This window comes from Megalobrama amblycephala, linkage group LG8 (genome assembly GCF_018812025.1).
Source record: "Megalobrama amblycephala isolate DHTTF-2021 linkage group LG8, ASM1881202v1, whole genome shotgun sequence".
NCBI classification, from domain to species: domain Eukaryota; kingdom Metazoa; phylum Chordata; class Actinopteri; order Cypriniformes; family Xenocyprididae; genus Megalobrama; species Megalobrama amblycephala.
In genome coordinates this window covers 28,525,459-28,652,074 of record NC_063051.1, presented here as the reverse complement: position 1 = coordinate 28,652,074, position 126,616 = coordinate 28,525,459, and the positions used below count along the sequence as shown (strand labels likewise).

The 126,616-nt window shown below is 37.9% G+C and overlaps 6 protein-coding genes across 17 annotated transcripts in view; all 6 read left to right on the top strand.

The window, feature by feature from the left end:
• Nucleotides 1-6,777: 6,777 nt before the first annotated feature.
• Nucleotides 6,778-42,889, top strand: myh11a (myosin, heavy chain 11a, smooth muscle). Of its 3 annotated transcripts, XM_048200423.1 has the most exons (43): nt 6,778-6,932; nt 11,026-11,388; nt 12,616-12,772; nt 15,366-15,393; nt 21,368-21,467; nt 21,871-21,897; nt 25,064-25,156; nt 25,240-25,303; nt 25,445-25,543; nt 25,735-25,878; nt 26,016-26,111; nt 26,206-26,324; nt 26,456-26,608; nt 26,699-26,872; nt 27,125-27,298; nt 27,474-27,588; nt 27,803-27,996; nt 28,115-28,236; nt 29,021-29,090; nt 29,183-29,343; nt 29,428-29,536; nt 29,692-29,823; nt 29,912-30,118; nt 30,251-30,388; nt 30,498-30,621; nt 30,742-30,913; nt 31,027-31,239; nt 31,371-31,515; nt 31,608-31,814; nt 31,941-32,045; nt 32,173-32,325; nt 32,413-32,661; nt 32,769-32,981; nt 33,073-33,285; nt 33,366-33,527; nt 33,915-34,043; nt 34,517-34,605; nt 34,897-35,020; nt 35,233-35,441; nt 35,825-35,933; nt 36,077-36,249; nt 37,998-38,030; nt 41,682-41,817. In XM_048200423.1, the coding sequence occupies exons 2-42, from the start codon at nt 11,047-11,049 to the stop codon at nt 38,020-38,022; spliced, it is 5,832 nt and encodes a 1,943-aa protein (XP_048056380.1). In that variant the 5' UTR covers nt 6,778-6,932; nt 11,026-11,046; the 3' UTR covers nt 38,023-38,030; nt 41,682-41,817. The 3 variants fall into 3 exon arrangements, with proteins under 3 accessions (XP_048056380.1, XP_048056378.1, XP_048056379.1); XM_048200421.1 differs by lacking the exon at nt 37,998-38,030 and having other exon boundaries at nt 41,682-42,889; XM_048200422.1 differs by lacking the exons at nt 21,871-21,897; nt 37,998-38,030 and having other exon boundaries at nt 41,682-42,889.
• Nucleotides 42,890-44,668: 1,779 nt separating this feature from the next.
• pglyrp2 (peptidoglycan recognition protein 2) lies at nt 44,669-50,757 on the top strand. The gene is made up of 5 exons (XM_048200420.1): nt 44,669-45,057; nt 46,119-46,970; nt 47,069-47,279; nt 50,118-50,412; nt 50,526-50,757. The coding sequence occupies exons 1-5, from the start codon at nt 44,997-44,999 to the stop codon at nt 50,568-50,570; spliced, it is 1,464 nt and encodes a 487-aa protein (XP_048056377.1). The 5' UTR covers nt 44,669-44,996; the 3' UTR covers nt 50,571-50,757.
• A 515-nt stretch (nt 50,758-51,272) lies between these two features.
• rasal3 (RAS protein activator like 3) lies at nt 51,273-61,081 on the top strand. Of its 3 annotated transcripts, none has more exons than XM_048200417.1 (18): nt 51,273-52,210; nt 52,684-52,823; nt 52,995-53,073; nt 55,727-55,794; nt 55,915-56,000; nt 56,149-56,275; nt 56,398-56,496; nt 56,612-57,283; nt 57,360-57,504; nt 57,598-57,742; nt 57,976-58,212; nt 58,397-58,598; nt 58,720-58,811; nt 59,545-59,812; nt 59,901-60,014; nt 60,226-60,416; nt 60,529-60,613; nt 60,706-61,081. In XM_048200417.1, exons 1-18 carry the CDS (start codon nt 51,661-51,663, stop codon nt 60,793-60,795), a joined length of 3,390 nt encoding a protein of 1,129 aa, XP_048056374.1. In that variant the 5' UTR covers nt 51,273-51,660; the 3' UTR covers nt 60,796-61,081. The 3 variants fall into 3 exon arrangements, with proteins under 3 accessions (XP_048056374.1, XP_048056373.1, XP_048056375.1); XM_048200416.1 differs by having other exon boundaries at nt 51,274-52,210; nt 59,542-59,812; XM_048200418.1 differs by lacking the exons at nt 51,273-52,210; nt 52,684-52,823; nt 52,995-53,073 and adding an exon at nt 53,732-53,970 and having other exon boundaries at nt 59,542-59,812.
• A 2,639-nt stretch (nt 61,082-63,720) lies between these two features.
• On the top strand, nt 63,721-76,034 carry wiza (WIZ zinc finger a). The gene is made up of 10 exons (XM_048200419.1): nt 63,721-63,917; nt 64,654-64,777; nt 65,055-65,594; nt 65,774-66,520; nt 68,242-68,715; nt 69,271-69,591; nt 71,300-71,514; nt 72,681-72,957; nt 73,066-73,231; nt 74,746-76,034. Exons 2-10 carry the CDS (start codon nt 64,675-64,677, stop codon nt 74,912-74,914), a joined length of 3,012 nt encoding a protein of 1,003 aa, XP_048056376.1. The 5' UTR covers nt 63,721-63,917; nt 64,654-64,674; the 3' UTR covers nt 74,915-76,034.
• Nucleotides 76,035-101,302: 25,268 nt separating this feature from the next.
• ptger1a (prostaglandin E receptor 1a (subtype EP1)) lies at nt 101,303-116,495 on the top strand. 5 transcript variants are annotated; one of them, XM_048200414.1, is made up of 3 exons: nt 101,303-101,707; nt 112,653-113,557; nt 115,415-116,474. In XM_048200414.1, the coding sequence occupies exons 2-3, from the start codon at nt 112,703-112,705 to the stop codon at nt 115,682-115,684; spliced, it is 1,125 nt and encodes a 374-aa protein (XP_048056371.1). In that variant the 5' UTR covers nt 101,303-101,707; nt 112,653-112,702; the 3' UTR covers nt 115,685-116,474. The 5 variants fall into 5 exon arrangements, with proteins under 5 accessions (XP_048056371.1, XP_048056369.1, XP_048056370.1 ...); XM_048200412.1 differs by lacking the exon at nt 101,303-101,707 and adding an exon at nt 109,790-109,851 and having other exon boundaries at nt 115,415-116,480; XM_048200413.1 differs by lacking the exon at nt 101,303-101,707 and adding an exon at nt 109,868-110,391 and having other exon boundaries at nt 115,434-115,676.
• A 5,967-nt stretch (nt 116,496-122,462) lies between these two features.
• Nucleotides 122,463-126,616, top strand: part of ilf3a (interleukin enhancer binding factor 3a) — a 13,767-nt gene continuing 9,613 nt past the window's right edge. The window contains exons 1-6 of one of the 4 annotated variants that reach the window (XM_048200407.1): nt 122,463-122,615; nt 123,016-123,187; nt 123,596-123,713; nt 123,913-124,109; nt 124,922-125,090; nt 125,999-126,146. In XM_048200407.1, coding sequence (XP_048056364.1) covers nt 123,033-123,187; nt 123,596-123,713; nt 123,913-124,109; nt 124,922-125,090; nt 125,999-126,146 — 787 coding nt within the window. In that variant the 5' untranslated portion in view covers nt 122,463-122,615; nt 123,016-123,032. Of the gene's footprint in view, nt 122,730-123,015; nt 123,188-123,595; nt 123,714-123,909; nt 124,110-124,921; nt 125,091-125,998; nt 126,147-126,616 lie in introns of all 4 variants that reach the window. The other 3 variants (XM_048200406.1, XM_048200404.1, XM_048200405.1) reach the window with 3 other exon arrangements.

The following is a 126,616-nucleotide window of genomic DNA, read 5'->3' as shown; positions in this document are numbered from 1 at the left end:
CCCAAAAGACCTTCGTTAATCTTCGGAACACAAATTAAGATATTGTTGTTGAAATCCGATGGCTCTGTGAGGCCATCATAGCCAGCAATGACATTTCCTCTCTCAAGATCCATTAATGTACTAAAAACACATCTAAATCAGTTCATGTGAGTACAGTGGCTCAATATTAATATTATAAATTGATGAGAATATTTTTGGTGCGCCAAAAAAAACAAAATAACGACTTATTTAGTGATGGCGATTTCAAAACACTGCTTCAGGAAGCATCGGAGCACAAATGAATCAGTGTATCGAATCTGCTGTTCGGAGCACCAAAGTCACGTGATTTCAGCCGTTGGCAGTTTGACACGCGATCTGAATCATGATTCGATACACTGATTCATTTGTGCTCCGATGCTTCCTGAAGCATTGTTTTGAATTCAGCCATCACTAAATAAGTCGTTATTTTGGATTTTTTTTGGCGCACCAAAAATATTCTCGTGGCTTATTATATTAATATTGAACCACTGTACTCACATGAACCGATTTAAATATGTTTTTAGTACATTAATGGATCTTGAGAGAGGAAATGTCATTGCTCCCTATGAAGGCCTCACGGAGCCATCGGATTTCAACTAAAATATCTTAATTTGTGTTCTGAAGATTAACGAAGGTCTTACGGGTGTGGAACGGCATGAGGGTAAGTAATAAATGACAGAATTGTCATTTTTGGGTGAACTAACCCTTTAAGATAAGTGCTTTGAGTGTTTATCTTAAATGACAGTACACTAAAGAAGTGTCAAATCAAGCCTGGATTGTTGGATAACTTCATGAGTCTTTCTGAAGCCCCAGGTCCTTAAACTTTGAATTTTGAACATACTTTCTTTTGATTGGTTTTCATCCTTCACTCTCTTTTCGTCTTGCCAAAGCCAACCTGTCAAGAACTGACATTTGAATTACAGTTTCTTGTTTAAGCTGCTCTTTTCAAACCTTTAACTGATGAATTGTCTGTATCTACAGAAAGTACTTAAAAAAATATGTATCACTTGTGGTCATCCTTTAATTTCTCAAGTGATTCTACTGAGAAACTCCTTAAGAATCTCAGTTGTGTTGTAATATGTTTGGTTTTCTTTCACCTCAAAACAGCACAGCTCACAAACACTGTAAATATCATCTGTTGCCAAGTTCTCCAAATTTCTTCATATTCCTTAAATGGTAAGTCACTTCATACTCACTCAATGCTTCACTTGATAGCTTTTTTGCACTGATTATCATCAAAGATAAGGGTGATGAAATTTTCCCAGTGCATTGTCAGGGTACATTTTCTTTCAGTAAAAGGTTATCATCAACAGATGGATCATGTGAAACATTTTGAATAAATATGAACAGCCAAATATTTGCTTGCTCTCCCGCTGCTAAGTTGGAACTGTGTTCCAAAAGGGACAAATATAGCCAAACATGTACAGTATGACCCTCTAAAATAGTGTGTACTTTTTATATACTCAGGACTCCTATGGGAACTGAACATGTATTTGTACAGAAGTTGTAGATAACACATATTTGTTCTTCTTTAGTAACTTTATAATTCACTGCATTATAATAATTTCCTGTTTTAGTGTCAATGTGTACACACACCTTGTAGTAAGATTTTGTCTAGTAAGGGTGTTGACATTTTTTTGTTTTTACTAATGCAGGAAAATCTTAATGCTCCAGTTACCCAGAAAGGCGTCACTCCAAATGAGTTTTTGGATGAGTCTCAGGAGACGAACAGCCTGTGCTTCACTCCACTTTAATCTAGCACATTTTTCCCATTCCCTCCTCTTCTTCAGGACTAATTCCTGATATAGTGTTCCACTAAGGGTACAGTTTATTATCTTGACATAGTAGGAATTCAGTAGAGGCTTTGAAGCCAAACCAGGTATCAGTCTGCATATTGTAATTTCTTTCCTACATTTTATTGGTTTTCACATTGAAAATAAGGAATTGTTCAGGCAAAAATAAAAATTTGGTCATCATTTACGTACCCTCGTGAGCAGGGTTTGCATTAGGCTACAAGTAACTTGAGTTACTTAATTAGACTACTTTTTCAAGTAACTAGTAAAGTAACGCATTACGTTTTCAATTTACAACAAAATATTTGTTACTCTTTCAAATAAGTAACGCAAGTTACTTTTTCACATTTATTGAATGACAGCTCTCCTGTCTTCATGTTGAGAGAAATAAAGTGCAAAGGTATTGTCTGTGCTGTGTAAATATGATCGTTATTTTAGTTCTAGACTAAATGTGAACATGCATTTCCTCATTTTTGCACGAAAACATTCAGTATTCCTCAAAATGAATAAAAACAGTGAAATGCAAACTCAGAATGTTACATAAACCTTTAATAATAAACTATATTAAATTACACAAAAATACTTTATTTAATCTCACATTATTAACCAATGTCTTTGCTGCAAATATCACTTTAGATTATATTTAGAAATAAGAGTGTTGAACTTCCTTCTCCTGTATCCTATTCTTCTGTAATCCAGAATGGCAGAACAGCTGAAAGGTTTGTTTAAATATGCATTTACTTTCGGTTTAGGCTTATTCATTTCACTTTTGGTGTGCAAGGGCCTTAACATTTGCCAAAAAATATAACTTTTTTTGTTGTTAGTAAAAAACAAACAAGCAAGCCCAACCCAGGTGAGAAAAAATAACTCAAAAGTAATGTAACACATTACTTTTCATAAAAAAGTAACACAATTAGTAAACCCTTCTGTCGTAGTGCACTGTATTTCATGCCTTCCAAAGACATACAATATCTTCTATCTATCTATCTGGTCACCAGTAACTTTCACTCTATGGAAAAGAGCAGCTTGGACATATCTCAAAATATCTAATTTTGTTGTCTGTGGAAGGAAGAAATGACCTGAAGGTAATATATCTATATTTAGTTAAAAATGAATGTTTTATGCATCATATGCATCATGAACTGTGTTCACTATTTAGTGTCTCTGACTATACAAACTAACTGCATGATTTTCCACAGTACAAAGTAACAAACTATTAAACATATTTATGTTCCTGTTTTTACAGTGCGATACAACATGAGCAGGTGCAATACCTCGCATTCCTTAATTGGTGTTATTCTTTGCCGGAATGAGAGTCTGCAGCTACTCTGAAGTTTATTGTTGGTGAGTAAACAGTCAAAAGATATCCCAATGAATGCCTATTTGTCCTAACAATGACACTGCTGTTGCACCATATTTAGTCACTCGATCCAAGTCTTTCGGTGTTCCCTTCTAAACACAGAATACAGCCGAGATTCCAGGCAGACCCCATTGTCCTTATATGGCACAACAGAGACCTAGTATAGTCGTGCATCTCCCTCTCTACCCCTGCCTCTCACTTTCACTCTCACTATACCCCCCCATCCTCCCATCTGTCTCCAAGACACTCTCTCTACCTCCCTTCCTTCCTTTCGCACATCCAGGGTAGCTTGATGCTGACCAGTGACAGAGGCGCTTCTTTCCCTACCATCTCTGCAGCAAGGCCTCAGAGCATACCAGCCATGGTCCTGTTCCCTGAAACACAGACGTGATTTACTGGATGCAATTGGAGGTTGTCCTTATATAGGAAGTTCCATTAGATAGCAAGGAGCTCGTTGTGGGAATGGAGGGGACGGAATGTGATGTGCGTAACGATAAGGGTCCCAAAAAGGACCTCAGGGGATTCGCCTCGTCCAGATGTAGCGTTAGCATGAAGACTAGGCTAGGGAATCTCCCGTTTCTTGTTTCACTCCTTCTTTTTCTGTCCTCTGTTCTGTATTTTAGGTGTGCCTTAACAGCCCCTGGTCCCTATTTAATTTTCACTATATGGAAGAGAGCAGTGTGAACATACTGCAAAACAGCTCACGTAGTTTTGGAATTATGCAAAATTAATGACATAATTTTAATTTTTGGGTAAACCATCCTTTTTAAATCTGTAATTTTTCAATACTCCTGATTCTGACACAAATGTTTGTGTACTGCAACTAAAGCGGCACGAAAATCCATCATAAAATATGAATCACTACATTTTAAAAACAAAGAGTGAGATAATTATAAACCATTTCAAATTTTTCAACTGTCCCTCCATTGTTGCGTCATTTCAACCAAAACAAACAACTTTATTTGTTCATTATAATTTTTTCCCTCAAGTTAGAGTACACTTGTTTTCCAAGGAGACAACTGTATCAGTGAAATATTTAACCTTCTGGTCCTCTTCATTTAGGGGTCACACTTGGCTTCCTCAGGGTCAAAAATGACCAAAGCCTTAAAATGTAACTTTTTTTCCCCCCCAGGAAAACCAATATATTTTTGTTTAATAATATTTTTTGATTATTATTTAGAGTTTTGGGGGTATTTTATGATACTATACAATATTTATACAGTTTTTATTAGCTATTTTCCCACAATTTTTTCTAATATTTTTTATTATTATCATTATTTCAATTAAAGCAGTATTATTATTATAGGCATTTAAAATCCATTTTTTTGAAGGTAGATTAGTGCCATCTGGTGGGAGTGAAAATAGAAAAACTTTTGTAATGCCATGTTGTAACCACTAAATTCCTATATAAAAAGTGGCTTATAAATTATCTAGAGGTTTTAGACATAAATACCTATTTTTATTTGTGTTTGAGTTGTGGATTTGGATTTATACTTAGACATTCCCAAATACAACTTTTTGTCAAGGTTTAGATTTTTTTTATTATTTTAGTTTGAAATGTTAATTTGAAGGGTCAGTTTTTGCATTAATTTTACTACAGTCAAACACAGAGGTGGACATTTTGTTACACATTCCAGCAAAATTCAATAAAAATGTAACAAAAATGAACAGATTGAGTGTGTCTGTTTTGTACTCTCGATGTTTTAGAGTGTAACCTCTTCCTTGCTGTTTTTTTTTTTTTTATAGTCTGGCTAGTTCATATACAGTATGTGTGTGGGAAGGAGGGGGTGGGTGTATCTATTTTGCACTCTTGACATTTTAGAGTGTCCCCCCTTCATTGCTGTGCAGTTTGTTTTTCTGCACAATGGCTGATTTGTAGTTTGTACCACCAAAAGTTTCTCTGAATTTTACTATTTTTTTGTATTTCCCATTCATTACCTATGGCAGTCAGTTTTGACTGCGAAGGAACCAAGTGTGGCTATTTTTTTATGACCCTTTATCATATCCGAATCATGTCCGTGATTTTTTTGTGTATTCACATAGCTATATGACAAAAGTCAACAAGTTTCATCCCATTAGGATGAAGCAAAACATTTTAACCAAAGAGGACCAGAGGGTTAAGCATGTTTAAAATGAAATATGAGACCCAGTGTGTGGGTGGGGGGACTGAATTTTGTTATGTGTTAATACATCTTAGTACATTATGTGTATTAAGTAAAAATAAAATCCAAGCTAGCCTTAGCAAGTCAAATGTGCGTCATTTTATTTTAAAGGTGCCATCGAATGTTTTTTTACAAGATGTAATATAAGTCTAAGGTGTCCCCTGAATGTGTCTGTGAAGTTTCAGTTCAAAATACCCCATAGATTTTTTTTAATTAATTTTTTTAACTGCCTATTTTGGGGCATAATTAGAAATGCGTCGATTCAGGGCTGCTGGCCCTTTAATTGCTCGTGCTCTCCGCCCACAGAGCTCGCGCTTGCCTTAAACAGCTATAAACAAAGTTTACATGGCTAATATAACCCTCAAAATGGATCTTTACAAAGTGTTCGTCATTCATACTGCATGCATGCGTCAGATTATGTGAGTATTGTATTTATTTGGATGTTTACATTTGATTCTGAATGAATTTGAGGCTGTGCTCCATGGCTAACGGCTAATGCTACACTGTTGGAGAGATTTATAAAGAATGAAGTTGTGCTTATGAATTATACAGACTGCAAGTGTTGAATTTAATTTAATGAAAATAACAACAGTCTTGTCTCCATGAATACAGTAAGAAACTATGGTAACTTTAACCACATTAAACAGTACATTAGCAACATGCTAACGATACATTTAGAAAGACAGTTTACAAATATCACTAAAAATATCATGTAATCATGGATCATGTCAGTTATTATTGCTCCATCTGCCATTTTTCGCTGTTTTCCTTGCTTGCTTACCTAGTCTGATGATTCGGCTGTGTACATCCAGACGTTAATGGCTGCCCTTGTCTAATGCCTTTCATAATGTTGGGATCATGGGCTGGCATATGCAAATATTAGGGGCGTACACCCCGACTGTTACATAACAGTCAGTGTTATGTTGAGATTCGCCTGTTCTTCAGAGGTCTTTTAAACAAATGAGATTTATATAAGAAGGAGGAAACAATGGTGTTTGAGACTCACTGTATGTCATTTCCATGTACTGAACTCTTGTTATTCAACTATGCCAAGATAAATTCAATTTTTAATTCTAGGGCACCTTTAAAAAATAACATTCATTACCCTCACAGAATAATATTAAGTAGCCTAATTAAGTTAAGACATTTGAGATGTGGTGGAAATGATTTAAAGCAAATTAATACAAAGCGTTTCTGCTTAAGCAAAACCTATTATGAAATATAAATATGAGAAGAGCATTAGACCGTGCACTAATACAGTCCTGTTAACTTTCATTTCCCTCTTTCATTATTCATGCCTTCTGAAAACGTAGCACTTACTTTACCGGGACTCTTGTAACATTTCAGTGTTCCACATTGTGTTGAAACGGGACATTTACATGGATGCGCCCGAGAAGACTGTCGTTCACCTGTCAAAACGCACTGACCAATAAGAGCGCGGGTCGATTGTGCGGCTCCGCCCACTCCATCCGCATCTTCGTTTAAATGATGTCCTCAAGATTTTCTGTCTAATTTGGACTGTTCGTCTTTGGAGTACCTCACTGTCGCAGGACTCTCCAAACCCTAACTTTCCAAATCGCGCCATTCTTCATCAGCCTTGTGAGTATGCAGCGATATTACTTATACTTTATGAAATATGTCATTCTACTGTTTTAGTTTTGTATGCATTGCTTGGTTTTCAGATATGTAAATCATCTGAATGTATGGCAGTAGACTAAGTTGATTTACAGTGTCAAGTGTGCTAAAAAAATTACTTAAGCGCTGAGCTGTGTGAGAAAAACTGTAATCTTTCACTTAATCTCGAAACTGTCAACATTTAATTACTTTGAAAGGTGTGTTTGACAGTTGTTCATTCAGTTATGGTATGTTGCTATTAAACTGATATTTCACCCTCATTTACTCACCCTCATGTTATTCCAAACTTGACTGTATGACTAATTTTCTTCAGTGAAAAATAAAAAGACATGAATGTCAGGATGTTAGTTCCTGACAGCCTCAGTCACCATTCACTTTCATTGCATCTGTTTTCCATACAATGAAAGTGAATGGTGACTGTCATTCTGTCTAACATCTTCTGTGCTCCACTTGAGAAATAACTTCTAGGGGGTCTGAAACAGCATAAGGATGAGTAAATGATGACAAAATTAATTATTTTGAATGAATTATCCCTTTGCTATGTTGCACACAGCAAAGTGTTTCAATAACTTGTGCCTCTCTGACCTCTTCAAAACATCATCATAAAGTATCTCATGAGCTTTTAAGTGAGAAAACATGTCTGTCCATACATTCTTTAATGCATAAGTTTGACTTCATCAAAGTCTGTCATAGGAAATGGTTGTGGAAAGTGCGTAGAATGAGAGAAGCCGTGAGCTTGACAAACCAAAGAGTTTCCTGTTCTCCAAATATGGTTGTCAAATGCAGCTTTCTGCTGAACGTTGTGGTGAACAGCAGACAGTGTCAACTGACTGTCCTCTCGTTTCCCATTGAAGTGATGACATGCGTAGACAGCTAACTATAGACAATAGTGTGATGAGGTCTAGACAAAGAAGAATCATGATCTTGTAACAAAGTGCCGGGGAAGTAGTCAGTGAATTCAGTGCTTACTGTGTCATCATTTATCCATTAATGTCTTGATCCGTAACTTAAACATTCTTAAAAGGGATTCTGAAAGAGTAATGAGTGTAATTATGTAAATTTAAACAGATTACCATATCGAATAAAAGATAAATAAATATAATCATTATTTACTCACCCCCATGTCTTTCCAAATGTGGATGGTTTCCATTTAAAGAATAATTTGGCATCTTTTCTTAATAAAATTGTTTAATTTGTTTCAAATGGGATGCAAAAGCACCCTATATGTATCATAAATGTGCCCCCTAGAACTACATGCAGATGAATTTTAATTTATGGGTGAATTATTCCTTTATGTGTGCCTGTATAAATCTAAACTATTGTAATACATTAGAAAAATGTCTGACAGCTTTTTTAGAATATCTTTTATAATGAAGCTAAAAGGTGTGTGCATGTAGCAGAAGTTAGTTTTAATCCGGCTTGGTAGAAAAAGGAAGTTTATCAGTTATATTGGTTAGATCGTTAGATCTAGCAAGTTTTTACCAGTTTACTTGCAGCTCTCCTTCTATAGTAAATCAGTTTAACTGTGTTTTTGACTTTCTGGTCTATCTTTAGGCTTCTTACCTGATTGTTACTCTAATGATTTAACACAATTCTGCATCACGTGACAGACTCTTGTTTATTTCTTAAAACCAGTAGCTGGACTACCGTCTAACAGTTTAATCCACTCATCAAAGAACTGATGTGTGTTTTGAAGAAAGAAGGTCTTTATGGTCATTAATGGCAACATGTTGTTTGATCTAGGAAGCATTATATTCAGTACATATTGTCATCGCAACAGCTTTACTGCTGGTGCTGTTGACCTTGTAGAAACATCCATCTCAATAGAAATGTTAATAAAAGACTGAAATTACACAGCTGCTCATGAGAAAACCATATGGGTGGAATGAAGAAAAAGAAAAAGATGAGGAGGAGGAAACCTTTCACAGGACCAGAGGTCACAAAAATCCATCCGCACAACACATGGTCACATGATCTTCTGGGCTTTAGGCCCACTTGAACACAGGCCAAGGACCCTGATTTGTGCTACCTTTAACTTCTGCCATGTAAAAAAAAAAAAAAAAGAAAGAAAAAAAAAGTAAGATTTTCTTTTAAATAAAATAGCCTTAACTTATTTAGGTAGGACTTGCAGTATGTTTGCAGTGGAACGCCAAATCCATAAAATCATCAATGAAAACTCAATGAGTCTCGAGTGCAGAAATGAAAGAGCTTCCCCCCAAAAAAGGGCTGTGAATCTATGCACAGGACACAGGAAATTCCCTCTTTTAATTAAATCTGCTTATCACAGAAAAACTTTGTTTGTTTGTCTCGATTACAGGGCATTTAAATGACCCTTTTCCCTCCGTTGTGTTTTCGTTGGGCGATTTTTGTTGTCATTTGGACAAAAGAATGTGAATTGAAAAACTGGTGGTAGAAAAATGAGCATTAGCATTTTTGAAACTCTCAGTATTGTATATTTTTTATATTTTCTCAGCATGTTAATGTCGTCTAGTCTTTTTTTCTACATCACAGACTTCAGTTATTCTCCATGTTTTAACTGAGCAAGTCTAACTCAGGTTTTAGATATTATGCAAATTTCTTGCAAATTTGGTGCTGGTTGGTAGTAAGCAGCTCTGTCTGTTATTATAATTTAATACTTAATTCTGCAGTTTATTTTTCAAAAAGTTAATTTTTGTTAGAAAGTCACTAAGTGGAAAAATTGTTTTCCTGTTTTTGTTGGGCTATTACACCATACAATGTAAATGTACAAACAATGGATGGTTATAAATGGAGGAGGAAATTGGTTCATATCCAAGGCATAGCTTTGAAATTGTTTCCCAAAAACTGCTTTTAAAGCTCCGTGGTTGCATAAACTCCAAAGCTGCACCTGCTGTTTGCCAACTGTACTGTACTTGAAAATAATTGTGTAAACTTCCCTATATCAGCCACCCAAAGGAAAAGAAGGGTGGGGGAAAGTGGCAGGAAAATTAGACCCCCACCAGCCTCTGACTGTCCCTGCCTAATGTTATCATTTTGGAGTAAACTGCGAGTCCGGCTGGAGGCATACTATTCCCTATAAGGGCTTTGTTTGGGAGTTCACTTGCTTCTGCTGTTTAGGTCGACAGAGCGTCCACTGACTCAAAGGCAGCCTTATATGGTCATCACAGCACGGGACCACAGCTGAGCACCAAAAGAAACAAGAAAAACAGCATTTGCTGTGGAGATTATCACATGATTATATATGTTTGCTCAGTAGGATGTGTTTTGTACAGTTTTGGGTCAGACTGAGTGATGTTTGATCAATACTGACAACATTTTTTACATTTCCCAGGCATTTTTCTCATCCTTTTATCTAAATAGTGGTGTCCCCTGTGACCTGTGTAATGTTTGTTTAGGGTTGGTCTGATTGGTGAACTTAGGAAAAGCTACACTGTGGCAATAGTGAAATGCAACCACATCCAAAAAAATCATCCATAAAGTGTGTGTTTGATGTTGCATATTCCATTGATAATTGGCCATTACACTCTCTAATCACATTCTATTATGAGTTATTACATAAATGACAGCCTATATTTTCAATTTAAAAATGGTGAAATTTAACAAAAAGTTGATTCATTTGTTGTTTAGGTACATCATACCTCACACTCTTTCACCAAAGCTTCATTCTGGAATTCGTGAATGGTTACTGTGAACAGTAAAGCCTGCCTACTTTTATTTCATTTGCCATCTCAATCAATTGCGCTGTTAGAATTTTTGTCAAATATTGTCAAATATCAAATATTGGGGGGTGACAATTTGCCCATCAAAAATGTAAAGCAAAAAATGTAACTTTTAGAAATTCACCTAAAACTGTGAAATATGGGGATGGGCAATTTTGGTCATTTCTGATTGTTAGGGGGACCTCAATGTCTGTGGTGGTTACAGCCCTGCCTTTAGCATCTTGTGTTTAATAAAAGTGCACTATTGCAATACTGTGTTTAAAAATGATTATTAATATTGCTGTTGGGTCATACAGGTCAGAGACTTTAATTTAGGGGAAAAGCAATGTGTTTAAAAATCTGTTTTCCTCTTCTTGTAGTTGTCTTAACCCAGCACCAAGATGACGAAAAAGGGCTTGAGTGAGGACGAGAAATACCTTTTCACGGACAAAGACTTCATTAACAGCCCCGTCGCACAGGCAGATTGGACAGCCAAAAAGCTGGTATGGGTCCCCTCTGAGAAACATGGCTTTGAGTCGGCCAGCATCAAAGAGGAACATGGCGAAGAGGTCCTGGTGGAGCTGATGGACAACGGAAAGAAAATCACAGTCAACAAGGATGACATCCAGAAGATGAACCCACCCAAATTCAGCAAGGTAGAGGATATGGCGGAGCTCACCTGCCTGAATGAAGCCTCCGTTCTCCACAACCTAAGGGAGAGATACTACTCCGGACTGATCTATGTGAGTATGCCATAGTGCTTTTAAATGATTTAAAAAAAAAAAAATTGCTTAATAAATTATATTAAGCATGCACTCTATTTTATTAAGTTGAATTAAGGCCAATGACATGTGATACATTTTTAGTTGGCATCTGTTAATTTATTCAAAATTACATTGAAATGCAATTCATACATACAGTGACTTCAGTACACCTCTTATATGATGAGCATATTTTTTTAATTTCTGAGCTAAAAATGTGATTGTGATACAACTGACAAGATATCATAAAATAGATGAAATTCTTGAAAAGAAACCACAAAGTACCTTTTTGATTGCTTGTTTTTTTATATAATAAATAATGAAGCAGTTTTGATAAAATACATTAATATATATTAATGTATTTTATCAAAACTGCTTCATTTATTATAAAAAACAAGCAATATATATATATTATATATATTAATACATACAGTGTGTGTGTATGTACACACAGTATATAAATATATATTCATGCATAAGATGTGTACACTAGTATTCACATGTATTCAAGGTGTAAGAAAAATTTTATTATTTTATTTACTTGATAGTTACGCCACATGACATTTTTTAAAGTCATTAAAAATGTTGAAAATGTTTAAGCTTAAATGAAACCAACATAAATAGAAAGAGTATATTTTAAATAAATATTCTTATTCATTATCTTGGACTCTTTTATTTGCCATTGACCGCCTGCTGACATTAATATTACAAATCATTGCATAACATTTTACCATCAGCCACTGTATAATTGGCTGATAGTAAAAGTTATTTATAAATAACTTTATTGTGGCCGAAACGATGCAAAATAATTTTTGCACTGACAACCATCTAGCTTAAAATGGCAGCGATGATTTGCAGTATCTAATGCACTAAAGAGGAACTATACGTTCCCCAAGAGTGAGGGGTCATATAACTTCCACAGGCCTCCAAACCATGTTTTCACTGAGATTTGGAAACAAACCATTAGTTAACGACATTTTGCTCTGAGGATATCTTGGGGAAAGGAGTCTTCCATATGGAATATGCATCACCTAAGCGTTCAAATATTATGAGTAAAAATATACAGACTTAATCCTAACTTCCTTAGATTTATATTTTAAGACATTGTATGGCTCGGTACTGTACCGCCATGTCTCCTTGTTGTTCTTTACCTGATGGATTCATAACACTTCATATAGAGTTGAAAACTGAGACGTTATCTTTCTTCAGACATACTCTGGGCTGTTTTGCGTGGTGGTGAACCCCTATAAAATGCTGCCAATCTACTCTGAGAAGATCATTGAAATGTACAAAGGCAAAAAGCGCCACGAGGTCCCTCCCCATATCTACTCTATCACGGACAACGCCTACAGAAACATGATGCAAGGTAAGGCCTGCACTGCTGGACGTTCGCATATTAACCCATAGCCTCCTTTATAAGATCTGAATGTTTGGATTTCACAATAGCCACTGTCTTCGAAACTTCCAACAAAAGTGAATCCCAAAGGCATTTTTATTTCACTAATTGGCAACAGGACAGTGTAGAATCTCTTTTTGAGATGTCATTTGTGTTTGTTGAGATGGAGTGTGACAGCTCATGTTAGCAGGTCAGTCAGTGGTGAGAGGTGTTTGCTCACACATGCACCAGCAGGTCACACATCTAACACCATTTTAAATACTTTCAAACTCATTTAAACAGCTGCTGTTACCCACATTAGTTTGAAGCTCTATTACTGAGTGAAATTAGGTGCCAAATGAAAAGAAGAATAACCGCAATATATTTTACACCCCAATCTTGCAACTTTTAGCATGGTCAAAAGTGTTGCTAATGAAGTTGTTGATACATCAACTCAACATCATGGTAATGAACTGGAGTCAAATAGAGAAAAGAAAAGTGCTTAAGATAAAACAAAACTTTTCTGCAAAGTTGGCAGTGGAACATCTCAGAAACTGTTATCTCACGAGAAACAGTGAAACTTGCAAAACAAATTGCTTTCAAAAGCAGAAGTAGAAAGGTGTGTTGTCACGCTGTTCCTCAAGAGTATTTCTGCTCCGTTCACTCATGTTTACATTAGACATGGGCTGAATCATGCTTAAACCCTTATTCATGCAGTTCGTTGCTCATTTCCTGCTATGTGAAGACAGATGATCATTTATTGGTCACATAGCATAAAATTTGTCCAGTTATAGCACCTAAACACCACATGACAAGACTTCTTTAACATGTTTTAAGGGCTTCCTGCAGTATATCTTGAACTGTTACATGACATGAGTAAAAATCCAGCATGATTAAGCATGAGTGCCAGTGTTCACATTCCTGCTCAGGGGCTTATACTGATCTTCCTTTGATGTCCAGCAGGGTTTCCATGCTCAACCGTGTGTGACATGGTGTAGACTGGTCGTAAATCAAAACTTTAGGAGCCCATATTGGATAAAATGGGAAGGAATATAAATGATTTAAAGTATAGTGTATTTATGGCAATAAAATCTATTGGATTTGATGTACAACTTTCTACTAGCTTGGATAAAACAATACCGGTGCATCTTGCTTTTTGTCAAACAATCTGGCTGAGGTGCAGTTTCCCCATCGGCGTGTTTAGATTTGGTTTTGTGCGTCCCGAATGCCTCGATTTGTGCCTTAATTAGGAAGAAACAAGGGAACAGACTTCATGTTGTATGTGGAAACCTGCCCAGCTTAAGTCATATCCAAAATGAGCAATAGTCATTCGTTGTGTTTACAACAGAAGAAGGTTCTATAGTACATGAGCAGAACAGGCGAGCTCACATTCAAGTGATTAGCTGGTTGGGCGTCCGTCCAGCCTCCAGGATCATAGATAAGAACCAAACTCTGTTTGAATTTTAACTACAAATTCATTGGCATAGAATTGCTTAGAGCGGATCATATTTTGTTTGACTTGATCAAATACTTATAAATGATCTAATAATAGATGGCTTTTTATTTCTATTCGACCTTCTGAGGAATCAGTGGTGTACGGATAGGATTAAAAAACCTTAAATGGAGCCAAGATCATTTGAGAAGGTTTTCAGGTTCTAATTTTAGCAGCATGAATCAATGATTGTCTCATTGTTGAACTCAGTAAGAATTGTGTTGCATCTCACAAAAGAATAGTGGAGTCAGTTTTTCTTTCTCAGCAAATCAAATTGCTGCACTGAAAATCAAAGATTATTAGATTATGCGCATTATTTGATGTTGTAATAACAATGGTATTTGTGCATACGTCATTTTTCATGGCAAGAACTTGATATGTCACTCACATGAGATCACGGCAAAAGTAAACCACACCCATCCAATCAATTCCTGATGAACAAAAATCAAGTCCTGGCTTACATTTTTTCGCTTGTTCAAGAAGCCATTTTACTCATTTTATATATATATATATATATATATATAGACGGACGCCCAACCAGCTAATCAGTTGAATGTGAGCTTGCCTGTTCTGCTCATGTACTATAGAACCTTCTTCTGTTGTAAACACAACGAATGACTATTATAATGTATGTCACAATAGGGAAGAAATGATTGCAACTTACATTTCATGCAAGTGTGGGTATATGACCTGCAGCTATCCCTGTCTCGTTTCATGCCAACTTTAAGAAAAATAATTTTGGTAACACTTTAGCATGGGGAATACATATTCACCATAATCTACGACTTTTTCCTCAATAAGCTCCTTATTTACTGCTTATTAATAGTTAGTTAGTTAGTTTTGGTATTGGGTAGCATTAAGGGGTGTAGCATATGGTCATGCAGAATAAAGCATTAATATGTGCTTATAAGTACTAATAAAGACTAGTTTCCCATACTAATGTGTTACCAGAATTCATTTCTAGGCTTAAAAGAAGACCGTATGTATTTCATGACGTTTAAAAATGACATGGTATACTCTCTTGCAATTTCCATGAGCACCAGCCTGACAGTTACCTTGGACCGCTGTAATGTCTGTCTTTTCTTTCTACAGATCGAGAGGACCAGTCTATTCTTTGCACGTGAGTTCCTTCATTGTTTTATCACTTTTTGTTTCATTGTTTTATCACTTTTTAGTCTAATTGGCTCTGAAGCAGTACTTCTCAACCAGGACTTCCATGGTGGGCCACAGGATGACTTAAACATGTTTAAACTGATAAATCTAAATTAAAATTCTACAAAACGCAAATCAAGATGTAAACCACAATCATATTTCTCTCTCTCTCCTAAGCTCAATTATTTATAATGTTATTCTAATTGAAGAACATGAGGTATTGAGATTTGGAATCACAAAATGAATAATTTTTAATTAATTTAATAGATAACACTTAATTTCAATAGTCCACTTTAGACATTCTACTAACTATAAGTAACTTACTAACTGCATGTCAACTAGCAGTCATTAGAGTATTTGTAGACTGCTTAATATCTACTAACACTTTATTTTGATGCTAACTTCGCATGTACATGTCAACTTATTTTACTAACCCTAACTCTAAGCTAACAGTCTACTGATATTCTAATGAGAGTAAGTTGACATGTAGTTACAAATTTACTTATCATTGTAGAATGTCTAAACTGGACAATTGAAATAGTGTAACCCATTTAATATATCCGTACTCCCATTTTCTGTTAATAAAAAAGTACAAAAACAAGCAGCTTTGTCAAAATTACAGCAGCAATTGACTTACTTTATTGACTTGTACTTACATTATCCCAAATGTTTCCAAAAATGTTTAAATCCAGAGAAATAAGCAATTTTAACCAGGACACGGACTGTGTCCTTGGGTTGCCTATCAATGACATCATACCCGCGTTACCCTTGGTTTCCCTTTTTATTTTGTAGAAACCATGGAAACTTTAATATATTTATTAGACAGGTGAGCAATTGTTTGGATACATTAATTGAAAGAAAAATAATTGTTACATAGCTCATCACAGTAAGTGTTATTGTTTAAATCTTGTTTTCTTGATTTACAGCAAGTACCATGTTTTACCATGCCTAATATCGATCTAGCTTACTGTAGTGTGCAAAAAGTGTCTCACAGCAGCCACCGAGTGAATGCACAGAGTAACATTATAACGACTTTCAACACACAAATGTATCTAATATGATAAAACTGCGCTTGTCTGCGGCATAAGCTAACTCGTTCCGCTCCAACGGCTTTCAGCCGCACCCTGCTTCATACTACAGTAATGTTAATAAATCTTTACTACTAGTGTTAATTTTGTCAGCTATTTTTAAATTTAGTCTTAGTCTTTGTCCTGTTTCAAATGTAACTTTTAGTTTTTATCATTTTTAGTCAGCCTTGTCCTGTTTTTGTTTAGTCAAGTTTTAGTCAACTAAATGTCTGAGCATTTTAGTCTAGATTTAGTCAATGGAAACTTTCACATTTTCAATGTGATAATAATAAAACAATTTCGAATGATAAAAAAAAAATTATTTTGCTCAATTTTAATTACATTTCAGAAATTTATTTTTACATTTCATCAGAAGTTGCTCTTTTACCAATAAGCATAAATCAACAGAATATTCATATGCATGGTTTATTTTACCTCATCTACTGTACAGATTTATTAAAGGCTATCAATTATAAGATTAATAAACACAAAAGTCTTTACATATACACTTGCCTTGTCTACATTATAAAAACAAAATCTTACTCTCAAATATTATAACTGAGAAATTCCTAATAGTAATTCCAATAATTCCAAGTTGCATTAATGTTTCTCTATTAAAACAATAGCAAAAAAAAAAGACTGTACATATTGCCACACAGAGGTTGCGTAACGTAAGTACAATCGGCAACCACAATCGCAAACAATACAGTCGAGATCCATGACAGAAAGCTGACTGACTGAATGACACTTCCATTTAAGCAGAATACCTCAAATGGAGATTGCGGAACTTGTACAGTACCGTCGGTGTTTTCAGATCACGGTGCCTCCGCAGAGAGCGCGTGCGAATGGTTGCCAGATTGCATAAAGCAAAAAGCCAGGCACACATCCGTTTAACAGAAAAGCTCTGATAGGGGGATTTGAGCTCTTGATATCTGGCAACCGCAAACATGAACGCTCGCCTAATAGAGTCTTGTACAGCAAAAAAATATTTTTGTTCTTTTAACCACATTTTAGTCTTGTCTAATTTTCGTCAACAATATTGCATGTTAATATAGTTACAGTTATCATTTAATGGCCTTATCATTGTCTCATGTTAGTCAGGGGAAAAAACTTTGTTGACGAACATTTTCCATCATAGATATCGTTAACGAAATTAACACTATTTAATACATTAGCTCATCCATGAATATGATTTCTGCCCGAGTCTCGTCTCGATTCTTTTCCACCGGCTGTAGACGTGAAATCAAGGCATCGTCAAGCTACGACTTTGTTTTGAATAAGCGACCTCTAGCAGCGAAAAAGAATAAAAATGGTGTTTGAAATGGATTTTTTAACTTATAGCACTTTCTGTTAAGTCACTGACCGACTGAACATGAAGGCATATGTTTTAGCTTTCAGACACAGCTAAATCCAATGTCATCTGACTGCAGTTAAAACTGTTTACATCCCTGAATAAAATCAACAGTTTTGCCAAATTAAGACTAATGTTAAATCTGGAACTCTTTTAAGCTTATAATATACAACAATTAAAAAGACGACAGCTAATCAAATATGAACATTATGATTAATAAGACATAATTTAAACTAAGAGTCTTTCTACTAGGACCTTTTTTTTAATGTCCTCAGTACTGGGAACAAGGCAGATGAACCCAAGGGTCATGTCTCTTCAGAGTCGACCTACTCACAGGAAATGCGCCCCCTGTCCTGATTCTAAATCCAGATCATCTTGCATGTTGACTACACTTGTGTTTGTTTTGTTTTTTTTGAGTCATTATTGGGCATTTGGTCTGTGTCTGTAGAGGCCCCACAACAAAACCAGTCCTGTCCTGAGAAGAAAAAAACAAACATGCAAAAATAGCTGTTACTGTATTGAATAGACATAAGATGATGTTTACAGGCGATATCATTGTTTCACATCTTTGTGATAATAAAACAGCTGTGAAATATGAGGATGTTAAAATAAAATGTGTTGATGCAATGTGTCAGTGTGGGAGGTACCCTCAGATACTGTCTGCAAACTTCCTCTGAGTGTGGAATAGGAAATGGAAGCCATTTAAACTGCTCTTGGGCGCCTGTTGCTAGGGCACAGAATTCTCTAATGACATCAGGATGTTTCCACAAGACCAACTCTCCCATGGAGACACTTTTTTTAAGACACTTTTTTCTCAAAGTGTCTCAAAGCAAAGTTTTTTTTATTTAATGAATCATTTGAAATGGGGATAACCACCCAAAGTTAAAACACATGGACTGTCAAACTGTTAAAAAAACACATGGATTGTTAAAAACCACTGATCGGAAGCCACTATAAAAAATCCACACGTTTGTTCTCCCATACCTCTTATCTCATGTGGTGTATGGGAATAGTCCAATACTTCACTCACCATTTGGTTACATTGTTGGCAACAGTGACTGTGATCATCATGAATTTTACTATACTGTATCATAAATGGTCAAAAACTGAGGAACTTCAAACATTGCTGTATAAAGTGCTACATAAAATGGCTTTACTGATCTGAGGGCATCCTGCTTCTGCCAGAGAACCAGCCCTTCGGCTGCACAGGGCCTGTGGATCCCAGACTCAGTTTTCCTAATAAGGAAATGTTAGCGTGTCAGCATGAAGGTTCAGTAATATCTCTCTTGTATCACAGAAGGCGATAGTGCACTGTAAGCTTTTGTAACAAAGTAGATTATAGATGATAATAAAAAATATATTTTGATATCAAATTATTATGTATTCTTAAACACTATTCATTTTCTTTACATACCATTGAAAAGTTTCGGGTTTTTGGAAAGAAAACGATACATTAAATTGATCAAAAGTGACAGTAAAGACTTTTAATTTGTTATATAAAAGCTGAGAGTCCTACAAAAAACTATCATGTTTCAATTAAAAAAGCACAAATGTTGTCAACCTTGATAGTAATGAGAAATGTTTCTTGAGCAGCAAATCAGCATATTAGAATGATTTCTGAAGGATCATGTGACACTGAAGACTGGATGATGCTGAAAATTCAGCTTTGCCATCACAGGAATAAATTGCATTTTAAAATATAGAAAAGGTTCATTTAAATTGTAATATTATTTCACAATATTATTGTTTTTACAATAAATGCAAATAAATGCAGCCTTTGGTGAGGATGTAAAAGACTTCTTTCAAAAGCATTTTTAAAAATCTTACCGACCCCCAACTTTTGAATTGTAGTGAAATTGTCAATCGTTATTTTAAACAAATTTTCTCCTGAAAGCATACTTCTTAGCATACTATCCATATCCAACAATTTATCATTTTCTTAATTCATGTGTTTTGTATTCACAGCCATTACTTTCCCCGGCGAGTGGTCACAAATATAGTGGATGAGCAGAAAAGTCACGTGACTAAAATACAATGAATAGCATTCTTTACACAGCAAATATAGTGCCAGTTAGTGCCAAGACATGGACTGATATTTCATGATTAAGGCTGTGGTGTGCCATTTCAGTAAAGGGTTAGTTCACCCAGAAATGAAAATTCTGTCATTAATTACTCACCCTCATGTCGTTCCACACCCGTAAGACCTTTGTTCATCTTCAGAACACAAATTAAGATATTTTTGATAAAATCCGAGGGCTCAGTGGGGCCTCCATTGCCAGCAAGATAATTAATGGTGCGTTCAAGTCATGTTGGAAAGATCGTATTTACGAGCAGAATCGACATGAACGCCACCACAATGTCGTAAATACCAGTGGGAAGCTCGTAATTTTCTTTAAGCTCCGATCTGGGGGCCATCTCAGTAAGAAACATAGTGAAATACCACAGTACTTACAGGTATTTAGCAGTGATATTGTCAGGCTTTTCTATTTACAACTAAGCTGATTCCCAGCAAAAAATACGATAGCATCACAATACAAAAATGTAATATGTAACAATAAATTTTACAATGGCTTCATAAATTAGTTTAAAAAACATAAAAAAGCAACATACAACTAATGCACATTCTTTGCTCTACATTTTCTAGAAGCAGAAGTGTTGTTATTTTGTGTAATTAATTTAGAGAAGGCACACCGCCATCATACTCCGACGAAAGTGACTTGAACGCACCTACCGTCATACACACGACTTCCCACCTCGTAAATACGAACTTCCCAGGAGGACTTGAACGCACCATAACACTTTCAGATGCCCAGAAAGGTACTAAAAACATTTAAAACAGTTCATGTGACTACAGTGGTTCAACCTTAATATTATGAAGTGACGAAAATACTTTTTGTGAGGCAAAAAAAAAACTTTTTGTGGTTCAGATCGTGTATCAAACTACCAAAGTCACGTGAACTATTGAAATTTCGAAACACTTATGATGTAACGAAGCCTCATTTACTAAAATCACATGACTTTGGCGCTCCGAACCACTGATTCGAAACAAAAGATTTGTAAAGCTTTGAAGCTTCATGAAGCAGTGTTTTGAAATCAGCCATCACTAAATATTGTAGAAAAGTTATTTTAAGTTGTTTTTTTGGCGCACAAAAATTATTCTCGTCGCTTCATAACATTAAGGTTGAACCACTGTAGTCACATGAACTGTTTTAAATATGTTTTTAATAGCTTTCTGAAAGTGTTAATTATCTTGCTGGCAATGGAGGCCTCACTGAGCCATCGGATTTCATCAAAAACATCTTAATTTGCGTTCCGAAGATGAACGAAGGTCTTACGGGTGTGGAACGACATGAGGTTGAGTAATAAATGACATTATTTTCATTTTTGGGTGAACTAACCCTTTAACACAGAACTAAATCCTCAAACCTATGCTTACCTGTCTCGCAACCACTGGTGTTTCTATCATTAGTATTACTCAATGGAAGAAAACACAGTTTTGTCATTCAGTGTTGTTTTTTTCCTAGTGGTGAATCAGGTGCTGGGAAGACAGAAAACACCAAGAAAGTCATCCAGTATTTGGCTGTAGTGGCCTCGTCCCACAAAGGCAAGAAAGACACAAGCACTGTAAGTATGGACGGTCTGAAAAACTCTTTCTCTCTTTGATAACCTCCTGTCTTCTCCTCAAGCCAGTTCATATGGGTTCAGTTGTCATTTTTATGCTTGCCCTTGCTTTGACCCTGTTCCTACAGATCAGAGTCTGACATTTTGAATCCTTTCATAATGACTTGAGTAATGATGTGCAAAGGTCATATTGTGAACAAATAAGAACATTTTTTTTTTTTTTTATATCATATCCCATTCATCACAAGATTATGCTGGCTCTGATTTTGCCTGATACCAAAATATTATTTGCTGTTGAGCCATTTGTATCTCAAGGAAATCAAGACTTCTACAGATGCGAACCAGTGAATGCAACAGAGTTCACACTTATCTAATGACAATGTCCTTAATGAATTTCCTCAAATAGCAACATTCAGGACAACAGTTTGCCTATGTGAGTAAAAAGGATTGTGAAAAATTCTTTCTTGTGTGGGTTTGAGAGTTTGCATGCTTGAGTTTCTCACTGAGAGTGATATTAGACAAGTCTTACATGGAGGGACCATCTAAATAAAACACCCGTACGGCTACTGTTCAAATGATTGTAGACAAACAATGTGCCAAAGAGCCTGAGTGTTCGCATGATGTTTAAAAAAATGATTATAAAAAAGAAAATCAAGATTATGTCGTTAGATCACGTGTGTCCAATTCCCCCATCTGAGATGTGGTTAACTTTTTCTTTGTCAGAGCGAATGCCTGGCATTGAAATAGTCTGTCTGAGCACAGTGTGTGTGCATGCCAATTTATAGCCTTTTGAATTGACGATCTCATATCCTTTCTAGTTTCTCCTTGATCACCTATTAATCTACCACAGGTTCATGCGCATCATCTGTCAAGCTCATATGCGTGTGCATTAGGAATATAAAAATTGTAGGTCTGCGTTTAATGTGTACTTATGAGGTACGACACAGGAAACAAAAATATTATAGCTGTTTTTATGACATTTCATGTGTAACAGCCATGCATATGAGCTTAAAAGAGATGCCCATAATAGTTATGTTCTTGGTTCTTAAAAAAAGTAGTTTCGTTACTCTTGAATGCACTACTTTGAAAATTACTAAACATTTCTTCTATATACTAGTTCTCTGAAAAGTTCAAGGTTGAAATTAATAGTTTTTTTTCTTCTTTCAGTTAAACTTAAATAAGGTTAATTGCATGTGAGCAAGAGAAAACACCAGAGTATGTGAGTGGATGAATCGACAGCTGTTTCCGATCAAATTCCACTCTGGGTTTTCCATTTTATGCTTGTCGTTTACTCTCCACTCGATGGCGAGAGAAACCCCGCTCAGAGTTTATATTATTGTTCTACTATATTTTTTCGGTATGTTTTTTTCTTTTTTTACATCATGAACGTTGAAGATGATCCATTGGCATGATGATATAAGTCTTCTAACTACTCATCTGGAAGAAGAATAGATTTTTAGTTTAATGTAAAAGGAACACTTAGTCCACAACTTTAAATTTCCCCACACTTTGTCATTCATTTTTACTAAACATTTTTGTCTTTCTGATAATATTTCACAATATGTTGAATACTTGTTAATATGTAATTGCATTATGAGTTATTAATGTGTTATGTTAACAATGTATACAAGGTCAGAATCATCTTGGCCCAAGAGAAAACGCTGATGCACTGACTTTGACGCAACTCCACTCCGCACCACTCACATACTCTGAACGACACTCCATGGACCAATGTCATCTGTTAGTTAACATGCCTCTCTCTGCCCTGAGACCAATGACAGAAGCTGTCGCACTTAGCCAAGTGCTTTATTAATGTTTATACAGTCTTCACTCTGTCCTCTTTCTTCCCAACAGTCTCTCTGTCTCCATCATTCTCCTTCTCCTTCTCTAGTTTACTTGACTTTTCTTTGTCAGTGTCTGAAGCTATCAGCGATCTTCTTTCCTTCTCAGCGGCAAGCTGCCTCTGGTAGATATCTTCTTTTTCTAAATATTTTCTTTCTTTTTTTTTTTTTGATGCTTAGTAAAAAAGTAATTGAGAGTCTATGTTGCGGTTGAAACTTTTTCTGCTTCATTTAAGTCTAAAAATGAGAATCTAAGGCCCTGTTTACACCTGGTATTAAAGGGATAGTTCACCCAAAAATGAAAATTCTGTCATCATTTACTCACCCTCAAGTTGTTCCAAACCTGTATAAATTTCTTTGTTCTGCTGAACACAACGGAAGATATTTGGAAGAATGTTAAAAATACTATGATAGTCAATGGAGGGCGATATCTGCTTGATTCTTCCAAATATCGTCCTTTTTGTACAGCAGAAAAAATAAATTTATACAGGTTTGGAACAACTTGAGGCGGAGTAAATGATGACAGAATTTTAATTTTTGGGTTAACTATCCCTTTAAGGTGCGTTTTTGGCTCTGTTTACACCGGTTTATAGAGGCACGCTACCGACTGACACTAGAGGCTGCAGTCTTTGGCGTCCTTGTTAGAGCACCCGCCTTTCATGCCGTCCCGCTGGTTCAAATCCGGCTCAGAGCGGGTCGAGTAGGACCGGTTACACGAGCCACGAAAGACCGCCTACTCTCTGCCTACTGACCTAATGTGTAAACATTATGGGAAGCACGCTAGCCAGACGTGATTTAAACTTTGTTGGCTGAAGACCCAAGTTTGGTTTAAAGAGGAAAAACGTATCAAGCACAATGTTCTCTCACCATTCCTGATTTCTAACACGCATTCACAGTATTCGCTGTGTTTTGCGGTTGTCAGAGCAAAAACAAAAGCTGCTGCTCTCTGTATGTTTTTCCAACATCTCCAGTCGCGCAAGCTTATTTCATCCATTAGATCCATTAAAAAAAAAGCCCATTCATATACCCTCCCCTCGAAAATGTCAGGACAGAAGTGGTCGAAAGTGGACAAAAGAGATGGATTAAAACACCATGTCTAAACAGGAATGTGTCTCCCTCGTCTACTTGTGATCCTATCAACCAAAATGCATCTTAATAGGTGTAAACAGGGCCTTATTATGAGGTTTAATGACACCATTATCTTTGTGAAGCACAGGAGCATTATCCTCTCTAAGAACTTGGTGTTTTATCCCACAGAGTAACTTTTATCAAAAGTGAACGCTTAAATATCTATAATTGAGATCCATTTCATGAACCCCATTAATATTTCCTCTCTCCCCATGCTTAATATTCCAGACTGACCTCAACCGCTCCTCTTGATATCCTTGTATGAGGTGAACATGCTTGGCAGGCTTGAGATTTGGAAGCTAATATCACTCTTTTGATCTAAGGGGATTATGCCCATCTAAATTGACATGACCTAATTTTTTTTTGCACTGTTGAAGGTACTTGCATCTTAAGTATTGCTTCAGGCCTTTGAAGAAATCATTTGCACCTAAATGTTTTAAACTTCACATTTTTTGCCTGCCAAACATTTATAGTTAAATGCTGCATTGTGTACTCTAAAGGAGAGCCTTTTCTTGAGTTCTTTTTTTTTTTTTTTATTCCAATCTTCTGGCATGTCCCCTTCTCCTTTTTTCCTCCTTGACTTGTTTTCTATGGAATGGTTCTCATTACGTTCTAATCCTGGTACTGTAGGGTGAGCTGGAAAAGCAACTACTGCAGGCCAATCCAATTCTAGAGGCCTTCGGTAATGCCAAGACCATCAAGAATGACAACTCTTCTCGATTCGTAAGTTTACAAATGATTTATGATAGCAGATGTAACTAGAATGACCAAGACTAAAGTATGGTTTCAAAATCTTTTCTTCGCAGGGCAAATTCATCCGCATTAACTTTGATGTGACAGGTTTCATAGTTGGAGCCAACATAGAGACCTGTATCCTTTAAGACATAATATATAGGCCATATACAGATTGCAGATCAATCGAACATCCTGAATTATTAAACAATTAAATTATTTCTCAATTTAAACAATTTAATGCTGGAGAGTTTCACCTTAATTTCCAAACTACTTAAGATCTTTTGGAGAAATCTCGCTGTATCAGACAAGCAAAAACAGAAAGAGCCTTCCACATCTTCTACTACATGGTAGCTGGAGCAAAGGACAAATTACGTGGTAGGTGGAGACACGTCGATATGTGAAAACATATTGGCATATGGTGACAATTTTTCAGCTAGACTCATTGGATCTTTACCTAATGACTGACAGACTAAGATTTCTAAATGCAGAACTGTTGTGAAATGTTCTTACATCAATGGCATTCTTTCTGGAATATGGGATATGATATTTTTATTCTCTATTGACAGAGGAGCTTTTGCTCGAAAACTTCAACAAGTACCGTTTCCTCTCAGCTGGCCACGTCCAGATTCCAGGCAACCAGGATGATGAGATGTATGATGAAACAATGGAGGCCATGGACATCATGGGCTTCACTGTTGAAGAAAGAACAGGTATCAAATGCAATGAAATATACACATGGTGTCTTTTCTGCTTATTTTCACCAACATACTGTAAGAGCTCAAAATTAAGAGTTTTGGGGTCTTTGAAAAGATAATCAATTCTGAGCAATGTTATTTCTTTTTGACAGATGTTCTCAAAGTAGTCTCAACTGTGCTGCAGTTGGGTAACATTGAGTTCAAGAAAGAGAGGAACCAGGAACAGGCTACCATGCCGGACAACACAGGTCATTGGGAAAATGCCAAATGAAAGACATCTCAGGCTAATACAAAATCAGTATTACAGACTGAAATGACCATTGAAATGTGTCTCATTTTCAGCTGCCCAGAAAGTTTGCCATCTCCAAAGCATTAATGTGACGGACTTCACAAGAGCCATTCTGACACCACGTATTAAAGTGGGTCGTGAGGTTGTGCAAAAGGCCCAAACCAAAGAACAGGTGAAGAGAGAGTTTATAGTTGTTCTGCGATGTTGCGGAATTTGTGTAATGTTGCTCAGATCTGTAATGAAACTGGAAAACTGCACGATTGTCATTATGGAAGGACGTAAAATGTGTTTTTTCCTTTACAGGCCGATTTTGCCATTGAAGCCTTAGCTAAAGCTATGTATGAACGTTTGTTCCGTTGGATCCTTCTAAGAGTTAACAAGGCACTGGACAAGACAAAACGTCAGGGTGCCTCTTTCCTGGGGATCTTGGACATTGCTGGCTTTGAGATCTTTGAGGTTTGGAAAAATTAAAAGGAAAGAATTAAATTTGGTAAACAACATCTGTGACGTGTTAGAGCAAATGGCATATACTGTATTTCTCCATAGGACAATTCCTTTGAGCAGCTCTGCATCAACTACACCAATGAGAAGCTTCAGCAGCTGTTCAACCACACCATGTTCATCCTGGAGCAGGAGGAGTACCAGCGTGAAGGCATCGAATGGAACTTCATCGACTTCGGGCTAGATTTGCAACCTTGCATTGAGCTTATTGAAAGGCCGGTAAGTTTGTGTGTGTTGATTTGCAGGAACTGAATGATTCTTATTCTCTGCAGTTTTGAATTGAACCAACTGCTTTCAGCAGAAATATTTAAGGTGACCAATGTCTTTTCATTTAATCCATTTGGCGTAATTGTTGTGATCGCCATTCTTTTGGTGGAAGTCTTGCATCATATTCTTTAGGCTGAAGTGGTGACGACTTATTTTTACAGTATATAATGTCAGTCACTCACTTTTACTGAAACTCCTCCACAGAACAATCCTCCAGGCATCCTGGCTCTGTTGGATGAAGAGTGTTGGTTTCCAAAGGCAACAGATGTCTCCTTCGTGGAAAAACTTTGCAACACTCATGTTAATCATACTAAGTTCGCTAAACCTAAGCAACTGAAGGACAAGACAGAATTCTCTGTGCTTCACTATGCTGGACGGGTGAGTTCTGAAAGATATATTTATTGATTTACATGTGGACAATACTGTCATCCAGATAATAATAACCCAAATAATGTCCAGCTCAAATTTTGTGGACATTTTTACCATAATTCTTGGTGAATTCTTCCCTCTGTATTGAATATCATGACCCAAATCTACCTTTTTACTAAATTAGGTGGACTACAATGCCACAGCATGGTTGACCAAGAACATGGATCCTTTAAATGACAATGTTACAGCACTGCTGAATAATTCCTCCAATCCGTTTGTGCAAGATCTGTGGAAGGATGGTCAGTACGAGTAGTACATGCTTCTTATATCTCATAAACTGTCTAAAAACTACACATACAGTTGATCAAAATTGTTGCAAACCAGTCAATTGCAATAATTAATGATTAATGTACGTTCTCACCTTTTTTGTTTTGGTTAATCAAAGCAGAATATCGCCAAGTATAGCTGAGATAAGAATAATGGCTGATATCTTCTATATTTTCTGTTTCTCAGCTGACCGTGTGGTTGGATTGGAAACCATTGCCAAGATGTCAGACAGCTTTGCACCTAGTGCCTCTAAGACCAAGAAGGGCATGTTCCGTACTGTGGGTCAGCTCTACAAAGAGTCTCTGGCTAAGCTAATGACCACACTGCACAACACACAGCCAAACTTTGTCCGTTGCATAATCCCCAACCATGAGAAACGGGTAAGTCACTGTTGCATACCATGATAAAATTGGTAGTACCAATGATGTTTGGGCGTAGGGTACATTATCAGACTAGCTGTGTTAAAGTCCATGTTAAAGGTATATTTTTCACCTTCAGGCAGGAAAGCTGGATGCCCACCTGGTGCTTGAACAGTTGAGATGTAATGGTGTGCTAGAAGGTATTCGTATCTGCCGCCAAGGATTCCCCAACAGAATTGTCTTCCAAGAGTTCCGGCAGCGGTGGGTAGCTTCATTATATTTTATGGAACTTTTCATTTAGTGAGACTTATTGACTTTATCTAACTGCATATCAAGTGTAAAAACAGTATATAATACTCTAGAACAGTGCTTCTCAAACCTGTCTTGGGGACCCCCCACCACCTCACATTTTGGATGTCTCCCTTATCCAACACCCCTGACTCCACTCACCAGCTCATTAGCAGAGATTGCAAGACTTGCACTGCATCCGAAATCGAATACTTTACCTACTATCTAGTATGCGGAAACACAGTACACTAAAAGAGTAGTATGTCCGAATATAAACAGTAGGTGAAAAATCCCCGGATGACGTACTACTTCCTTACTACTTATGACTACTTGACTACTTACTATCCCGTGAGGCCACGGGATTTATGAATGGAAGAGAAGAGATGCAACTGACACTGGTAAGTCATGACAGTAACAACATGGCGGATGTAGTATGTCCAAATTTCATTCATACTACCCAATTTTCATACTATATGGAGCGTACTTTTTTACGCTCGAGACGTTTTTTTTAACGGCCGCATTTGAATTGCCGTTAAATTGGGTGTGTCTGATGAAGGAGACATACAAAATGTGTTTGAGATTCACTGCTTTAGAATCACAAAATTCAAAAAGTGAAAAATACATCCTTATTCAGATACAAATATTCAGATTTGCAGTCCAATACAAGTGTGATTGTTGTTTATGTTGTGCCAAATATAGGGCATGGTACAGGTAATCGTATGTTATGTAATTCTCTATATTTTACCTTGATGTACAGATACGAGATCTTGGCAGCGAATGCTATTCCAAAGGGCTTCATGGATGGCAAGCAGGCCTGCTGTCTGATGGTAAGATATTATACATTGAAATCTTGTTAAAGAGCATCATACAACAATAATGATGTAAAAGCTTTTTTTCTTATACCTGACCCTTTCTGTAGATCAAGCACCTGGACCTGGACCCAAACCTTTACCGTATTGGTCAAAGCAAAATCTTCTTCCGAACCGGAGTCCTGGCCCAGCTCGAAGAGGAGCGTGACCTAAAGATCACAGTCATAATCATTGCCTTCCAGGCACAGGCCAGGGGATTCCTAGCTAGAAAGTGAGTAGAGTTTACAAATATAGTATTTGTTGTTTTTAACCGCAATATGCAATTTAAGTTATTCTTATTTAAAACCATGTGTAGGGCCTTTGCTAAGAGACAGCAACAGCTGACAGCTATGAGGGTGATCCAGAGGAACTGTGCTGCTTATCTGAAACTCAGGAACTGGCAGTGGTGGAGACTCTTCACCAAGGTCAGACATTTCTTATCATCTGAATTTCTTGTCTATTGAATAATGTGACCACAAACATAGTTTATATTTCCTGGTGCTAACATGCTAACAATTTGGTTCTAGCAATTCCTTGTTGTCTCTGCTACATCTAAACTCATTTCTATCAATGCCCACAGGTAAAGCCTCTCCTGCAGGTGACACGCCAAGAGGAGGAGATGAGTCTGAAGGAGGAGGAGCTTAAAACGGCCAAAGAATCTGCACAAAAATTTGAAACGGAGCTAAAAGACATCTCACTGAAACACACGCAAGTATGCAGACATCATGACAATGTCCTCCTGCATTTAATGCCAATTCATTAAACACTGATTACAAACAATACAATCCTTCCATCTGCAGCTTATGGAAGAAAGGAACCAGCTCCAGGAGAAGTTGCAGGCTGAGACGGAGCTCTATGCAGAGGCAGAGGAAATGAGAGTACGGTTAGCTAGCAAGAAACAAGAACTTGAGGAGATCTTGCATGAGATGGAGGCCAGGTTGGAGGAAGAGGAGGATCGTGGTGCAGCCCTACAACTGGAAAAGAAGAAAATGCACGACCAGATCAGAGTATGTTATCAATTATTGGTTTTCATTCATTCACAGGCAACCAGTACTTGTTCAAATTCTGTCCTTGGATATCTTTAAACTCTACCATTTAGTCCATGTCTCTCTCTCTTATCTCTCAATGAATGTTCTAAGGATCTTGAGGAACATCTTGAAGAGGAAGAGGATGCTCGTCAGAAGCTGCAACTGGAGAAGGTTACATGTGATGCCAAGATCAAGAAGTTAGAGGATGATATCCTGGTGATGGAGGACCATAACAACAAATTGCAGAAGGTTTGATTTCAACAAACTTTTTTTTTTCGTCTTCTTTCTTAAAGATGGCATATTTTGGTGGTGGTGGTGGCAATTTAGGTGTACTCAATTTTAAGTACTCTGTTTGCAGGAGAGGAAGCTTCTAGAAGAAAGAATAGCAGATTTTAGCTCAAACCTAGCTGAAGAAGAAGAAAAATCCAAAAACCTGACAAAGCTGAAGAATAAGCATGAGTCAATGATCTCAGAACTGGAGGGTTTGTCCCATTATTCACTTTTTATACATAATGATAATGTTTGTCTGAAAATCAATCATGTTAACGTCTGATTACTAAATGACTCTCATAAGTGATAATGTTTGTTTTTGTAATCTGTAGTGCGCTTGAAAAAAGAGGAGAAGACTCGACAGGAGCTGGAAAAAGCCAAGAGGAAGTTAGAGGGTGAATCAAATGACCTTCAGGAGCAGATTGCTGAACTTCAAGCTCAGATTGCTGATCTGAAAGCCCAGCTTGCTAAGAAAGAGGAGGAGCTTCAGGCTGCATTGGCACGGTATACAGATATTAAGCAATTTAAAAATGTCTATTAAGCTAATTTGGAGGTACTTTCATGTCATATTTCACAAACCTATAGTAATTTTTGTATTCTCTCTGCATTTACATCAGACTGGAGGATGAGACAGCTCAGAAAAACAATGCACTGAAGAAGATCAGGGAGCTGGAGGGACACATCTCAGATCTTCAGGAAGACCTAGAGTCAGAGCGGGCTGCCCGGAATAAGGCTGAAAAGACCAAGAGAGACTTAGGAGAAGAGCTTGAAGCTCTCAAATCAGAGCTGGAGGACACATTAGACACCACAGCTACTCAGCAAGAGCTTAGGTGCCTTGATATGATGAATTGATGCACTTAATTTTAATCTGAAGTGCATTGGATTGATTTAATATATTATGCATCAAGAGAAGGTTTACTAGACACCATTGACCTGATCGTCAAGATGCGTATTTTTTCAGGGCCAAACGTGAGCAGGAGGTGACTCTTTTGAAGAGAGCCATGGAGGAAGAGAGTCGTGTCCATGAGGCTCAGGTGCAAGAGATGAGACAGAAACATACCCAAGCTTTGGAGGAGCTTACAGAGCAGCTGGAGCAGTCCAAGAGGGTAGGCCACCATACAGTATCTTCTGTTGACATGTTTAACTTTCTGAAGAACTCCAAAGTGCTTATGTAAAATATATACAAAATGCTTTTTAGGTGAAAGTAAACCTGGAGAAAGCCAAGCAAGCTCTGGAGAAGGAGACATCAGAACTCCACGTGGAGATCCGTTCTCTTGCTCAGGGCAAACAGGATGTTGAACACAAGAGGAAGAAGGTGGAAGGACAGCTTGCTGACCTGCAGTCTCGTTTCAATGACAGCGAGAGGCAGAAAACTGAGCTTGGAGATCGGGTCTCTAAAATCACTGTGAGTGATGGTGGAGGATGTATAGATATGTTGCTGTTGGGAGAACCTACAACATTTTTGTTAGATTAAAAGTTTTTGGTCTTAGAGCAAACACAGTGTGTTTAACATGTGGTTCTTGCCTGACAGGTGGAACTGGAGAGCGTTACCAACCTTCTTAATGAAGCTGAGGGGAAAAACATAAAGCTTAGCAAGGATGTGGCAAGCTTGAGTTCTCAAGTCCAAGATACACAGGTATGTGCTATGTTATGGAGTGTTTTTTTTATAGCTTCAAACCAGAAGCTTTAAGCTAACCATCATTTATCAATGTGAAAAGGGTTTGAGTTGTTGGCTTACATGTATTTTGGATTGACATTTTTAGGAGTTGCTGGCTGAAGAGACAAGACAAAAGCTCCAGTTCTCTACCAAACTACGACAAATGGAGGATGACCGTAATGCCCTACAGGAGCAGCTTGAGGAGGAAGCAGAAGCTAAGAGGAACGTGGAGAGACAGGTTTCGACATTGAACATTCAGGTAAGGTTAGCGATAAGATAAATAATCTGTGGTCTTGCTCCATTCACACTTCAATATTTACCTTTTGAATATCCTTTGTGTCCACAGCTCTCTGACTTCAAGAAGAAGCTGGAAGAGGTGTCAGGAAACGTAGAACTTTTAGAGGAGGGTAAGAAGCGGCTGCAGAGAGACCTGGAGGCATCCAATACTCAGTTTGAGGAGAAGGCAGCAGCCTATGACAAGCTTGAGAAGACCAAGAACAGACTGCAACAAGAGCTTGAGGACACACTGATGGATTTGGACAGCCAGAGACAGCTGGTGTCCAATCTTGAGAAGAAACAGAAGAAGTTTGATCAGGTTTCTGATTATTTCTTAAAATATTACACAAAATGTCGACTTAATCACTTAGTTCATCTTTTGCCATTGGGTGTGGGCATATCTTCACTTCTACCGTTTCCTTTTAGATGCTTGCTGAAGAGAAGAGCATCTCTAATAAGTATGCAGATGAGCGGGATCGCGCAGAGGCTGAGGCCAGAGAGAAGGAGACCAAGGCTCTGTCTTTAGCTAGAGCTCTCGAAGAAGCTCAAGAAGGCCGTGAGGAGCTCGAGAGAGCCAATAAAGCCCTTCGTGCTGAAATGGAGGACCTGGTCAGCTCCAAAGATGATGTGGGCAAAAACGTAAGTTCAGAGTGTAAACTATTAAACAAATCAATCTTAAACAGACCTTAAGGTTAGAGAAATTTCAATCAAACTCATTTTCAAATTTTAGGTGCATGAGCTTGAGAAGTCAAAACGTGGTCTGGAGGCTCAGGTGGAAGAGATGAAGACACAGTTGGAAGAGCTGGAGGATGAATTACAGGCGGCAGAGGATGCAAAACTGCGTCTAGAGGTCAACATGCAGGCTCTAAAGGCCCAGTTTGAGCGAGATCTCCAGGGCAGAGATGAGCAAGGGGAGGAGAAGAAGAGGCAGTTGATCAAACAGGTGCAGAACCTCTTCTTCGCTCAGACTGTGACATCCACATTCATGTGTATAAGGGTTTAAACAAACATCTTTAACGACAGGTGCGTGAGCTGGAAACTGAACTTGAAGATGAGCGCAAGCAAAGGACTGCAATAGCTGCTTCCAAGAAGAAACTGGAGGGAGACATAAAAGACCTTGAGGGCCAGATTGAGACATCTAACAAGGGTCGAGACGAGGCGATCAAGCAGCTCCGCAAACTCCAGGTAAAAACAAAATTTATTGAAATATAATTATAATTATAAATATAAGGCTTTTTAGTAATTATTTAGGTGTGCTTTACCTTTTAGGCAAGGCAAGGCAAGGCAAGGCAATTTTATTTGTATAGCACATTTCATACACAATGGTAATTCAAAGTGCTTTACATAAAGAAGAAGAATAAAAATAGAACATGAATAGAAATAACAGTGATGATACATAAAAGATATAAAATACATTAAAAATGAAATAAAAACAGGAAAAAAAATTAAAGAATAAAAAGATAATATGTATAAAATAGGATGCAAACAGTTCGGACGTAGCACAGTGCTCAATCAACAAATGCATAGGTAAAAAGATGTGTTTTGACTTTTACTTTGGTGTGTATAACTTAGGCTCAAATGAAGGACTTCCAAAGAGAGCTTGACGATGCTCGAGCTGCCAGGGAGGAAGTTTTATCCAGTGCTAAGGAGAACGAGAGGAAGGCCAAGACTTTGGAGGCTGAACTTCTACAGATGCAAGAGGTGAGGCTTCTGTGAATAACATACTGAACCAATTTGTCCAAAAAGTGGTGTGTATGGAGCTTTTTTATTCAAGCAAATGTATTACTTCCAAACTAAGACAATTCTGGGTTATTTGAATAGGCTAACTTTTACAACCAAAGGCTCACGAAACCCCTATGGGCTCATGATGGAACTGCAGGGGGTTTGATTGTGATAGAAATGCAAATACAGAATTATTATATTTTGAAAATATACTAAAATAAACTGATATAGATATTGTAATTGGTATTTTCAAAAAATAAGAAAATAAGAAAAATAACAATAGAAATGTTAAATGACAATATTTTGTGAAATTTATTGAAATGCTTGCATTACTTAAAATCTTAAAAGGTAATTTAAAGTACATAATTAAGTTGCAGGGGTTCCACTGAAGTGATTTGCATGATCGTCTCACCTTGATTATTGAAGAATTTCGTTAAATTCTTTAAATGTAGGACTTGGCTGCAGCTGAGAGGGCTAAAAAGCAAGCTGAAGCTGAGAGAGATGAACTGGCTGATGAGTTGGCCAGCAACGCATCTGGAAAGTGAGTATGACAACATAAAATATAATAGCGATATTCTAATCCTGTGGAATTCATTATGATCCTCTAATATATTGACTTCCGTTGGAGCATGTGGTTCACTGTTACAATTAATGGTGGACATACTTTAGTGTGACTGTTTGTATGGGAACAGAGTGTAGTTCTAGGTTTCAATTATGTGAAATATCTCACTTTTTAGACATACCAGCAATTTTATACTGAAACATTATGGCAAAAATGTGCTCTAAGCACATTCTGATTTAAACTAATATGTGGCTTGACTGAACCTCAAAGGTCTGCGCTGGCTGATGAGAAGAGACGGCTAGAAGCGAAGATCCAACAGCTGGAGGAAGAGCTGGAGGAGGAGCAGGGCAATATGGAGTTGCTTAATGATAGGCTGAGGAAGAGTGCCCAGCAGGTACATGTGTTACATTATGGAGCAGAAAACTGTGATATTTTTTGACAAACTTTGAGAAACATATAAATCACATATTAAATTAATATTTTAAATGAATAGTATAATGTATAGCCATAAACACACTAATCAATGGAAATGCCATTATAGAGACAGAACTTTGTAATTTGTATGAAATCGATGTCATTTCCTCAGCTGTTTTCTACATCCTTCAGGTTGACCAGCTTACCAACGAGCTCCAGGCCGAACGCACCACATCCCAAAAGAACGAGAGCGCCAGACAGTTGATGGAGAGACAGAATAAAGAGCTGAAAGCTAAACTCCAGGAGATGGAGAACCAAGTTAAATCCAAATTTAAGTCCTCCATTTCTGCTCTTGAGGCCAAAGTGGCACAATTGGAGGAACAGCTTGAGCAGGAGAGCAGGCAAGTAGTTTATTCTAAAGCTATCCAAGGGACGGCAAGGGCGAGAAAAGTTTTTCCACAAAAAATATTAAGCAGCAAAACTGTTTTCAACATTAATAATGATAAGAAATGATTCTTGAGCAGCAAATCAGTATATTAGAATGATTTCTGAAGGATCATGTGACACTGCAGACTGGAGTAATGATTCTGAAAATTCAGCTTTGCCATCACAGGAAGGAAACGTTTGAACGGTAGTGCATGTAGATCTCAGGAAAGGAAAATAACTTTAAAAGCTCATGATTATATATAACAGACATCTGAAGATGTGACATCATCAGAGATAATATTGTTTCATCTTGTTTGGTGCAGTTTGGTTTAAAACTGAATTTTTCTTTCTAATGCAGAGAAAAGCAGAACACCGCAAAGGCAGTTCGCCAGAAGGATAAAAAACTGAAGGATTTGATAACCCAAGTGGAGGATGAACGAAAACAAGCAGAACAATACAAAGACCAGGTTAGCTGCTGTACTGCTCTTTTCCTATACTTTTCCCATAAAATTTAGAGATCATACCTACAGTCCGAGGGGAAATTATCTTATAAACTGACAGTTATGCAATGTAGTGTGCGCTTGGCCTGAAAAGTATTTCTTTTTCACAGGCGGATAAGGCGAATGCCCGCGTCAAACAGCTGAAGAGGCAGTTGGAAGAGAGCGAGGAGGAGTCCCAGCGAATCACTGCGGCCCGCAGGAAGCTTCAGAGAGAGCTGGATGAGGCCACAGAGGCCAATGATGCCATGAGCCGCGAGGTCACTACCCTCAAGAGCAAACTCAGGTACGCAGAGCACTCCAAAGACATGGCGTCTAATGTCAAAGTGGTTAAAGGATTAGTTCACTTTCAAATTAAAATTTTCCTGATAATTTACTCACCCCCATGTCATCCAAGATGTCCTTGTCCTTCTTTCTTCAGTCGAAAAGAAATTAAGGTTTTTGATGAAAACATTCCAGGATTTTTCTCCATATAGTGGACTTCAATAGACCCCAAATGGTTGAACGTCAAAATTACAGTTTCATTGCAGCTTCAAAGCGTTCTAAATGATCCCAGACGAGAAATAAGGGTCTTATCTAGAGAAACCATCGGCCATTTTCAAAAAAAAAAAAAATTTAAATTAAATTATATACGTTTTAACCCTAAATGCTTATCTTGAACTAGCTCTCTACTCCTTCTCTATTAGAATTCCAGCAGTGTAGACACTGCTAAGTGTATTACTGCCCTCCACAGGTCAAAGTTTGAACTAAAGGCCTTTGCACACTGAGTCCGAAATTTTCGCATGCATTTTTTCGTATTCGCAATCCTAAAAATTCGTCACGCACAGAGACCTTGCACACTGAGTCCGATGCGTATTAATGAATGCGTTGCGAAAAAAATCGCAAAACAATACAAAATGAAGTCTTCAAGCAGCAGTGAGCACGATTAGTTGTCTCCTCTTTTCTTAAAAATAGAAAAAGAAAGAGGAAATATTGGATCCATTCAATCCCGAGATTGCATAGAGAGAAAGGAGAATTCACCTCATCAAGGAGCTGCGGGATTATCCGAGCATTTCAAAGATTACTTCAGGATGTCATTGGCTCTGTTTGATGCTTTACTACTGGCACAATATGTCTTTATATTCGGTCTCTTTGTATTCCTCACGTTGTTTGTCATTCAGTGCTGCTGTTTTGTGCTGTAGACGACGTGGATCAACTTGTCAGATGACATTTTGGATTTTTGCGTTCACGTACGGTGGCTCTGAATTGTCAAAATGTCTCTCAAAATGCGTGCCACAGATGCGAAAAACGCAGAAAATCGAACCTGATCCGAATATTTTTTTGACGGACAAAAGTTTCGGAGGCAGTGTGCAAACGCGATTGACATAACGTGAGGTCGAATTTATTTTTTAACGTGCGAAAGTTTCGCATGCGAATTTCAGACTCAGTGTGCAATGACCTTAAGTGTTATATACTTGCACTAGCATATTGAATATGACAATTTAATTCAAACTTTGACCTATGGAGGGCAGTAATACACTTAGCAGCATCTACACTGCCGGAATTCAAATAGAGAAGAAGTAGAGAGCTAGTTCAAGATGAGCATTTATGGTTAAAACTTATAAAATGTTAAAAAAATCTTAGAAAATGGCCGATGGTTTCTCTACATAAGACCCTTATTTCTCATCTGGGATCGTGTAGAACGCTTTGAAGCTGCACTGAAACTGTAATTTTGACCTTCAACCGTTTGGGGTCCATTGAAGTCCACTATATGGAGAAAAATCCTGGAATGTTTTCATCAAAAAACCTTCATTTCTTTTTGACTGAAGAAAGAAAGACATGAACATCTTGAATGACATGGGGGTGAGTAAATTATCAGGAAATATTAATTTGAAAGTGAACTAATCCTTTAAGCACAGCAGAAAGTAGTGAAATCTTTGGGTAATGAATACACTTTTAGACAAAGCTTTGAGCAAATTCTCAGCGCTTGTTAGCACAGCCCAAATCCTTTCTTTTTATAAACTGCAAACCGAAGATTGTCTATCTCTGTTGCAGAGGCAATCCTGAACCCACACAGTGACTATGCAGGTACCTCTGTGCTCAGAAGTTGACACAGAAGATGTAGCTACTCTTAACAATTCTTTCCTTTTACTTGTCACAAATATATTTCTTGCCTGCAAGAGCGAAATATGGTTTATTACATATCTTTTAACATTTTGCAGAGTGCACACATAAGACTGTAATATGGTATAAGTATTAAGGTTAACTCACTGAAAAGTTTCAATTCTGTCATCATTCAAATTGTTCCAAACCCATATATATATATTTTTTTTTAATATTGCAGTATTTATTATAAATTATTTATCCATGCACATCATTATTTTTTTTTTAAACGAATGTGCCAATATAATCTTTAATCAAAATAACTTCCCCTCCCTCTTGTAATGACATCTCTTTTTTTTCCTCTGATGATGTGTTTACTGGCGCGAGGGTGGGGCAAACTGTCACTCGACCAATGGCAAACCACAACCATCCAATCAATTCCTGATGGATTAAAATTGAATTCCGCCCTACTTTTTTTCTTGTTCGCGAATCTGTTTCACGCAGATATATGTCACAATAGGGAAGAAAAGACTATCGCGACTTCTGTTTCATTCCAACAATAAACATACTTGTGTGACGTGCGAAAACAAAACTTTTGTTTGGTTTTCACACGTCAAGTAAGCACGTTTGAGCGTTGATGTTTATATTTGAATAAATGATATCTGTTCGTTATATAAGTGATCATCTCTGGATTAAACCGCTCAATTCATATAGATTACTTAAATGACAGAAACACTTTATATGACCAGAACTATCCATTTTGTAATTATAAACATATTATAAATTAGGTATTAATTATTTATCAATGCTTCCATTATTAATGGTCTCTCCTCTAAATCCTAATTTAATGCTCTTGACAAACATCGCATTATTGCAAAGAAGCATATTTGACCATATTTCCCTCTTCCCTCTAAAAGCATGGTTCAGTTTCCTGAACTAATCTCATTTAGCCTGTTTACAGGTTTACTAATGAGGTTTTAACGCTGCCTTTAACCTCTAACAAACTGATGTTTCATACCACTTTCCACGGTAAAGGATGCTTGTGGCTGTATTCTGGCGACTTGCCTGTACATTACGACTCTGCTGTAGAAGTGATTTATCGCTGTGTATTTCAGATGCACATTTGTACAAGTCCAGCTGCGAGTATTCTATACCAATCATCAATGAAACAAAGTCAGACACTTAACTGTAGTAAAGTTAGACATGTTACTGTATTTTTCTCATAATAGTTCTTAACATCTTTTAAATCAAGGCCTCTGTGATTGATATATTTTGTGTATTATTCTTTTAATGCTGTATTCCAGGATTTCCAAATAGTGAGAATATATAGGGTGGCTCAGTGGGTTGCACTAGGGTTGCATGATTAATCGCAATAAAATTGAAATCACAATATGTCTTAAGCCTGGGATGCACCAAGCCTACATCAAAGTAATAGCGGTGATGAAAGCCGACTTTGTGTCAGCTGCGCTTGAATGCACCAAAAGGCCTAAAGGTGACAATCTAGCACATGTATTCTGCACCTGCATGTAAGTAAATAAATGTCTATAGCAGCAGGTATCAGTAGTATATATTCGTCATTCAAAAAGGGAAACATAAACTAGGACTGCAGATATACAAACCGTAAACAAAGCAGCGCTTGCTTACCATTTTGAATACCAATCATGTTGATCACTTGCTTCATTCCAGTCGGCTAATGTTATTATGAAAATATTTGTGCATTCGAATGCTCTGGTAAGATGATGTACAATTATATCAGCCGTCTGTCTGTGCCATCTTGACTTCTTTGCTCGCTTTCATCACTTTCGCTTTTATTTTCGTGCACCGACTCGTTCGCTAAGCGGAACAGCCAATCAGAGTTCTCTCTCACCCATGGAACATGGTGAATCGGCCCAAAAAACCCTGACCCTCAGTTTTTCAGTGGAATTGGGCTACTTTAAAGCCTAGGACACTATTCCGACAATCAGACGTCAGGCAACATCAGACCATTTTTAAGTGTCGGCTGACTAAGTTTTCCTGGTGTGTTCTACACTGTGTTCTATACTTTTTCTTGGCCGATTCAACGTGTAGAATTGGCATCGGGTGAGAGAGAGAACTCTGATTGCTGTTCGGTTTAATGAATGAGTCAAAGTGCATAATAATAGCAAAACAGTGAGCAAACAAGTCAAGGCGGTACAGACAGAAGGCTGTTCAAATTTTACATCATGTGTCTGAGTGTTCCTGACGGCATCCGACTACAGCCAACGGTGTACCGACTACAGCCACCGAAAAACTAAGCCGACCGACACTCAAAAATGGCCCGACATTGCCCAGGGGCCAACCTTCGGCTTGGTGCTTTAGTGCTATTATCAAATTCAGAGCGGCTGGGTTTGCAGTAAATGCTGCTCCACATTATTTTATCTTTTCCCAAAATCGTGCAGCCCTACGTAACAGTCATCTCATAGAGAGAAGGTCCCTGGTTTGAGTCCCAGCTGAGCCCAGAAGCCTTTCCATGTGGAGTTAGCATGTACTCCTTATGTTGGCATGGGTGCACTTTAGGGTGCTCCAGTTTGGATAAATGGGTGGATTCAAATATATAAAAAAAATATATTTTTAGCTGTAAGACAGTTGGGGTCACACTTCAGGATAGTTCACTGGAAGTTCTGCCAAAAAAAAAAAAAAAAAAAAAAAAAAAAGTTTAATCACATTGACTTCTTGTGGGCTTTGTAAACAGTTTGGGATTATGAAATGGGTCTCTTGGTTCAAAAAGGTTTGAGACTTAAAGGATTAGTTCACTTTCAAATAAAATTTTCCTGATAATTTACTCCCAAGATGTTCATGTCTTTCTTTCTTCAGTCGAAAAGAAATTAAGGTTTTTGATGAAAACATTCCAGGATTATTCTCCTTACAGTGGAATTCAATGGCCTCCAGACGGTTGAAGGTCAAAATTACAGTTTCAGTGCAGCTTCAAAGTGCTTTAAATGATACCAGACGAGGAATAAGGGTCTTATCTAGCGAAACGATCGGCCTTTTTGAAAAAAAGTGTAAATGTATATGCTTTATATAAACAAATGTTCGCCTTCCAAGTGCTTCCGCCAAAACCGCACTTCCGTATTCTTCAAAAAGCTTACGCTGTATGTCCTACGCCTTCCCTATTCTACTTACGGAACGAACGCAGCACCAGTTCCATTTTTTCCGTAAGTAGAATAGGGAAGGCGTAGGACATACAGCGTAAGCTTTTTGATGAATACGAAAGTGCGGTTTTGGCGGAAGCACTTGGAAGGCGATCATTTGTTTATATAAAGCATATACAGTTGTATTTTAAAAAAAATAAAATTACCGTTCGTTTAACTAGATAAGACCGTTATTCCTCGTCTGGTATCGTCTAAAGCCCTTTGAAGCTGCACTGAAACTGTAATTTTGACTTTCAACCATTTGGAGGCCATTGAAGTCCACTATAATGAGAATAATCCTGGAATGTTTTCATCAAAAACCTAGACATGAACATCTTGGATGACAATGGGGGTGAGTAAATTATCAGGAAAATTTTATTTGAAAGTGAACTAATCCTTTAATGTGCTAACACAAATGTAGCAGGTACCAAGAAACCTACAGTGAAAATTATGTGTTTTTATGCTAAGATTTGTTGTAACATTTCAGGCGAGGCAATGAACCATCATCCTTCAGCAGCACACCGAGGCGCTCAGGAGGTAGTGGCAGACGGGGAATGATTGACAGCTCTGATGCTGCCGAGGATGATGCGGACATGCAGAGTGACTACAACGGAACCAAATCTACTGAATAAATGCCTTTTACCGTGCTGTCTAAACATGGTATTCTTATCCTCTTATCAAAGAACCACAATTTTCTTTTACAAAGGTCATTATTTAGATCATAATCATGTTTCGTTTGACTGCAACAAAGCACTGCTGTTTGACCAGGCATTTGGCCAGTCATGATTTAATAGTTTTTTTATTGTTATTATATTGTTATATCATTTACCACAACCCCCAGTTTTTAAATTGACCTCTGTGGCTGCAAATATGCTCATATTCCAGTAAATTCTCTATTATTTTTTCAGGTTCTTTAATTATTCTTAAATGTCTGAATAAAACCTGGTGGTCAAGATCTAGTATTTACCCTCACTCAAATCTTGGGGTAAAAGACCATCTGTGTTTTTATGTCTCAAATTTGTATGTCTCGACTGCGGGTAAATGGCTGTTCACTTTTTTGTACTGCATAATTGTCCCTGAATATACAGCACTTTCTCACTTATTTGGTATATATATCCCTGCAATACATACAGCTCAGACAAGTTAGCAACAAAATTTACTTTGACAGATTTTTTTCCCAACTTTAAAATGGTACGCTTTACACATCCTGGATTTAAACAATATGAAGGTGTGTGTTGTGCCAGAAACTTAATTCTAAAATGTAACGTTTTGCAAAACGTTACCTCTTTAACATTTATCATATAGTCAAGGTACCTCAGAAAACTTTTGTAATTTTTTTATAGCATTTTATGTTCCCTCTGAATGTTTGCTTAAAGTATTAAATATAAAACTAAACTTTTTATCAGTCAAATATTGTGGTTTTCATTCTCCTACAGATATTTCAATGTTTGAAATGACAATGAAAGCAATCAAAATCCATCCTGTCATATAGATGTCTATTGACATACAATGCCTGTAAAAGAACTTTAAAAATTATATAAATATATATATAAAGTTTTATTTTTCCAATAATTTCACTTGGCACAATCTACAGTACATTGGGAATGACAAGTCAATTGATTTATTCACTTTTATCTACTTTTATCTATTAATTTGTGAAACCACATGCACATGAAATAAATTCTGAAAAAAATATTCTCTTTGTTTTTTTTTGGGTTTTTTTTACATGCCAAAATGCAATAATTACCTAAAAGGACACCATCAGGATTAAAGTACAATGTTCAAATGCCAAGCATGCCATTTATGACATGTTAAAACTGGATTAAAATCATTATTTGCAGTTCAAACAGGTGTTTCTCAAAACAACGGCAGCTATTATTAGAAAAACCTCAAAAGTAGAAGGATCCAAATGGTCCACATTATTGGTAGAATACTTTGGATAGCATACTAACATAGTACTCTGCAGTAAATAGTAGGCTATGTATGCATAGAACATACTAGTGTATGAAGCATTTATGAAATAATGCCCAGAATTTCACTTGCTATTTAAAAAACAAATAGTAGGCAGTATACAGTATTCATAAGTAGTAAGCTAGTATTCCAAAACAGCCTTGGCCTTTTTGTTTAAAAATAGGTTGTTTGCAATCACGCGGTTCTGGGGACGCGCGAAATACCGGTGGAGGGCAAGCAGTGAAAATTAGAATGGAAGAGATGGAGAAAAGTCCTTTCTGTGCTGATTTAGAAAGGTATAAACAGAAAATCACAACATATGTTGGACGTGATCTTTATATTATGAAGATGAGCGACTTTTCCACTGAATTGAAAGACTTTCCTGCCATCGAGGAGATAGATATAGAGAATGTGAAGCTGCCGTCACGCCGCGTTCAGTTCTAGTCTGGGTTTATTTACATCGCGGTGCCTTTCTGCTAGTGAAGTTAGGGTGGAAGACGCCAATAATGTCACTTATTTAACCCACTCCCTATCACTCAATAAAATAATCACATAGCTGAGTGTTTTTGAAAGTGTTGTCTTTGTTGTTGAATCGACGTCTGTCAGCTTTTTAAACATTTATTTATTTGGACATTTTCTACAATATGATGGCTGAAGCAGCAGCGCGTGACACTTGTTCTCATGGTAACCAGCCCACCAAATTATCATTCAAAGGGATAAAATAGCTTCCCTCAAACGATACCATGAAGAATGTGGATATTTAACCAAGTCAAAAACAAATGAGGTAAGCAGGTATCCATATTCATTTCAGTATCAGCAGACGCAAAACGCTATTAAAGGCGACAACTTTTAAAGTTAAAAAACGATACAAGTTATAAAAAAATGGTATAAGTTATGTAAACGATATAAACACCTTCTGGGTTCTCGATTTTATCGATTTGAGCAACCATAAACGACGCAAAACATACGAATTTTGAGTTTTTGATAGGATTCCTATATAGAAAAATCACTCCCTGCCCTCCAGACTCATTCGCGCTGCTGCTGTGACGTCATGTGCAATGCTTCTCTTGGCCGCAAGAGGGAAGAATTTCTCAACTCAGTTTCTTTGGTGTTCTTGTAAATCAACATATTCATGATGCATGTTGCTCATTCTTCAGGTAAATGAATGCAGATGTTCAACAACTTACTTTTTTGTCATTACATTATAAAACGCAACATCTAGTAAGGTTTCATTAGTTAACTACTTATTTAGTTAACACAAACTAAGAATTAACAAAACTTCTACAGCATTTATTAATCTTAGTTAATGTTAATTTCAACATTTACTAATAGATTATTAAAATCAAGAGTTGTTAACATAACAACTTAACAAACTAACATGAACAAAAAATGAACAGCTGGATTTTTATTAACTAACATTAACAAAGATTAATGAATACTGTAACAAATGTATTGCTCATTGTTAGTTCATGTTAGTTAATACATTAATGTTAACAAATGAACCTTATTGTAAAGTATTACCCATCTAGCTATGACCTTTACCTCTCTCATTTCCAGTAACCAGGCACTCCTCCTTACGCAACAAACAGAACGGCAGATGTGTTAGTCTCTGCCATCCAAAAATCAATATTAGTAGCTAAATTCAAATTATGGGGAAGACCTTTACTCACATCAGAGTACACACGTACTCTGACACACCACAAAAACATGTTTGTCATGGTGGAATACACCACCTAAATGACGTGAAAATGCAGAATTTGGAGTGTCCTGCCTTCTGTGTTTCAGTTTAAGTTCTCATACACTGCATTCAAATCAAGCACTTAGTACCAAGTAGTAATATTTAGTCCTAATAATGAGACCTGGAGCACTATGGATTACCATGTCTGGGATATACACACTCATTCAGAGCTCAGGTATGTAAACTATAAATATTCAATTTATTTACATTCAAATTTCCATGTTATACATTTGATAACATGTTTCTTTACAAGCACTTTAACATTTTGATTTCAGTCAGACTAAAGCAATATTTTATCATTTTTTTTCCTGTCCAGTCTGACTCGATAATGTAATTGTAGTTCTGCTTTGCTCAGCATGTATCCACATTATTAACATACTGTAAGAGCAGACACGGCCATTTTAACTTGAATGTGCTTCTTAAAGGGTTAGTTCACCCAAAAATGAAAATTCTGTCATTTATTACTCACCCTCATGCCGTTCCACACCCGTAGACCTTCATTAATCTTCGGAACCCAAATTAAGATATTTTAGTTGAAATCCAATGGCTCCGTGAGGCCTCTATAGGGAGCAATGACATTTCCTCTCTCAAGATCCATAAAGGTACTAAAAACATATTGAAATCAGTTCATGTGAGTACAGTGGTTCAATATTAATATTATAAAGCGACGAGAATATTTTTGGAGCGCCAAAAAAAAACAAAATAACGACTTATTTAGTGATGGCCGATTTCAAAACACTGCTTCAGGAAGCATCAGAGCACAAATGAATGAGTGTATCAAATCTGCTGTTCGGAGCGCCAAAGTCACGTGATTTCAGCCGTTGGCAGTTTGTAACGTGATCTGAATCATGATTCGATACACTGATTCATTTGTGCTCCGAATCTTCCTGAAGCAGTGTTTTGAAATCGGCCATCACTAAGTAAGTCGTTATTTTGGGGGGGTTTTGGCGCTCCAAAAATATTCTCATCGCTTTATAATATCAATATTGAACCACTGTACTCACATGAACTGATTTAAATATGTTTTTAGTACATTAATGGATCTTGAGAGAGGAAGTGTCATTGCTCACTATGGAGGCCTCACGGAGCCATCAGATTTCATCTAAAATATCTTAATTTGTGTTCCGAAGATTAACGAAGGTTTTACAGGTGTGGAACGACATGAAGGTGAGTAATAAATAATAGAATTATAATTTTTGGATGAACTAACCCTTTAAAAATATATTATAATTTTAGTTACAGCAGTTCATCTGAGGAACATGGAGGACTTCATCAGTGCTGTTACACACTTAGAAGATATAAACCCAAGACTAAGTCCACTGGCTTTAGTGACGAGTCTATGCAAGATTGCGGACCAAAATGACAATATCACACGTGACTTTCTGGGATCATCTGACAATAGAGATGAAATTCACTACAAAAACAACAGCATTACAGAGCAGCTCAATATAAACCACAATCTCTCCAATTTCTTGAACCAAGCCATTCATCATTTCATAACAGATGGTCATGAAGAGAGGGGAGTTGTTCTTACTCCTGATGGCACAACGATTGCCCTTGCTCCCCTCCTTTTAGGTCTTGAATCCGGGTTAAGAGCTCATGAAGACAGTAACCAGCCTCATGGTTTCTACCTACTCCCACTGGCCAAGAACTTGGGCCTGTCATTTCTGCAGTTCTGGAACGCAACTCCACCTGAGCGACTTGGGCCGGATGGTTGTTGGGACAATATATCTGCTCCCATGATTTTTACTCTTTCAGGCGTGCCATCCTTGGCCACTGATGCTCAGGTCCAGGGTGGAATGGACGGAGCCATACTTGGGAAGCACCTTTCTGTTGTTAACTGCTCTGATATAAAACTAAGCACACTGCTGAGGAGCTACTACTCAGGGACTATGAAAGAGTTGGATCATGTCTCGGATACTCATCTGAGAGGTCGCTATCGCAGACATAATTTTAAAAAGATCACAAATTCATTTCTGCTTCAAGAGAAGGTAGCAGATGCACTACGAAGTCATCCACAACAAGGGGACATTGGGATGGAAAGTCTTATAGAAAAGGGAATTAAAGAGTTTGTGCTACGTTACATGGGTAAGTAAAGGTACATCCAGTAGACCAAATAAAGCCTGTTTAAACACTGGTGTTAAACCAACAATTGCCATGCTGACAAAAGTGTTACCCTCCTTCAGAGTGTCCTGCCATCATTCCTAGATGTATATGGGGAGCAGCGCCGCCCCGGGTTCCTCTCACCCCTCTGTCTCCACCCTTGCCATATCTGTATATTCACCACACAGAGATTCCCAGCAAACCCTGTCTAAACCTTCGGATGTGTTCTAAAAATATGAGGGCAATGCAACATTTCCACCAGAAGGGACGGGGTTGGTACGACTTAGGCTACAGGTACCATCTGCTTCAGCGTGATTTTGTCACAAATATATGCTCTATTCCGAAACGTAGTGCATTGCCTACAAAGGTGGCAGTGTGAAAGCTGTTCCAAATGGTTCTTAGTGAGAAAGCAATCCCAGAATGCATTGCAATGAAGAAATAAACATTTAAAAACAAATTATATTTTATACATAATAGGCCTACTATATTTAAAAAAAAATCAGAGTATGCAAATTAATTAATAATATATTTTAAATATTTTATCAATTGGTGGCTGTTACAGTGGCATAACACTCAATTTCACACTATATTTAAAATAGTGCATATATACTGTATAATATGCAGTTAATACATTAATATTGAGTGTGTCTCACTCTGGCTACATATGAAATTGCATACTTTCTGAGTAAGTACTTATTTTGAATAAGTAATTATTTTGCAACAATTAAAAAAAGTATGCAATGCACTATATGAATGAGGTATGATAATCCAGACATACTACATTTGCTTGTTGTCCTTAAAATTTTTTATGAATACCATAAATCCAGACATACTACTCTTTTACATACCATTTTATGCCTACTGAATATTTGGATGCAATAATAAATCCAAAATGGCGGACAAGACGAATCCCATAATTCATTCAATACTGGAAAGTGTTAAAGGTCCCGTTCTTCGTGATCCCATGTTTCAAACTTTAGTTAGTGTGTAATGTTGTTGTTAGAGTATAAATAAAATCTGTAAAATTTTAAAGCTCAAAGTTCAATGCCAAGCGAGATATTTTATTTAACAGAAGTCGCCTACATCGAACGGCCAGTTTGGACTACATCCCTCTACTTCCTTCTTTAATGACGTCACTAAAACAGTTTTTTGACTAACCTCCGCCCACAGGAATACACAAAAAAGGGGGCGTGGTCTTGTTGCACTCCCACGGAGAAGAGCAAGAGTTGCGTTCGTAGAGTGTGTTTGTCGCCATGTCGTCGAAACGCTGTTATTTTCATCCCGCAGTCCAATCACCTTTGTTTGGCCTTCCCAGGGACGCTGTACTTAGAGATCAATGGTTACAAATTATGTTAAACTCAGTTCCCGAAAATTATAATCCACATGTAAAACATCTCCACGTTATGGTAAGAGGCGTGACCTTTCCGGGCAAGGTGCGCTAAGCTGCTGTCGAATCACAACACAGGAACCGCTGGTACAATCAGAACTCGTTACGTATTTCTGAAGGAGGGACTTCACAGAACAAGGAAGTCATCAGCCCGTTTTTATGACAGTGGAAACAGCGGTATACAGATAAGTAAATTATGTGAAAAATACTGTGTTTTTTTACGCGCGAAACATGAACACATGTTATATTGCACACTATAAACACAACCAAAGCTTCAAAAAACCACGAAAAACGGGACCTTTAATCAGATATAGTTTAGTATACGGAAGAGGATTAGGGCCAAGCAATAATAAAAAAATAAAATCATCTCGAGATTAAAGTTGTTAAATTTCGAGAACAAATTCGTTAAATTTCAAGAAAAAAGTCGAAATAAAATGTTGAGGATAAACTCATTAAATTACGAGAAAAAACTCGTTAAATTTCAAGAAAAAAGTCAAGATAAAATGTTGAGAATAAAGTCATTAAATTACGAGAAAAAAGTCGTTAGATTATGAGAACAAATTCGTTAAATTATGAAAAAAAAGTCGTTAAATTTCGAGAAAAAAGTCGAGATAAAATGTTGAGAATAAACTCATTAAATTATGAGAATAAAGTCATTAAATTACGAGAAAAAAGTTGTTAAATTATGAGAACAAATTATTAACGAATTTGTTCTCATAATCTAACGACTTTTTTCTTGTAATTTAATGACTTTATTCTCAACATTTTATCTCGGACGTTTTTCTCGAAATTTAACGAGTTTTTTCTCGTAATTTAACGAGTTTATTCTCAACATTTTATCTAGACTTTTTTCTTGAAATTTAAGGTGTTTTTTTTCGTCATTTAATGAGTTTATTCTCAACATTTCATCTCGACCTTTTTCTCGAAATTTAACACGTTTTTTCTCGTAATTTAACAAGTTAATTCTCAACATTTTATTTTGACTTTTTTCTCGAAATTTAACAAATTTTTTCTCGAAATTTAACAACTTTAATCTCAAGATGGTTTTATTTTTTTATTATTGCTTGGCCCTAATCCTCTTCCGTATTAGCACAATTAAATATATCAAATGGATAATTGTTTTTATTTTTATACAATATTTGTGTATTATGTAATGTTTTCATTTTTTTCTGTGTGTGCGTCGGTAATAATAAGCAATTAACATGCTAATGCCAAACTCTATAGGAATCAATTGTAAGTCAATGCTTTAATTGAGGAGTGCTTTTAGGATGTTGACAGAGTTGCTGGCTATGCAGAGCATTTCAAAACAGTCCCTTATAAGGTTACATTTAAGTTCGGATGCTGCCTTAGAAGCCAGTGTAACCCCTCTTGTTCGAACCGCCAGCGCTAAGCGGGACTCGAACCCGGGTTCGCCGGCATGGGTGTCGGGCACTCTAACAAGGAGGCTACAGACTACAGTCTCTAGTGTCGGCGCCTCTTGAGATCAGGGGAATGAGGTTTACATGCACAGCTCTTACCGGCCTACGTCCGTTACACCAGCACCTGGTTTTGGAACAGATATAATGTTTATATGCATAAAATGTCAAATGCTTAAAAGTGGCACTGACCTAGTTTGTGGTTTTTGTAAAAAACTATCAGAGCATATATAGAACCACATTTGTGCCTATTTTTTCTTTGAGTAGAATGGATGTAAAAGATGACATTTTGAGTAATTTGAAAGTATTATGTGTATGTGTCTCTCCAAGCTTTGTGGTTGGGTCTGATGGCTACATCTACGAAGGTCGAGGTTGGACGTGGGTAGGAGCTCATACTAAAGGACGTAATCCTGTTGGGTACGGTATTGCTTTCATTGGGAACTACAGCACTCATTTACCCTCCCATTATGACATGGAGCTTGTGCGCCATCATCTGGTCAAATGTGGAGTGAGCAACGGATTTCTGCAGGAGAATTTCACCATTCTGGGACATAGACAAGTAGTAGCTACGTCCTGCCCTGGGGATTCCCTGTATTCTGAGATAACCACCTGGGAACACTACAAAGTATGTAGGATTCTATACTATAGTATATATAATTAATTTCAACATATAGTTCAATGCTGGAAATACTTGTCAAGCTAACACATCAATCTGTATCTGAACCTTATTTTTCACAGGATACGGATTCTTTGTGGACATCTGCCATCACTGACAGGACTTAGAGTGCAAGCACAATAATGAAGCCCACTAATTAGTATGAAAAATACATATAATTTAAAAGTTACTGAATTGTTAATGAAACATATTTTGTACATTGGTTGGGAGTCTGTTACTCAAAACCTTGAAATGCTACTGTAATGTAAGTGTGAATTACGTGTGCGAAAATAAAGAGTGTGATCTCTAATGTTACAGGTTGATTTTTGTATGTTGCAGTTTAAACTGAAGGAAAGGCTGAAAAAATGACTTAGTCTTTACCACGACAGGAAGTGGTTTTCATAGCAGGCCCCAGAGTGAGACAGGAAGTGCAGCTTGTTATGACAGGAAATTTAACCGTCACTGAATAAAACAAGCAGGTATTTAGGTTAAACTGCCAATCCTGTTCATATTTAATCCAAAAAAAATCTAATCTTGATTATGTTACACTAGGATAATCATAAGAGTTTTTACCAGTCACCACCTTACCATTTTACAATTAAACACTATGTATACAATAAGAACAAAACCAGGTCAATTTACAGATTATGATTTCTTAGATTTTTAGAAATAAGAAGGACATAGAACATTTCAGAAATGTTGCATTTGTTGGGTCAATCTGGGAAACATTATAATCTGTCTTTAACCTGTGAACCAAACCTGATTTCCCCACCCACAAACTGACTGGTTTCCTGAATGCTGGACGACAAGTATGCTCTGAAAAAAAAAAAAAAGGGCTTATACCTACAAAAGCTGGGGACCACAAGGACTGCATCATTTAAAACTACGCACACCAATTTAACGAAGCCAAAAAGTAATATATGTACCACAAACTAGACAACTGTGAGTGTAAGAGTTAGCACTTAAACAAGACCTTAGTCAAATGACAGACTTTTGAAATTGATGATGCGCAAAACAATCTGAGGAAGTGGCCAATAGGTGAAGTGAGTGGATGATGAGATCCGGAGCACTCGAAATTGAGGAAGATACAACACATTTAAAAATCTCTAAAACTGGAAAGTGCTGAGGAAACTCACTTTGAGGTACTACACAAAAATACCTTGCATTCCATACAAAACATAAGAGTTCACAAAATTGGATCACAGAGAAGAAATCTAGATGGGTACGAACAAAGAAGCGAGTGCTGAGCAGTCAGAACCTCAGATTGAAGAGGACATGGAACTGTCTCCTGAACAAAACAGTCCGGTTGATCAAGACCCACAACAACAACCAGAGGATGGCAAGCTACTCAACACCTACAAGTGGCACACAGGGGCCAAGACAGAGACGGCTGCACAGGGGGCTATCGAGAAGCTGGAGAAAGGGGCTTCGAATAAATGGAATAAAATGCAGAGTTGGCGCAAAGCTCTGAGTGAAGATGCGGGGGAAAAGTGTTCGACTGCACCTCGAGGGGCCGAAAGCCCCTCCAAAGCAGACAAGCCAGCAACTTCAAGGAAAAACCCTTTCCGCAGAGCTCTTTCAGAGCCACCAGGGTCCCTTCTATCTTCGGTCCTAAACTCCTCTTCGGCATCTGGGTCCTCCAGCGCACAGGCATCAGGGACCACGGTCCAGGACACAACGCAGAGGGGTAAAATAAGAAAGTACTTGCAAACGGTCTCACAGAAGTTCAAGAGACAGCGTCTACAGAGTACTCTTGTTGCAGAGCATGGTAAGAGCTTTATATTAAATGCTAAATGTTCTAGAAACATAAGCTTAAATAAAGTCGAAACCATTATATGAAGGTTTTTGTAGAGTTCTTAGAAAGGCATCTATTGTTGGACAGTGTAAACGCACTTTCTAACCTTGTAAAGGATTGTACATGCAGATGCCACTAAATGGCGCTAAAGAATGAAAGTGCAATAACAGGATGTGCAAGATGGAGATAGAATGAAAGACTAAAATATAGGCTACAAGATAACAAGCACAGAAGTGCTTAACAAGAAATTGTTTTTCACCTTTGTACCCAAAGGATAACGACCTAAACATGTAATTGGACTTACTTATGACTGCTATCGTTATTTTAACTAATTAAGCCCTTATGATGTTGGAACTGATTTCATTGTGGCATGTTTTGTCTTTGAAGCTTCTAGGCCATTTAAATTGAAATGCTTCATGTTAATTCTTATATTTTATGAAAAAAAGACAAAGAAAAGTGTGAGCCTGAGAATGTGGCCCAAGAACCTGTTCGGCTCTCCTGGGCCCCCCCACAAGACGTTCCTGTTTGGGATATTAGCAACTGTTTTCTTCAAGATGGACAGATCCTTATCCCACGTGAGGAGGAGGTAATGGACAACAGACATATTCAACAATGCCAACAGATGAGATATTATACTATACTAGCGGATGTACTGTATGCCCTTAAACTGACCTTGATGTGTCAGTCCAGTCTGTTTGGAAATGCTTTCGATTTTAGGTGAACTTGGTGCCAATCATTATCTTTTGATTTTATTCAGCCACTGATGAGGGTACGGAACCGGGCCAGCAGTTGTCTCTCCAGCGTCAGTCTCCAGAACATCAGTGGAAGTCACACGGGTCAGTATCAGAGTTACTTAAGTGTCTTAATTTCATTGCATTAGATACAACATATCTAACCAAGTAGCATCAGCAAAAAGTGACATTCAACCTTTTCTCAGAACCTCACTTTTCTGATCAAATTTTAATTTTAACCAACTGGTCTCAAGGTCATTTTAGAGGATGTATAAAGTCCCCTCAAGTTCTTACAGGTGTCCTAAAAAGTCCTACATCTTATTTTAGAACACTATTTACATTTTTTTTGTATCTATTGGTGTAATTTCAATCACTAAATCTTTCATATAACATGCATACCTATCATATAATAAACTGAATTTTGTGAAATGTTTTGCTAAAAAAAAAAAATACTTAAGAAAATGTGTGCAGTGTGTTTTATATTAAAAAATATTTTCCAGTTGGTTTGATATTATATCATCTAATACAATGACATTCGTACAAACAAATGTGCACAAAAGTTGTATTTCTTGTGAAGATCATTGGGGGGGAAGTAACAGCCTAAAGTTCTCTGTGTCCTGACAATTTAAAAGCTGAAGATAACTTCAAGAAATGAGAGGTATCATCTGTCTCTATCTTGGCTGCCTGTCAGTGACTAAAGTGAAGCTAGATAAGTCACAGAGGAAATGGCTGACGTGGTTCTGTGTGCGTGTGCTTGTAAAATTGCTTCCTTTGAGTTTCTGAAGATAATATCACAACTGGGTGTTCCATACCAGATGATGACTGAGACTGATGGGGTTTGCTGTCTAGCGCTCAACATAAGCATGCAAGACACTCATATTAAATGTAAAAAAAAAGCCATAAAAGGGCATTTATGAGTCTTATGTTCTGAAAGGAAAACTGATTCTAAGCTACTCCAAAGCATGGGTTTTAGGCGTTGGATTGTATGTGGAGGGGCACTAGGTAAGAAAAAATATTTTAACTTTGCCTTCTTAAATGAATAAATCAAATTATTTTGCTGGAGAGTATAATGCATGTGAAATACAATCAGCATTGAAACAAATGTAAGGAGACTGCAGAATACAATTGAGTTTAAATTGGTCTTCGTTTTCAGTTAATTCAGCACAAGATATATTTTGAGTACTGCTTTCAAATACAATAGTTTATTAAACTTAAAGGGATAGTTCACCCAAAAATGACAATTCCATCATCATTTACTCACCCTCAAGTTGTTCCAAATCTGTATAAATTTCTTTGTTCTGTTGAACATAAAGGAAGATATTTTGAAGAAAGTTTGTAACCAGATCACTTTGGGGCACCATTGACTTCAATAGTAGAAAAAAAAAAAAAAACTACTATGGAAGTCAGTGGTACCCCAAAACTGATCAGTTCTTCAAAACTGATCAACACATTCTTCAAAATATTTTCTTTTGTGTTCAACAGAACAAAGAAAATTATACAGATTTGGAACAACTTGAGGGTGAGTAAATGATGACAGAATTTTCATTTTCGGGTGAACTATCCCTTTAACATCGTAAGCTGTGAACTCTGAGCATGAAAAGAGTAGACAACATTACCTATTAAGCAGCAGGGTCTGACCTTCAGTACAGACCTTCAAGGATTTATATATATATGTATGCAAATCTTGATTTGTATTTAACGCAAAGAAGAAAAGCCTCCAGTGTTGTAAATTTCTGTGCTTCCATAAACATCTAACGGCATTTAGATCTGGTAATTTAGAGGATCATCTACCTATCCATCTGTGATGGAACATTTAGCAGCTTAAGTCAAACCTGGTTCTGTTAAAGTCTTATATTCAATGGCTTCAGAGACATCACACGACCTAAAGGCTCCTAAAAAGGACCATGCCATGATTGACATTGTGTGATAAAGGCATCCTTCCGCTTTTCCTAATTTATCACCGACTGTATGTGGGAAATATACCGAGAGGTTTTGTGCTTTTAATACCAGGTTATGCATCACAATTGGTCTTGTCATAAATAAGCTCTAGTTTCATTTCTGTTGGGAGTGGCTGCTAATTCTATACAATGTGTTGCCGTTTTTAAGGTTGCACTTTTTCATTCAGTTAGTTACTTCATGTTGCTTTTAAAATTCATGTCAAAGTGCAAACTGTCAGACTTTTACAGCAGACACAACATGTTAATAGGCTGATTTATTTTCACAGCTGCAGCTTTTGTAATTGTGATTTAAGCACCCCTAAGTTCGACCCCCATAATTGTGTAAGTCCAAAATTGGGAGCACATCCGCTGCATGATAATGCTTGTCTGGTCTCCAGCTTTCATAAAGGCATGGATGATCAAGTAAAAGCTCATTTTTGACATAAAAAATTAAATAAGCCCTAGATTTCGGTTCTGTTCCGTATTAACAGAATTCAACTAACACAGTTACATTTTCTGTTAAACTGGAAATTATTGATCTTATGCTCATAAGAAGGAAGGAAATGATATGCTTCCTGTCATGGTTTCAGAATCTGCGATTGCATTGAGATTATCTGTTTTTCTGCAGTATTTTATCCCACCAGACTGAAATAAACAGAAAAACATACAGTACATGCACACGCACATGTTAATTTTAGCTTAAATTATTAATAATTGTATTAAAAAGGAACTGACCTCCAACTTCAGTGCTCATACTACAGACAAAAGTGGAATATTAAAGTGATGATCTAATATTGAGTGTTTTTTCTTTCTCTCATTAGAGCTAAATCCAGATCCTGTGGTTCCCCAAAGTGGTACCAAAATAAAAGGGCAAGATGGTGGTGTCAAAGTGAGTATACATGAGTCATACATTAGACATCTGTACAATCTGAAACTGTTGCTGAAGTAAATGCATGCATAAATATATTTATTTTTTTCATGACACTTCTTTTTTTCATTCTCATGCTAGAACTTAATCAAGCGCCGCTTACAGGGTGACGATAAACGGAAAAGCAGCACGCAGCTCAATACTGCAGGACTTAGTGTTGCTGCAAGGTGGAGAATCATTTACATAATACAGAAAAAGACTGATTTTACCAAAATTCTCTCTGTAGTAATGTCTAATATCAATGGGAACAAACATCATCTGATGCTTTGATATGCTATGCGGTTTACCAGTCTTTCACACTTTCTTTCTACCAAGGTACGGTTCCAAAGAATCTTTATCCATTCCAGTCAGCGCTGCAAAAAGCCTGGATCTGAGTGCAGACCAAACCACCGTCATCAGGCCAGTCCACAGCTCTATTCTAGGGGAAAAGTACTGTTTTCAGGTAGGCTTGTTGCATATTTAAATTGTACATTTTCCTTTTGCTTGTATTGACATCTTTATGTCAATACACAATCCAAACCAATTACTTATTTTCTGTGTATTTCCTTGTCCAACTCACAAAAGGTCATAAACTCAGAGAATAACCACTGCTTTGGGTGCAGTTCAGCTGCAGAAAGAGACCGCTGGATTGAAGACTTGCGTCGTGCTGCTCATCCAAATAAGGTATATTCTTCAACTTAAATGTCCTTCAAAATTGGTCATTATTTGTTATTCTAACAATATTTGTTAGAAATAATGCTAATGGTTTATACAGTCTTATAATGTCTTGTTCCTTCAGGACAACTGTGAGCGTACTGAGAACTCCCTGAGCCTTTGGGTTAACGAAGCAAAAGACCTTCCCCCAAAGAAGCGATATTATTGTGAGGTCCACCTTGATGGCACACTGTTTGCTCGTACTAGTACCCGGGCCGTGGGGAAGTCCGCCCAACGCTCCAGTCAAGCAGTTGAAGGAGGATCTGGCGCAGCTGGTGCGGGCCATGGTGGTAGTGCTGCAGGAGGTTGCCAGCTATTCTGGGGCGAATTTTTTGAACTTGAAAACTTGCCCCCTGTCACCCAGATCACCCTGCACCTCTTTAGAGATGAAGACTCCAAGAAGAAGCGCCATTCCAAGGATGACTCTATTCTGCATCCTATTGGAAGTGTGGCTCTTGCTTTAGCAGACATAAAAGGACGGGCCTATCAAGAGAAATGGTATCCCATCGTTCCCTACAAACCCCCAGGAACAAGTGCTGCAAAGGACCAAGTTGGACCGCAGGCTTCGATTCGAGTCAAGGCCAGATTTAAGAACCTGAAAATTCTACCTATTGAGAGGTACAAGGAATTTGCAGAGTACGTCACATTGGATTATGTGGGTATGTGCAGCAGCCTGGAACCTCTTCTCAATGTACGGGAGAAAGAAGAACTGGCAGGAGCACTTGTTCATGTGCTCCAGAGTATTGGGAAAGCCAAGGTGACTTGCAACAGCAGTAATTGTAGGATAAGGCAGATAAGCTTTTCAAAATTCTGAATGTTTTTTGTTTGTGCAGGAGTTCTTGATTGATCTTGGTAGTGCAGAAGTTCAGCGCTTGGGAGAAAATGAAGCTTTGATTTTCAGAGAGAATACACTGGCTACAAAGGCTATTGATGAATATATGAAATTGGTGGGCCAGAAGTATCTCATAGACACACTTGGTAAGGAATATTCTACTGCATTCCTTGTAATAAAACTCTATGTGTCATTTTATTTACCTCTATAATCTCCTGTGTACCAATCTTCACCCATAGGCGACTTTATATCCAGATTGTATAATGGAGGAGAGAGCTGCGAGGTAGACTCTCTAAAATGCTCTGCCTCTGATCTACCAATCAACCAGAGACATCTAAAGGAGACATGTGGGGATGTTGTAAAGAGAATAACTGACATGCATGAGTAAGATAACCTAAACGAACACACTCTTGAAAATATATTTGAAAGTGTGAACACAAAGATAACAAGTACAAAGTATTTTCTGTAGAGAACACATCTAAGATGACCGAACAACTGCAATATCCAATGCCTAACAGTAACTAGATTTACCATGTTCACTTAATCTAAATGGGTGTCAGAAGTCTTCCAAAGGATAGTTATTTTTAAATGATCAATTCTTTCCTTTCTATGAACAGCTCATTCCCTGCAGAGCTGAATGAAATTTTTTCCAGTTGGGTATCAAATTGTGAGGAGCGAGGTCTAACGGACATCGGACACCGTCTCATATCAGCATCTCTGTTTCTTCGATTCTTATGCCCAGCGATCCTCAGTCCATCACTTTTCGGCCTCACCCAAGCCTATCCAGAGACAAACACCCTTCGCACTCTCACTTTGACAGCCAAGGTCATTCAAAACCTTGCAAACTTCACCTTGTAAGTCCCATCTCTAAAGCTAAATTTATTACTTATTGCAAATTTATCACCACCTTCAAGTTAACTTATATCAGGTCTACAAAATGTTTGCAAATTGATTATATATCAAAATGAAAATAAGATTTTTTTTAAGCTTTGATTCTTAAATGATCAGCAAGAACCATTTTATCTCAATATCCACCAGATTTGGCGAAAAGGAAGAGTACATGTTTTTTATGAATGAGTTCCTAGAACAACACTGGGAGCCAATGCGAGGATTCTTACAGAAAGTATCTGATCCAGACAGTGAAATGGCCATGGCTCGATTTGATGGCTATGTAGACCTGCCCCTTCGTCTAGCGGTCCTTCACAATCTCCTGGTCAATATTATCTCTGTAATGAAACAGGTAACAAAACATCAGGTCTCATCAAAGCCTTTGCTGCAAACTTTGATCAGAACACTTCTGACTTTAAGTTTTACATATCTTTAAACAATGTGCTCATGCTCAAAAACATATATATTTGTAGGACCAAATAGACAACCTACAACCCTTGCCTTCAATCCTGAACCAAATCACAGAATTCCTTGACCATGATGCCCAACGGATCCCTGTTAGCAGGTACGGTTATATTACAATAGGTGTGTCTCAATCAGCTCCCTAGTTCAGTAGTCAGGGCACTGATCAGGGAGATGGCAATTTAAGACCTGTCTCAATCGCAGAATCCTTCCACTGAGTGCAATGAAAAGTCCCACAATTGTGCACCACAAATCACTATGTTCCGTTAAAGGGTTAGTTCACCCAAAAATGAAAATTCTGCCATTTATTACTCACCCTCATGCCGTTCCACACCTGTAAGACCTTTGTTTAAATTAAGATATCTTTGTTGAAATCCGATGGCTCCGTGAGGCCTGCATAGGGAGCAATGACATTTCCTCTCTCAAGATCCATAAAGGTACTAAAAACATTGAAATCAGTTCATGTGAGTACAGTGGTTCAATATTAATATTATAAAGCGACGATAATATTTTTGGTGTGGCTAAAAAACAAAATAATGACTTATTTAGTGATGGCCGATTTCAAAACACTGCTTCAGTAAGCTTCGGAGCGCTATGAATCAGCGTGTCCTGAACCCGGCTAATCAAGGTCTTCAGATTCACCAGAATCTTCCAGGCATGTGTGTTGGAGCTGGTTGGAATTAAACTTTGCAGGACATTGGCCCTTCAGAAGCAGGATTGGACACCCCTGCCCAAAGGCCTAATATAGATGTATCAAGCTTTAAAATCAATGTTTGTTCAAAGTACTTTTACTTACACACCTCTCACCTGTGTCTCCATTCTTGCTGAAACAGCAGTCATGGAACACCAAAGCCTGTATATTTACCGCCAAGGGATCTCCCCAAGTACAGTCCATTACAAAACTCCATGCAGCAGCTTCCCATAGACTCAAAACCCAACCAAGGCAAAGATCGTCAGCGGAAGCAGGTGCAACGGGCTTTCAGTGTCCCCAACAGACCATCCCGGCAACAGAGGCAACTAGTAAAGCGGCAGGCAAGCAATGAAGAGCTACCTACACAGTGTCCGGACCAATCTCCCAATTTGGAAATTACATTACCCAGCAATGTAAGTAAGATTGGTTAAAATTTACCAGAAATTTGACATTTTGCCAATGATTTGATTTATTTGATGTTTATTTTCTGTTTGTGTGTAGTCCACGAATTCCAAAAGCAAAGCAGCAAAAGTACTCTGGATCAAAGACAAAGATGGCAATGAGCCCCATCAAATAACAGGACAAGAGCAAGAGGACACAAGCACATTAGATAGGGTGAGTCTACTCTGCATACTCTAGATAGAAGCAACAGGTTTGGACCATCAAGTGTATTTGAATGCATGATAGTATTCATTTTCATGGAAATCTTTGTGTAACCAGACTGGTCTAACAAAAAATGTTTAACCTCTATTTTGATGTAATTACTTAAGAGGAAATGGTGTAATAAAAAGCCACAGTATGTTAACAAAGTTTTGGTGTGTCATAGCATGCGCAAGAGTTGGCTGAGCTGCGAATGGGCGTGGAGCAGGTGACAGAGCGTGAGCTGGAAATGGCCAAGCGGTTAGAAGACTTCATAGTTATGACCCAAGACCAGAATACACAGCTACAGGCAGAGGTTCAGGAACTTCGTAATCTTTTAGCCATCCGTGAGGAACAGCTGGCCAGTGCAACATTCAGGTAATTCTTTTTTTTTTTTCTTTTTTTTTCCAATTTTGGCTTAAAAGAAGTCAAAATGTGTTAATTTGTAAATGCTGATAAGACAACTGAGATCATGTACTTGTTTGTGTAGACTGGGTGTCATAGAAGAGGAGAGGGAGGAAGACGAAAGAAAGCTAAATGTCGCTGTGGCTGCAGTTGAACGCATGAATGTTTTGGTAAGTAATCTGACTAGTTTTACAAATGCACAACATTAATTCAGGCTACATTATAACTAAGTTAACACTTGCATTTGTGTGTCTGATAACAGGAGGAGCAGTTTGCTGGGTTGTTGAAAGATGTGCACCAACTCTATGCAGTTAATGCTGATGGCATAAGACAGACTTACATCAATACCTGATGCATCATAGAAAGTACTGGTGTGGTGCGCTAAATGATAACATTTTGCATTGCTAGTTGCTTTAGTCAGATTTCTTTTATTCATTGGCAACACTGCGCTTACATAGCTACCTACCTGTAACAATTCAACCAAATCTAATTATCACTGCAATAATGAATTATAGTTACAATTAGCAAAATAAAATGGGACACCAATTAATGGATTTATTCATTTGTCCTGTTCTTTTAGTATAGAGCTGCATAAGACCTACCAACTGTTTTTACAAATAAAATGTGCATTAACCAAACCAAGCTGAATCATCGTTGTTATTCTTTTAACTGTAAATGTAATGTAAAGGTTGTACTATTTAAACACATTTCAAGGGTTCCGCCAGTAGTGTGCACTTGTGCAATGTAAGCAATGACGTACATCCAAGTGAATGAGGCGGAGGGAAGTCAGCGAGGGAAGGGATTAAAAATTGGACTTAAAATGGACTTAAACGCAGCCCTGGGCTCCACAGTAGCTTTTATTGGCCAAGGACTGCCCGAGAGGAACCAATCACAGTTCGTTTTGTTCAGCGTCATGTTTAGGGGCGTGAAAATGTAAAGTCAATGTCCCCACAATAACAGACTGGCATGCAATTCATTCAAGAACATATGCAAATTCACTGCAACAATGGTGCTGTGAACTTGACATATTTTTGAAAATCCAGATAAGTTGTAAACACGACGGCTTTCTTCTTCCATAAGGGGGTTTGGCATCACAACGGCGTTGTCTCCCGGTGGAGTGTTGAAGAATGTGACATACATCTACTGGAAATCCTGGAAAATTCAACTAATCGGATGAAGACTTTGAAACTCCCAAAGCGTTTCCCATTTAGTGTGCCATATGCATCAGACATTCAGCCAATGGGCGACATCTGAGGATAGACTACATGTGTGCATTGGCTGATCTAGCCTGTGTTGCTGATTTGAAATATGTTATTTAAATATGAGTTTGGCAATCCGTTTTTTAAGACCGCCTGGATCTAATTTTTCCGAAAATATAGTATCTTTATAAATCAACCACAGATTTAAAGTTAAAAAATACATTTTGTGAAACAAAAATAGTAGTAAGATGTGGGTTTTCTCCTCTGGCATTGCCGCTCACTGGTTGATGTGAAATCAATTCTGGGATATTCGGCTGTCTCAACTACACACAAGTCACCACAATGCATCCTCGATAAAAAGGGGTGGAGAAAGAACACATCCAGGGATTTTAACTGTACTGGGCAAAACACGAACTTTGAATTGGAACAGTACTTGGACAGTGACGGATGACATTTCACAAGTCCACAAAAACAAATGTAGACTACAGACAAAAACGCAGACAAAAAAACGCCTTGAGAAAAGGCTACAGTTTGAAAACCCCTGCTTTAAAATGTTGCTGTTTGAGTATAAACAACATCTCAAAGTTATGACGCAAATGCAAAGGGAGATATTTTCTTTAACAGAAATCACTTTTTAAGGACAACAACAAAAAGCTGGTAGGGACTACAGCAGGTTGGTGACATCACAAACCCCAAAATTTACATAAACCCTGACCCCGGGAACACGCAACAAAGGGGGTAAGGCCATGTTGGGCTGCTTCAGAGAAGAAGAAGAGTTGTTGTAGTAAAATATTGTTGCCATGCTGTCATTTAACACCTGACTGCTTCACAAACGAGGGTCAATTCAGCGCTGGATTTGCACAAAGGATTAACATGACGGCACATGCTAGTCAATGAGTTGAATCAACTAAACAGCAACTAGATAAATTTATCCACTAATCATTCAGAAACATCCATAAGTGTCCGACTCTGGTTTGAACAATGTAAGGCTGAACACCGTTACTGACAATCTTCATTTTGGCTGCGTGAGATTCTCCAGCTTTGTTGTTGTTGAGCAACTGAAGTGAGAGCTGTTAAAGCTCCGCCCTCTTCTGGAAAGGGGGCCGGGAGCAGCAGCTCATTTGCATTTAAAGGGACACACACAAAAACGGTGTGTTTTTGCTCACACCCAAATAGGGGCAAATTTAACAAGCTATAATAAATGATCTGTGGGTATTTTGAGCTGAAACTTTACAGACACATTCTGGGGACACCAGAGACCTTTATTATATCTTGTGAAAAGGGGCATAATAGGTCCCCTTTAAATACAGTTTTAAAAAATTTGTATATAGGCCAACCAAATTGAATTTATTTATTTTTCTCAGTTACAACCTTCTTGTAGACTAAATACCACTTTACACATTTTATCACTTCTATAGGCTATTTTTATTTACATACTTCCAAATTAATTTATCGAGGTTAATATTTCGGGGGCTACCAATCAATGACAATGTTTAATCAAATTCATTTCATTATATGATATTCAGACTAAATCAATCACAAGTTAACCCAAAAATGAAGTTGTTCCAAACCTGTAGGAATTTCTTTCTTCTGCTGAACACAAAAGAACTTAATGGGAAAAAAATACTATGGAATTCAATGAGGCCCATCAACTGTTTGGTTACTAACATTCTTTAAAATATCTTCTGTTGTGTTCAGCAAAAGAAAGAAATTCATACAGGTTTGGAACAACTTGAGGGTGAGTAAATGATGACAGAATTTTCATTTTTGAGTGAGCTATGCATTTAATTTAATTTAAATGAAACAATATTTGCTAAGAAAAATCAAAGCCCCTTTAAGTATATAAAGTAGCCTATTTGGAAAAATTAAACACACTATAATTTGTTTTCCACCCAAAATAGCAATAATCCTTGTCACAAAAGGTTCTGAGATTATTCTAAAAGACACGATTCGCTTGTTCTGAGATCACCTGCATCTTACCTGTACCTCCACAGACACGGTTTTTACGTCTTAATGTGACATTCTTAATCTTCACATTTAACATAAGGATATAAAATGAATGTCTAACTACAGTACAAGACGTTCCATCTGTTCTTCCAGATTCTGTATACAAAACGCATGATAATTTAGTTCTGATAGCAACCAGTTCTGTGATTCGCCCATGTATTTGTTTTCTAACTGAGGGATCGATTGATTTTGCCTAGATCGACTGTGCTGTTGTGATTAAAGTGCCTGTCGTCCCTCGTTCCTGTAAGAGAAACCTCGCCACTTTAAGGTAATTTTGAGCATTATGTGCTTCAACGATTTGTTTTTAATATGGTGGGCTACATGTAGCCAGATGTTCTGTTGCTTTGCATACTAGCAAAACTGTTTCGACTTGCAGTGCCTGATAAATAATCAGCTCGTGCTAACTGCATGTGCGCGTCTATTGTGTTAAATGGTTGGAACTGATGCATGACATGCTTCGAGATGGAAAGTTTGTTTTTGGTTTATCATAAGCATACAACAATAACGACCCCAGTCGTGATTAAAATAAATAATTCTGAGCAAATTTAGCCAGTTAATCTTAAAACAGAGTATTTGAGTGAGTGCCTTGTCACTGTATTAGTAACATGTAAACATTACCAATAATCACCATGGTAGTTATAGTTCCCGCTAAAATGCAATATTTGGTACTGTAAAACCATAAAAAATAAAATTAAATACTTGTTATCTTTCAAACAACGTTAGGAGATTTCAAAATATTTTTGTCATTTTGATTTATTTAGTATTTTGGTTACAGTGATGTTTAATACATGATATAATGTTACTAATGTAATATTTATTGCAGTAATAGCTGTAGTTATTATTGCATTTTGGTTACAATTATTATTAGATTCTCTAACTTGTTTTTTCTACATTTAGAATTTTGCAGCTATGAAAATTATTACTGTATTACTGTAGTTTTTTTTTCTTGTCTATGAATGGATAAGTTGCATGGTCTAAATGTGTAAGCTGTTTTTCTCTCTAAGTGCCAGGGAGAGATTCCAGCCATGGAGAAGACCGCACCAGACTCGTCAAAGAAGACAAGCACAGCTACCTTTTCCAAAGAGTGTCTGGAACCAGACTTGAATAAAGACTTGGACGATTCTGATTGTAAGTACACCAAAGATACATAACTTTTGCCAAGATTTTTGCCACAATGCTGAAAGTTAGAGCTGGTCTGCAGATATTGGGGAGTAGTTGAAAGATTTTGCAGAAAATCATGTAGTATGTGATGATCACAGAATCGCCAAATCCTGGAGGAACTGTTTTATGTTGCAGTCAAGGAAACACTATAGATTCTTAAGGAAAAATGGACAAAACAGACTGTCAAATATGAGTTCATATTCCATACAGGTTTCATGACATTGTTTATCTCACGTTTTTACAGTAGGCGTCCATAATTGTGAGTTTTGTGGGACCAATTTTGAATCCAGACGAGGTCTCTCCAGTCATGCCCGGTATCATCTCAGGCAGCTGGGAGTGGCTGTGTCCGACAGCAGTGGAGCTCCTATAGACCTCCTGTACCAGCTGATGAAAGAAAGAGGCGGAACTCTACCCAAGCTCGAGAAACAGGCCAGCCCTGTTAAAAAACACAAAACCCAGTCGCCCAAACTCAAAAAGGACGCTGGGCCAAAATTGAAGATTAAAATATCCAACCTTGTAAAGAAAAAATATGCTCTCTCCTCATCTTCCCCCTCTGCTGCCAAAGGATCAGCGGCATCTGGTCACTCTTCTTCACCTTTTGCTGTAGGGAAGCCTCGTAAAGCATCTTCAAAGAAGATCTCGGTGTCCACTCCATCTTCGGCCTTGTCTCCTCCCAAGGCTGTTGAACCCAGGCTCACTGATGGCAGCCTGTCTACCTCCCTCTCGCTGGCCTCAGCCAAGCCCCTCTGGGCTCCTCAGGAAACAGATGCTCCACTCAATTTAAGTAAGTAACAGTATTAAAAATGTTTTGGCATGTGCTTGGAAATGGCATCCATTTAAAAAAAAAAAAACTTGGACTAGTGAATTTTACTACTCTATAAAGCAAGCTGGTTAAACTGATGAAGCAATCCTTGCAGGCACATTCAAATCAATTTTGAAATGTGTTTTGTGTTTTTTCACCAGCAACCATGATGAATTCCACTGTGCGGGATGACGTCCATGTGTGTGAATTATGTGGAGCCTGGTACGAGACCCGTAAAGGTCTCTCCAGCCATGCGCGGGCCCACCTGCGGCAGTTTGGCGTGAATTTGGAGTCTAAAGGTGCTCCCATAGAGATGCTTCATAAAATTATTCAGAGCGAGGAGTTCCAGGAAAAGGCCAGTGCTGAGCAGCTGGAAGGGTCGGACTTTGAGGCTCACACTTCACCCTTCTCTGCTCCTTCCACCTCATCATCCATCAGCAAAAATCCCTCTCTTGTCCCTCTATCGTTTAAAGGACTGACATCCGTTCGTCTAACACCTCCTCCAATCAAAAAGCCAATTTCTCCAGATGTTTCAGGGAACTTGCCTCTCGGCAACAAAGCAGAATTTAAATCTCCTCCTTCAGCCAAAAAGAAGAAGATTTCATTAGATGTTTCAGGGAACATACCCCTCAGCAGCCAAACAGAATTGAAATCACCTCCCTTAAAGAAAAAGAAGAAAAGTTCTCCGAATGTTTCGGGGATCTTGTCCCTCAGTGGTAAAGGAGAATTGAAATTATCTCCCCCAACCAAAAAACAGAAGAATTCTACAGATGTTTCGGAGGCCTTACCTCTTACAGAGAAAACAGAATTTATATCACCTCCCTCAGCGAAGAAGCAGAAGATTTCTACAGATGTTGCAGAGGGCTTGCCGCTTGACAGAAAAGAAGAATTGAAATCACCCTCTCGAGGTAAGAATTTAAATTATTTTTTATTTACTTTTGAGTAATGTTTGAATAACTTGACTATGTATAAACCTAGGGGTGGGTGATAATTTATAGCAAAACATGGTCATGGAAAACCAGAATTTTTAAAAGTATGAAGCTCATGCCTGGAAAATAAATAAAATACTAAAGTCATGGAAAATTCTGTGTAAATATTAAATTCAGTTAAATATAACATGTTTCTATAGACTAAAAATTGCTATTTTTGAGTGCAATCTTAAAAAGTCTTTCCAGTCAAGAACAACTGGAAAGTCATTGAAATGCATTGGTCGAAAATTGTGGGAATCCTGATTTTGAAATTGTTGTACACATTTTTTTTTGTATACAGTACACATACAACACTGCTCAGAAGTTTGAGATAAGGATTTTTTCACACAAAAAAGAAAGGATACATTAAATTGATCAAAATTGACATTAAAGGCTTTTACATTGTTAGAACAAATTGCAAATAAATACTGTTCTTTTGAAATTTCTATTCATCCAATAATCCTAAAAAATATTAAGCAGCATAACTGTTTTCTTGAATGAGCTCCAAATCAGCATCTTAGAGTGATTTCTGAATGATCATGTTAAATTCAGCTTGCCATCACAGGAATAAATTACATTTTAAAATATATTTAAATAGCAAACAGTAAATTGTAATAATATTTTGCAGTATTACCATTTTTATATTTGCACAAATAAATTAGGGCTGGGCGATATATCCCATGCAATTGTCACGCGCATTTCGTCAGTAAAGCCGGTTCCCTGATTACCGCTAAATCGCCATCACCTGCTTTCAAATGGAGCGGCATTTAATAGACAGAGCCGTAGTTCACTGACAAGCCACGCAATATCACGTTCATTATCGCAGATGAATCGCCTTCGATAATGAACGCGATATTGCGTCGCTTGTCAGTGATCTACGGCTCTGTCTATTAAATGCCGCTTTAAAAAATCTTACCAACCCTAAACTTTTAAACGGTAATATATTTGATATACAGTAAACCTTAAAGGGATAGTTCACCTAAAAGTGAAAATTGTGTCATTATTTACTTGCCTTCATGTCATTCCAAACCTGTAAGACTTTCGTTCAACTTCGGAACATAAAATTAAGATCTTTTTGATGAAATCGAAATGATTTCTGTCCCTCCATAGACAGCTATGCAGCTGACATTTTGACGCTTCAGAAAGTTCATAAAGAGATCGTAAAACTAATCCATATGAATTGAGCAGTTTAGTCCAAATTTTCTGAAGAGACATGATCGGTTTATATGATGAACAGATTGAATTTAGGCTTTTATCACAAATAAACATTCATCAAGTCACACATCAGTTGTGGTACATGAAAGCTTAAGCATGTTTGCTTGAACCAGTGAGGTTCATTCTCGTGTTATGCATCACTTTTGAGCTTCTGCATGAACTTTTTGAAGTGTCAGTTGCATAACTGTTTATGGAGGGACCAAAAGCTCTCAGATTTTATAAAAAATATCTTAATTTGTATTTTTGAAGATGAACGAAGGTCTTACAGGTTTGGAATGAAATGAGGGTGAGTAATTAATGACAGAATTTTCATTTTTGGGTGAACTAACCCTTTAAGCTTCTTCACAGGGGGGCATTAAGGTAGGATTTTACATCCAATATCCAAAAATTGTCCTAATATACTTTCCTCTGATCATTTATGAGATGTCTTCTTTCTTCCACTCCAGGAGAGTCATCTAAACATGTCAGCTGTGAATTCTGTCACGAGAAGTTTAAGAAGAGTCAGAGCTTGGCCAGTCACGCCCGCTATCACCTGCGTCAGCTGGGCATCACCGAGTGGTCTGTAAACGGGTCTCCCATGGCCACTCTGCGAGAGGTGATGGCCCAACGTGGTAGTTCTGCCGGATCTCTCAGTTCCCCTGAGCCGCCCTCGCTGACCCCACTGGTATCCCCCTCTGCACCTCCCTCTGTTCCCTCCCTACTCTCATCCCCTAAGCCCGTTATCCAGTCTTCCTCTCCTCCTCCTGTTCCTCACAAAGTTCCAAAGGCCAAGAAAGGTTCCAGGACTGTGATCCCAAAACCAAAGGACGAACCTATGGAAGTTGATATCTCTATCATAGAGTCTCCAAAGCCACAAAGCGCACCCACCACCCCTTTAACACCTCCATCTGATTCCAACACAGTTAGATCACCCATGATCGGTGCGTAAAAATGACAGTGCATCCAGTTACTTCTTTTATTCTTTTCTTTCTATACATTTAAACTTTCTGTAGACTTTTCAGCCTTATGGCGCAGTCACACTAGAATGAACTATACAATCAATTCCACTTTAATACAAACCTACAGCTTTACAGTTTGAATTCTTTTAATTCAACTAAGAGATTATGCCACTATGAATCGATCATCTATTGATCATCTGTCTTTGTGATACGAATTTGCAAGTCAGAGTTCACCAAACTAGAACTTTCAAGTGAAATTCAAATGATCTTGGATTTCTTGTCTGTTGTATTTGCATGTGTATAAATGGAAGTCACTGGAACAAATGGTGTAGTGTGTAGTTAATACCACCCCATTAGGTGTGCTATTAAAGATTAAAAGTATACATTTAAGAAATTAATATATAATGACATAATTGTACAATTTGCATGGTTAAATTTATAGCTTAATGTTATGTTAAGAAAACTTAAATAAGAAATGTTTTACTGTGAATCCCTTATTTTGTTCAGTTTATGATGACTTGTGTCTGCTTTCCTCAGATCCGAAGCATGAAAACCAGGAGCCTAAACAGTTTGTATGTTGCGACTACTGTGGCGAGATGTTTGACACTCGTAAAGCCCTGTCCTGTCACGCACGTGGTCACTTACGACAGCTGGGAGCAAGGTGGTCGCTGAAAGTCCCGCCCATAGAGGCCCTGTATGAGCTCATGAAAAGGGAGGGTGCTGGTCGGGCATCCAAAATCAAACCGGAACCTGCATCAGGGGCGGCAGTGCAGTGGAAAAAGACAGCATCCCCACCTCGCACGTTTACTCTATCACCTGTGGAAAAAGAGAAACCTGACTCAGACAACACGACTACTGGTACACTGAACCAAGATTTATTTTGAAGGTTATATGTTAGTTACTGGTTATAATGTTTGTAACTAATATTATAATCTCCCAAAAATGTTAATTAGATAGAAATGCAAAATAAGCATATTAAATTGAGAGATGATAACTGAATGGAACATGCCACAATATATATATACAAACCTGATTCCAAAAAAGTTGGGACACTGTACAAATTGTGAATAAAAAAGGAATGCAATAATTTACAAATCTCATAAACTTATGTTTTATTCACAATAGAATATAGATAACATATCAAATGTTGAAAGTGAGACATTTTGAAATGTCATGCCAAATATTGGCTCATTTTGGATTTCATGAGAGCTACACATTCCAAAAAAGTTGGGATAGCAATAAGAAAAAGGTAGCAATAAGAGGCCGGAAAAGTTAAATGTACATATAAGGAACAGCTGGAGGACCAATTTGCAACTTATTATGTCAATTGGCAACATGATCGAGTATAAAAAGAGCCTCTCAGAGTGGCAGTGTCTCTCAGAAGTCAAGATGGGCAGAGGATCACCAATTCCCCCAATGCTGCGGCAAAAAATAGTGGAGCAATATCAGAAAGGAGTTTGAAGTTATCATCATCTACAGTGCATAATATCATTCAAAGATTCAGAGAATCTGGAACAATCTCTGTGCGTAAGGGTCAAGGTCGAACACAATCCACCGTGCCATTTGCCGTTGCCGGCTAAAACTCTATAGGTCAAAACAGAAGCCATATCTAAACATGATCCAGAAGCGCAGGCGTTTTCTCTGGGCCAAGGCTCTGTGGTCGGATGAATCAAAATTTGTTCTTTTTGGAAAACTGGGATGCCATGTCATCTGAACTAAAGAGGACAAGGACAACCCAAGTTGTTATCAGCGCTCAGTTCAGAAGCCTGCATCTCTGATGGTATGGGGTTGCATGAGTGCGTGTGGCATGGGCAGCTTACACATCTGGAAAGGCACCATCAATGCTGAAAGGTATATCCAAGTTCTAGAACAACATATGCTCCCATCCAGACGTCGTCTCTTTCAGGGAAGACCTTGCATTTTCCAACATGACAATGCCAGACCACATACTGCATCAATTACAACATCATGGCTGTGTAGAAGAAGGATCCGGGTACTGAAATGGCCAGCCTGCAGTCCAGATCTTTCACCCATAGAAAACATTTGGCGCATCATAAAGAGGAAGATGTGACAAAGAAGACCTAAGACAGTTGAGCAACTAGAAGCCTGTATTAGACAAGAATGGGACAACATTCCTATTCCTAAACTTGAGCAACTTGTCTCCTCAGTCCCCAGACGTTTGCAGACTGTTATAAAAAGAAGAGGGGATGCCACACAGTGGTGAACATGGCCTTGTCCCAACTTTTTTGTGATGTGTTGATGCCAAGAAATTCAACTTATTTTTCCCTTAAAATGATACATTTTCTCAGTTTAAACATTTGATATGTCATCTATGTTGTATTCTGAATGAAATATTGAAATTTGAAACTTCCACATCATTGCATTCTGTTTTTATTCACAATTTGTACAGTGTCCCAACTTTTTTGGAATCGAGTTTGTATATATTAAGTTGCAAAGGCCAAACTGACCAAAGCTGACTCTATCCTGACATTATTGTGGATGTTAGTGCAATATGTCTAACTTTCAAGTCTTTCATGTTCTCCACTCTCTTCCTTTTCTGCTGTAGGCTGTGATGCCACCTGTGAACTCTGTGGTTTTGATTTTGAGAATCGAAAGGCACTAGCCAGCCACGCAAGAGCCCACTTGAGGCAGCAGGGAGTGGATTGGAAGGTCATCGGCTCTCCTATTGAGACCCTGAAGGCCTGGATGAAGAGTGAACCGGGGAAGGTAGCAGAGCTCCACAAAAGCTACATGAAGGGGGACTTGCCTTTTGTTAAGAAGGTGAGTCCAGGTTGAATTGTTGACTAACTAGAATGATATTTCTCATCTCTTTTAGGAAGGTGTTTTGATTTTACAAGTAAACCTCACTAAAGTTTGTTAAATTTAAACTTAAAACGTGAAAAAAGAGGTAAGATATATTCCCAAAAAACAAATCTTAATATCTGTCTTTTGTGGTATTTTTGTTACTTCTTAAGATTTGCATGTACACAAAGTTGTCAGCAACTTGGGGCATCATTAGCCAGGTTTCCAAAACTTCTGCGATTGTTTTCTAAATGCCGATAAAAAAACTATTGTGAAATGATGGCGTTTCCATTTACCGATGTAATGCGACTGAAACTCTCGCAATAAGTAATTTTCCTCTCGTGACAAGTCATTTTACAAAAGATACTTCTATCTGAGAGCTCTTATTTTGGAGTGTAAAATTTGCCACAGCTTCTGGAAGCCCTTCTTCCTCATATATGCTTCCCTGGGAGCTTCTCAGTACTCCAGTGGATGCTTCCTCATTTCTTTGCTCCTCCATCCTCCAGCCTGTGACCTGGAAACCAATCAAAGAAAATCTCGAAGGTCTTTTTAATTCTATAAATAGGAACGAGGAGTGAGGATGTGCATAGACATCTAATACTATTAGTTTCTATTATGTTAATTATTAATTGTTAATAGATTAATACTATTAGTGTTATATATCAAACTTTAATAACGTAAGGGTCCACAGATCCCTCAAGGTTCTAGCGCAGCTGATGACGTTCTGAAGTGATGCTTGAGTTTTGCTTAGATTACCCAGTCCTCGTTTTCTTTTCTTGCATCCTCCCATTGATTCTATGGGGGTGAAGCTGAGGCACAAGGAAAGAGATGCATAAATAAGAAAAGAAAAGCACCCCCCTTCTCGTCTTCTGTACAAACATACCACGCTATCTTTAAAGAATGATGTAACTGTACGTCAGGTGACCTGTTAATGTGAAAAAAAATGTTTATATTTTCCATTTCAAATTGCCTGAAAAAACGCCTGAGCGTAAAAACTTTTGCAATATTTGGGAGTTTTTCGCGAAATTCACGTCTTTCCATTGGGCGTATTTTCAATTCGCAATTACAAATTGCGCAATTTGAAGGGTAATAGAAATGCAGCTATTGATAGTCACAAAATGTCTCTATGTCTCCCTCTGTTATAGGTCCCCAAACGATCCTCCACTCCATACTCTTCCTCAGACTCTGAGTCTGTCCGTCTTGGATCTCACAAAGGTTCATCAGCAGCTCGAGACTCCGCTGGTCAGCCGCAGGCATACCAGCTTTCCAAAGCAACAGTGGCAACAGCTAGAGATGGAAAAGCAGGAATGAGCCACTCCTCCTCATCACACAGGAAACGGCCTTCATCAGATGAGCTATCCTCAGACAGCCTGATCCAGTCTCCTATGGCTCGCAGTGAACTGAACGTTCGTTCTCCTCGAGGTAGGAGAAATATGTATTTCTCGCTTAAGCTAAGGCTCCAAATGATGTATTAATTGAGTTTTAGCCATTAAAGAAAATTATTATGCATTATCACTGTGCTTGTCTTAGGCTGTGAACGGCGTCCCCCAAAGCATTTATACCACTCTGAGAGTGGATCCAGGGAAACAGAACCTTCAAAGCCCTCTCGGGCTGGAAACATTCCATCCTTGGTGCCTAGACCACCAGAGACCAGCCTAGTAAAGCTAGTAGGGAAGGTGTACTCCCTCAAGTGCAGGTGAGTTGAAACCACAAATCGGTTTGTTCTGTGAACGTGGTGGTTTTTCTGTCTGGGAGTGGAGAAGAGTTGTGTGCTGCTCACAAAAAAGCAGGTTCAAGGTTCATGACCTGATCCCATTCTCCCTCTCTCTCGCTCCACTTTCCTGTCTACACTCTACTGTGTTATATTAAAATGCCCCAATTATGCGGTCTCCTGCAATAGGTTACATGAATCTAAGTTCAAAAAACACTTTCTCGTAATATACATTGAAGCATCACCTGTTTCTCACAGTGTCTGAAACCGTTCGATAAAGGATTCGGTCTCTTAAAACCACTCCTTTCTGAAAGTCTACTCTGCTCTGATTGGTCAGATGGCCCAGTCTGTTGCGATTGGGCTACTGCTTACAGCACGTGTTGAAGACGAAACACCCATTACAACATCTGAATTTCAGCTTCAGAGGCTTCTTCAGCACTTGATACATAGTGATACGAACAGTAACGATGACGCTGATTTCATCGTATCAATTCCAGTCCGACAATGAAACATTGGAAGAAGTAGCTGATCAACCCGAACCACCGTTGCAAGCATATTTAAGTGGTAGAGGTTTTTAGCGGGGAGCCAGTGAAGACCATAAACTGGCATTATGCAAATATTTTACAAACCTGTGTAGGTTTGTGAATGAAGTAAGACTGAAATAACTTGTTTCATGCAGTTCAGAATTGGTTCTTTCTTTTGGGAGACAAAAACTCTCATTTATAGTGCATTTTAATGTTTGAAACTTTACAGACCTTTTATATTCACAAAATGTATTCACCCCCGTGTCATCCAAGATGTTTATGTCTTTCTTTCTTCAGTTGAAAAGAAATTAAGGTTTTTGAGGAAAACATTCCAGGATTTTTCTCCATATAGTGGATTTCAACAGTTACCTATGGGTTGAAGGTCCAAATTGCAGTTTTACTGCAGCTTCAAAGAGCTCTACATGATTCCAGACGAGGAATAAGGGTTCTTATCAGTCATTTTCAAAAAAAAAAAACACAAATGCACGAGTTGCACTGCTCTGTGTTGTGCCACGCATTGCGTAATCACGTTGGAAAGGTCACGCGTGACGTAGGCGAAAGTACCGTTCCAGTGTCTACAAAGCGAAAGTGCAAAGACTAAGTCAAACGACCAAAAAAAGGTAAAACAACAATGTCGTTTTTTTGCTCCTCCGCAATAGACCTGGATGTTTTCCTCAAAAACCTTAATTTATTTTCAACTGAAGAAAGAAAGACATGAACATCTTGGATGACATAGGGTTGAGTAAATTATCAGGAAATTTTAATTCTGAAGTGAACAAATTGTTTCTTTTGTTTGCAAATCTTTGTACTTTTAAAAAGTTTACAGTAGTGATTGTACTTACGGTGCATGAAGATTTTGAATTCGACCTGCATTATGTCCCCCGTCCCCCAATAGTTGTGTCTCTCTCCTTGTTGTTAAATTCCCATAAATACACTATTAGAATAATAAGTGATCTTCTATAAATTATTATATAGGTTCTGTGACGAGGTTTTCCAAGGACCGCTGTCCATACAGGAGGATTGGGTCATGCACCTACAGCAACACATCCTGAAGCTTAAGAAGGATTCGGCCTCAACCTCATCACCTCAGCCTCCTCTCAATCGTACCGAAGCGCCACTGCTTATCGGCCCTCAGGCTGTCTAGATGCTCTTTCTGCTGTGGTCTTTATTTTCATCATTTTGTAATTCTTCAATTACACTACACTGACCTTTTATTACAAATACCACTTTATTACCTGGTCTTTAACTGCCAACTGTGATGTGGATTTGATTTGATTTTGTTGACTTTTAGATGATTATTTTTGTAAGACACTACTGAAAAAGACTATAACCACAGTGTTTCTTACATGTCAAGTGTTTTCCAGGTGGGATGTTTTGAATGTATTGTACTTTTTTTTTCTTTTCTTTTTTTTTATTGCGTTTCACTGGTTTTATTGTATTTTGATAATGTGTTACCACATTTTAGCTGTTTTCTTGATTAACAAGATTTCAAAGCTGTTTTATACTGTACTTAAAGTTTGCAATAGTACTTAATGTGTTATGTTTTAAAGAATGTTTTATTGCTTTGTGAACAAAATTGTGTAGACCAGGGTTTGGTCTTTGAAATGAAGTTATTGTTCTTACCTTTTAATAGTACTTAAAATTTTGAAAGCAGCTTCTCACGTGTGTGAACAATCTGATTTTTCGATGCCAAAAATCCAATAAAAGGAATTTCTACAGATTTTCATTTATATGTATTAATGAAAATTGTTTCAGATTTCTTTCAAATTTAAGCAGACACCAGCACTATAGTGAAACCAGGACATGTCTAGTGATCTCAGCATTAAATGAGACTTTAATGTCTTTATTAATATATCATGTTTTTACTAATGCATTTTTGTGGATCAGTTTTTTTTTTTTCTCTATATCTTCAAGAGTACCAGTTAAATTAGTCAACAGTGTGATACTATTACATGTACTTGTGTATTTGTCTTTGTAAAGCACTGTGTCTGGTTGGAGTAAATGGTGTTTTATACTCCAACAGCAGCTATTAAATACCTTTCCAGAATGTATGTGGAAATTGCATATTTCCATATACATTATTTCTCGTGTGATATTTTCTTTTCACAATTTTCTTAGTCAGACTTTGCAAGATTTCAAGTCAGTTGAAACAAACAGTCAATGACGAGCTGTAGTTCTTGCAAAATAATTTGAATACAGTATTGAAGCTTTTTATACCTGCATTTGATTAATAGCCAATTAATAAAGACACACTTGAAATCGTTTTACTGCTTTGTGGGTCATTTATAGGCTACTATGCAGTACATTTTCATGTTCCTCATCCTAAGAAACAGTGTTCTACTGAATCCTCTACATATTAAATTCAGTATACATCTTTACTGTATCTCTTGTGTCTGAGACATTTCACTGTTTTTCACTCATGAGGACTGCTAATGCTATATTCCTATGTAAATGAAACCCTCCTGTTTCAAGAGTTTCGTCTGTTTCCTGTAAACCAGCAGTGCCGAGATGTTAATTACAGGACATATAGACTGGACCGACACCTTTATGAAGCTGTTACATGAAAAAAGGGTTGTTTCAAAGAGGAAAGTGAAATCAAACACTTCTGTTTGGAAAAAATGAATTATATCCTTTACAAATGTTAAAGGTCTTCAAAAAAACATAAATTTTATATATATACTTATGTATAAAATACAAATGACAGTTTATGGTCATTTGAGTGACAGCATATATTTTCTGAGTGCAATGAATCATAGAATCACCTTTTTGTTACATTTGTGCTATTATCAGATTAACCATTTACAAGAAAACGGTCATTTTTATGCTGCATATTCCTTTGACTTGCTACTAATAAAATATATTAAAGGGATCCTTGATTATGATTTCAATTTTTTAAATTTAATTAGTGTGTAATGTTGCTGTTTGAGCATAAACAACATCTGCAAAGTTACAATGCTTTGTTACAGGTTGTTTATGTGTACATGTCTAACCAAATTCTGATATGTAATGATTCATGTAGACCTAAAGTCAGATGTTTTTGTCTCAAAATAATTTTTTGTCAGTAAATCAACTAAACATTCAACTTCACATTGTTTCTCTTAGTAGGATGAAAATAATCTGTTATTTAAACTGTGATTAAATGATATATAGAAAGCGATCAAAGAACGCTCCCTTGACAATCGCTGGAACTGTTAATCAAACAGCGCGAGTGTTCTAGACTTTCGCCAAACCTCCCGTTAGATTCAACAAATCTCTTATTTACATTGCATTTGCACTGTTAGTTATGAAGAAAGCATTCGTTTGTGTGCAGAAATCGAGTGATCACTGCATTCATGCACTCAACATGTCTGTGATCAGCTACATGCTCATCACTGCAACCTTTCATGCCACGATCTAAATATAATGCTATAATCAACACTTTTCACGATTAGTAAATCTTGAGAACTGTAATAGTAAAAACATGCTAAAAAAATCCACATGTAATACTTAAATTTTTCCATAAGCCAATCACGGCAGTGGGCGTTTACACTGAAGTCGCACAGCAGATACACCCCTTAAAGGGCTAAAATCAGGGTAGGAAAAATGCCTTTTATTTCTAAATTATGACAATTTTTGATGTAAAAATCATACTGACATTATAAGTGCACCCCAGGAAACATTATAAAATAATAAAATAGTGCAGTTCATGATGCCTTTAACAGTACTGATAGACATATTACTTGACAGACTTTTGTGTAATGCAATATATATATATATATATATATATATATATATATATATATATATATATATATATATATATATATATAATTAAAAAAAAAAAAATCCAAAAATTGGTAAACTGAAAATTTTATTTCAGTTAAAATGACATACTTTGACTGTTTATATAGTCTATGTAGTTTTTTTGTCCATATCCCTCCACTTTCTGTTCAGTCCCATTGTGCTGTGACATTTCCCCCATTAAAATTGCGGTTTTATTTTTCTGACATCATATTTAATGACACTTTGGAGCTGAAATTGGAAAATTTGATTTCTGGAAAGTTCAGCAGTAACCTTTTCAAATGAAATATTCTTAAAAATCCTAAACTTATCCAACACAATAATACCAGAATGACCCAGGTGCTTACCAAGGCAAGAATGCAGTGTTCTTCTAGTTCAGCGTGAGCCCTGCATGTAAAGAGCTCATTGTACATCTTAATGGAGGACTGAAGGTAGTGAGACACCAGACCCTTTAAAATAGCGTTGAAGACCTCAGCAAAGCATTTATGAAGATTAAAGACAATTTGAACAACAACACTCAAATGGATGTACTCAAGGAGAAATATGGTGGCCGACAAGCAGTCGAGCTGTGTCTGTACACTAAAAAAATGGTAACTGGTTTTATTTCAGCCAAAACTATCATTTAACATCACTGAATCAACCTAAATACATTAATTAATACCAATAATTAATAGCTCTTCATTATAACAATTGCAGTTACCACTTTTTACTATGAAAGTCATAGTTGTGTTATTAGTGTGTTGAAACTCACAGTTATGGAAAGGGGTTTGAAATTTTCGAAAAAGGGCATAATAGGTCCCCTTTAAGATATAGGTCTTGATTTACAATCTGCGATTTGAATATCTGCTCATAGACACAATCTGTGAATTGAATAAATGCTCATAGATTTAAAGGTGCCATCGAATGTTTTTTTTTTTTTTTTACAAGATGTAATATAAGTCTAAGGTGTCCCCTGAATGTGTCTGTGAAGTTTCAGCTCAAAATACCCCATAGATTTTTTTAAATAAATTTAACTGCCTATTTTGGGGCATAATTAGAAATGCACCGATTCAGGCTGCGGCCCCTTTAATTCCTCACGCTTCCCGTCCCTGGAGCTCGCGCTTGCCTTAAACAGCATAAACAAAGTTCACACAGCTAATATAACCCTCAAAATAGATCTTTAAAAAGTGTTCGTCATGCATGCTGCATGCATACAACAGATCATGTGAGTATAGTATTTATTTGGATGTTTACATTTGATTCTGAACGGGTTTGAGGCTGTGCTCCATGGCTAAAGCTAACATTACACACTGTTGGAGAGATTTATAAAGAATGAAGTTGTGTTTATGAATTATACAGACTGCAAGTGTTTAAAAATGAAAATAGTGACGGCTCTTGTCTCTGTGAATACAGTAATAAACGATGGTAACTTTAATTTAACAGTACATTAGCAACATACTAACGAAACATTTAGAAAGACAATTTACAAATATCACTAAAAATATCATGATATCATGGATCATGTCAGTTATTATTGCTCCATCTGCCATTTTTCGCTATTGTTCTTGCTTGCTTGCCTAGTCTGATGATTCAGCTGTGCACAGATCCAGACGTTAATACTGGCTGCCCTTGTGTAATGCCTTGAACATGAGCTGGCATATGCAAATATTGGGGTCATACATATGAATGATCCCGACTGTTACTGTTACGTCGGTGTTATGTTGAGATTCGCCTGTTCTTCAGAGGTCTTTTAAACAAATGAGATTTACACAATAAGGAGGAAACAATGGAGTTTGAGACTCACTGTATGTCATTTCCATGTACTAAACTCTTGTTATTCAACTATGCCAAGGTAAATTAAATTTTCCATTCGATGACACCTTTAAAATTTGGAACCTTCAGAATATTCTGTTTCTTGTAGTCAACTTAAAACATTGGATAAATGTATTTCGGCAGCATTTTCAGGGGGGTTGTCCTTTTTGAAGTCCATTGTCATTGCGAAGAACAAGAACCCACGAGGCCTGAGGAAAGGGAGTCTGGTTAAAACTGTGAGATGGCAATATTGAGTTACAGTAGAGAATCCAAGCCTTCTTCTCAATTTAAACAAGGCCTGTAATCTTTGATAGATGATTTATACATTTCAAGGTTTGGCAGCTGAGAACAGTTTCTTACACGACTTGTGGCTTTGCAATCCGAGCTCTCACAGGAGCCGTTTCTCAGTGCAGATGAACTTATGCTAGAGGATACTGAGGCTGCCTCTCAATGTTCTACAAAAATATTCTTAAAACCTTATTCAATGGATGTGCTTTGAATGTTAATTGTCCTATATTTCATTCTGCTTTTTGTCATGATAAAATAATAAACTGCAATGATAATTATTTTAGCTTTGGCAGTCAACACAAACCCACAGTGAAGAAATTACATTAGTAAGCGAACTGCAATAAGAAAATCTTAGCATTATTTTCAGGATTTACATAATTTAGATCTTCACAGACAGTTCATTTTACAAAGCTAGGTATTTCACTCTCTGATGATGTATCTTCACAAGAGAAAATATCTTCGCTCGTCCTTCTATTAGGAACAACATGTTTTTCGCCATGCTGCTCTCTGCATCTTCGGTTTCCTCTACTAGTGACACATTGATTCTGCATTTGGACTGGACTGTCATTTGACACGGCTGACGCGACTGCATCTATCTGAAGCAATATACTGCCAAAGCTCAGGTAAGATGATCTCAAACTAAAGGATGTTTGAACTTCTTGATGAATGGCATAGCTCTTCCTAAAATGACTCTTGTATCGTGTATCTTGTTTTCATCACTGACAGGTTATGAATATTGTCAACATTCAGTTGATCTTCTCTCATCGTGTAACTAAAGACATCATGTTTCTCAAGGATATTTTCATTCTAGTGTGAGCATGTTTATCAAGATTATCTGAGGGTTTTTCACTGCAGGTTGACAAGATTTGCATCTCAACATCAGTATCAGAAATTTTTCTAAACATTCAGTCCTGTCAATCATCATTACGAGCGTATGTAAGCAGCAGTCACTGCATCATCCCAGCGACAATTCTTCCAGCATCCCTCCTCCTCCCCTATTTCTCTTATTCTCCGTCTGCGCAGTACTGTTATAGGGGGTTTAGCTCGGAGCTCTAGTTGAGCCTCGGGTTCGAGCCTCCTTCAAGGACAGCAAGCCAAGTTTGTTTACCAATAACTATTAAAGGTGCCATCGAATTGAAAATTGAATTTACCTCGGCATAGTTGAATAACAAGAGTTCAGTACATGGAAATGACATACAGTGAGTCTCAAACTCCATTGTTTCCTCCTTCTTATATAAATCTCATTTGTTTAAAGACCTCAGCATAACACTGACTGTTATGTAACAGTCGGGGTGTACGCCCCCAATATTTGCATATGCCAGCCCATGATTGAGGCATTACACAAGGGCAGTCAGTATTAACGTCTGGATCTGTGCACAGCTGAATCATCAGACTAGGTAAGCAAGCAAGGACAACAGCGAAAAATGGAGCGATAATAACTGATCCATGATAACATGATATTTTTAGTGATATTTGTAAATTGTCTTTCTAAATGTTTCGTTAGCATGTTGTTAATGTGTAGCATTAGCCGTTAGCCATGAAGCACTATCAAACTCATTCAGAATCAAATGTAAACATCCAAATAAATACCATACTTACATGATTAGACATGCTGCATGACGAACACTTTGTAAAGATCCATTTTGAGGGTTATATTAGCTGTGTGAACTTTGTTTATGCAATGATAGAGTCGAGAGCTTGGGAGGGGGCGGAGAGCGCGAGCAATTAAAGGGGCCACAGCCTGAATCAGCGCATTTCTAATTATGCCTCAAAATACGCAGTTAAAAAAAAATAATTTAAAAAAATCTATGAGGTATTTTGAGCTGCAACTTCACAGACACATTCAGGGGACACCTTAGACTTATATTAGGCTACATCTTGTAAAAAAACGTTCGATGGCACCTTTAAGACTAAATGGGCAGGCGAACTCAATTACGAACTGAATTACATTTCATTAAGGGGCAATATTTGGCAGATGGATGGATGGATTGCCTTTATGGGGGTGTATTTGTTTATAATGATAAAATTATTTAGAAATGTAAACTGAATCAATTTGACAAATGTATTGTGTGGCTGTTATATATAGATTTTTACTGTTTAGTGTTCATTTTTCATTATGCAGCTCACTAGGGCAAAGTACAAAAATAGTAAGGCACTGTATATACAAGATGATAGTTGATATTATCACATCCCATGAGATAACAGGATAAGTGGAAGGAAAGGTGAAATTAGGGGAGGCAGGAAGAGGAGGAAGTTACATAATAGTGTTAATGATGGGCTGTAGTGAATTCCATTTACAGGCCAACACTAGCTAAAGTGACTAGCTGAATTTCAGCCCAGTTTGTTGGTAAATTTTCTTTTTTTTTTTTTTTTTTTTGTGACAGGCCTTATGATACTCTAGTCTAGGTTTATTATAATTGACTAAAATTAAAACCATAAAAAAATTAATTACTTGTAAAATAAAATAAACATCAACTGAAATAAAATAAAATAATAAATAAAATAAACTTTCAGTTTCAGCTAGTTGCCAGGGGAACATTTTGCATTTTCATTTAAATTGAGGTATAAAATAACTAAAATGAAATAAAAAAAAAAAGCTTTAAAAACATTTAATAAAAACTACCATTTAAAAAATAATAATAATAATAAAAATGACAAAAAACACACAAGAAAATTACTTACACTTAACTAAAATTAAAATGAAAACATTAACAAAATCTATAATAGTATATCAATGATATTAAAATAACACTGCTCTAGTCACTGCAAAGGATTTGCATATTTGATTAAAGACTAAGTTATAACAAATATTAGACCAATGCAAAATGATCTTGACATTAGAAAAAGACACAGCAGTCTGCAATTCCAGTGAATTTCAAATGTTCCTCAATATCCCCATCGGATGCGGGGGACTGATGGATCCAGGATGACGCATAAACAATAATGTTTATTCAGTGTGACATATGATTTACTGACAGTAATCAATGTATTCAGCCAAGTCTCCAGAAAAACTGCCCCTGAAAATTGGAAGAATTTGCAAAACCTCAAAAGAGCTTTCAGGAGCCAAAATATTCAGATTAGCTAAATATTGATGCAGGAGAAAATTATAACTAAACAAAGGCAAGAACTAAACATCAGTGTGTGAAATAAAACATTTCATGAGTGCAAATCATTTGAAACAGATCTAATATTTGTAAAGTTTGTTTAGGTGTAGTTGTTTATATATATATACCACATATACCAATCAGGCGTAACATTATGACCACCTTCCTAATATTGTGTTGGTCCCCCTTTTGCTGCAAAAACAGCCCTGACCCGTTGAGGCATGGACTGTAAGATGCGAGGTGGGGCCTCCATGGATCGGACTTGTTTGTTCAGCACATCCCACAGATGCTCAATTGGATTGCGATCTGGAGAATCTGGAGGCCAAGTCAACACCTCAAACTCATTGTTGTGCTCTTCTAACCATCCATGAAAGGCTGTACATGGTCTGCACCAATGCTTAGGTAGATGGTACATGTCAAAGTAACATCCACATGGATGGCAGGACCCAAGGTTTCCCAGCAGAACATTGTCCAAAGCTTCACACTGCCTCCGACGACTTGCCTTCTTCCCCATAGTGCGTCCTGGTGCCATGTGTTACCCAGGTAAGCACACTCATCCGGCCATCCACGTGATGTAAAAGAAAACGTGATTCATCAGACCAGGTCACCTTCTTCCATTGATCTGTGGTCCAGTTCTGATGCTCACGTGTTTTGGCGCTTTCGGCGGTGGACAGGGGTCAGCATGGGCACCCTAACTGGTCTGCGGCTATGCAGCCCCATACACAAAAAACTGTGATGCACTGTGTATTCAGACACATTTCTATCAGAACCAGCATTAACTTCTTAATTTAATTTGAGCTACAGTAGCTCGTCTGTTGGATCGGACCACACGGGCCAGTCTTCACTACCCACGTGCATCAATGAGCCTTGGTGGCCCATGACCCTGTCGCCGGTTCACCGTTCCTTCCTTGGATCACTTTTGATAGATACTGACCACTGCAGACCAGAAACACCCCACAAGAGCAGTCGTCTAGCCATCACAATTTGGCCGCTCAAATCCTTACGCTTGCCCATTTTTCCTACACATCAACTTTGAGGACAAACTGTTCACTTGCTGCCTAATATATCCCTAGCTTTTTTGTAGATAAATCACATGTGGGGGAAAAAGTAACAAAAATAATCGTAAAAAAAGTTGTTTTGAATTTGTCCTGAGGCATGTTCTATATACCGCCACCCTTCCACGAAAGATGATCTGAGTTTCAAAAACGTTCTGTCACACTCCTTAAATGAAAAGAATGTTTCAGCACATAATTCATGTGAGCACACGTAACAATATGAGACTGAATATTAATAATAATATCCTGGACAGCAAGATCACTGTCTGAATATATTTCCAGAAGATTCCTTGTTTGATGTTTGGCCTCTCTGACGGTCCAGCCACCGCATTGACTTACAGATGGGCTATATTTAAAGCAGACTGATTCAATGACAATTCCAGGCAGAGGGTCTCAACACTTCATGAGAAAGAAAGAGAGAGTCTGATTACTAGTAGTAGCTACAGTTCATGTTAAAGTGTGTATCACAAGTAGGGCCATCAATAGCGGGGCAAAAGATGGAGACAATTCTAGGGATTCTAAACTTCTCAGTTTACTACAAAAACTCATTCACACAAGGAAGCTAAATCTAATTCTCTTTGGCATTCAGTGCATGTTTATGTTCAATGGCAAACAGCTACTTCTCTTTATCTATCCCCAGTGTCTGAATCATTCATTGGCTGGTTCTTTAGTTAGTATTTACACTGCCTTTGCACTTACATTTAAAGGGACTTGATTGGGGAAATATAAGTGCATTTGAAGGGCAAGGAATTTTATATGCAGTATTTGTAAATTCCAGGTGCATCTTGGTCTTTTGAGTAATAGCTTCTTTTTTTTTTTTTTTTTTTTTTTTTTTTTTTTATTGTGATGAACAAATGTAATCTGTGAGTGTTTGTGTTATGAATCATGAATCTCTAGACACCGTTGAAAGACAATAACAATCCAGAGACGAAGGTCTGGAGACTTGTTTTGTTGTGTTTCTCACATTGCCTAACCTTCTCTCTTTCTCCAGTTCTTTTTTCTCTCTTTTTGCTCACTGACTGATTCTCACACCATCTGACTCTTTTTCTTTCTGCAAATTCCATAGTGGGCTACAAAGTTATGAAACTCCTTTTATTTTTTTAAACAAATAGTCAGTGAAAGAAGGTTAGCTTCCTGAAAATGTTAAAGGATTAGTTCACTTTAAAATGAAAATTACCCCAAGATTTACTCACCCTCAAGCCATCCTGTATACGAGGATGTATATATGACTTTCTTCTTTCTGATGAACATAATATTAAAGGTGCCCAAGAATGCTTTTTCACAAGATGTAATATAAGTCTAAGGTGTCCCCTGAATGTGTCTGTGAAGTTTCAGCTCAAAATACCCCATAGATTTTTTTAAATTATTTTTTTTTAACTGCCTATTTTGGGGCATCATTAACTATGCACTGATTTTTTCAGCGCGCCGCCCCTTTAATTCGCGTGCTCCCTGCCACACGAGCTCTCGATTATATTACAGCACATTTACAAAGTTCACACAGCTAATATAACCCTCAAATGGATCTTTACAAGATGTTCGTCATGCATGCTGTATGCATGTTTCTAATTATGTGAGTAAAGTATTTATTGTGATGTTTATATTTGATTCTCTATGAGTTTGAGGCTATGCTCCGTGGCTAACGGCTAATGCTACACTGTTGGAGAGATTTATAAAGAATGAAGTTGTGTTTATGAATTATACAGACTGCAAGTGTTTAAAAATGAAAATAGCGACGGCTCTTGTCTCCGTGAATTCAGTAAGAAACGATGGTAACTTTAACCTCATTTAACAGTACATTAGCAACATGTTAATGAAACATTTAGATAGACAATTTACAAATATCACTAAAAATATCATGATATCATGGATCATGTCAGTTATTATTGCTCCATCTGCCATTTTCGCTGTTGTTCTTGCTTACCTAGTCTGTTGATTCACCTGTGCAGATCCAGACGTTAACTGGCTGCCCTTGTCTAATGCCTTTCATAATGTTGGGAACATGGGCTGGCATATGCAAATATTTGGGCGTACACCCCGACTGTTACATAACAGTCTGTGTTATGTTGAGATCCGCGTGTTTTCCGGAAGTCTTTTAAACAAATGAGATTTACATAAGAAAGATAAAGCAATGGAGTTTGAAACTCAATGTATGTCTTTTCCATGTACTGAACTCTTGTTATTCAACTATGCCAAGGTAAATTCAAATTTTGAATCTAGGGCACCTTTAAAGTGCCCCAATTATGGATTTTTGAAAATGACCTTTCATGTAGTGTGTAACATAGCTCTAAGTGAATGAAAACATCCTGCAAAGTTTTAAATCTGAAAGTGCACCATATATTCCATAAGACCACAAGTCTCCGGCTAACCAGCTAACAGCAATAAATGTGTTTGCTCGAAATTGTCTAGGAATGTGTCATATGATTGTTGTTGTTATTACTTAAAGTTATGATAAAGAATAGAGCAATACGTTGGTGTACAACTGCAGTGCTTTGTCAATATGTTTCTGCGTTGGGCTAACGCTTATACTATGACTGTTTAGGTGTTTACCACCGAGCTGTGGGCTAGGTTGACTAACATAAACACAAAACAACTTTTTTCCTCTCTGAGTCTTTTTTTTTAGAACGGAGCACCATCATTATTATAATACAATGTAAGTGATGCAAGCACTGTATACTGTACTCCTGTATAGAGTACCTCAGAGATGACGTGTTTTTGTAGGCCAACCCGGAAGTTAGCGGTTATTCCCTCGATCGAAAGCTGCATTTTTCCCATAGACTTTTGGAAAATCACAAAAAATAAGCTCTGTTTAACAAAGAGTTATGACACTTACAGGTTTTGTCTATCAAGATAATATTCACAAGTTAACAACATTTATACATTTTGAAGCCTAAATAAAGTCTCAGATATAAAAAGCTAACAGTAGGCTATAAACGGACTACAGCACACCATGGTTGCGGATCAACGTCACCACCACCAAGCTTCCTCAAACTTTATTTAAAAAACAACATGCTTGTTGATTATGATCTGCGCTGTGTATGAATACCTATCCAATTTTTCATGAGAAATGCTGTCCAAATATCCTGTTTGTCATGATGACGTCTAAAGTCCCTGCCAAAGGAAGTAGTCCCTTTTAGCAACTTGTTAGCAACCACCATTTTTAAGACACAATAAAGGTTTAAAAAATCACAATGGGGTTATAACTGGTGTGTTTTATGTCATATAAAGCTATAAAGTCGTTGAGTTATAAAGTAAAATATCTAGCTTCCGTCAGTTACGCTTTTTCTAAGTTGAATACGGAAGGCGTAGGACATATGTAAGCATTTTGAGCTACGAGAGGTGTTACACTTTCTTTATAAGTTGATAGGGAATACGGAAGATGGTCTGGTGGAAGCTAGATATCTTACTTTATAACTTGTTAAATATGGATATTTTTTCTGAAAAACAAACGCATTGCTTCACGTTAGAAGGCCTTTTTTAAGCCCCGTAGCCATGTGGAGTATGTTTATAATGGATGAATGTACCTTTCTTCAGCTTCATACTCGTTGGTCCCGTTCACTGCCATTATAAAGCTTAGATGCGCCAGGATATTTATTAATATAACTCTGATTGTGTACATCAGAAAGAAGAAAGTCATTTACATCTAGGATAGCTTGAGGGTGAATAAATCTTGGGGTAATTTTCATTTTAAAGTGAATTAATCCTTTAAATGGCATCCTCAGGAGGTTTGTCATGGATTGGAGGCTGAAGGAACAGCGGTGAGGATCTAATTTCACATCTCTTTATTTTACACGATGAACACAAGACTAAGAGAACACAATCAAATAGGAAAATCAGAAAAAAACAGCTTTTTACAAATGTATGTAAAGACAACAAAGAAATTAGAAAGAGTAGCTATTTGATGTTTAAAACAAACTACTTTTCATACTATATTAGTGTTGTTAGATGATTGTTTATATAACATTTCTAATCATGTAATATTTAAAAAAAAATATATATATATTTGCACTTTTTTTCTGCAATTTGTAATTCCAATAGATCTCAATCCCAGAGGAGACAAACACCATTTGTGTTTTAAGGAGAACAGATTGACCGTAACTGCAAACTCAACCAAGAATGCCAGTGTGTGCTTATTCTATGAAGAACTAAATGAGTTATGAGACAATCTTTCATCATCTCACTTTTTATTCAACATCCCACACTGATGTATGTCCATTCGTGATTAATAGCTCTGGACATGCTTTTCATTTCTCAGGAGTTTTCAAAGAGCACAAAGCCTCCGGAAAGATCAAATCCATTGAGAAATACATTGTGTGTGCCAGAGACATGAACTAATAGTGTTTTGGTCACAACATCAACCTTTTCCAGATGCAAAAGTGTGTAATCCTTAAGATTTTATTGTCACGATCTGTTCTCAATACATTATCTATTGAATCTTAAAGTTGAAATGTGTACATTTTTATGTTAAAATGTTTTCTCTTATCCCAGTTCTTATCCTACAGAATCTGTACCACAGTTTTGGCCATTCACAAAGCTCTACAAATGCTCAAACTTGTGTTTTTGTTATTTATATATATATATATATATATATGATGTTTTTGTTTATGCTCACAGTTATCAAAATGCCTATACTTTTATTTCCGTTAAACACATTGTACCATATCTAATATATTCCCCTGAATTCTGCAATCAAACCAGCAAACACAATAAGTAAAATTTACTTAATTTTTCTTTTGCCAGTTTTTGCATGTATATTTTTAAGTACATTTAAAAAATGGAATTAAGTAAGTCTACTTAACTAAGATAAGTAAAATTAACAAAGAAAATAAGTAACTTTAACTTGGCCAGTAAAAGGTTGAGTAATCTCTACTTAGTTGAAGTTTCTTTTGCAAGACATTTTACTCAAACAATATAACACTGAATTAAACCACAGTTTTAAAGTGTATGCTTTACTTAGAAACATCTAAGTAAATAATACAATAGATTTTGTGTAGACACCATATCTACATATTGAAAGTAACGCGGCACCTGAACACAGAGATGTCAATACTTAGTACACAATACACAATGACGGTAACATTCGATGGATCGTTTTTGAGTGTGAATGTGCCATTTTGAGTAGAAAATGAACTCCAAATGTCACAAAATGGCAAGTTACTAAACGTAACCACAATAGCAATGATAAAACAGTGTAAATACAGCTGGAAAACAGCGAAAAATCAACATCATTAATTATAAAAAGGCCCAGTGCATGATGGGAACACCAGTATCACAAAAGTTGAGTAGTTTCTCTTAATTTTATAATGTTGATATTTACACTTTAATTTCTACAAGCTTAAATTGAGTACTAATATAGAATTTATATGTGAATTTTCAATTCTTGCCTGAACTAACTTTTTCATGCAAAAATTATGTTTTTTCTGTAGTATTTACTTCACCATAAAATCATTTTTATCAGTGCAGTAACACTGGCTTGACCAAAGGTGTGATTGCAAGGTGGGGTCATCTGTTTGTCTGACCAATAAAAGATGGAGGGGAGTGTTTGAGAAACTTGTCTGAAAACAATCAATATTTGTGCAATGCAATTTGTGCAAATGATCTACTACTTGACCCTTTTGAGTTCACATAATCAATGTTATGTATTCATTCATTTTTAGAACCTTCTTTCTTTTAAATTTGTTCTCCTGGAACTCTCATTTACAGGTTTAAATTAGATTTTGAATCACTGATTTTCAATATGGCCTCAGACTTTTAAACCCTATGAAGGAGTATGTCTAGCATCTCATCAAAAGACTAAAAATATCTGTTGCACTTACAGATCACAATGAGAATGGTAGTTAAGGTTTTGTGTGGGATGTAATATATTGAACTTTCATTTTACATTGATTCCTTTGTCAGAAATGAAGGGATTGTGAGCAGTTCACACAAAATATTTCAATCTTCTGGATTGAATCTTCTTGTCATTTTCAGATCCAGACTGTTGAGAGTGCAGTTCAAAGGAAAAAGTATGTGTTAAACTTGGCAGAATGAGATATAGAGGAATTAAGCGGCAGCTGACTTTATGGATATGTAATCCATGTGAATGTGGACCACGCTTTTGAAGAAGAAAATTAAAGCAGCAATTCATCCAGGTCAAGCAGGAAGAAAAACAACCCAGGCCATGGCAGCCTGTGGACACTATACCTCACAGCTTGAATTCTCACATATAAAGTCAATTAAAGAGTCAGCGGAGAGGTTTATTATTGCCTGAGCAGTAAAAGTCTGAAGCTTCACTTTGCAAATACAGCTCTTAAAAACACTGGAAGAGAATTGTTAAAGGAATATGTAGGGTTCTGAGCAAGTTAAGAATAAATCATTTTCTACTCGTCCCTCAAACAAAACATTACAATGGAATTGAATAAGGCCGATCTATAAACGTTAAAATACTCAAAGGTCTGTTCACATGATTTTAGTATGAAAAAAAATCGCTTGCTAACATTTTCTGTGAGGTTATATCCAATTTTATAACTTCAATGCCACTACAGTGTGGTACTAAAAACTCTAAAACCATAAAATGGCTGTAAAAAATGATATTACACTATATGAAAAGTATGCAAAATATGGCCTACATGTACTGTGTTAATATGAAAGAAATGTCTGTATTGATTTTTCACAGGTGTTTCTCTGATAGTTTGAATTATGCATTCCATTGTGTTTTAGGTTTGAAGGAAATCTCCATAATCTTAACAGAAAAGATCTACTGTTAATTTTCTGATAGGTGGACATTATCCGTTTTTCTAAAAAAAAAATAAATAAATAATTCTTACGATGTATGTCTTAAAAGAAGAATTAATGGTTCATGCAAAGAGGGAGAACGGATAACGTTGACGGATTATATACAGTCGGTTTCATTTGTAACTAAAGTTCATTAGGGGAAATATATATCCATATTCTGAAAGCTGACAATATTAAATGGTAACACTAGAGGTCCTGTAATGGCTATTTAGGGAGTCTATTTCCCAAATTACTAAAATCAGTTCATTCACAGTCTGGATTCTCTACAGCTGTAATTTGATATACCAGCCTCTGCAGCTGTGGAAGAACAAGGACCATAAAAGAAGGAATCCTTCTAAACTAATGTGTTTTTCCTTATTTGTAAGTTGCTTTGGATAAATAAGACAGGGACAATAAAACATTTTATTGAACTGCAGCATCTTAACTTCAGTGGGTTGTTAACTTACAGTATTTTTGTGTAATGCAGTTAAAATTAGTTTGAGTTCAAACAATAATTGGCTGAACCCCTGCTGTACCGCCACAGACCACCTAGGGTCATGAAGACCCCTGCTATAGAGAGGAGTCAGAACAATTATAGATTCATTTATTTACATAATACCACAGGGGGCTGAAATTTGACAAAGTTCCTTCTTTGGAATGACCATTGGTAAACACACTTCCACACACATAACCTTCCAGATGTTTCCTGCTCTCATGCAGGAAAGATGTTAAAGACAGCTGGAAAGGTCTCATCCATCCCAGATATGTTTCAGGCATTTCAAAGCACAAGCCACAATAAAATAGGCATCAGAAATGGGTATTTCATTGCACTTTATGATGTAGAAAACATTGCAATCAAGCTAGGCAAAAAAATTCACAAATTACCTTTAAAAACATAGAAATTTAGGCTACTACAGTTTGTTCTTAAAGGCTCAATTTCTAATATTTTTTTTAACACAAGACTTAAAATTTAATTTTAAACACTGGTCTCTAAATCTGATTGGTCAAACAGAGTTGCAAGTGTGCTAATATGACAGTACAACTGCACTGGGTTTTTTTATTGCACTGCACTCAGAAAATGAACTTTCATTGTTGTTAGTTTCATTTAAACCATCCTCGTTCACATTACTTAAAACCTTATGTAACTACATGAACTTAAAGGGAAAGTTCACTCAAAAATGTCTAACCCAATTATGATGTACTCACCCTCAAGCCATCCAAGGTGTTTATGACTATTTCTTTCAGACAAACACAATCAGAGATTTAAAGGTGCTATTTAAATGTTCTATTTAAAGGTGCCCTAGAATTAAAAATTGAATTTACCTTAGCATAGTTGAATAACAAGAGTTCAGTACATGGAAATGACATACAGTGAGTCTCAAACTCCATTGTTTCCTCCTTCTTATATAAATCTCATTTGTTTAAAAGACCTCCGAAGAACAGGCGAATCTCAACATAACACCGACTGTTACGTAACAGTCGGGATCATTAATACGTATGCCCCCAATATTTGCATATGCCAGCCCATGTTCAAGGCATTACACAAGGGCAGCCAGTATTAACGTCTGGAGCTATGCACAGCTGAATCATCAGACTAGGTAAGCAAGCAAGGACAACAGCGAAAAATGGCAGATGGAGCAATAATAACTGACATGATCCATGATAACATGATATTTTTAGTGATATTTGTAAATTGTCTTTCTAAATGTTTCGTTAGCATGTTGCTTATGTACTGTTAAATGTGGTTAAAGTTACCATCGTTTCTTACTGTATTCACGGAGACAAGACTGTCATTATTTTCATTTTTTAAACACTTGCAGTCTGTATAATTCATAAACACAACTTAATTCTTTATAAATCTCTCCAACAGTGTGTAATGTTAGCTTTAGCCACGGAGCACTATCAAACTCATTCAGAATCAAATGTAAACATCCAAATAAATACTATAATTACGCGATTAGACATGTTGCATGATGAACACTTTGTAAAGATCCATTTTGAGGGTTATATTAGCTGTGTGAACTTAGCTGAATTAGCTGTTTATGCTGTTTAAGGCAGTCACGAGCTCGGGGGCAGGGAGCAAGAGAATTTAAAGGGGCCGCAGCCTGAATCAGCGCATATTTAATGATGCCCCAAAATAGGCAGTTAAAAACTTCACAGACACACTCAGGGGACACCTTAGACTTATATTACATCTTTTGAAAACACTACGGCACTAGGTTCACACTAGGTTCTACGGCACCTTTAAAAATATCCTTAGTCCTCCAAGGTTAATAATGGCAGTGAATGGGGGGCCACGTTTTGAAGTAAAATATAATCCATACGACTCCAGTGGGTTAATAAAGGCTTTCTGAAGCGAAGCAATGCATTTTTGTAAGAAAAATATCCATATTTAAAACTTTATAAATTCAAATAACTAGCTTCCGACGGACTACCGTACGCAGAATGCGCAAGTTGATTTGCCGCGGAAGAGTCTCCTTTGACCTGATGCACAACGCAATGACGAATGCGGAGGCGCAGAGGATAGAGCAAAACAAATCACCGGTCACAGAGTCTAAAACGATCATTTTAAAGAGAAATGTCAGAGAAGAGGATCTTAAATTTGTCGTACAGTCCTATTTGTTTGAACCGCGAGAGGCGTCTAAGCTTACAATACTCCTAAATCCTGTGTCATACATTGCGTCAGAGGATTACTCATTTGGCGCAAGTCGACTTGCACAGTCTTCTGCTGGAAGCTAGTTATTTGAATTTATAAAGTTTTAAATATGGATATTTTTCTTACAAAAACCCATCGCTTCACTTTAGAAGGCCTTTATTAACCCACTGGAGTCGTATAGATTGCTTTTTTAATGGATGGATGCTTTATTTTTGACTTCAAAAACGTGCCCCCCCCCCCATTCACAACCATTATAAACCTTGAAGGACTAAAGACATTTTTAAATATATCTCTGATTGTGTTCGTCTTAAAGAAGATAGTTGTATACACCAAGAATGGCTTGAGGGTGAGAAAATCATGGGATAATTTTCATTTTTGGGTGAACTATCAATTTAATTTCTATTTAAACTCAAAAAATAAATTGTTGGATTTACTTAAAAAAGCAGCGTCAAGTGGGTTCCTCGCAACTATATTGAGTAATTTGTACAAATAACAATTTAGTTGTATGAACAGAATAAATTCAGTATACTAAAAGTGAGTATTGTCAGCTTTACTTGAATTTATTTTGTTTGCACAACTAAATTGTTATTTGTATAAATTACTCAATATAGTATGTTTGTTTTTAGACACACTGTTTAATGGTGGGGATTTTTCAGTGTCTGTTTCTGCAGGTTACATCATTACATTTGAGTCACTAAATCATTCATTCAAACAAATCGTTCAAAACACTGATTTGATCAGGAATGAAACACCCAACCCGATCTCATGAGAAAACTTAACTATTTACGAAATGGCAATTTCATATGAATTCATACAAGGTGATTTGTAAGGAAACATATGATTTTTAAAAGAAGAAAAAAACAAACATAAATGTGCACCTAATCATCAGTGGGGCATAGCAGATCATAAAAATGTTTACGAATTAGCCAAAATGTAAATAGTTACGAATTGTCATGAGAATGTGTTGCAACACCACTGCTGTCTGTTACAGATTTGTGTGGAATTATTTTCATTGACGGAGCAAAAACAGGCAAAGTAACTGCCAATGTTGCTCCTAAAATGCAAGTTACTCAATATTAACTTCTGTTTATTGAACTGTGTATAAAAGTAAAATCACACAATATGCTGCCTCCAGTTAACACGGGTAATCACAAACCATGCTGATAAGCCACCATAACACACTCTTGCTCATGTGATATTGCTTTGGTAAAGTCTGCTCATAAGAAGGTTATTTAGTATCACATTTAATCTTGGTCCAGATAAAAATGACACTACTTGACTTTAAAAACAGAAATTATAGGAAATTATCTGTCGCTACAAGCCAAACAATCTTTGATTTTCCTTGCCTTCAATATATATGCAGTGGCTTTTTTTCCCACAAGGGGAAATTCAATATTTAGCCATGATCATAACCTCCAGACTACAGGAAGTGGTTTTGATTAAGTCTCTGAAATCAGAGGTCAAGAGTTTGACCATGTTTAGCTATAAAAACAGGCTAGTTCTGTGGATAAGAAACCTTGCAAGTTTGTTATCCTAAGCTTAGTAGATACAGATTTTTTAGTGCTGTGCTCATTGACATAGTTTGTGTGAACTCAACCTCACATAAAAGCATTTATAAACCATCATTAATTAATTAGATGGCTTTAGAGAGAGAGAGTCCATTTGTGTTTAGCCTATACCTTGCCGATGCAGCGTCCATTCTATAAATATAGTGGAAACACGGCTGTATTGAGGTCATTTGTCTGATTCATGCTGACTCCATGGATGTTCCCCAGTATATGAATCTTCTTACACATCGCTCCCAATGTAATTATGGTCCTCTCACCACCCACCAACCATGTTCAATTTCCAGCCCATGACAGTCTTACAAATTACAGCAAAACTAATGGACCAAGAGTTATTATTGCCAGTTATTTATCACATACTCTAGAAACATTTTACTCTTACACTATCATCGTTGCTCAGCTAGCATTTTATTACTGCAATTAATCACTTTTCACATTTAGAAAATGATTTTCGGTTCAAAAGACAGTGGTAAAAGAGCTTTTCCGTAATCCTGTATACTTTCTTAAGCAAATAGGTTTCTTGTAAGAGCCATTTTGAAGAACTAACAAGCAGATAGAACACATGCCAGCATGGAATGAAAAATAGCAAGCTTCGGTATTGCTAACTAAGCCATTTAGGGTCAACAGCAAACATTAAATCAGCTGAAGTGACAGAACATATTGTGAGAAAAGTCCATTAATTGATTTGAGTCTATGTACCATCTGGTAATGGAGCCAATACTGAATCAATATTGCGAAGCAAATGTGCAGAGCGAAACACATTTTTGCAGCTATTTCTGGTAGCTAAAAATGTAATTATGAGGAGATCCGTGTCTATTATTTGAGTTAGGTACCCTAGGCCTTTACAGTCTTGCACTGCTTTGTTCACTGTGTATTTTGTAAGCAAATGGTTAAGCGTATGCCGAAAGCCTAATTTGATTTCAATGGATTTGCCATTGGTAAGATAAAGCCTTTGGTTGTCTCATGTGGCCTTAAGCAAGACCTTTATACGCAGGTTTTTGTCCTATTGGCCCCCAGTGCCCTGAGGCTGATGAATACGTGAGCTAGAGAGAAAATCATGCAGACCAGAATGTCCTGATGAGTCCAGACACTTTTTTTTTTTAATGAACAATCTATGAAATTCATTTCCAGAGCCTGATGTTCAGATGAGTGCTTGATAAAAAAAATATATGAATTGTCAGCTTCTGTTAATAACTCTGAGTCACTCATCGTTATACACTAGTTTTATTTCAAATGAAGGCGTGTGTCTGCGTTCGCACAACTACTGAATGGGATCACGGTGTTATTTTTTCCATTTCATAATATGAATCTAATTCTTTTATGTCTGTCTCTATTTATTGCTCTGTCTGCAATCTCTAACCAACAATTTATCCTGACAGCTGCAGTAGATATTGGAAGAAAATGCTCTGTTCTGTTCTGAACGTGATGTTCTTCTGGTGGTTTCCGGTTAAGTGAAGAAAGTGGTTTCGCTGCATATCTTTAATTTCATGAAGACATAAGACAGAGGCTTTTTAGATCTCAGTAAGCAACAAATTCTACATTACTGTTATTATAATGTGTGCATACTTTATAAATATATATAAATATATAATGCTAAATCTCATGCTAACTTTTAAATCCACCATCAAAGCAATAATCTTGTTCTAATCCTGATGAAAAGTGAAACAGATTTTGTTTTAACAGATTCTAATAATGTTACTTGTGCTGCTACTTTCAACATTGTATAATAATGTTTTGACACTTAACAGTTCAAATCTTTTAGCTCTGTTATTAAAGGATTATTTCACTTTAAAATGAAAATTACTCTAAGCTTTACTCACCCTCAAGCCATCCTAGGTGTACATGACTTTCTGCTTTGATGAACACAATCGGAGTTATATTAATATAATATCCTGACACATCAAAGCTTTATAATGGCAGTGAATGGGGGCAGCGAGTATGAAGCTCAAAAAAAGTGCATCCATCAATCATAAACATACTCCACACAGCTCTGGGGGACAATAAAGGCCATAAAAATATCCATATTTAACAAGTTATAAAGTAAAATATCTAGCTTCCGCCAGACCACCTTTCGTATTCAACTTAGGAAGAAAGCGTATCTGACTTTGCGTCAGTTAAAGGTGCCCTAGAATCAAAAATTTAATTTACCTTGGCATAGTTGAATAACAAGAGTTCAGTACATGGAAAAGACATACATTGAGTTTCAAACTCCATTTGTTTCCTCCTTCTTATGTAAATCTCATTTGTTTAAAAGATCTCCGAAGAACAGGCGAAGAACAGTTACGTAACAGTCGGGATCATTAATATGTACGCCCCCAGTATTTGCATATGCCAGCCCATGTTCAAGGCATTAGAAAAGGGCAGGACGTCTGGATGTGCACAGCAGAATCATCAGACTAGGTAAGCAAGCAAGGACAACAGCGAAAAATGGCAGATGGAGCGATAATATCCATGATAACATGATATTTTTAGTGATATTTTTGTAAATTGTCTTTCTAAATAGCCGTCGCTGTTTTCAATTTTAAACACTTGCAGTCTGTATAATTCATAAACACAACTTAATTCTTTATAAATCTCTCCAACAGTGTGTAATGTTAGCTTTAGCCACGGAGCACTATCAAACTCATTCAGAATCAAATGTAAACATCCAAATAAATACTATTACTCACATGATCCGAAGCATGTATGCAGTATGCATGACGAACATTTTGTAAAGATCCATTTTGAGGGTTATATTAGCTGTGTGAACTTTGTAAATGCACTGTATTATAGTTGAGAGCTCGGGGGGCAGTGAGCACGAGATTTAAAGGGGCCGCAGCCTGAATCGGTGCATAGTTAATGATGCCCCAAAATAGGCAGTTAAAAAAATTAATTAAAAAAAATCTATGGGGTATTTTGAGCTGAAACTTCACAGACACATTCAGGGGACACGTTAGACTTATATTACATCTTGTGAAAGAACATAATTTAAAGGGTAATTTTCATTTTAAAGTGAACTAATCCTTTAAAGTCAGCATGAAATGAAAAGTTGAAATAGTCTTTTCTTCCCATTTGTGATGTATATCTGAGTGAAACCCTTCTCAAACAAGAAAAAAAGTAGGGCAGGAATTTTGTCTATTGGGAATTGATTGGATGAATTTTAGCAGTAGCCCTGTTGAAAGGAAGTGACCAAGATCAGCCTTGTTGTAGGCTATGGGAACCTGTGGTTTCTCTCATACTTCTTGACCCCTCCACACCACATAACATTGGCATTCTGTTTGGTGGGCCAGGCAATAGAAGGGGGGAGCGTTTTCAAAGCCTTGACATTTTTATGTGAATGTGGTGAACCACATTTGATTTGTGAAAGATTCATGGCTGGGTGGAATTTTGGGCTGCAGATCAAATGGTCGGTTTTGCATGTCTCTTGCTTTCAAACCAAAGATTCAGCCTGTGGTCATACAGAGGATAAAGGTTAACAGCAGGAATTATTTCTAGAAAACTTCCTGACCTATTTACACAAAATTGATAGTTATTTCATGTGATTCAGGCTTTAGTTTGTAACGTTTTGTGAATAAACTTGACAGAAACACATATGTCTTTCTAAAAATTCAGATATCTACAGCAATTATATTTTCCTTTTGTTTCTTTAACATTTCTAAGGGACAAGACATTTCTAAAATGATGGCATAATCATGCTGATATGCAACTTTGCTGTTTCAAAAAACTCTAATCCATGCATATACATGTGCCATCATTGAATAGCTGGAGTTGTCAATCTTAAAATGTTTGCAAGACTCCAAGAATCCATCTGGCACCTTGGTTTCTTTCTCATCTGCCTCGTAGAGAAGACATTTAGTTTGCGCTCATCTGTAAACGCTTTGCTAATTGGTTAAGGAAATAGCTTTAGTTGTTTTCCTTACTGTGAATGTCACAGAGACAAATCAGTGGAAGACTCTGCCCTTTTAGAAATCATATTACTGAGACGCTTGATCGCTTTATTTAAAGGAACGAACAAAAACAGATGTAACGTCAAACCTGTCTGTGTCTGCAGTAGTTCTACCCACAGCTCATTCCTTGTGTCTTATTTCTGCTCCAATGGGATCTTATCCAAAATTCCTCGATCTAGAGCAAACAAATGAGCAATCAGCAAAAACCCAAAATCAGAATGTAGCAAAACAAAATGAGCCTATTACAACGCAGACTACATGAAGCCAACTGATCAACAGAGACTACATTCCAATCCACAGAGATCCATTTCTGGATCAGCATGTCCATGTGCATGCCAGGATAAATACCTGTTTTTACTTCTTGTGCCAGAGGGAAAAAATATGCATCTGGGTTGATTTGTAATGTCTGGCAAGTAGCGAACAATGTTCCACCTCTTCGGAAAATTGGGAGCCACTGTCTTTTCCTGACTTGTGCCCTTTGAGTGCTCTGGGGATCTAAACCAAACCTGCACTCAGTTCAGTCTCAAAGTTTTGCAAAATATTTTCATTTCAGGCTGCAATTTTGTTATGTTTATTAAAGAAATTATCTTACCATTTGGCCTACACCCTCATTCCACAGTCTAATTTTATTAGAGTCAAACTTTATTCATCCTCAGCAAGTTGACCATATTAAAAATAATACAGTTTTATTCCAAGGTGTCTAACACTATAAATACAGCACTACTGGTATAGAACTCAAACTTAATAAATAATAATTAAAGGTAGGGTAGGTCATTTTTGGAGAGGCTAGCAATAGATCTATAGTTTTGAAGATCCCACCCTCTCTTCAGAGCGTCTCCAAAGCCACGCCTCCTCCAAAACACATGAACGTGAACAACAGGGAGCAGACAAAAGCGTCAAGAGAGGTGGCGTTAAACTACTTGTCTCAAAACACATAACATTACAATAATAATGAAAATATACAACCTAAAGAGAACTGCTGCACATTCATTTCAGCGTTGATAGTGCTGCCATTGAAACGCATAAATTCCAGTCATGAACCGCTCCGAGTATAACGTCACATGTTTCCATTTCTTCCAAATTACAATAGTTGTGGTGTGAAGGCAGCATAAGCTTGCTGTTTTGGTTCAGTAGGGCCCTATGAAATCCATTTTATTTTTTCCCAAATTCTGCTTTTTCCGTTTTATTTTATTTTGGACTCCATTTTAATGGTTAAATAAAATTTTAGTAATCAAAAAGCATGTCTAATTAATTGAAATAATGAAACTTATCCAACTTATCAACAATTTATTAAAAGTTTAACAAAAAAATTACATTTTTTAGGGCTCTATGATCTACGTTTTATTCTTTCCACTCAAATTCTGTTTTAATTTTACCAAATTCTTTTTCTGTTTTAACTTTTCTGGATTCCATTTTAATGATTCCATTACATTTTAATTCAAAAAGAATGTCTAATTAATTGAATTCTTAAAAACAACAAAATGTATTAATTAAAAAATCAGCATTATTATTATTATTATTATTAGAAATTCTGTTCTGTATTTTATTTTTTCCGGCAATCAAATGAACGCATACCCTTTAATTTATCTTTTAATCATGAAATTAAACTTTTTTGTCAAACAATGTGCTGCACAACAGAGCTTTCCTGTTAAAATTAAAATATGGAAGAAAAACTGAGATTATTCCTTAAAAAGATAGCTTTAATAATTTATTATTAAATTAATTTATCTAAATTGTACTGTAGCCTACAACACTAATATGTTTTTGCCAAGTTAAATCGAACTTTTATTTTGACGGGTTGCCGAGAGCTTTGAGTTTCTCTGTGTTTATGACGATAGTTTTCTCAAACGAAGCGGTTAAATGCTAATGAAATTACTTTCAGAGCAGCTCTGGAGATTAAATTCTTGCATTTATTTCCTCATATAGTGAGGCGACAGAGGATGAAAACACTACGAGCGTCGCACATGATTCAGTGTGTGTGTGCTTGTGAGGTAAATTAAAGGTCCCGTTCTTCGTGATCCCATGTTTCAAACTTTAGTTAGTGTGTAATGTTGTTGTTAGAGTATAAATAAAATCTGTAAAATTTTAAAGCTCAAAGTTCAATGCCAAGCGAGATATTTTATTTAACAGAAGTCGCCTACATCGAACGGCCAGTTTGGACTACATCCCTCTACTTCCTTCTTTAATGACGTCACTAAAACAGTTTTTTGACTAACCTCCGCCCACAGGAATACACAAGAGTTGCGTTTGTAGAGTGTGTTTGTCGCCATGTCGTCGAAACGCTGTTATTTTCATCCCGCAGTCCAATCACCGGGTCTGATTCCGGCTCAAATTGATAGGGTAAAATTAAAGACATGTTTACAATAACACTGAGCGCGTGCATCTCCATGTTATGGTAAGAGGCGTGACCTTTCCGGGCAAGATGCGCTAAACTGCTGTCGAATCACAACACAGGAACCGCTGGCACAATCAGAACTCGTTACGTATTTCTGAAGGAGGGACTTCACAGAACAAGGAAGTCATCAGCCCGTTTTTATGACAGTGGAAACAGCGGTATACAGATAAGTAAATTATGTGAAAAATACTGTGTTTTTTTTACACGCGAAACATGAACACATGTTATATTGCACACTATAAACACAATCAAAGCTTCAAAAAACCTCGAAAAACGGGACCTTTAAATCGAGCTTCTGCGTCATTCATTTCAGAGCAGGCACGTGCACAGGTAGGGCTCAACCTGTGCAGATCACATGCCCTTTTTGTCCTTACACTCCGAAGTGCCCTTGTTTTGGAGGTGTTTTATTTTATTTATTCATTTTCTTCAATAAATCAATGCTATTGGTCACCCTTTAAGCATGTCTGACTGATTTACAAATATATTTAGCCTAATAAAAGGTATTAAAAAGAGCTTGTGACAAAATCGTTTTGGTTCCGCTCAAACTGTCAGTCAAACCTCTTAACTCCGCCCCCTGAGTGCCGCGAACTGAAGTTCCACAGCAGAGCACCTGAACGTCTTGCAACGGTAAATAAATATCTTGTTGTTGTTTGAATAATTAGGCTACAAGTCGTTGTCTTTACGAAAGAAACACTAGTATGTCTATAAAGTTTCATATTTTATGCATTTGAAGCCTGAGACCGGCGGCAGAGAGAGAGAGAGAGAGAGAGAGGGGGCTAGCATTTGCCATCTAAGTTAGTCATAGCCAATAGCATACAAATAGCCTTAAATAGCCTGTGCATACAGTAGTATTACATCTTTTATAAATTGAGATTTTGGCCAAACGTATTTTACAACAGGAAAAACTGAGCGCTCATAACCTATTGATGATGACGTAGCCTAATGTGATGATGTTTTTGCACATTGCACATTTCCACACATATAACTGCATTTGACTTTGACACAAAGCGAGTGATCCTCGTCAGCTAGGTAAAATATATTTCTAAGAAATTTCTTATTTGATTTATGATGGCTATCTGCTGATACACTTAATTCATTAACATTTAATCATATTATATATGGTCACACAGTATGGTTAATGTTTACGATGTTAAGTATTTGCTCGCTAGATATTTTTTTAAATCTTGTATTGTATACTACTCCCCGCTTGTCTTCACATGTATAAACATAGAAAAACATGGTTTTACTACAGTAATGTTGTAGTAACTAAAAAATATTACAGAATCATCAGGTCACTGTGCTTCTTTATATTTTATCATGCAGAATGTAGTCTGTGTATTAATGTGTGTTGAGAGGGACATCCCAGTGGATCACATTGAAGTCATAAACGTCTTCAAGCACATGGCTCACAGAAGATTGCTGTTGTAATTAGTTTTAAAGAAGCCCTGCAACCCTGTGTGTGTGTGTATATATATATATATATATATATACATATATACACACACACACACACACATACACACACACACACACACATATATATATATATATATATATATATATATATATATATATATATATATATATATATATATATATAAAAAATCTATATAACTGTCATTAATAGTGAATAAATATAAAGCTTTTGATACTATTATTTTGTGTTATTTATTGGGGTTGGGGGGGGGCACGCAGATATGCAGGATTCATATTTAAATAGTCTATTTGCGGTTTAATATTCACGGACATTAGTCTATATCGCGATTTAATTTAAGTGTACTGACCTGCTTTTTATTCATTCATCAAAAAATACACAAATTCCATGAAATTCCATCCGCGTTATATACTAAATTCCGTTTTTATGACTCGATTCCGTCCGCGTTTTCTGCATCGCGGAAATCATAGGGCCCTAAACGTGGCTGCTGTTTTGGTTGTGGTGCTGAGTAACTAACGTCTGTCTAAACTCTGCATAGCATGAAACGCGCTCATGATGTGTGATGTCTGAGTGAGCAGGGTGCGCGGAGGTATGAAAATACATACGCTGACAGGCAGGTAGGACATTGTATTGATTGGTCGAACATTTTATGGTCGCACGCCTTCCACATATGATATAATTGACATATAAATACATTTAGACCAGTTAACTTTGTGATTACTATCAGGATATGACCTGCATAACCTGCTGGCTAACCAGCCTTTAATATTAAAATAATAGCTAACCTAAAAAAGAAAGTACCGGCAACATTTACTTTAATTATGGAAAAGCAGTGTGAACATGGAACTCATACAGGTTTAGAATGACATGAGGGCAAGTAAATAATAATTTTCATTTTGAACTCTTCCCATAGAACACACCAAGCCGACGGTCAGCCGACGGTCGGCCGACTAAGTTTTCTCAGTGTGTTCCGCACCGTCGGCTGAAGTTGGTCCTCGTCTGCCTTTTTTCGGCCAATTCGAAATGTTGAATCGACGTTGGAGCTCGTCGGTCCGTCGGGCCATCTGATCATTCTGATTGGCTGCTCAGCTACTGCCGCCTGCTGTTTCGGAAAGGCATTTTATCTCACGCAGGCGCAGAACTGACGTGCTGCTTGGCCGTCGGCTGTTTAGCGCATAGACAGTAAAAGAAATGGACACAGCGACCCCATTGGAACTCAACTGAGACAAGTGAAGCCCATTTTTAGCGATTTTTAGCACTTCCGTTTCTGACTCGCAGACTCAAACTAAGCTTGATGACGTCAGCAACCTGTCTGACAGATGTAAATCTTCTAGTAGCTGTGCGTCCAAACTGCCATCGTTAATCTTGCAGAGACGGCGAGCTTGAGCGGGGAGTTCTTTGGCGTGAGTGAGCAGGAGTAATTATTCTGATTAATTATTTTGTATAGTATTTTAAAATGTAACGCCAGTACGCCATATTAAGTTAATGCATACTATTGCCTGCGAGCTTCTCCTCCTGTCTGTACGGTAATTTCTTTACTGTGCGACAGAGAGTCGAGTGGTTATGACGCAATCGTTAGCCTATTTTTACAAAAACTGTATCTACGGGGCCATAATGTAACATAGAAGGTAATGGAGCCCTTTATACATTGTCGTGTATCTTTAGAAATAAATAATGGACAAATGGAGTCTTTAAACGCCTCAGATGTAAAGTTATTCACTGTCAAAGTGACGCCAAAATGAATGGGAGTCAATGGGGATGCTAACGCAAGTGAAGTTCTGCTACAAGATGGCGGCACCCGGCCGACTTCAACTTCCGGTCGACTTCCTTGGGCACTGGTTTAGCGTCGGTTTGGTGTGGCAGGGCAACTTTGGACACAGACGCTGCCGACGTGAGCCAACCCCGCAGTCTGCTTTCGTCAGGGCAGTAGGGGGGGACAATAAACATAAAATTTCTCAAGAGCAATTTTTGAAGGGGACACAAATAATACAGCCAAAATTTTACTTATAAAGGATATATGCAGGGGTTAAATTGGGCCGGGGCCGTCCGGGGCTGAGCCCCGGCACATAGGCTTATCAGGGCTCGACATTAACGCTTAATTTTTTGAAGGGGCAAGAGAAAGAGAGCTTTACTTGTCCTGATTAAAACATCAATAACAAAAATAGTTAGGGAATCACTAAAACGCAAGCATGATTCTATTACATTTAGTGTAAGTGGCGATTGATAATGGATAATATAAATATTTAATAATAAATATTTTATTAATGAATGATTCAGCATTTTGAACGAATCGGTTGAGTCAAAGATTCAGTAATAGCCTATTCCAAAACACCTGCCTCATTCTTGAATGAATCAGCCGTTTGAACAAATCGTTTGAATGAATGACTAGGACAGTCTCTTGCCACCACCTACTGTCGGTTCAGTTTCATGTTTAAATTTTCCCAACATTTCTTATTTGTATATTCAAAAATATTTAAAGAATATCATAACATTATTTAATGCAGTTGTAATTTTTCAGTGTAAATTATTTAATTTGATTCATAACAGTCCTGCTTTATTTTTCTTATTGAATTTATTGATCAAATGTAAAAAAAAAAATGAAATAAAAGATGAAGCATGTAATAAGATAAGGGGAAAAAATGCCCTTGGGGTAAATATCACAAATATGCAGATATAAATGTGCAAAAGCTGACGGAACACTGTTGAGAATATAGCTTCAGAATAAATTATATTTACACCAAAAAAAAAATCAAATTTTTTTCCAGACAACTTTTTTGGTCAGACAAGTGACCAATTTACTTGTCCAAAGGACAATACCCTGTATTTTGTATTGATATGCTCTCCTTTAGGCCTACAGAAAGACTTTGTTATCAGATGTAGCTTTGCACACTGCCAGCATCTAGAATGATTTTGATCTGCATTTTAGTGTTCATAGCAGAGGGCTCTGTCGATTTATTTTTAGTTTGTCAATTGATAAGATTTTGTAGGCTTTGCATACACATGTGCACTCCTCGAAAGCCTGAAACCACAGAGCCCCCCCACATAAGAAATCCCAATTTAACCCCTGGATATATGTAATGTTACACAGAAGAAAACCTTACTACTATTATTAGTGTAGCATGTAGACTGCCATTATGCTCAATGTTTCTCTTTGGTTCAATAAAAAAACTGACTAAATTGACCAAAATATTCAAAATCATTTATTTATTGGAATATTTTTGAAGTTGTTTACAACCAAGTCACCAAAATACGATGAATACACTTTGAGCAAAACCCAACACACAACAGTAAATCTACTAGCCTTATTAGAGTTCACATATTCTTATCACACTGTTAATTGTTGTTGGTGTGGGTGACATAGTATCCAACAAGCTATTGTAAACAAGCTACCAAACGCTAGGTAACATTATAATCGCTAAAATAGCGGACTCACGGGAAAAAAAAATCATGTTATCATCTTGCTTTTTTGTTATGACTAATTACTCAGCGTCGTCAGCATTAAAGCAAAAATAACCACTTCATCCGATGTTTTTGAATAAAATAGCCTTAACAGCCTACTTACTAGAGCTCCTCTCAATTACTGTCTGTCTTCTCTCCCGCCGGTGCCGCCCGATTTCTACAAGCACGAGTGTGACGTGCGCGGTGGACCAAACCACTGTGAGGCAAGGGAGGGGTCACTCAAAATGTTTCTAAACTTAAAACGCCTGTTTGCGTTTGTATTGCTTTACTTCTTACACAATTATTTTAAGGATATATCATTTATTTACAATACTTAGAGTGGTTTTTAATTATATTTTTTGGGGGGGACAGCACTCAGATAGGGGGGGTCATGTCCCCCCCGTCCCCCCCGCGATTTACGCCCCTGGCTTTCGTCTCCACTAGTTCGTCGGCGTCGGCTTGGTGTGTTCTGGCCTTTAAACATCTGTTTATCAACTATTCCTTTATATTTAAAACAAAATACATTCCAGTTAAAAATTCAAATGAATATGTCTGTATTTAAGACCTGCAATGCACTCTTAGCACTTATAAAAAGCATCTTTGAGCACATCCTTAATTTCCAACGTTAAAGGCACAATATTTTTTTTTTTTTAAATATAACCAAACAGTTGTTTCCTTGTCTAATAAAACGTACAAAGTACGAGGATAACGCAGGTATAATGTCACTGATAGGCGACGCAATGACAAGGGGCGGGACACTAGTTAAAATTGCTTATTTCTCTGGATTTAAACATTCTTAAAAACATCTGGGATAATGTAAGTCAACAAAATATATTATAATCCAAAAATCTTACATATTGTGCCTTTAATGCATTCATCTCTTGTAGATCTCGATTGACTCTTTGGTGCCCTTTTCAAGCCATATTCTGCCCTCAATTTGTAGGTTCAGTTATCCACAGATTGACATGGGAAGAGAGGAAGCAGCAGTGTTTTTTTTTTTTTAAACAAATAAATAAAGCTTTGGTCACTGACACAGGCTTGGTCTTGGAGACTGAAATAAAACAGAATCCAAATGGCTACATTCACAAGATTATTAAGTGAACGGGAGAATAGTGCTATACTAAATGGAAAATCTCCGCTGTAGCTATAAGTGCCTCGACTCCTGGTTGACATTTCTGAACACCACATGTTTAAAATGACAAAGAAAAAAATGACACTCTTCATCTGTCCATTTTAAGGTTCCAGTGTCAAAAGTTAATAATGAGGTTGTCACAAGGAAAACCCCTGTCTGATGACATAATGAGAGAGACTTGGGTGGTTCAAAACTTGAGCTCATTGATGTGGTTGATATGTGATCCTATTTTATGTTTTATTTATGTTTTAGACATTGTACATTTTTGACAGCAACAATTTTGTGCCTCATTACTAAATGGAGCAAACTGTCATAATAGAACCTTCAATTAAACACCCTTTTATGGGCTTTTCAGCTAAATGTGAACAGTAAAATGATTATGAGACACCAAACAATTCATAACATGTCCAAAATGTAAAGGGTATCACACAGATATTTTGCATTTAAAGCAGGCAACAACTTGCCCATCCTGACATTTATGAAAAATACCCTTGTTCTGAGAACCGATCAGTCCAAATCTTTACATATTATTCTATATTATACCATGTTACACATTATATAGTCTTGCCTTAGTCTATTTCTGTGTTGTTCTAATGTGGTGGTTTTGTTTACGCAACACTGGCAAAAAAAATGATAATGCTGCAATTTTAGTTTGGAGGAAAGAATGCACAAAACAAAATATTGAAGATAAAGTTGTGTTGAACTAACAAATAAGACCACTACAAGAGGAAGCACACAACTTCAAACCCTTGTATTTGCATGAGAAATAGCCTGTGCGACAACCAGCCCCATTCATTTTTTATATGGCAATGATGTGACGCGTCATTTTTTTGTCCAAAGGCCTTAATAATAATAAAAAAACAAAGATATGACATCCAAAGTATGTAAGGTAGTACAACTAGATCTCTTTTATTGAATCCAAAAGTGTATATATATATACAGTGCCCTCCACAATTATTGGCACCCTTAGTAATTATGAGCAAAGGCGGCTGTGAAAATAAATCTGCATTGTTTATCCTTTTGATCTTTCATTCAAAAAATTCACAAAATTCTAACCTTTCATTGAAGGAAAACAGTTGAAAGTGGGGGGACTCACATTATGAAATAAATGTTTTTCTCCAATACATATAATTGGCCACAATTATTGGCACCCCTAGAAATTCTTATGATTAAAATATCTCTGAAGTATATTCCCATTCATATTTACATTTTTTAGCACACCAGGGTGATCATGAACATGAAATTGTCCAGCCATGACTTCCTCTTCCACAGGAGAATAAACATGAGGAAACACAGAGGCCAAATTTCCTTAAAAATTCATCACAATGAGTAAAACCAAAGAATATAGTTCTGATGTGCAGCAAAAGATTGTTGAGCTTCACAAAATAGAAAGTGGCTGTAAGAAAATAGCTAAAGCATTGAAAAGGGAAATAATTAAGAAGTTCCAATCAACTAAAGATGTTACAAATATGCCTGGAAGAGGACGTGTGTCTAAATCGTCCTAATGTGAAGTGAGGAGGAGAGTTTGAGTGGCCAAAGACTCTCCAAGGATCACAGCTGGAGAATTGCAGAGATTAGTTGAGTCTTGAGTCTCAGAAAGCCTAAAAAAAAAAAGATCAAACAGCACCTACATCCCCACAAGTTGTTCAGGAGGGTTTCAAGAAAAATCCTCTGCTCTCATCCAGAAACAATCTCCAGCATATTCAGTTGGTGGGTTTGCTTTTTGGCAGCAAACCCACCAGATGGGTTTGTTGCACACATGGATAAAAAGTACCCCATGCCCACGGTTAAATATACTGCTGGATCTTTAATGTTGTGGGCCTATTTTTCTGCTGGAGGTCCTGGACATCTTGTTCAGATACATGGTATCATGGATTCTATCAAATACCAACAGATAAAAAATCAAAACCTGACTGCGTCTGCTAGAAATCCAATAATGGGCCATGGTAGGATCTTCCATCAGGACAATGATCCAAAACAAACATCAAAACCAACACAAAAATGTGTCACTGAGCACAAAATGAAGCTTCTGCCATGGCCATCCCAGTCCCCTAACCTGAACCCTAAAGAAAATGAGTGGAGTGAACTAAAGAGAAGAAGCACTAACATGGAGCTGGAATCTGAAGGATCTGGAGAGATTCTGCATGAAGGAATGGTCTCTGATCTCTTGTCAGGTGTTCTCCAAACTCATCAGGCATTATAGGTGAAGACTCAGAGATTTTCTCTTGGCAAAAGGAGGTTGCAAAAAGTATTGAATAAAAGGGTGCCAATAATTGTGGCCAACATGTTTTGGAGAAAAATATTTATTTCATAATGTGAGTTTTCCTCAAATGAAAGGTTATAATTTTGTGAATTTGTTGAATGAAAGATCAAAAGGATAAACAATGCAGATTTATTTTCCACAGCTGCTTTTGCTCATAATTACTAAGGGTACCAATAATTGTGGAGGGCACTGTATATATATATATATATATATATATATATATATATATATATATATATATATATATATATATATATATATATATATATAGCTACATATAAAGGTATTTTAAAGATTTATTTTAAAGGTATTTTAAAGATTAAAGTGTCAAAAGGTCATTTGGTTTAACCATCCAAAGACCAAAACAGCCATTTCATTTGTGATTAAAATATCTTAAAATGTAATAAATGTACCATTTTGAATCAAGTCATGCTGTCAATATCATGTGACAGGATATGACATCATTCAGACACCTGCAAAGGACCACATGGTCATGAAGCAAAGTAATTAACTCTCTTTTAACTCTTTGAAAAATTCATGCTCATACACATGTCCTGAAACATCAGGTCATTCGGTACAACCGCTATAAAATATGGAAAATGTTGTAATATTTTAAAAACTTGTACTAAAGACAAAATGGTTGATTGTCCTTTTGCTAGCTATCCAGAAAGTTAGCAAGTTAAAATGACAATCAGCCTGCAAGCACTGTTTGAAAATATCATCATTCGGTATAACCAAAAGTGATTCAGGGCATATTAGCTGTTCAGTCTTCGAGAAGAAATCATTGCTATACACACCCATGTCACTTCTGTGGTCAACATCAAGTTTTCTCTTGCCTTCTTTAATATCACCATGTAAAAATATTGCTGTAAGTCAAAATCCAAACCACAAGTGTGGAGCTACTCTAGTTTGCCAGATTGAAAAACTTAAGCAAACACAGACACCTGTCTTCAATCTACAAAAATCTGGTTTAGTGGAACATTTGATAGTATGTTCAAGGTCAGACCTAAGAGAGAAAAATGAAATCGCACATGCTGAAACAGGTAGGCTATATCTGTATTTATCATTATTAATAGGCTAATATTTTTTGAATTATTCATTCATGCATAAATAGGCCTATGTCTGAAATTACACAAAAAAATAAAGTGTTAGTTTGTAATGTATGACTTGAATTTTTTCCCCTTCTCTTTAACCCATATTCTTAAAAATAAAAAAAGACACCGTCATCTTTCTCTCAAACACATGCACCTTTCAAGCGGTAAGATTGATTCACACTCACCTTAGAGCAGTAGGCTTCGTCAGGGAGGGTCTTATAGGCTATAATCACCCGCATGTTTCCGTCAGAAACACACTGTACTGAAACGGCTGATCCGAGCGCGCGCGTCTGCTGTTGGAATGTACCGCCGTGAAACTACGAATATATCCATTTGCATTGCGTCATTTAAAACTACATAATTATCCTCTTATGGGCAACTATTTTTTAAACCTACTGTTTTACTTTTTTCTGCTGTTGAAGTAAAGATGACCAGGCGCTCGTATGGAATATATGGACATGACGATGCACCCTTTTTCTTCTACGTTCACCGGTTACTCGTTTAACTTTTGTAATCTTAGTTATACATATTTTTATTTTTTAACTGTAATTTATATTTTTTATTTAGCCTAGTTAAAAGTAACATTCACTTTGTATATAAAATGACATATTTATTTTGTGTACAAAACAGAATACAAAATTAGTTTTTAACATTTACGCACGCAGGCAATCTTCGTGGTTTCTGACATTTTAATCCCAATGGATATTCGTTAATGACGGTAAGCAGTTGCATCGGTCTTCATTGAGTTGTACAGAGATGCTGTGTCATAGGAAACCAAAGGAACTTTGTTGCAACATGCAACTTGTTTATATCTTTTTCTGGGTTTTTAAATGCATCCATGCAACCAATTAAATATGACTCACTATTAAATGACTCACTGTTGCATTCCTCAGTGGCGATGTTGACTTCAGGACGAAAGAATAACAGTGAGAGGTCAAACGCAGGCGAATGAACCTTGAGGAATGTTTTTTTAAACGATTTGGCTACAGGAGCCTGTCAGAACATGCCTGTTTCTCTCAGCTCAGCTGCAGCATTTGGTGTGGCCATGAATAGGTTTCCCCTAATTTACCTCAAATTCTTCCTTTTTTAGTTGACAATATGAAAGTATTGAAGTTTGTATAGATGCAAACTCCTCAACTCACCTTTTTGAGATCAAATTAGGTCACCCATGGGATTTGCATAGATCCAATGAGAAAATGTTTTTATGGGAGGGGAGGGGGGGGGGGGGTCTTATATGGGTAATTGTGAATTTACAAGGGTAAATAATGAACTGGTTGTTTCAATAAGTACTGTACAGAGTTTAATTTACTCTTTACTTTAAAAACTATGTCTATAAAGGGTAATATTTTATGTATTTGAGGTCTGATATGTGGGAATGGAGAAGAGAGAGGGAAATCATTTCCCAGTTTAGCTCAGTTTTGCTGTCTAATCCGCCAATTTTGTCTTAAATAGCCTCCATAGCACTTCATATTTTATAAAATTAGATTTTGACCAAATTTTGCAACAATATGTTATTTACTTCGTGAAAAATTACAGTTTTGGACATACAAGGTAATTAAAAAAATTTAAAAAATCCCTTAGAATAACTAAACATGAGCATGTAAAGCATGTAATTTTTTTTTTAAAAAATACCTTGCGGAACATGCCCCCGCCCCACGCAATGTTCTCACCTTTTTTTCCCCTTACCTGTTTGTATCCCTGAGTTTGGGTGGGGAATATTAAGGTGCTCACATTGCTTTTTAAAATTTAACCCATTAAACTGGCAGCTGTGGTTGCCACAAATTCACCATAAAAATACGGTGACAATGCTTCTGATATTACAGGATGGCATATTGGTATATTTTACAACTTACTTTATTTAACTGTATATATATCATCAAGTGAAATTACTTGAATCTTCCATTCTACTACTACTAAAATGGTATTTTTACTCTGATATACTGAAAACCACCGGAAACCACATGATGAATCAGAGTTCATCATAAGTGGCTTGTCCATAAAACAGAAAAAGTATAAAACAAATCACTCTAAAGAAAAAATAAGACAGAATATAATCATGTGTTGTGTCACGTAAGGACTTCTGCTTTGCTAGAACGTTATGAAAATGTTCCCTGTTAGCTGAGTAACACTACGCTCTAATTTAAATTTTTAATCAATGCGGCCTTTCAAATGATCTGTTTCTAAGATATATTTCTCCACTCTTACAACAGCTCTAAATGAAGATGGGAGCCCCGCAGCTAAACACTCCACTGAGTTAGCCATGCATCACGGCAATTCCTCAGGCGAATCAACGCCACTCAACCCATTTTCCAATCACAGTCAATGGGAAGGACAGGCGACCTCTCCATCACTTGCCGATCCCGAGAATGTCACCTCGGAGAGACCGATCCTGAGCGGCCCCATAGCTGCGATGCTTTCGATGACCCTGGGGATCTTATCTAACATTGTGGCTTTACTCATCCTGGCCAACGCCTATGCCCGTCTACGTCGACGATCCAAAGCCTTTCTCCTGTTCGCCGGCTCTCTGGTGGCCACAGACTTTGTGGGACACGTCATACCTGGTTCAATAGTCATGAGGCTGTATCTTTCTGGTGGTGTACCCTCTGAAGAATACAACAGGGCGGACCCATTATGCCAGTTTCTAGGGGGCAGCATGGTGTTTTTTGGACTGTGTCCGCTCTTTCTTGGTTGTGCCATGGCAGCTGAGAGGTGTTTGGGTGTGACAAAGCCGCTGCTCCATGCTTCACTGGTTACGACCGCAAGGACTAAACTCTCACTTTCTGTTATCTGGTTAGCAGCTCTTTGTGTTGCCCTTCTGCCCTGCTTTCAGCTGGGTTCATACACCTACCAGTACCCTGGAACCTGGTGTTTCATTAAAGTGCTGGAGGATACAGAGAAGGCAGACGTGGCTTTTGTTATGTTGTTCTCAGGACTGGGGTTGACATCCCTTGCTGTTGCTTTGGTCTGTAACACCATAAGTGGACTGACTCTGGTGTTAGCGAGGATACGAAAGAAACCCTGCAACCGTCGATCAGCTAAATCCCATGATATTGAGATGGTGGTGCAACTTGTGGGCATAATGGTCACATCTTGTATCTGCTGGAGCCCTCTTCTGGTAAGTATGAGCAATGGCAATAATTCAACTGCACCAGGAACACTTTAGGCACGGGTTCTCAACTCTGGCCCTCAAGGTCCACTTTCCCGCAGAGTTTAGCTCCAATCTTCATCAAACACACCTGCCTGTAACCTTAAATTAGCTTGTTCAGGTGTGTTTCATCAAGGTTGGAGCTAAACTCAACAAGAAGGTAGACATTTAGGGGCAGAGTTGAGAACCCCTGCCTTAAAGGAGTAGTTCACTTTCAAATGAAAATGACCAAAAGCTTTACTCACCCTCAAGCCATCCTAGGTGAATATGACTTTCTGCTTTCTGATGAACACAATCAGAGATATATTAATAAATATCCTGACACATCCGAGCTTTATAATGGCAGTGAGCGAGATCCATCATAAACATACTCCACTAGGCACCGGGGGGTTAATAAAGGCCTTCTGAAGTGAAGCGCTGCGTTTGTGTAAAAACAATATCTATATTTAACAAGTTATAAAGTCAAATATCTAGCTTCTGCCAGACCGCCTTCCGTATTCAAATTACAAAAAAAACGGGACTGACATTGTGTCAGTTAAGCTTTTTCCGTAAGAATAGGGAAGGCGTAGGACGTTCAAGCTTTTTGAACTGCGATAGTTTTACACTTTCTTCGTAAGTTAAATACAAAAGGCGGTCTGGCGGAAGCTAGATATTTTTCTTCATAACTTGTTAAATATGGATATTTTTCTTACACAAATCCATCTCTTCGCCTCAGAAGGCCTTTATTAACCCCCCAGATCCGTGTGGAATATGGCTGAATGAGGATGGAGACACTTTCTTCAGCTCATACTCATTGATCCCACTCACTGCCATTATAAAGCTTGGATGTGTCAGGATATTTATTAATATTTCTCCGACTGTGTTCATCAGAAAGAAGAAAGTCATATACACGTCGGATGGCTTGAGGGTGAGTAAAGCTTGGGCTAATTTTCATCTGAAAGTGAACTAATCCTTTAAAGTGTGCCTTGTGCAGTTGAATTATTGCCATTGCTCATTTCTAGCAACCCTTGCTTTATGGTAAAATGAGATATAGAAATATAAATATAACTTAGACATGAAAAGTTTGACTAATGAATTATTTGAGGAATCTCATCTGAGTAATGGTGCCTAACAAAAACACGTTTTATCAAGTTCACCTAATGTGGAATTCACAGGAAAATCTGTTTCATGTAATTTTGACTTCATATCTCACAATGTGACTTTATTTCTTATTTTAAAGTTTATCTTATGATTACTTTTAATTTTGTTTCTCTGAGGCCTAAACAGGTTTTCATATCTAAATGCTTGGCCACATGTACAACAGCAAGAATGTTCAAGATACACATAAAAATATCAAGATACACATAAAAAGTTTTTTTTCTTCAATTTTCTAATCAATCATTATTCAGTTTAAGGACCAGGAAAGCATTGATAAAGGCATGCAAAACATAGGTTGTTTCTGCTCCAGTATCTGCACCTTAAAAACAGTTGTTCTGTCCCAAAGGACAATATAATGCACTTATGCATTATGTACTTAACTGTCTAGTGTATGAATTTTATAAGGTTATTTTTGGAGTCTAATAGCCCCTCCCTGCGACAGTTGAGTGCATGAAGTGTCTAACATTCCGCACTTCATTTTCAGTTAAGAGTATTTGGTGCACATTTTTCTTTTTGGAATTTTCAGTATAAAACACGCTATTTATACACTGCTAAAAATAGAATAGTATGCATACACAAACTGGGATACACCTAATATTTTAAATTGACTGGATTATGGATTTCTTGGACCTTAATATTTTGTGATAATCATAATCCTTATGGTGTTTTGTCTTTGACTCTTAACTCTAGATTGTTGGCCTTATTACAGTGAAACAGTCGTACGAGGGCTCTGTTGGAGATGACCTTGCCACCTATAAGACCCTGATGATAATGGGGGTGCGAATAGCTTCCTGGAACCAGATACTGGACCCATGGGTCTACATTCTTCTCCGTCGTTCCATCCTCCAAAAGATTTACCTCATCACCAAACGTCAAACAGATTTTAAGGAAAGCACTTTTCGCTGCTGGGAGATCCATTCCTTCCCCAGCTCAGAGAAGAATCCTGTCAGCAGAGTCTGAGTCTGATTTTACTGTCTGTACATCAGTAAATACCATGAGCTATACCATTGAGGATCTCAGTGGCCCCCTTTTATTTTAGCATGTGGCACACATATTAAAAATGTATTTATTTAAGCAAATTTGCACAAAGATAAATAGATGAACATTCATTTTACTCCCTAAGGCTATAGAGCACTAATAATAAGGATTTGGTTGGACATATTCATGTCAGTGTAACAGAGAACTATAATTATTTGGTGTCTTGGGCCTTCAGTTAGTAATTGAAGCATTAATTCAGCCAGTTTTTTTGCTTTAGGTCTGGGATAGTGTTTTCATTTGTCACCAGATGTTCCCCATGACGACAGCCCTGGGCATGAAACCCGACATGACAGGGACAAGACATATATTAAAGTATATGTTTTACTGAAAAGAAATGTTCACCTAAAGTTAACCCATCAAGATTTTATACTGCATAATCATCAATAATATATATATAACTGTGAGGAAAACCCCTATTTCTGAGACTGAGTTTCCCTTATGTTTATCTTACTGTGCAAAAATGCTCATGTGAATAAGTATTGGTTATGTTATTGTATAATTTATTTCTTGTGTTATCCCTCCAATTTTCTGGAGGCTTGTTGTTATTTTACATTGAAATGCATTATACATATTATAACAAAACAAATTACTGTGTGTGAATTCCATTTCTGTTGCTACTTATTAAACAATTTTTTATTGAAAAAAAAAATTACTTTGTAACTAATTTGCCGCATGAAGCACGCTAAACCAATCTGCAGGCTGAAACTTAAAGGATTAATTCACTTTCAAATTAAAATTTCCTGATAATTTATTCACCCCCTTGTCATTCAAGATGTCCATGTCCTTCTCTCTTCAGTCGAAGAGAAATTAAGGTTTTTGATGAAAACATTCCAGGATTTTTCTCCTTATAGTGGACTTCAATGGCCTCCAAACGGTTGAAGGTCAAAATTACAGTTTCATTGCAGCTTCAAAGCATTCTAAATGATCCCAGATGAGAAATAAGGGTCTTATCTAGAAAAACCATCACTCATTTTCTAAAAAAAAAAAATTAAAATTATATACGTTTTAACCATAAATGCGTATCTTGAACTAGCTCTCTTCTTCTCTATTAGAATTCCGGCAGTGTAGACACTGCTAAGTGTATTACTGCCCTCCACAAGTTTGAACTAATTGTTATATACTTGCACTAGCATATTGTATATGACAATTTAGTTCAAACTTTGACCTGTGGAGGGCAGTAATGCACTTAGCAGTGTCTACACTGCCAGAATTCTAATAGAGAAGAAGAGAGCTAGTTCAAGATGAGCATTTATGGTTAAAACGTATACAATTTTTTTTTTTTTTTTTTTTTTTTTTTTTAGAAAATTAGTGATGGTTTCTCTAGATAAGACCCTTATTCCTCGACTGGGATCATTTAAAGCCTTTTGAAGCTGCAATGAAACTGTAATTTTGACCTTCAACCGTTTGGAGGCCATTGAAGTCCACTATAAGGAGAAAAATCCTGGAATGTTTTCATCAAAAACCTTAATTTGTTCTCGACTGAAGAAAGAAAGACATGAACATCTTGGATGACATGGGGGTGAGTAAATTATCAGGAAAATGTAATTTGAAAGTGAACTAATCCTTTAATAAAATAAATGAATCAACAAATATATAAATATTCGAAAAGACAGAATAATAATACCCAGTACTGTAAGTGGTCACTGATTAGGCATTTCTTTTAATTAACTAGTTCCCTTTCGATACTTCACTCGTACTGCGTATGGGGAAAGGTCTCCCTTTTTCCCCGCTGCTGAAGCCTTTTTCAATAACGCAGTGTAACTGCATCGTCATTGGTTCACTCATAGACAAGTTGTTGAACCAATGACGGCGCGGCATAGCTGCGCGACCTATGGCGACAAAGCGCGCGAATATTCCCGCCGAAATGGGCGGGGTTAGGGGCTATATAAGCAGGCGTTTCGCCATAGGATTTCAGTGTTTTCTCCTTCAGCGACGACCTCTACTTCTCTTCGCTGATCTCCGCCTGAAGCCGAAGAAGCTCGCCGCCTTCCTGACAGCTCTCGCCGCCGTCTGAAGAGGCTCCCGCAGCGGACTCGCCTGGACCCGCCGGTTGAGGACAGCGCCGGCGCCCTCACTGACTGCAGCTTCTGCGCCGTCGTCGAGCCGCCGCCTCCCGCTTCCCGCTCCCGGCCGCTTCCTGTGCGTCCCCTGCCGCCATCCGGCGCGCCGCCTGAGAGCTTCACCCGCGGCTTAACGCCGCTCTAAAAGAGCGATTTCAGCGGTTTTCACCGCTTCTAAGAGCTTCCGCGGCCCTCGCCGCTCTACAAAGAGCCACCCAACTGCCGTTTTCACGGCACCGGCGTCTCACGATGCCCCGTCACTCATGTGCTACGTGCAGGGCCCCCCTGCACGATAGCGACGGTCACAGCGAGTGTGTCGCCTGCCTGGGCAAGCCCCATGCGGACGGCGCGCTTGCTGGAGACTCATGCCCGCACTGCGAGTGCATGAGTCTCAGTTCCCTGCGCTCGCGGGTCGCCTTCTTCACGGAGGGCGATCTCGCCGCTCGCGCCCTCCCATCTCCTTCCTCCCGCGAACCGGCCAGGAAGAGACAGCGGGGTAGAGCGACTCAGCGCCCGGAGTTAGGCGAGCTCACGCCGGCCCAGCCCCCGCGTGCCCTCGCCTTCTCCTCCGAGGGAACTCTCTCCCGTCCTGTTCTCTCGCCCTGAGCAGCGTCCCTCTGCCGAAGCAAGTGACCTCGTCTCATTCGGAGGCACAGACGACGAGCAGTTTGACTCCATGTCACTTGCGGCTTCCGAAGCGGAAGGATGGGCTGGCGAGCCGGATGACCCCGCTCCCCCGCCTCCCTTGGAGCCCATTGAGCACGGCCAGGGCATGGATGCCGAGCTTTTCCGCATCCTGTCCAGAGCCGTGGAAGAGCTGGACCTCGAGTGGGCCCCTCCAGAGGAGCCATCTCGCGGCCGCCTGGACGAGTGGTTCCTGCCAGGCCGCCGCCAAGCACCTCGCCAGCGCTCAGCGCCCTTTTTTCCTGAGGTCCACGAGGAGCTCACGAAGTCGTGGCGCGCTCCGTATTCCGCCCGCCTTCACACAACGCACCGCTCCGCCCTCACCGCCGTCGACGGCGCCGAAGAGAAGGGATACGAGCACCTGCCACCCCTAGATGAAGCGGTGGCTGCTCACCTCTGCCCTCCCGCGGCTGTGGGATGGAAGACCAAGAGGGCCCTTCCTTCCAAGCCCTGTCGGACCACCTCTACTTTGGCTGGACGGGCTTACACCTCGGCGGGCCAGGCTGCCTCCGCGCTCCATACAATGGCCATATTTCAGGTCTTCCAGGCCAAACTCCTCCGCTCGCTGGACGAGTCTGGAATTGACTCGCCGGCTTTCAAGGACCTTCGCAGCGCCACCGACCTTGCCCTGCGAGCCACGAAGGCTACGGCTCAGGCCATCGGGCGTTCCATGGCCAGCCTGGTAGTGTTGGAGCGCCACCTGTGGCTCAACCTAACGGAGATCAAGGACCTGGATAAGACGGCCTTCTTAGACGCCCCGGTCTCTCCCTCTGGTCTCTTCGGGCCTGCAGTGGACGGCTTCACCGAGCGCTTTACTGCTGCGCAGAAATCGTCTCAGGCTATGAGGCATTTCTTGCCGAAGCGCTCCAGCTCTGCTTCTGCGTCCAGCCGCCCCAGGACTGCGCCGGCTCAGCAGAACAAGCCAGCTCCACCCGCAACACAGGCAGCGCCACCCAAGGAGCATCGCCAGCGCTCGCGCCCTGCGAAGCGCCCACCCTTCCCGAGACACCAGGGACCCCGGCCCAAGATTGTGCTGGACCCGGTGCCTCCGAAGTCGTCCTGATTCGTCAGGAAGGAAGAGGATGGGGGATCGTCCCGTTGCGACCGGACAGCCCCCAAAGCTCCCACGAGTAATTTCCCCTCCGCCTCGTTTAATTCCGGGCGTGGGAAACATGCTCCAAGTGATAGCTGGGCCCACACCTGTTGCGCCCACTCCAAACGCCGTTTTCACGGCGAACAATATTTCACCTCATCTAAAAAAGAGCAAATTTCCTCTTCCACCCCTCTCGGTGTACGACCCCCTCAACGGCGGTCTGTCACCCGATATCATTCAACCCCTTGCCACTCGGGCCGAGGCCTAGCAGGCCATCCCCGATGTGTCAGAATGGGTTATGGGGATCGTAACCCAGGGCTACTCGCTCCAGTTTGCACGACGGCCCCCTCGCTTCGGCGGGGTGCTTCAAACCTCGGTCAATCCGGATGACGCTCATGTCCTCCGAGCTGAAGTTATGACGTTGCTAAGAAAGGGAGCTGTGGAAATAGTTTCCCCGACAGAGAGCGAGTCAGGCTTTTACAGCCGCTACTTTCTGGTCCCCAAGAAGGATGGTGGTCTCAGACCCATTCTAGACCTCAGACTTTTGAATCACTCCCTCATGAGACGGAAGTTCAAAATGCTGACGCTGAAACAGATCCTCGCGCACATTTGCCCTGAGGACTGGTTCTGCTCGCTGGACCTGAAGGATGCGTATTTTCACATCCAGATAGCCCCCCGTCACAGACGATTCTTGAGATTCGCATACGAGGGAGTGGCGTACCAATATACGGTCCTGCCCTTCGGGCTGTCTCTGGCTCCTCGCACTTTCACCAAGTGCATGGACGCGGCGCTTTCCCCTCTGAGGCAAATGGGAATCCGGGTCCTGAATTATCTCGACGACTGGCTCATTCTAGCCCGTTCGCGAGCCGAGCTGGAACACCACAGATCCGTGCTCCTCAGCCATTTACAATGTCTGGGTCTCAGGGTCAACTTAGCCAAGAGCTCGCTGTGCCCCACCCAGCGAATCTCGTTTCTAGGGGCAGTTTTCGACTCAGTCCGCATGACGGCAGTAGTCTCGCCGGAGCGTGCTCTAACGATTCAGCAGCTCACGGCCTCGATCAAGAACAAAGCCTGTCTCCCTCTGAAGTTTTTTACCCAGAGGCTACTAGGGCTGATGGCTTCCGCCTCCCCGGTGCTGCAGCTCGGCCTTCTTCGGATGCGGCCTCTTCAGTACTGGTTGAAGTTCCGGGTTCCTCCCAGCGCCTGGCGGCACGGCCGCTTATGTCTCAAAGTCAATCAGGCCTGTCTTCTAGCCCTGAAACCTTGGATGGACCCTATGTGGTTCAAGCGCGGAGTACCCTTACAGGCGGTCTCACGAAGGACGGTGCTCTCAACAGACGCTTCCAACTCGGGTTGGGGCGCTGTGTGCGAGGGCAGACCGGCCTTCGGCTCGTGGAGTCACGAGGAAAGCCGTCTACACATCAACTGTCTAGAGATGCTAGCAGTGATGAAGGCCCTTCAGTCTTTTCAGGCTCACTTGACAGGACGTCATGTTCTAGTCCGATCGGACAGTATGACAGTGGTGTCATATTTAAACCACCAGGGCGGTCTCTCGTCCAGCCGCTTATGCGCTCTGGCGAAACGTCTTCTGGAATGGGCTCTTCCGAGGCTTCAGTCGCTCAGAGCGACTCATGTTCCTGGCAGGAACAATCTGGGCGCAGACATGTTGTCACGGAGCAACATCCCCTCCGACGAGTGGATGCTCCACCCCCAAGTGGTCCTCAAGATTTGGGAGTTCTTCGGGAGGGCAGAGATAGACCTCTTCGCCTCAGAAGACAACTCTCATTGCCCAACATTTTTCTCGAAGGAAGTCGATGCTCTGGCCCATACATGGCCCAGCACGCTCCTTTACGCCTTCCCTCCGATCGCACTGATCCCTCAGGTCATCAGGCGCATCAGAGAAGACCAACACAGAGTCCTTCTGGTGGCCCCGCTCTGGAGGAACCAAGTTTGGTCCTCGGAGCTGTTCAAGCTCTCCCTGAGAGCCCCGTGGCCGATTCCCCTGAGACGGGACCTCCTCTCTCAGGCAAACAGAACGATCTGGCACCCACAGCCGGAGCTTTGGGCTCTGCACCTCTGGTCCCTCGATGGGAGCCGACCAGCCTCCCCGGGGACGTCCTAAATACCATTTCTCAGGCTAGAGCCCCGTCCACGAGACGCCTCTATGACCAGAAATGGTCGGTCTTTGTTGATTGGTGTTCCTCACGCAACATAGACCCTGTGGAGAGTGACGTATCCTTCATACTGTCTTTCCTCCAAGAACGCTTGGAAATGGGGCGCACCCCTTCTACTCTTAAGGTTTACGTAGCAGCCATTGCGGCGTTCCATGCTCCCATTGCTGGCCAATCAGTGGGACGTAACGGCCTTATAATCCGTTTCCTGAGGGGTGCTAGGCGATTGAATCCTCCTCGCCCCCTCACCGTTCCCACTTGGGACCTCTCGTTGGTCCTCAGGGCCTTAAAGGGATTGGAAAATTTAAATAAACATGTGACAACCTACCCAAACCTTTATTCTTATTCAGCCTATTGAACTATTGCCTGGTTTCACTTAAGTAAGTCCCAACTAAAATGCATGTTTGAGCTGTTTTAAAGGTTCACCCAAAAATGAAAATCATCATTTACTCACCCTCAAGTTGTTCTAAATCTGTACAAGTTTCTTTCTTCTGTTGAACACAAAAGAAGATATTTTGAACAACCAAACAGTTGATGGACCCCATTGATGACAACATTTTAATTTTGGGGTGAACTATCCCTTTAACTGCACTGAACAGTCAGTTGCATTTTCTAAATTCTGAGTGGCAGTGGAGAGTTTGAGTTTGAGAGTTACCCAGACGATACAGAGGACCACTTGAATAACATCAAACTCTTGCTTGTTTCTCTCACTCTCGTGTGATACTAAATGCAGTTCCACATACTTCCTCTAGGCGTGGAGGATTTTGACTGCGCATGCGCTGCGGGGTCAGAGCGTAACCCGGAAGTTGAACATTTTAGCTTCCATTGAATAAACTGAGCGAATGGTGAGTACAACAAATCTGTTTAGATTTGTAGATAAATACACGGACACGCAATATTAAAGTCTACGTGATCTTAAAGACGTGTACGAGTTTTTACTAACACTAGCAGCTGTGCAGGTAAATATGAATGGTTGTTTCATGTCATTCGTTTAACCAAATGACTCGTTCGCGCGCATGCTAGTGTGCTTCGCCGATAACGAATGTTCTGTTAAGACGCGATAGATGTTTTTATTATGAATAAATGTTTTATTGTCATTTGTAGTGTTATGAAGTTTTAGTTTTAATGAGAAATCCGCCTAGAATGTTAAACCTTTTTAAATCAACAAAGAAGTATTTATGTTCTCTGGCTAATTAACGCGCGCGTGTTGTTATTGGTTTGTCTGTTTGTGAACGTTGTGTGCAGGTCATTGTTTGAAGGATATGGCTCAAATGGGACATTTTCCGAGGCGGAGGGAAGGACCTCTTCCACCTCGACCACCACCTGCCTGGGGTGAGAACCAGGCCTACGAGGAGCTGCTTTACTGGGATAATCTCATGCAGGAGGGTTACCGCCTCCACCCGCAGGACTACGACAGGTAAATCAACTAGTCTTTTCTTACAACTAAACATACTAAACAAACATAAACATACATACAAAAATATAATGTTGGAATTGCTATGGCAAACCTGTAAGTACAAAGAAATTTTATAATTGTGATTTTTACATTTTGTTTTTTAAGTTAGTATAATTTTATAATTAACTTTTCTTAAACATTTAATCTGGTAGAATTTGCTCAATTCATTTTTGTGCTGTTTCTTTTGTACAATTTTATTTTTCAAGTTTTGTCCAGCTTTCACAAATATCTGGGAAAATCATGGGGAAAACATGGAACCCTCTCTAAATCCAGTTCTTTTGAGTGGCGTCTTGACTTACAGTGGATGAACTGATTGATTGAATGTATGTATGTACATAAAGATGCGATAAAAGTAAATTCTTGTTGCAGGTATGAAGAGTTGCGTTATTGGTATGACTGCTTGTGTTATGAAGAAGACCTCCGGCAGTACAATGATTACATTGTTGAGTACAGAAAGTGGGAAGTGGAGAATATGCACTCAGGCGAGGTATGTCACGCTAACGTATATATGAAATTTATAATGCAAATTAATTCTTGGTTGCAGAATATTTATTAGATTAACTCTCTGAAAGACTAGTATATTTGTTTTCAACATTGTTTGCATAAAATAACAGTAGACTATAATGAGAAACATGAATAAATGAAGTGCAACGGCAACATTTGTGTCTACACTTGTTACTCAGCAGCTTCCACCAATGAGGCCACCGCCTCAGCGAACATTTGTGAACGAGGATCGCTATATAAAGGCCAAGCACACAACTGTGTACCCATCAGCAGAGCAGCTGGATGCAGTGCAGAGCATGGTGTCTCATATGGAGTGTGCCCTGAAGTCTGTCTCTGATTGGTTGAATGAAAAGGAGAGTAGTGCCGCTGATACTGAAAGGTATGGGTGTTAGTCATAGAAGTCATCTGCCCTGATGCATTTAGACTTTGGGCAAAAATTGAGCACGTCACTACATTTTATTTTAAAAGGGATAATTCACCCAGAAATGAGAATTTCACTCACCCTCATGCCATCCTGATGTGTGTGAATTTCTTTCTTCAGGTAAATGAAAAGATTTTTGGGAAAATAATCCATCTCTGTGAGTCCATATAATGCCATTCAAAGGCTTTCGCTTATTTGAGACTTGAAAAACCACACACATCAATCGTGACTGTAATGCATAAAACCCCAGTAGATGAATCCATGTCTTCTGAAGCAAAACGATAGGTGTGTGTAAGAAAAATTTGAAGTGGCGCTCTCTGCACAAGCTTTACGACACACTTACATCACACGTCACAACCTCCCTCTTGTAAACTCGTATGACCGTAGACCGAAAGCATTGATTTATGGTTAAAAACAGTAGTATTTTTGGTACACACACCTGTCATTTCACTTCAGAAGGCATTGATTCATCTGCTGGATTACTGTCAAAATCGCTGTTTTTTTGTTGTTGTTGTTTGTTTGGGGTTTAAGCGTCAAATGAGTGGGAGTCATTCAATGGCATTATGTGGACTCTCAGATTTGGATTATTTCCTAAAAATCTTCATTTGTGTTTATCTGAAGAAATAAAGTCATATACATTGGGGATTTTATGAGGGTGACTAAATTTTTACTTTGGGGTGAGCTATCCCTTTAAGCTATTGCAAGGTACTTGATATTACAGTTTTGTTAGAAGTATAGACTCATGCTTGCAGTCCATGCTGTTTTCCCAGCAGTGGTTCAACTCAAAGTAAACTGCGTGGTGTTTTGAGAGTGGGCCTGGTGGCTAAAGGACTTCTACTGAAAGATGACTTGGAGTTAGAGTTGGTGTTGCTCACCAGGGATATGCCCACCAGTTCTCTGCTCAGGCTGATCTCTGGAAAACTCTCGGAATTCATAAAGGTTTTTCTCACACTTTATTATTCAATTCTATCATTTTATATATATATATATATATATATATATATATATATATATATATATATATATATATATATATATATATATATATATATATATATATATATATATACATACATACATTCATTATCTACAAATAGCTCTGCTTGTGTTTCAGTAGACACATTAAGAGGAAAAAATGCATCTTTCTGCAGAATGCCTTCAAATGTAGGAAAAAGCTCGAGAGCTAACAACACTACACTTGTATTGATATCTGAAAGCATTATACAATTGGATAATGTTTTCAGTAAAAGTGCAAGATATACACTACCATTCAAAAGTTTGTCATCAATAAAAATTTTTTTAAAAGAAATACTTTTATTCAGCAAAGTATTCATTTAACCAAAAGTGACCGTAAATACAATTATAATGTTTTAGGATTTCTATTTCAAATAAATGCTGTTTTGAACTTTCTGTTCATTAAAGAATGCTAAAAAAATGTATCATGGTTTCAACAAAAAACTTATACAGCACTACTGTTTTTCTAATGTTAGTTGAAATAAGAAAATTCATTATGTCTTCTGAAGGAACATGACACTGAAGACTGGTGTAATGGCAGCTGACAATTCAGCTTTGCTGTCACAAAATAAATTATATTTAAAAATATAATGAAAATAGAAAAGTTATTTTAAATTGTAAAAAAAAAAAAAAAATCGCAATATTGCTGTTTTTATTCTATTAAATAAATGCAGCCTTGGTCAGAGACTTCTTTTAAAGTCTACAAACTTTTGAATAGTGTATGTAAAGAACCATTCAAGTTCTGATTCCATGCAAGGCGGGTTGTTAACAGCCAATGTTTATGAAAAAGTAAATTGACATGCACTTTCTCCTCTCACTTTCCTCAATGAAAGGATGTTACTGAGGAGAAATACGTCATCACTCCATCTATCCAAGAAGCTGCTATTATTGTTACTAGCACGAACGAGCCCATGCTGAAACTGAGCATCCATCTGACCTCACCTGTGGTCAGGGAGCAGGTTGAAAAAGAGGCATCTGGAGGTATGATCTCACACTCTTGTTTCTGGGCCAAAAAGACCTTCAGTACCATCAGAAGAGTGAAAATAAAGTTCCTGCAGTACACTCCTGCTGCACTAAATTGTTGGATAAGTGGTGATTCCTTCTGAGCCAAATACTGGATGCTTTCAGCATTTTAAATGTTTCAAGTATTGTCTTCGTTATTGTTCAGCATTTTACTGTTGAACATTGAAACTTCCGAACGTCTCTAAAGCGTTACGAAGGGTTTGCATTGCAGCAAAAATGAGTCGGTAGGCTCATAGTTTAAGACGTGCTTGTTTTATTAAATTATATTGTAAAGTGGGTAAGACAATTTCAGATAATTGCAGCTAGCTTCATTTTATGTAACGACAAGTTTTGTGCTTAATAAGGAGTAATCTGTTTGTCTAGAGCAAGTTTCACGTGTGTTTTGCTGCAGTATTTACCCTGTTCACAACTGAATTCACTTAAATCAA

Bases quoted from the DNA above. Each gene is read 5' to 3' on its own strand.
- myh11a (XM_048200421.1), top strand. From the start codon at position 11,047: ATGACGAAAAAGGGCTTGAGTGAGGACGAGAAATACCTTTTCACGGAC. The intron at 21,468-21,870 runs GTAAGTATGGAC...TTCCTCAAATAG, and splicing joins GCAAGAAAGACACAAGCACT to CAACATTCAGGACAACAGTT. The intron at 30,914-31,026 runs GTATACAGATAT...CATTTACATCAG, and splicing joins CTTCAGGCTGCATTGGCACG to ACTGGAGGATGAGACAGCTC.
- pglyrp2 (XM_048200420.1), top strand. From the start codon at position 44,997: ATGAGACCTGGAGCACTATGGATTACCATGTCTGGGATATACACACTC. The intron at 46,971-47,068 runs GTAAGTAAAGGT...ACCCTCCTTCAG, and splicing joins GTTTGTGCTACGTTACATGG to AGTGTCCTGCCATCATTCCT. The intron at 47,280-50,117 runs GTACCATCTGCT...TGTCTCTCCAAG, and splicing joins TGGTACGACTTAGGCTACAG to CTTTGTGGTTGGGTCTGATG.
- rasal3 (XM_048200416.1), top strand. From the start codon at position 51,661: ATGGGTACGAACAAAGAAGCGAGTGCTGAGCAGTCAGAACCTCAGATT. The intron at 58,812-59,541 runs GTACGGTTATAT...TTGCTGAAACAG, and splicing joins CAACGGATCCCTGTTAGCAG to CAGTCATGGAACACCAAAGC. The intron at 60,614-60,705 runs GTAAGTAATCTG...GTCTGATAACAG, and splicing joins TTGAACGCATGAATGTTTTG to GAGGAGCAGTTTGCTGGGTT.
- wiza (XM_048200419.1), top strand. From the start codon at position 64,675: ATGGAGAAGACCGCACCAGACTCGTCAAAGAAGACAAGCACAGCTACC. The intron at 64,778-65,054 runs GTAAGTACACCA...ACGTTTTTACAG, and splicing joins AGACTTGGACGATTCTGATT to TAGGCGTCCATAATTGTGAG. The intron at 73,232-74,745 runs GTGAGTTGAAAC...ATTATTATATAG, and splicing joins GTGTACTCCCTCAAGTGCAG to GTTCTGTGACGAGGTTTTCC.
- ptger1a (XM_048200411.1), top strand. From the start codon at position 110,148: ATGTCACTTCTGTGGTCAACATCAAGTTTTCTCTTGCCTTCTTTAATA. The intron at 110,392-112,652 runs GTAGGCTATATC...CTCTTACAACAG, and splicing joins AATCGCACATGCTGAAACAG to CTCTAAATGAAGATGGGAGC. The intron at 113,558-115,414 runs GTAAGTATGAGC...TCTTAACTCTAG, and splicing joins TCTGCTGGAGCCCTCTTCTG to ATTGTTGGCCTTATTACAGT.